This window comes from Scyliorhinus canicula, chromosome 6 (assembly GCF_902713615.1).
Source record: "Scyliorhinus canicula chromosome 6, sScyCan1.1, whole genome shotgun sequence".
NCBI lineage: Eukaryota > Metazoa > Chordata > Chondrichthyes > Carcharhiniformes > Scyliorhinidae > Scyliorhinus > Scyliorhinus canicula.
The window spans coordinates 79,654,526-79,798,704 of NC_052151.1; the positions used below are offsets into that span (position 1 = coordinate 79,654,526).

A 144,179-nucleotide genomic window follows, 5' to 3' on the forward strand; every position below is an offset into this window, starting at 1 on the left:
GTGAGTGCAAGGGAGGAAAACAGTTGTTCCTTGCATTAGTTTAACTCATAAGTGTGAAGCACTTAAACTTTGTATTCGAGATAAACTTTGTAACAGTATGTGATTAACTCAAAATAATACATTTCTTGAGATCGTTATTATTTGACACCATGTAGACATTTTAAACAGTGTCTATTGCGATGCACCTATATAATACTCTGTATTATTTTTAAGTACAACTTGCATTGCAACCTTTATATACTAGTACTTTGTAATATTCTGTAACTTGTCAGCCTTTACCACACTATCCTTTGTATTAAAAGTGAAGTGACTCAATCCACAATGAGAAGGTAAGGGCCTCTAAAGGAGTCACTGACAAGGATTTGATTTGATGAGAAACTTGTACCAATTAGGCAAATCCCTAGACGACACGCACAAGACACACATCATATTGGTATGACAGTATATTCCCCCATCCTAAACAAATGGGCAGGAAGGAGGCCATAAAACCTCTCTTTAATCCTTGCAAGCAACTAACAGAAAAAACTTTTCATGACATGGATGGTCCCAAAAGTAACTTGAGTGCCAGCCAGGGGATAATAAGAAATAATATCAATAGATAAAACTAATCCTCGAGAAACCAATTAGGAATTGATCACGCCCACCTGGGCCAATCATGGATTGATCTCGCAACTTTGAACCAATGGAGAATTAGCCTCGCCTCACTGAGGCCAATCAGGAAATAACAACATCATTGATTACGCTGTGGGTTGTGGCTTGGACAGGGTTAATAAATAGCAGCTTTCAGTGAGCAAGGCGTGCACTAAGTTTGAAAGTGAAGTTTGTAAAGCCTGCTGTCCACAGGGTGGCAGAAGACCCAACGAGGGTATGGGGAGAGAACAGAAGCCGAGTGTCGCCCTGCGCCTGAAGCTAAACTACAGCAAGAACTGTAGTATTGCCATGAATTTGCTGCCAAACTGTAAAGCAAGAACTGTAGTATGGCCATGAATTTGCTGCCCTCCTTTAAGTATTACTTTATAACTTAAGTTTCCTGAGTTACTCCACTGGACTGTCTCCTGTTGCCTTTTTTTGGTTAAAGTCTCAAACGAATGAAATCGCATTTAAGTTCAAATAATAACTAGAACTTACAGAAGGTGGAACTGGGTTCACATCAGCTGCCTGAAGGCATGAACTATTGTGGTACTGAAAACAGGCTGAGAAGATACACGTAGGCCAGGTAAGAAACTGCCTCATGAAACCCTGGCAGTAATTGATACTGGCCATCTGCAAATGCACTGAAGTCAAAGCATAAACGTGGTGGGGCGGAGAGTCCAGTCCCCTGTCTTTCCCATAACCAGTTGGGGTCTGGCTAGGACAATGAACAATGGTGGGCGTGTGAATGCGTCTCTAATTCACTTGTCTCTCAGTCTGGAAGAAACAATCTCGAACACGTCCGTACTTCAGAATATTCTTTATTACGATCGGGGCCACTCTCTAGGTATTCCGGAGAACCACCTCGGCCAGTGCCAAAGTATTGCTCAAAACATCCTTTTTTTTATATGTATTATTAGGGAGCTGTCCCTTACATTCATTTGAGCTTGCCCCCATTACAAAGCATAAATTTGTTATTGCCATAGTTCCAATACATGATTTTACAGACTTTGAGGTTATCTATTGGCACATGAGTATGTAGCAGTCTTAGCTTAAACAGCAGGTGTTAGCCATAGTTGCATGTGGCTCCCACATTTCATATTCTGTCATCCGGCCATGCTCCTTGTTTCTCAAGGCTATTCTGCTTACAGTCATGAGTCGGCTCATGACTTCAAATATCAACTCCCTTATCTCAGCAAGTTCATTCTCCTTCAATGGCTTCAATAACAAGCTCCTCCACTTGTGATTTTTCACTAATGTATCCCATTCATTCTGGCTCTTTCTTGCTCTTAACCCTTGCTTCACATCCTCATTCTCCCCTTTGATCATTCCATGATCACACAGCCCTCAGGGGCTTATCCGTGAGAGTCTGAGGAATTCCTCCGAGAAATCATCCTTTGGTCCAACGTCCGCATACACATTTTCGGCACCTACTAAGTCCTGCTTGTCTAACTGGGAGAGCCGCTGCAGCATCTGTGGCATCACAGAGGCGCCTAAATGATTGTAAAAGCATTTAACACAGGTTGCAATGATACATAGCAAAATGCAAACAACAATAAAGATAATAAATCCATGAAACAGATAGGTGGTCCAGGAGCTAGACCACAGCCAACCCCACCAATCGTCCGAGGAAGACTGGCGGAGTCTCTTTACCCCGTAGGTCATGAACAAAAATGAGTTAGTAGTCACATGGTGCATTGCCCGCTTCCTCCTGGTAGGTGGGTGAGTATGAATAGTCTTCAGGAACTCGTGGCTTGCCTTTCCTCGTACACCGGTAGTCCCACCGGCAAGCGTAGGTCAGTGATACACGGGTAGTCAGGAAGCGAGGCTTCTGCTCGTCTTGATGAATGATGGTGGTGCAGGTATCTACCGGGGTCGCCATCCATAAGGTCTCATCTGTGGTGCTGTTGGTACAGCTAAAGGTGTCCTCACGACAAAGGTGCAGAATTCGTCCGCTGGGGCTACATCGCCGGTCGCTAGTGAATGTAAACTGGATGGCGCTGGCGAGGATCACTAGTAAAAAGAGCAGCGTCATCATGGGGTCCTGCTCCTAGTCCGAGTAAGGTCGTATGTACCTAAAACTTAAAACATGATCATGAAAACTTCACTAGCTTACAGTGGTGGGTGTGAATCCACGCATTACGTCCTTCAACTTTGACTGCCGTGGGGGTGGTTAGGAGAACTTGGAACGGTCCTTCCCAACGTGGTTCCAACCCCTTCCGCGTCCAATTGTGAATCATCACATGATCTCCTGGTTGCACAATATCGGAGCTGGCCAAGGGTGGCACTTCCTCTTGTGCGGCACATACTTGTAAGTGGAGACTCTTTAATACTTTAGTCAAGGCTATTATGTAATTAGCCTTTTCTGTAGTCATGTGGTGGAACTGGACCTCTTGGGGAATCTCACAATCCCATGGAGTGCGGAGAGGTCTTCCATACAGGATTTCTGCAGGACTTAATCGTGTCTTTCCTGCTGGGGTGGCTCTTATTTGAAAGAGTGCAATAGGTAATAGTTTGAGCCAAGTGGCTCCAGTCTCAGCTTGTAATTTAAAAAGCTTAGTCTTTAAAGTCTGGTTAGCTCTTTCCACCACCCCAGCCGCTTGGGGCCGGTAGGTGCAGTGTAACTGCTGTTTAATTCCTAGTTGAGTGCAGAATTCTTTATTGATCTGTCCCACAAAGTGAGGTCCATTATCAGAGCTTAAACGATAGGGAATTCCAAATCTTGGTACAATTTCACACATAAGAACTTTTACTACAGTTGAAGCCTTATTATCTACAGTAGGATAGGCCTGTATCCATTTACTAAACACATCAACAATTACTAATACATGCTTATAACACTGGCATCTTTCCAACTCAATGTAGTCCAGTTGCAGGGTCTCAAAGGGACCCTCGGGCAATGGTGTTTTCCCCTGCTCACAGGGGACAGCCTTCCCAGGGTTATACTGCTGACATATCAAGCAGCGACTGCTAATTCGTTGGGCTATCTCCTGCAGTCTGGGATGGCACCAGGTTTTTAACAATATATCACCTGTAGCGCGAGCACCACAGTGAGTTGCAAAGTGTACACATTCGGTCACCCAGGCTGCCAAAGCATCGGGCATACATGTCTGCCCTGCTGGGGTGACCCACAGCTTATTTTCTTTATCATATGTACATCCTAATTCTTCCCATAACTTTTTATCGCTAGCAGGAGCGTCCTTCTGTAGCTGGATTACGTCAGTAATGGTCGGCATAGGTTTTTCAGAGGGAGACTTGTCTTTTGACCTTTTAGTCTGGCTCATCATTTTAGGCACCACCATTTCCTTTGAATGGGAGGCTTCTTTTGCTTGGTAGTCTGCCTGCCTACTTCCTTCATCTACTGGAGTTTTTCCTTTTGTATGGGCAGTACACTTTATCGCTGCTACCTTTTCTGGGAGCATAAGAGCTTGGAGTAACTGGGTCACCAGCTGCTGATGGGAAATTGAGGTGCCAGCGGATGTTAAGAATCCTCTGTTCTTCCGTAATTGTCCAAAATCATGTAGGACTCCAAAGGCATATCTGGAGTCTGTATAAGTATTTACTTTTTTGCCTGCTCCTAGTACGCATGCGCGTATTAGTGCGAACAATTCTGCTTGTTGGGCCAAGAATGGAGTTTCAAATGCTGCTGATTCTACTGTCTCCCCACCCTGGTTGATTATAGCATATCCTGATAACCGCTCCCCCCTTTCACCGATGGAAGCACTTCCATCTGTGAACATGGTCAGGTCTGGGTTGTTAAGAGGGGCATCCGATAGGTCCTCCCTGACAGATGAATCGTCCTTTATAAGTGACATGCAATCGTGTCCAGGGTGTTCTTGCTCAAAGATCCATTCTGCATGGGACAGAGTGGCTTAATTAATCTGAAAATTCAAAATTTAAGGTTTGTAAGTTTCAATTAAAATGCATCTTCAGCTGTGTGGACTGTTCGTTACTTTATCAGAATTAAAAGGGCCAGAGCTCACAGGCAAGCCCAGCATGGGAGTGTCAAGACATCTTCAGGATTACACACAAAAGCTTGTTGAAAGGGTTAATTTTCTTGCAGAGACAAAAAGGGGCATATAGTGGGTGGATAAATTGGAATGATGCCATTCGCATATCTAAACATTTTTTTATATTTTTCACTCAAATGGACTGGGAGTAAAAGTTGGAGTGCTGCCAAATTCCCGTTATCAAGTCTTTCAGCAAACACAATATGTTATTGAATCTCTGACTGAACCAATTTTGCGCTGTATCATGGTTCTTTCCCAGACGAGCATGATCATGGACATATTTCATTTACCCATCTGTTTATAAGTAATTCTGCAATCTCATAATTAAAACATCTGCGTTGTGAGACAGGTTAGTTTCACCCTACTGATGATTATTTGTGTCAGGGAAGTTTTAACCCTGAATTAATGAAACACCGGCTTGATCATATTTGTCATATGTATTTCAACTATCCTAACCTCCACTGAACACCATAAAACGAATATTTTCTTATTCTTACATACGTGATTTTGCACCCTGATTAAAATTCCTTGTGTATCAAAATTACACTGCAAATGCCAATGATAGCCTTTGAAAAGAACAAATTGTTAACTGTACTCAAACTATAATCTTTAAAGGCAATGCGTAGACAATTTGAAGCTTTCAAATAATCACAGCTCGTAACAAAACTTTTAAAAGTCAAAGTCTGAAGTCAAAGTCTGAATACAGAGACAGTGAATAGTTCAGAACAAAGTTTAGATGCCTAAAACTCCCTCTCTCTCTCTCTGTCTATCTCTCTACGTAACTCTGTCTGTCTCTGGAACTCTTGTCGCTCTTTCTCTTTATCTAACTACCTCTCCCCGTCTCTGTCACTCCCTGACTCGCTCTCTTTCGCTCTCTCAACTTTCGCTGTCTCTATGAGTCCCTCTCGGTCTCTGGCTCTCTCTCTCTCTCTAACCCTCTCACTCTTTCTCTAAAATGGAGCTCAATTAAAATACTGAACAAAATTTTTCATTCTCCTTCGAAAACTTTATCTGTGTCATTCCATTTAAGTAAATTTCCACTGATTAATTTTAGAGGCATTAGCTATTCTTAGAGAAGTATATGTCTTTGTGAAGATGACCTGCTTGCTGAAATGGTTAAATTTTTGTACAGAATCGAAAGTGGTGGAGAACTTGGCATGATGCCATCTCCATCCGCTACGTGACCTCAAACATTATCCATCCTTTCTTTCAATTTTCAATGTTTGTTATTTAACCGGATTTTTGGAAAGAGACATTACTGGATGTTTATTTTTCTTTTATTTCAAATGAGTTGAATTACTGCCGAATTTATCTGGACGGCTTGAAATGATCTGAAGTTATTCTCGACATGTATCCATTGTTAAGTTTCTAACCATAATCTTGTATTGATTTTCCTCCCCATTTTTTTGTTTAGGGGAGAGGGGGGGGGGGGGGGGGGTTAGCCATCCTCAGATATTCCTGAACAAAACTAATTGAGTGTTTTAGCCCCTTTCTGATCTTTTGGACTTCACTTAATTTGATTTTTTTTTTCCTTGAGACATTCCGGGACAGCCATTAGCCATAAATGTTGGCAGTTTTGCGATGTCTTTTGCTAGTTTGCACAATCTGTACTGCTGCTATCTTTACCCGCTTTATTGCTATGCTTAAAGGAGTTAGAGCTCAATTCCTTTAAACCAGCCTGTCTTCCAAATGGTGTGAAGGTTTAATTTATGTCATTTGTGCTTCTAACTTTATTTGTCTTATCTTTACTTCTGTGTATCTCACCATTTTTCTCTGTTCCACAGAAATCACACCTATCTTTGATTATTGTTTTTTTATCAGAGTATTTTGCTCTTCAAAAACAAAACAAAAATTTTTTAACTGACTCTTTTACTCATTTGGCCTTGATACCAGATTTATTGGATGTTACCTCACCGTCCGTGTGCCTTGCCGAGTGACTAATTTTTGGCGGTCAAAGGTTTGACTACTCGCCTTGTCCACCGGCTCGAGCGGCGTCCAGCTCAGCAACATCCTTCCAATGTTAGGGGTGAAAATATTCACACGAAGGCCTGAGTATCAGTAACAAAGCAGTTTATTATGTCAGAATTCTGGGAGATAAGATCTGTGGACTCCGCAGTCTCTGACAGCACCTTATCCCACTTAAGCTTAAACTCACATGGATTAATATACAGATTCAAGGTGGATAGCCTAATGACTTGGTTCTTTTCCCATATGTGCATTCCTTTTTTTTTTAAGAGCTTGGCTGTTTTAACTATTCCTTTCTCTGTCAATTTTATACCCAATTTTAATGCATTAGTTTTCCCCAGTGGCCATTTTTCTTCTCCTAAATTTTTATGCAATTCTCCTGACAATTGTCTCAGTTGCTTGGAATATTCCGGATATTGTTCACACAAGGTTTGAAGCGCGCTTCCACTATCAGAGGTTGTATCTAACGTATTATCCATTTCTAACACTATTGGCAGTTAATGATCCTTGCGATTATCGTTCATTTGGCGAAATGGTCCTGGACTACTTTATTCAATCATAAATTTAAACGGAGTTATCCTGCTCCGTTGGCCAATTCAGGCAGGCTCATCCGTGCCTGCAAGCCTATCTAACTACAAGGTTATGACGTCCTTGTTATGTTGTTACCTTAGGATTGATTGCGCACCCTTCTAAAGCCTCTTATCACGGGGGCACTTTTAGACAAAGGCAAGGATCATGATGATGCCGAAACCTCTTCTGTAGCTATAACTGTAGGGGCTACACACCCTCCCTTAAAGCACTAGTCCCTGACTGTGCCTGTGGCTATAACTATAGAGCCACACTCCCTCCCTTAAGACACTAGTCCCTGGCTGTGCCTGTGGCAATAACTGTAGGGGGCCACACACCCTCTCTCAAGGCACTAGTCCCTGACTGTGCCCGTGGCTATAACTGTAGGGGCCACACTCCCTCCCTTAAACGGGTTCGCCGGACTGACCTGGATTTCGTAGGAGCGTCCCTGAGCACCGGCAGCGGGGCCGAATCACGGACGGTACAGCGGAGGGGAATACCAAAGTGGCAAAAATTTTACTCACAATGGGGGCCCAATTCCTCCTTCGCTCCCAAACTCGATCAGCTTCAGCGGAGACTCTTTGAAATCCCACCGCTGCCACCAAAATGTGAATGCGTCTCTAATTCACTTGTCTCTCAGTCCGGAAGAAACAATCTCGAACACGTCCGTACTTCAGAATATTCTTTATTACGATCGGGGCTGCTCTCTCGGTATTCCGGAGAACCACCTCGGAGAGTGCCAAAGTATTGCTCAAAACATCCTTTTTTTATATGTATTATTAGGGGGCTGTCCCTTACATTCACTTGAGCTTGCCCCCATTATAAAGCATAAATTTGTTATTGCCATAGTTCCAATACATGATTTTACAGACTTTGAGGTTATCTATTGGCACATGAGTATGTAGCAGTCTTAGCTTAAACAGCAGGTGTTAGCCATAGTTGCAAGCGGCTCCCACATTTCATATTCTGTCATCCGGCCATGCTCCTTGTTTATCAAGGCTATTCTGCTTACAGTCATGAGTCGGCTCACGACTTCAAATATCAACGCCCTTATCTCAGCAAGTTCATTCTCCTTCAATGGCTTCAATAACAAGCTCCTAGGCTTGTGATTTTCCACTAATGTACCCCATTCATTCTGGCTCTTTCTAGCTCTTAACCCTTGCTTCACATCCTCAGGCGTATACCTTTGACTCAATCCAAGCTTCCCAGTATAAGAAAGCAGCATCGAACAGATCACAAAAGTCATAGAATTTACAGTGCAGAAGGAGGCCTTTTGGCCCATCGAGTCTGCAACGGCCCTTGGAAATAGCACCTTACCCAAGCCCACATCTCCACCCTATTCCTGTAACCCAGTAACCCCACCCAACCTTTTGTTTTGGACACCAAGGGCAATTTAGCATGGCCAATCCACCTAACCTGCAAATCTTTGGACTGTGGGAGGAAACCCACGCAGGCACAGGGAGAACGTGCAGACTCCACACAGATAGGTTATCTTGAGCGATAACCTAGGAGTTGCCCAGGCACAACCATCGCAAAAAGAAAGGGCCCTGGGTTTCGAACCCAGAGAAGACATCGACATTGAGTGATCGAAGCCTGCCAGCCTCCTTTACTAAATGCAGGTAAACCCAAAGCTCAGCTGTGAGTCTGAGTCAGATTTTCCTGAGTAATAGAATTGTGTTAGACTGTGAACCTGTTTTGTCCTTTGTTCATCTCGCAAATAAGGACACCTGATTGAAACTTTTAAGTAAGTAATCTGGTTGAGCGCATCAGGTTTTAAAGGTCCAACACCATGAATTACAGGCGGAAGAGTTTAAAAACATAACTCATTTTTTAATAAGTTTAAAGGCCTTACCCTAGTTTGAAAATCTGCTTTCTGTCTCTTGGCCAATTTGTATCCAGGCTGCCATTGCCCTTTTATTATCATTATCAATTTATTATTACTATCAAATAATAATAATTTTGAAAGCCTATATATCACATTAACCATGGTATCCTCACCAATCCTAGCCATTACTTCGACAAAGACTTCATCAAATTAGTCCAACACAATTTGCATTTAATAATCCATGCCGGTGGTCATTGATTAATCTATGCATTTCCAAGTGATAGTTCATTTCCAGATTATTGGCCACAAAATTTAATTGCAAAGTGACTGTATTTTTGAAACTAAGAGTGCCATTTTGGTTGGAAAGCAGTGTCTGTGACATGAAAACACATTGCTGGTATAGCCTGCATCAAATGCTATTTCAATGAGAACATTAGCACAGATCACATCAGTTAGCATATACCAGTGATTTGATTTTTTTTTTATTCGTTCATGAGTTCTGGGTCGCTGGCTGGGCCAGCATTTATGGCCCATCCCGAGGGCATTTAAGAGTCAACCACATTTCTGTGGGTCTGGAGTCACATGTAGGCCAGACCAGGTAAGGACAACAGATTTCCTTCCCTAAAGTACATTAGTGGACCAGATGGATTTTTACGACAATCAACAATAATCTCATAGTCATCTTAGACTTTTAATTCCAGATTTTTATTGAATTCAAATTCCACTATCTGCCCTGGTCCCCAGAGCATTACCTTGGGTCTCTTGATTATTCATCCAGTGACAATTCTCTATTACGCCACTGCCTCTCCCCATAATGACAATACTGTCCTCCAGCTAACCACTCAAAGCTGAAGAGGTGGAGTCCCAACAGGGGTATGTCCTTCAGGTTAGTTGTTGATTGATTTCTACTATTATCTAAAGTTGGTTAAATTGAGAGTGGTGTTGCAATGGTAAATGGTTCTGATTTTAAGTGTTCTGCTCAGATTACTTGCTGTATGGTGCTGTAGTTGCCGTCTCCCTTGGCCAGTAGCATGTCAGAGGGACTGAGGAGAGGCAATACAGAGTTGGACAAGCTACTCACAGAGGATGAGCAGGATACCTTCAGGAGCGCCTCTCTGACTCGAGCTAAGCAACAAACAGTCTGTGTGATATATCCATTTTATAAAAAATTTGTCACCATTCACCACCTTTTGTGGACAGACATCCAACCAGAACAGGTTGAGAATAATACATTTGATGGCTGAGAAGGTGACCATGACATTGAACTTCCTTGTATCAAGGTCCTTCCATGCTGGAGCAGTTGACAACACCAACATTTGCCGGCCAATACTGGAGAAGGGCAGTGACTGATTCTTTTTAAAGATGGAGAGGGGATTACATAACAACCTGTTTCCAGTGTGAAACAGGCAGAACACACATGTGGTTTTGTTGGGATAGTGGGCTTGCCCAGAATGCCATCAACTAACTGCACATATGTGGCTTTTTGGATGCTGAACATACATTTTGTGATGTACAGCAACTGCAAAAGGTTCCAAAACCTAAGTGTGCAGTTGGTGTGTGACCATGCTGAGTATGGCATGCAGGTGACTGTCTGATATTCCCACAGCAGCTTGTTGTCACCAGAGGGTGACTCAAATATCTTGCCCACTGAAATTCCCTCCCCACTTATCTCCCTACCTGACTCCAATGACGTTCTTTGTTGGGGACTGCATGGCTAGTCTAAGCAGCAGCGGCTGCTCCTGGTTGTGCCGTTGAGACCAGAGAGCTCCCAGCTATTGATGGGTGTGCCCATTTTGCTCTGAGCCAATTAATGTCCTGCTGAGGTTTAAATGGCGGGGAGGGGGGGGGGGGGGTGGTGGTGATGAGTGGAGATGCGTGTGCCCCCAAATTTATGCCAAACGATGGAAGCCCAGCACAATTTAAGATTCTTCCCTCAGATCCTGGCTCTGCTGTTGCTGTCAGACCTGCTGAATTCTTTCAGTTTTTACTACGAAAAATGGCTACAACATGCTGGTGTGATAACTTTTGCTGGTGACCTGTAGCAACAAAATTCTCACTAAACATGAATCCCAGAATATTTCTAAAATGGAAAGAATTCAGAAAACTGATTAAATAAACAATATGATTTTAATCAACTTATTTAATCAAATTCCTGCTTACATACAGTGGAGACCAGCTTGAAATATATTATAGAATAAGCAGTTATTTCTTATCGAGAATTGGATCAACAGATCCAATGCAACACAATAATGGCAGCATGGTAATACAGTTGTTAGCACTTTTGCTTCATAGCGCCAGAGTCCCAGGTTCGATTTCCGGCTTGGGTCACTGTCTGTGTGGATTCTGCATGTTCTCCCCGTGTCTGCGTGGGTTTCCTCCGGGTGCTCCGGTTTCCTCCCACAAGCCCTGAAAGACGTTCTGTGAGGTAATTTGGGCATTCTGAATTCTCCCTCTATGTACCCGAACATGCGCCGGAATGTGGCGACTAGGGTCTTTTCACGGTAACTTCATTGCAGTGTAAATGTAAGCCTACTTGTGACAATAAAGATTATTATTATCAGAATTAGACATAGTCTTAGACAGCCCTTTGGATCATACTATTTAAAATGCTTTGTGGTTTTGAGATCACAAGCAACCTGGGTTTCAGATGGATAGTTGAACAGCACAGAGGTAGTGGAGAGGTAAAGAGAGGTTGTGGAGAGGTAGAGCTAGGTCCAACAAGTATATCTGTAGAAGCTGACACTATGTTGATGATATTGTCAAATCTAGGTGCATAAAATAGTTGGAGAAGAAGAAAGTCAGGATAGACCCTGTCAATCACAGAATTATCTTGTTGTTAGAGGCTTTAGAGGTGGGTCTTCAAGTCAGTTCATCCAATTTGTGTGTAATCACAGCAACATGGTGATGACTTGAGGGTCAAATAATCAACAAAGCATCGCTACTTTACTCAAAATGAATGCATATAAATTTCACAGTCCTTCTAAATTATTTACAGGTCTTTTCTTTCACATATATCATTTGAGTGAAGTTCCTCCAGTAACAATATCAGATCAATTGTTCAATTTGTTTCAGAACAGTTTTTCCTTAAATTTATGGAATTAGAATTCCTATAGCGCAGAAGGAGGCCATTCGGCCCATTAAGTCTGCACCGACCCTTGGGGCAGTACGGTGGTGCAGTGGGTTAGCCTTGCAGCCTCACGGCTCCGAGGTCCCAGGTTCGATCCCGGCTCTGGGTCACTGTCCACGTGGAGTTTTCACATTATCCCTGTGTTTGCGTGGGTTTCGCCCCCACAACCCAAAGATGTGCAGGGTAGGTGGATTGGCCCTTAATTGGAAAAAAATGCATTGGGTACTCTAAATTTATTTTTTAAAAAAGTCTGCACTGACCCTCTGAAAGAGCAGCTTATCTTGGCATACTCCGCCGCCTTATCCCCATAACCCCACCTAACCTGCACATTTTTGGTCACCAAGGGGAAATTTAGCATGGCCAATTCACCTAACCTGCGCATCTTTGGACTGTGGGGGGAAACCGGAGCACCCAGAGGAAACTCACGCAGACACGGGAAGAATGTGCGAACTTCACATTCACCCAAGGTTGGAACTGAACCTGGGTCCCTGGCGTTGTGAGGCAGCAGTGCTAACCACTGTGCCACCCCAGTACGCATTTTCTAAAAATATTTTTCTACAACCGGCATTGCCAGGGGAAGTACTTTACGAAGATTCCTTTACATGAAAACATTCTTTTTGAAAAGTAATTACATTTTCCAGTAGATGACAATTTAAGATGAGAATTAGACGTTCAGAAATTGTCTGCTGAAGTGTCAGAAGTATGATGAATTCTCAGAACTAAATCAGATGTACAGTTGTAGATTTGTTTTAGCTAAACAAAAGAATTAGAAATAGAAATTAGTCCCAGGCACAGCTGCGAAAGAAGTGGCTTGGATTGATCGCAATGGAACTGAATATCGGATGCTGCACATATTGGATGGCAAATCTGATATTTCCTGTTTTACACAACCACACTAAACAAATTTCGGACACCTAGGGCTGGATTCTCCGACTCCCCGCCGGGGGCCGGCGTGAATCCCGCCCCGCCCGGCCGCTGAATTCTCCGGCACCGGATAATCGGCGGGGGCGGGAATCGCGCCGCGCCTATCGGCCACCCCCCCCCCCCCCCCCCCCCCCCCACCGCCGATTTTCCGGCCCGCGATGGGCCGAAGTCCCACGGCTGTTATGCCGGTCCCGCCGGCGTAAATTAAACAAGATATTTACCGGCGGGACCAGGCGGCGCAGGCGGGCTCCGGGGTCCTGGGGGGGGGCGCGGGGCAATCTGGCCCCGGCGGGTGCCCCCACGGTGGCCTGGCCCGCAATCGGGGCCCACCGATCCGCGGGCGGGCCTGTGCCGTGGGGGCACTATTTTCCTTCCGTGTCGGGCATCAGCCACCGCGATGGCCGACGCCGAGGTGACCCCCTCCCCCTGCGCATGCGCGGGGATGATGTCAGCGGCCGGCGGCACGCCAACCACTCCGGCGTGGGCCTAGCCCCTAAAGGTGAGGGCTTGGCCCCTAAAGGTGCGGAGGATTCCGCACCTTTGGGGCGGCACAACGCCAGAGTGGTTCACGCCACTCCATCCCGCCGGGAACCCCGCCCAGCCGGGTAGGGGAGAATCCAGCCCCTAATTTCTTTCTAATCAAGAAAAAATTATTGTAGTTGGAAAAAGGTAATTGAATTCCAGAGATACTGATATTTACTGGAGATATATTTTAGAATTTAATCCCCAGACCATTTCTCCAAACTGGAATATGATTTATAGTCTTGATATCGTTTTATATTCTCACACACTTTACATGCAGGTTCATCCCAGAAATGAGTCATCCGCACTGTGTACTTTACCCGCCATTCAAAATAGTGCATGTACAAGTCTTTATTATCATCTAGCACATGCAGATAATCTGCAAGCTCGTTAGCTGAGTGGAAATCATCCACATGAATGAATGAATCGGCTGGAATGTAATTTTCATAATTCTTTCTCGGTGGTCCCAGGACGACAGGCACGGTGCCAGCAAGCAACGCATTGTAGAGCTTTTCAGTTATGTAATCTTCATGTACTGAATTTTCAAAGGAAAGGTAGAACTTACAACCAGATATGGTGGGAATCAAATCTTCATTACTTAGGTGATTCCAGTTTAATCCACCATATGTATTGATTTTAATGTATTTCTGGAGTTCATAGTAATATTTCACTCTGGCATGATTAGAGTTCCAGTTACTTACTACCCAGCACACTAGATATTGTTTATTGGGAAATGCAAAATCTAATGGAGCTTTGCTCATTGTCAGAGATCCATAAGGCACTTGTATATCTGAATCTCGCCGATATGTCAAAGTCAGGTTGAAGAGATGATAAAGGCCAATATTTATTTTAATATTGCTGGGTGACTCCATGTTCATCCAGACCCATTTCTGAAAAAATGGTCGAGGTTGTGTGGGCAGGTTCATCGAGTTCTTCTTTATGTCCCCTTGATGGATAAGGACAGCATGGGATTTATTGTACAAGTTCCTATCTGCAGTCAAATAACAGTCATGGATGTTAAACTCAGATTCACACGTTGTGAGCTCAAATGTACTACCAAAAGGCCAAAACCAAATGAGCACAATGATGTTATTCTTTGCAGGCTTGTGGAGGTTTTTCATGGATATGGAACCAGTATTCCCAGTGTTAGATGGGTTGACATACAGCATCAATAATAGTAAAAAACTGCCCAAAATGAAGAGTGGAAGTAACTGATAGTGTAAAATCTTTTTAGTAGCCTCCGGTGTATGAGCAGATCCTGCAATAAAATAAATAAAAATTGTTCAGATTCTTGGACCACAGCTTCTTATCTGTTTACCACCAATTTCCTAATGTAACTATTTATTTAGTTTATTTTTATGATATGGGCCACACTTGCAAGGCTTGCATTTGCTGTATTAACCTAGTTATATTAAGAACGGGGCGATTAACATTTGGATTTGTTTATTGTCACGTGTACCGAGGTACAGTGAAAAGTGAAAGCATTTTTCCGCGTGCAGCTCAAACAGATCATTTTGTACATGAAGAGAAAATATGTAACAGGGAAACAAGAGGAAATATGTAATGGGGAAACACATGGTACACAATGTAAATACATAGACACCGGCATCGGGTGAAGCATACAGGAAAGTAGTATTCATCAGATCAGTCCATAAGAGGGTCGTTTAGGAGTCTGGTAGGAATGGGGAAGAAGCTGTTTTTGAATCTGTTTGTGTGTATTCTCAGACTTTTGCATCTCCTGCCCGATGGAAGAAGTTGGAAGAGTGAGTAAGCTGGGTGGGAGGGGGTCTTTGATTATGCTGTCCGCTTTCCCAAGGCAGCGGGAGGTGTCGTACAGTCAACGGATGGGAGGCAGGTTTGTGTGATGGACTGGGCAGTGTTCACGACTCTGAAGTTTCTTGTGGTCTTGGGCCAAACAGTTGCCATAACAGGCTGCGATGCAGCCAGATAGGATGCTTTCTATGGTGCACCTATAAAAGTTGGTAAGTGTCAATGTGGACATGTCGAATTTCCTTAGTTTCCTGAGGAAGTATAGATGCTGTTGTGCTTTCTTAGTGGTAGCATCGACGTGGGTGGACCAGGTCAGAATTTTGTTGATGTGCACTCCTAGGAGTTTGAAGCTGTCAACTATCTCTACCTTGGCCCCGTTGATGCAGACAGGGGTGTGTACAGTACTTTGCTCCCTGAAGTCAATGACCAGCTCTTTAGATTTGCTGCCTTTGAGAGAGAGATTTTTGTCATTACACCGCTCCACTAGGTTCTCTATCTCCCTCCTGTATTCTGTCTCGTCGTTGATCGAGATCCCACCCACTACAGTCATGTCGTCAGCAAATGTGTAGATGGAGTTGGAGCCAAATTTTGCCACGCAGTCTTGTTTATATAGGGAGTATAGTAAAGGGCTAAGTACACAGCCTTGTGTGGCTTTGGTATTGAGGACTATCATGGAGGAGGCGCTGTTGTTTATTCTTATTGATTGTGGTCTGTGGGTTAGAAAGTTGAGGATCCAGTTGCAGAGTGAGGGGCCAACATTGAGGCATGTTGCCTGGATCTTCTTTGGCAACGGTATGATGGTGGTTTTCTTAAGCGGCTTGCTAAACAAATTGAGTGAGTACTTACGTGTTCAGCTCATTGGTGTGGGACTGATAAAAAAACTTGCAATTATATAGAGACCTTTGACAATCTCAGAATACATAAGAATATAACAACGTAAGAACTAGGAGCAGGAGTAGGCCATCTGGACCCTCAAGCTTGCTCTGCTATTCAATAAGATCATGGCATGCTGCCATTTTTTACCATTTCAATAAAAGTCAATTTTTCTTGTTATTCCTACTAAAATGGATGACCTCACATTTACCAACATTGAATCACCACCTTGCCCACTCACTTCAAATATCTATATTCCTCTGCAGACGTTCAGTGTCCTTTTGCACACTTTGCTCTACCACAAGTGTCATCTGCGAACTTTGACACATTGCACTTGGTCCCTAACTCCAAATCAATTGTAAATGTAAATTGTAAACCAAATGTAAATTGTAAACAATTGTGTTTCCAAAACAGATCCCTGAGGCACACCACTAGCCACTGATCGGCAACCAGAAAAACACCCATTTAAAAAAAATAAAAATAAATTTTGAGTACAATTCATTTGTTTCGATTAAGGGGCAATTTAGTGTGGCCAATCTACCTACCCTGCACATCTTTCGGTTGTGGGGCGAAACCCCCACAAACACGGGGAGAATGTGCAAACTCCACACGGACAATGACCCAGGGCCGGGATCAAACCTGGGACCTCAGCTCTGTGAGGCAACAGTGCTAACCACTGTGCCACCGTGCTGCCCTGAAAAACACCCATTTAACCCCATTCTTTGTTTTCTGTTAGTTAACCAATCCTCTATCCATGCTAATACATTACCCAAATTAAGTATTTTTAAACTGGCGTTCCAGTTGCTATGTAGGAAATGCACAAGCAAATTTTCACACAGCACCGAAATGTGACGATCACCAGGTACTGTTTTTAGTGAGGTTAATTTTGAGAGAATTATTAGTCAGGATACTGGGGGAAATTTTTTGAAGTTATGCCACAGGACCTCTAATCACCTGAGGTAGCTGACAAGATCTCAGATACATATCTCTTCTGAAAGACTTCCAGTAGTGCAGCAGTGACTGCGTTACCCTGGACCTTGAGTTCAAGTCTCTGGAGCAGGGCTTGAACCCACAATCTTCTGACTTAGAGGCTATCTAATGAATCACAGCTAAAATCTAAGGGATCAGGGTAGGCCTTGGGGGGTGGGGTCAGGAGCTGTGAGCTTTTCAACAAACTGACAACTTTATGTGCAATTTTACAGATTGATTTGTAAGAATGCATTCAAATTCTGGCAGACATAATGGAATTTGAACTCACATGCTCAAGATTATTAGTCCAGATCTCTGTATTAGTATTATAACATTATAATACCATGCACATTACAAAAGGGGCATTAAAAGTATGTGGGAATAGAAATGAGAGGGAAACACTTAAAAAGAAAGATGAAATTCAACTCGATAATTAAAATATCAGACAGTGACAGTCCATAAACAAATATAGGTAACGTGAAACAATATGGGCGGAATTCTCCGCTCCCCACGTGGCGTGGGAGAATCGTGGGAGGGCCTCCCAACATTTTTTACGAACCCCTGGCACCCCCAGCGATTCTCTCCCCCCCGCCCCCACTCGGAAAAATCACCGCTTGCCGTTTTTCACAGCGAACAGCGATTCTCCGAGCCCGATGTGCCGAGTGGCCGACCCTTCACGCCCGTTTCACCACGGCAGCAACCACACCTGGTCGCTGCATTCGTGAAACGGGCGCCAGATGCCCGTTTGGGGCATCTAGGGGCCAGATTTGGACGGGAGCACCGCGACTGTGCTCCGGAGGGGACAGGCCCTCGATCGGTGCCCACCGATCGTCGGGCCAGCGTCCAAAACAGACGCACTCTTTCCCCTCCGCCGCTTGGCAAGATCAAGCTGCCACATCTTGCTGGGCGGCGGTGGAGAAAGACGACACCGCGCATGCGCGGGTTCGTGCCGTCTGCCGATGAAGTCATCCGCGCACGCGCGGATTGGAACTGGCAACACGCGCATGCGCGGATGACTTCACATTCTCGGCGCGACGAGGTCGCGGCCGGGAAAGACGGAGGCCAGCTCCTAGCCCCCCGGGTGGGGATGAATTAGGTGTGTGGAGTGGGCTCCGAGGCCGTCGTGAACCTCGGCCGAGTTCACAACGGCCTTCACAAATTCGGCCCCCTGCGGAGAATTCCGCCCTATATTTTTGTTCAAATGACAAAACCAAAAGAATAAAATTAGCAAATGACTGAAGACGGATAAGACATTAAATGTAACTGGCTCAGAGACCTGGAAGGCAATTTGAACTAAATTTCTGGGAAGGAAGCATGGAGGTTCATTGTCTGTTTTACATCCCGTGCTAGATTACTCTCCAACTGTTAGTGTTAAAAAGTTCTCTGATCTGACCCTATCAGTTTGTTGGTCAACTAAGGTAAAAATTGTCTGCCTGGTGAAAGCTAAAGAACAACCATTAGTCTGATTTAAAGATATAATGATGTTTAACTGAGGACCCCGAGATTTGACGCTCCCAAACATCTTGATCTCATAGATATCTCATTCCTATTTTCACCATTGAGACTTTGCACCGCATAATTCCTCACCTTCATGACTTCACCGTACATACGGAAATTTATATTTCTTCTCTAAAATTTCCCTGTCTTTCTGTTTAGGCTCATGAACATCTTGTACCTTATGCTGTCAGCATACTTGTGAAAACTGATGTATTTTTGGATGTCACCAAGGGGCATCTTTTGATGAGGAGTAGGAGGAATAAGTCATTTTGGGAACACCAGATGTATCTTTGCAGAGAAGCCATGGATTGCGATTTTCTGGCCACCATTACTCACTGGAGGAAGCAGCTTTCAAATTTTATTTATCCTTAATGATGAGAAAGCCCAACACATCAGCGCAAAAGATAAGGCTGAAGAATTTACAACAATCTTCACCCAGAAGTGGAACGTGAGGGGGCAGAATGGGTCAGCCAAACAGTCACGTATGTTCGCGCACCTGAGGATTCCGAAGGTGGATATGCCTTTTTTTTACAAGAGACGCACTTAAAGATAGGGGATAAGATGAGGTTGAGGAAAGGATGGGTGGGGCAGGTGTTCCACGCATGACTGGACATGAAGACGAGGGGGGTGTCGATGTTGGTAAATAAGCGGGTGACGTTCGAGATGGGAGCATTGTGGCAGATCCGGCAACGGGGGGTGGGAGGTTCGTGATGGTGTGTGGGAAGCTGGAGGGGATTTTGGTGGTCCTAGTAAATGTTTATGCCCCAAATTGGGATGAGGTAGATTTCATGAGGCGGGTGCTGGGGAAGATTCCTGACCTGGACTCGCACCGGTTGATCATGGTAGGAGACTTTAACACGGTTAAAGAGCCAAGCTTGGACGGGTCGAGCACAAGGTCGGGGAAGGTGCGGCAGTGACGAGGGAGCTGAAGGAGTTGTGGAGGGGAGGTGGGGGTGGACCTGTGGAGATTTGGAAGTCCGAGGGTGAAAGAATTTTCATATTTCTCCCGCGTGCACTGGGTTTACTCCCGGATTGACATTTTTGTGGTGGATAAGGCATTGCTGGTGGGGGTTGTCAATTAGAAATATTCGGCAGTCATGGTCTCCAACCACGTGCCGCACAGGGTGAATTTGCGAGTGGACCGGTGGGGGGAGGGGGCCCAGCACCTGCAATGGAGGCTGGATGTGGGATTGGTGGATGAGGAGGTGTGCGAGGGCCACCATCAGGGGTATGTGGAACTCAATGGCACGGGGGAGGTCATGGCCGCCAAGCTGTGGAAGGCTCTCAGGTGGGGTCCGGGTGAAGGTTATTTCAATTTGGCCGTAATATGACGGCCTGGTAGAACAATGGTTAGCACTGTTGCTTCACAGCGCCAGGTGTAGCCACCTGGGTTGGCCACTTCCTGACTTTAAAATGGAGATCCGCTAAGAATGCAGGGAGAAATGGCCAAACGCAGGAAAACAAGCAGGTGCAAAATCTCCTGTATATTAGAACTTGCAGAAACCCAGACAGCACTGAAACGAACAACCATATACATATTGATGAGCGATCCCCGGGAACAATTGGAAACACTTAAGATAATCGAGGCCAAGCCAGACTCCTCGGCACCAGCGGGAGCCAAGACAAAGGAAGGCCAATGGACACTTAGGAACCGCCCAGCGATCAGCCCCAGTATTAGGGAAATCAAATCAATTGATTGGAACATGGTCCAATCTATTGGAACCAGATACGGGGGCCGCCCAAAAATGCGCAAAGCCCCTGGGTACTATAAAATAGAGTCCCCAAGTTCAGTTCGATCTTCTTGGCACTTGGCTCTCAGCGAGGAGAGACTGGCCTAACAGCTTCTTGGCAGCTCTCAAAGAACTCTTGACCGTGACTCTTAACTCGGAGAGACTTGCCTAGCAGCTGCACCAACCAAGTAAGTGTCCAGTCAACGCACGCTACGAGATAGGCGCTCCTAACCATTAGTCCATACCAGCTGGAAGCCAGCAGACTCAGGATCGAACAAGAGGTCAATTGTTCCCCTGACCTAGTGGGTCCCTTTTCCAAAGCTAAGTATTGGCCTGTTAGTGTTAGAAATAGTCTAGTGAGTAGTATTGTATGCATGAGTAGCGATTGACTGTATATAATAAATGTGTTTTGATTTGAACCTTACTAACTGGTGTATTGAGTTATTGATCAGCACTTGAACTTGAACCTCGTGGTGGTATCATAAAGATACCTGGCGACTCTAGAGCAAGGTGATTAAACAGAGCAAATTAAGTGTAAAGCACACTTAGCAACAATTAGCAACACAGGGTCCCAGGTTTGATTCTTGACTTGGATCACTGTGTGGAGTCTGCACATTCTCCCTGTATCTGCATGGGTTTCCTCAAGGTGATCCGGTTTCCTCCCACAAATCCCGAAAGACGTGTTGTTAGATAATTTGGACAATCTGAACTCTCCCACTGTGTACCCAAACAGACCCCAGAATATGGCGACTAGGGAATTTTCACAGTAGGTGGGTGGATTGTCCATGCTAAATTGCCCCTTAATTGGAAATTTAAAAAAAAAATACTCAAGAAGCCTGACAGCATCCAGAATAAAGCTGCCCGCTTAATTGGCATCCTTTCCACAAACATTCATCTCTCCACCACTGACCAACAATAGCAGGAGTGTGTACCATGTACAATTTGCAGGAACTCACCAGGGATCCTTACACAGCCACCTTCCAAACCAACAAACACTACCATGTAGAAGGACACGGGCGATAGATACATGGGAACCCCACCATCTGGATGTTCCACTTCATGTCACTCACCATCCTGACTTGGAAATATATCATCGTTCTTTCACTTGTCACTGAGTCAAAATCCTAGAACCACTAAACGGCAGCCTCAGCCTGCAAAACGCACGGGCTGAATTCTCCACCGTTGTAATTCTCCATTTTGCCTGCAGCCTGAGGGTTACCCGATGGCATGGGGCTGCACCACAATAGGAAACCCCATTGACCAGCTGGCAAAACGGAGAAACACGGCCATTCGGCGCGATTCTCCGCTCCCCACGGCGGGTGGGAGAATCGCGGGAGCACGGGGTGAATCATGACACGCCGCCCTGGCACCCCCCGCGATTCTCCTACCCCCCCAAAAATGGCGTGTCGTGTTTTTCGACACGCTGCTCGGAGAATCGCCGCTCGTCGTTTTTCACGGCGACCGGCGATTCTCCGGTCCGGATGGGCAGAGCGGCCTGACGAACCCGACCGGTTCACGCCGGCGGCAACCACACCTGGTCGCTGCCGTCGTGAACAGTGCGCGACACGTAAGTGTGGGGCCTGTGGGGGGCGGAGGGAGGATCGAGCACCACGGGGGTGCTCATGAGGTGACTGGCCCGCGATCGGTGCCCACCAATCGTCGGGCCGGCGTCTCTAAGAGATGCACTCTTTTCCCTCTCCCGCCCCGCAAGATCAAGCCGCCATGTCTTGCGGGGGCAGCGGAGGGGAAGATGGCAACCGCGCATGCGCGGGTTCGAGCTGGCCAACCTGCGCATGCGCGGCTTACGTCACTTAGGCACCGCCGGCCGCGTCATTCTCTGCGCGCCGCTTTGATGCAAGCGTCAAGGCCCAGCGGCCGAGTTTCCTGCAATGCCGCTCCTAGCCCCCCGGGAGGGGAGAATAGTGGGCGAGGAGCAGCCTCCGACGCCGGAGTGAAACATTCCGGGTTTCACTCCGGCGTCAGCACTCAGTCTCCCTTTGGGAGAATTTCGCCCCCAATCTCTTGAATGAGTAAAAAAGCAAGAAAGTCCTCATCCTTTTTTCAATGTGCTTTTATAGTACAGACCCTGGTTTCAGCTTCTCCATTTAACCATCTTGGCCTGGCTGGCAAATGTCTCCTTCATTACTACTGCTATGATCATCTTATATAATTGCGTCACCTCCACCCATCTGGAAAAGTGGTCCTCACTAAGGAACAATTTGTTGTTGTAGAGAAACAGATTGATATCATTTAATTTCATTGATGTCATTTCAATATATTTGCATCTCATTATAAGGTTTCCCTGCTGGGATCATCCCCTCACACTGCATCATCCAGTTATGTTGGTGTGCCATTAGAAAAATGTGCTTCACAACTTTATATAAGCGAAATGCACCTGACAACATGCACCTTGTGAAATTTTGTGGAATAATTCAATTTGGTCTATGCAAAAACTTGCTTGAACATCTCTCACTTTCATTCTTTCCACACCCTGACAATGCATAGGTCAGGTGTTCTTATGTTTCTGTAGCTAATGATTCCTGGAACAGGTCACCAGGAGTTTATAGCTTGATTGGCATTACACCAAATTAAGCATAGCCACAATGACACAGGCAAGTGCAGGGGCAATTTAGCATAGCTAATCCACCTAACCTGCAGGTCTTGGACTGTGGGTGAAAACGGGCAGCACGGTAGCATGGTGGTTAGCATAAATGCTTCACAGCTCCAGGGTCCCAAGTTCGATTCCCGGCTGGGTCACTGTCTGTGCGGAGTCTGCACGTCCTCCCCGTGTGTGCGTGGGTTTCCTCCAGGTGCTCCGGTTTCCTCCCACAGTCCAAAGATGTGCGGGTTAGGTGGATTGGCCATGCTAAATTGCCCGTAGTGTCCTAAAAAGTAAGGGGGGGGGGTTGTTGGGTTACGGGTATAGGGTGGATACGTGGGTTTGAGTAGGGTGATCATTGCTCGGCACAACATCGAGGGCCGAAGGGCCTGTTCTGTGCTGTACTGTTCTATGTTCTATGAAAACCCAAGCAGACACAGGGAGAATGTGCAAAGTCCACACAGACAGACCCTAGGCTGGAAACAAACCTGGGTCCCTGGTTCTGTGAGGCAGCATTGATAAACTCTGCACCACCGTGCCTTGTATTGATAGAATATAGTACTTGGTAATTAAAGTGATTGCCGTGTAGATCATAGAAATTACTGTGCAGAAGGAGGCCATTCAGCCCATCGAGTCTGCACTGACCTTTGGAATGAACATCCTACTTAAGCCCATGCCTCCACCCTATCCCTGTAACCCAGTAACCCCCCTAACCTCTTGGACACTAAGGGGCAATTTATCATGGCCAATCCACCTAACCTGCATATCTTTGTGGGAGGAAACCGGAACATCCGGAGGAAATCCACGCAGACACTAGGTAGTGGCTAGTTCCAACCTTTCTCTCACAACCACCCTCAAGTATAATTTTGTTTACCTTACTTCTGGGATGCGGTCGTCTAGGTTTTGTTGTGGCTATGGAAGGTGAATTCCCTTTCATGTGACTATGTGCTAACGTCGAAGTAAACTTTAGTGGAATTTTTATATCCTTGTAAAACCCTAGCGGACTTTTAGTGGGAACAGATTTATCCACTATTAACCAACCACCAATATCATCTCCAGTCTTTCCCATAACTTGCAATCACTATTTTACAAAGGTTTGCTGATATTCGCTAAAGCTATATCAATGGTCCGGAGAACAACCTATCACCTCCAGAAAATGATACCCTTCATCAGTCAGTAATAACACTGAAGACCTTGGCATTGAATTACGAAATATTGGTCTTGCACTATTATTGCTGGGTGATCTGGTACGAGAGATGCTTGACAAATTAATTTGTATACATGGTCGTCACAGACTGTAATGCTAGTTGCTTGCATTATTTCCATGGTTTTGGCTGCCCATTGAGCTGACTGTGGACTAACCCAACATTCCTCGATTATGAATTAACATTTCCAAAGAGAAGCTGGGCTGCAAATGCAAAAAGCTGCTCACTCAATTTACAGCAGAGCGTTACTAGACCAAGTACTCTGCCCGTGATAATCATTTGGCCAGCGTAAATGTTTGATGGAACATGATGCCTGATAAGTAAATTGACACACTCCAGCTGCAGTTCCACGGTAGTCACCTCACCTGATGTCTTTACACGTTTGCCTCTCTCAGCAAAGATTTTCTCTTCCATTAACATGTCTTCATGGATTTTAGACTTTTCCTGTAGGCAAAACATGAATATAGATTATCGTTTATTTTTTCAGGAATGCAATAAACTTGAACTTGGCTTTCATGGTGTTTCCATAATTGCCTCTTTTGCTGCAATTCTTCATGCAGCATGTTGCTTCCATGTTATAGTTACAGCAGTATGGAACACTCTACGTTGATTTTAAGATACAAATCATTTAAGTGCACCATTTGTTGAGAGTTAAAAACAGCCAGTTTTATTTTGAAATTACTTGGGCGGGAATCTTCATTCCCCGATGCTGATTTCATAATTGGCGATCGGGCAAAGAATCCCTTTTGACGCTGAAATTGGTGGCGGCGCCTGTTTGATGCAGTTTTCAGATGCTCCGTCCCTCTGAGATAGCATCATAATGGCGCGCGCCGCATGCCATTGTGATGGCCTCAATGCATCAACTGAAGGTCCTCCCCGATGCTCAGCCACTGATGGGCTGAATTCCCGACGCAACAGTTCATGGTCTCAGCCGTGCGGGAACCCGGCATGGCGGTTGCGGACTGTGTCCAGCGCCGCTACAGTCGGGTGGGAGCCATGCTGCTGGCCGGGGACTGGCTTCTGCGAGGGATGGGGGGGGGGGAATGGCCAGGGGTGGCCAGCAGGGCCATATCTGTCTGGTCGGGTTCACGCACGGCCGGCGCCATGTTTTACGGCATGACCGCTGCAGGTCGTCGCCGTGCGCGGCCATGGACCCGACGATTCTCCGCCCATTTATTTAGTGGAGGCCGGGGGTTTTATGTGGCGCGGCTGCCAGCCCCTCACCGGCCACAGGATCGGTGTGGGGCGGCGATGATATTTTCCACGTAATACGCCACAGATCCTCGGCACGTAGCCTCGGAATCAGAGAAACTGGACCCTTGTGTTTGAAGTGACTTGAGTTGTGGCCTCTGCCCTTTCCAACAGTGACTTCCAGAAATTTTTTTCAACTTTGCTTCTGGAATGTAAATGCCACTGGGAAGACTGCCAATTATTGTCTGTTTGTGAGAAAGTGAGACAAACACTCAACGGATGTTTCTGGCTGAGAAAAAATTAACCGAGAAGCATCAGGAATAAGTAAAAGTCAGAACCAACAATACAAAGTAAAGTGGTAAGTAATTCTAGTATGTAATACAAAGATAAGAAGGTTCAGCTAGATTTAGACAAGAAGACTAAGTTAAGATAAGAAGAGTAAATTTTAAGACTAGGTAATTTGAAAAAAATAGCAAGTAAGATGAAGTATCTATAAGTTTCATACATGGCAGGTCGGGTCAGCTGAGTGGAATGTGTGAGCTGTCATATGTGGGAAGTCATGGACTATGCTGATATCGTAGATGGCCACATGTGCAACAAGTTCTCCCAACTGCAGAAACTTGAGCTCCAGGTTTCAGAGCTTGAGCGAAAGCTGGAGACATTGTGATTCATCCGTAAGGCTAAGAGTTATGTGGATAGGAGTTTCAGAGAGGTGGTCACACTTCAGCTCAAGGGACTGGTAGAAAGAAAGGTGACTACCAAGCAGTCTAAGAGCAACATGCAAGGTAGTGCAGGAATCCGCTGAGGACCCACTTCAAATCGGTTTTCCATTTTCCTCAAGGGAATGCAGTCAGAGCCAAGCTCCCAGCACACTATACGGGAGGGGAGAAAGAAGGAAGGAGGAGAGATAGTGATAGGGGATAAATTAGGTAGGAGAACAGGCAGGTGTTTCTGCGGCCGCAGATGTGACCCCAAATAACAAAGAAAAATAAGGCACAGGAACAGGCCCTTCAACAATCCAAGCCTGTGCCGATCATGATGCCCGAACTATAAAAAAAACCTTCTGCCCTTACTTGGTCTGTATCCCTCTATTTCCTCTCTATTCATGTACTCATCCAGTTACCTCTTAAATGTTGTTAATGTGCCTACTTCCACCACATCCTCTGGCAGCGCGTTCCAGGCACCCACCACTCCCTGCATGAAAAACTTAACCCGCTCATCTCCCTTCAACTTTCTGTCCCTCACCTTGAACCTGTGTCACCTTGTAATTGACATTTCCACCCTTGGAAAATGCACCTGACTATCGAACCTCACTATGCCTCTCATAATTTTGTAGACCTCTCTCAGGTCTCCCCTCAGCCTCCACCTTTCCAGTGAAAACAATCCTAATTTATTCATAGCCAACACCTTCAATACCAGGCAATATTCTGATGAACCTTCTTTGCCCTCTCTCCAAAGCTTTCACATCCTTCTGATAAGGGGCTGGTTTAGCTCACTGGGCTAATTCGCTGGCTTTTAAAACAGGCCAGCAGCACTGTTCGATTCCCGTACCAGCCTCCCCGGCCAGGCGCCGGAATGTGGCGACTAGGGGCTTTTCACAGTAACTTCACTGAAGCCTACTCATGACAATAAGCGATTTTCATTTCATTCATTTCAATCTCGCGGTTGAGCCATGGTTTCCGGTTGGGGAACGTACATACTGCTTTCTTTGGCACGCAGTCATCCACACATTTGCTGATGAAGTCTGTGACGGTGGTGGCATACTCATTTAAGTTAGTCGCTGAGTTCGTAAATATGGACCAAAGGAATATTGTTAGTACACCAATTGGCCTCTACCAAGAAATGGGTTGAGGACAAAGACAAGATAAGGAAATTAGAATCTAGGGTATGGGAATTAGACAAAAGAGATCAACTGTTAGAGAAGAATCATTGGGGTCTCCTTCCACCTTATGAGACAATACAACAGGAGGCAACAGCCCTCCCCCTCGTACCTCAGGGAATACGGAAGAATGTAATATGGCCCCAATGACCAGGGCAGGAACTGAGGCACAACCAAGGGCAACATATAAACCCTTCACCCCTGGAGTAAGACAGCAAGTATTGGATTCCTTGGGCAAATTACAACCCGAAGTGCAAATGCTAAATTTTGGGCACACTTGGATACCGTGTGGGTAGGACACCAACTGCATTTGCGGGATATTCACCAGCTGTTCAGAGCCGCGTGGCCTCAGGATAAATGGAGGCAGGTACAGGGGTCAGGACAGGCCAATCACCACCAGATTGGCATCTGGGCACAGGCATTAGGCCTCCTTATTGAAGTGGACACTTAACAGGCGGACTTCGCCCCATTCAAAACAGCAGTACCCACAGCCCTGGGAAACGCACCAACTAATTGGAGTACGATTACCACAACTAAGCAACAAAAGGGAGAGGGAACCTCTTAATATGGGGAACGATTGTTCCGGGTCTACGAAGAATGTTCAGGAATAGTAAACCCTGCATGGACTGATAGGGCCTTTATCCAAGCCTTTAAGGACGGGCTCTCAAGTAACACCAGACCATTTAAAAAATGGGAATAGTAGCGCTCCAAGTGTATGATGAGTTAGTGGAATGGGCCTGCGGATAACCAGGCGGAGAGGAAAAACACCAAGTCAAGATAAAACAGGAGCAAGTCGTCGCCCACGGCGGTAACGGGAGTCAGAAGGGGAAGTGTTACACATGTGGCAGAGAGGGACATTTCGTAAATTAATGTCGACCATCAAAGAGAGGAAACAGCTCTGGGAATGGCGGACTCCGTTGCAATTATTGGAACAAAAACGGGCACACAGAGGCTAAATGTTGGGATAAACATGGCAAACCTCGACCCCACCGCGTGTCTGCCACGGAAGGTAGGAAGCAGGTGACCAAGGAGAATGTAGACTGATGGTTTGCAGCCCCCATAATTAAGAGCAAAAAAGAGGGGAGGATTTATGTGTGTGCACTGGTGGGGGGCCGACAATGTGAAATGTTGGTGGACACAGACACATCTATATCAATTACTGACCTCCCCCTGCCAACCTTAAATAAAATGATTTAATTCACTGGGATAGGAGGAAGTAAAACACCTGCCTACCTAAGTGAAACCACATTGATGGAAATTAATCATTTGTATATACCAATGCAATTATACTTTTGTAAAAATAATGAAGGAACAATAATGAGAAATGACTTAATGAGAGAATATGAGATTTTAATTGATTGTGGGAAACGGGAACTAATTTGGCTAACCGAGAATGGGCGGAAAGCAAAAATGGGAAGGCTCAGAAGCAACCACGAGACTCTGAAATTTCCACTGTCACTGACCGGAGACTGGAGATTAGAAACACAGGGGTTCGGGATCATTTGCTCCTCTGCCCCTGGAGTATGGGCAAATTGTAAATTGGACACCGGTTGAGTCAACATAAACCGTATAAAGGTGCTCGGGCCCAAACATACACCGCATCGACAATACCTGATTAAACTGAAGCAAAGGCAGCTGTAGTCGAAATTGTCAGAGGGCTGGCGGAGAAGAGAATCGTAAGAGAAACCACGAGCACCACCAACTTCCCTAAATGGCCAGTGAGTAAACCAGACGGAAGTTACAGACTCACTATAGACGACACTGCCCTCAATAAAGTGACGCTGAAATTGAACCCTATTGTAGCAAGCCCCTCAACAATCCTAAATGGATTGTCACCGGAGCACAAAATCTTTACCGTATTAGACATAGCCAACAGGTTTTGATCCCTTCCCCTAGATCCAGAATCTCAAGGAAATTTGCATTTACGGTAGGAGATAAACAAAACACATGGACTCGACTACCACAGGGATTCCATAATAGCCCTGCAAACTTCCACCGAGTTATGAGTGAAGCTCTGGAACAAATAGAATTACCAAAGGGGAGTACAATTTTACAATATTTTGACGATATATTGATTGCCTCAGAATCCAGGTCAGGACACCAGGAGGAGGTGTGATATTAAGCGAATTGGACACTGCAAGATTTAAAGTGAGTCCCAAAAAGGCGCAGAATGGAAAAGAACGAGTGCTATATTTAGGACATCCAATCTCACAAGAATTCAAAGAAATGCCGGTAGACCGGAAGAAAGCGGTACAACAGATGCCACGCCCGGCAACTGTAAGAGGAGTTAGAAAGCTTTATCCCCGAATTTGCTAAACTAAAGTGGGTAAATGCGTGTGTAAGTATTAGTGAATTTCCTTTGGTCTTTATAGTTTTTAAAATGTTGTATTTTACAAAACCGAGTTTCACATCAATTAGAAGTTAACTGGGCTGCAGTCAGAGCTGCTTGCAGGAAGTTACTTTGAAACCATTGTGTTGAAATTGACACGGCATAGCTCCACCAGGGTCCTAATGCCCAATGATCACAACAAATTCAGAAGCGGGGAAAAAAATGATGCTTGGAATGTTAAATACATGGCAGAAAGTGCTTTAGGGAATAAAGCTAGTGGGCGCGATTCTCCGAGGCCGCGCCAGTTTTGTGAGGGGGGGGCGAGGGAGTGAGTGGAGGGGGGAGAGGGAGTGAGTAGTGGGAGGAGGGGAGAGGGAGTGAGTGGAGGGGGGTGTGGTGATCTACCACTGTATATATGTGTGTGCTTGCATTAGGGGATGTATGACAGTACCTGTATTACAGGTTTTCCGGTAAGCCCCTGCCGGCTAGCTCCGCCCACAGGGAGCAGTATAAATATTCAGAAGTTTCCCTGAGATGCCATTCTACAGCTGCAACCGAAGGAATAGCATCTCACTGTAATAAAGCCTCTCTTGTACCGAATCGAGTCTTTGTGTGCAATTGTTAGCGCCACAATTTATTACAGTGAGATTTTCCAACATCATGGACATCAGAATTAAGCCTGATCGCCTGCAGCTGGATCCGCAGTTGGCACACGCCAGGAAAGACTTTAACCACTGGCTGGCTGTTTTCAAGGCCTACATCACCTCAGCGGACCCTGCACCATCGGAGGCTCAGAAGGTATAACTCCAATACTCAAGGCTGAGCTCCAGCGTGTTACCGCTGATTCAGGACGCGCCTACCTACGCCCGGGCCATGGAACTGCTCAAAGCGAATTACGCTCAGTCGACGAACACTCTGTTTGCGAGACATGTACTCTCCACTTGCGTTCAGCAACTGGGGGAGCCGATTGAGGACTTCTTGCGGGCCCTTATCCCTCTAGTACGGGACTGCGACTGCCAGGCCGTCTCGGCCACGGAACATTCAAATCTACTCATGCGGGGTGCATTTGTAATGGGTATTGCATCGGACCCCATCCGGCAACGACTGCTGGAAGGGGGCGCTCTCGATCTTGCGGCAACAAAGACCTTAGCGCTCTCAATGACGGCCGCTTCCCGTAATGTGCAATCCTACCCCGCCAGCCGCGCGGCCCACCCATCCTACCCCTCGTGGACCCCACCGCCACCTTCCTTCCCAACTCCACGTGCGATCAGTGGGCGCCGCCATCATTCGCCGTCCCCGCCATGTGCGCACCATGGGCGCTGCCATCTTCATCCTCCGACTCCATGTGCGTTCCATGGTCGCCGCCATCTTGCCCCGCCCCCACAATGTGCGCTCCATGGTCGCCGCCATCTTGCCCTGCCCCCGCAATGTGCGCTACATGGGCGCCGCCATCTTCTTATCCGCAGGTACTCCAGACGCCGCCATTTTGTCCTCCCATCGGAATGGAACCACGGGACCCGGGTCGCTGCCGCTACCCATCGGACTCGTCGGACTCTTCGGTCGATCGCCCGCTACTCGCCTTCATGACGCTCGACCAATCCCGTCCTCGCAACCTGGCCACTGATTCTACGACGGTGCTTGTCAACGGCCACGCGACCTCCTGCCTCATTGACTCCGGGAGCATGGACAGCTTCATCCATCCGGACACGGTAAGGCGCTGCTCCCTTGCGGTCCATCCCGCCAACCAGCGGATCTCCCTGGCCTTCAGATCCCACTCTGGCCCGATCCGGGGCTTCTGTCTGGTTAAACTCGCCGTACGTTCAACCGTTTCCGCCTGTACGTTCTCCCCAACCTCTCTGCGACACTTTTACTGGGCCTGGACTTCCAATGTAACCTCCAGAGCCTCACCCTCAAATTCGGCGAACCCCTACCTCCCCTCACCGTTTGCGGCCTCACGACCCTCAAGGTTGACCCTCCCTCCCTCTTTGTCAATCTGACTACAGATTGCAAGCCCGTCGCCACCAGGAGCAGAAGGTACAGCACCCAGGACAAGACCTTCATCAGGTCCGAGGCCCAGCGGCTGCTTCGGGAGGGTATTATCGAGGCCAGCAACAGTTCCTGGAGAGCCCAAGTGGTGTTGGTTAAAACTGGGGAGAAACACAGGATGGTCATGGACTACAGCCAGACCATCAACCGGTACACGCAGCTCGACGCGTACCCGCTCCCTCGCATATCTGATATGGTCAATCAGATTGCACAGTACCAGGTCTTTTCGACAATTGACCTGAAATCCACCTACCACCAGCTCCCCATCCGTAAATCGGACCGTCCCTACACTGCCTTCGAGGTGGACGGTCGACTGTATCAATTTCGTAGGGTTCCCTTTGGCGTCACTAATAGGGTCTCGGTATTTCAGCGAGAAATGGACCGAATGGTTGACCGGTACGGACTGCGGGCCACGTTTCCGTACTTAGACAATGTCACCATCTGCGGCCATGACCAGCAGGACCATGACGCCAACATTGCTAAATTTCTCCACACCGCATCTCTCCTCAACCTCACTTATAACAAGGAGAAGTGCGTGTTCCGCACAGACCGCTTAGCCATCCTCGGCTACGTAGTCCAGAACGGACTACTGGGGCCCGACCCCGACCACATGCCTCATGGAGCTTCCCCTTCCCCACTGCCCTAAGGCTCTCAAACGATGCCTGGGGTTCTTTTCGTACTACGCCCAGTGGGTCCCACAATACGCGGACAAGGCCCGCTCACTGATCCAGTCCACACAATTTCCCCTCACGGCTGAGGCACAACAGGCCTTCGCTCGTATTCGCTCAGACACAGCCAAGGCCGGGATGCATGCAGTAGACGAGACACTTCCCTTCCAAGTAGAGAGCGACGCTTCAGATGTCGCCCTTGCCGCCACTCTAAACCAGGCATGCAGACCCGTGGCATTCTTTTCCCGCACCCTCCGAAATCCGACATTCCTCTGTTGAGAAGGAGGCCCTGACAATCGTTAAAGCGGTGCGGCACTGGAGGCATTACCTGGCCGGCAGGAGATTCACTCTCCTCACTGACCAACGGTCGGTAGCCTTCATATTTAACAACACGCAGCAGGGCAAGATCAAAAACGACAAAATCTTGCGGTGGGGAATCGAGCTCTCCACCTATAACTACGAGATCTTGTATCGCCCCGGCAAGCTCAACGAACCCCCAGACGCGCTCTCTCGAGGTACATGTGCCAGCGCACAAGTGAACCAGCTCCGTGTCTTGCATGAGAGCCTTTGCCATCCGGGGTCACTCGGTTGTACTATCTGGTCAAAGCCCGCAATCTGCCCTACTCCGTCGAGGAAGTATGGACAGTCACCAGAGACTGGTCTGTGCGGAGTGCAAGCCGCACTTCTACCGACCAGACCGCGCGCGCCTGGTGAAAGCGTCCCGCCTCTTTGAACGCCACAGCGTGGATTTCAAAGGGCCCCTCCCCTCCACCGACCGCAACACCTACATCCTTAGTGTGGTCGATGAATTCTCTAGGTTCCCCTTTGCCATCCCATGCCCGGATATGATGTCTGCCACCGTCATCAAGGCCCTTGACTCCATATTCGCTCTGTTCGATTTCCCCGACTATATCCACAGTGACAGGGGATCCTCGTTCATGAGTGATGAACTGTGTCTGTTCCTGCTCAGCAGGGGTATCGCCTCCAGCAGGACGACCAGCTACAACCCCCGGGGAAATGGGCAGGTAGAGAGGGAGAACGGGTTGGTATGGAGGGCCGTCTAGCTGGCCCTACGGTCCAGGAGCCTCCCAGCCGCTCGCTAGCAGCAGGTCCTCCCTGACGCGCTCCATTCCATTCGGTCACTGCTGTGCACCGCAACTAACAACACACCTCGTGAACGTGTTTTTGCCTTCCCTAGGAAGTCTACATCCGGGGTGCGGCTCCCGACTTGGTTCGCAGCTCCAGGGCCGGTCCTTCTTCGTAGACATGTCAGGCTCCACAAGGCAGACCCTCTGGTGGACAAGGTACGCCTGCTCCACGCGAACCCCCAGTATGCCTACGTGGAGTTCCCCGACGGCCGCCAGGATACAGTCTCGCTCAGGGACCTGGCTCCCTCGGGTGCCGATCCCATGCCCACACTCCTCCCTACCTACGCGCCACCCTCCTTTTCCCCGGCGCCCCCGAATTCAGCCCCACCAGGTCCATTCCTCGTTCCCCTGCCCACACTAGAGGACATGGAAGATTTAGGCTCGCTCCCGGAGTCATCCCGCCACTGGCCAGCACCAACAGCGCCAGCACCTACGCCATCATCGCCAACACCGCCTGTGCAGACGTCGCCACCAGAGCTACGTCGCTCACAACGGAACGTTCGACCGCCGGTCCGACTCAACCTGTGACGGGCACCGCGTTGCCCGATGGACACTTGGTTCCCTTTCCCCCCCCCTCTGTAAATAGATCACGTTTATGTATTATAGTTTCACGTCACCCCCGCCGGACTCATTTTTTACAGGGGGTGAATATGGTGATCTACCACTGTATATACGTGTGTGCTTGCATTAGAGGATGTATGACAGTACCTGTATTACAGGTTTTCCGGTAAGCCCCAGCCGGCTAGCTCCGCCCACAGGGAGCAGTATAAATATTCATAAGTTTCCCTGAGATGCCATTCTACAGCTGCAGTCGAAGGAATAGCATCTCACTGTAATAAAGCCTCTCTTGTACCGAATCGAGTCTTTGTGTGCAATTGTTAGTGCCACAGGGGGAGAGGGAGTGAATAGTGGGAGGGGGAGAGAGGGAGTGAGTAGTGGGAGGGGGGAGAGGGAGTGAGTGGAGGGGGGAGAGGGAGTGAGTAGTGGGAGGGGGAGAGCGAGTAGTGGGAGCGGGGGGAGAGAGCGAGTAGTGGGGGGGAAGAGGGAGTAGTGGGGGGGAGAGAGGGAGTAGTGATAGGGGGTGGGAAAGAGTGAGTAGTGGGAGAGGGAGAGAGCGAGTAGTGGGAGGGGGAGAGAGAGAGTAGTGGGAGGGGGGAGAGGGAGTGAGTGGAGTGGGTCGTCCACCTGCTGATGGAACATCTCAGCCGCCCTGCCCTGCCAGGTGCTCTTTCCAGGAGCCGGTGCAGACTCGATGGACCGAATGGCCTCCTTCTGCACTGTAAATTCTATGATCTATGATCTATGTAGTTGAGGGAGGAGCAGGACTGGCAACTGTAGATGAGGGGTTGGTGTCATATTTTTAATGCAGGAGTCATTTACGACAGTAAGGAGGAGCAATATCTTAGAAGGATCTTCAAACGAGGCTTTGTGGGTAGAGCTTAGGAATAAAAAAGTCATGTTGCTGGGACTGTATTGTAGGCCCACAAACAGTCAGCGGGCAATAGAGGATCAGATATGGAGATAATTCTCTGATGTGTGTAAGGGGATTTCATCTTCCCAAACATTAATTGTGATAGTCATAGAGTGTGAAGGGTTTAGAGGGGGCAGTTTCCATGAAATGTATGCAGGCTGTTTTTTTATGTCACTATGTATAAGGTACGGTAAAGGATGGCACAGTGCCGAATCTAATCCTGGGGAGTGAAATCAGACAGGTGTTTGAGTTGGCAGTGGGGAAGCATTTTGGTGATAGTGAACACAACACAATAAGATTTAACTTTGTTATGGAAAAGGAAAAAGACGGCCTGCAGAAAGTGGTTTTGGATTGGGGAAGAATCTGGCCAAAATAGACTGGGAACAGCTTAAGACCATAAGACATAGGAGCAGAATCAGGCCACTCGGCCCATCGAGTTGCTCCGCCTTTCAATCATGGTTGATATTTTCTCATCATATTCTCCTGCCTTCTCCCCATAACCCCTGATCCCCTAATTAATCAAGAACCTATCTATCTCTGTCTTAAAGACACGCAGTGATTTGCCCTCCACAGCCTTCTGCGGCAAAGAGTTCCACAGATTCACCACCCTGTGGTTGAAGAAATTACTCCTCATCTCTGTTTTAAAGGATCGTCCCTTTAGTCTGAGATGGTGTCCTCTGATTCTAGTTTTTCCTATAAGTAGAAACATTCTTTCCACATCCACTCTATCCAGGCCTCGCAGTATCCTGTATGTTTCAATAAGATCTCCCCTCATCCTTCCAAACTCCAACGAGTACAGGCCCAGAGTCCTCAACCGTTCCTCTTACGACAAGTTCTTCATTCCAGGGAACATTATTGTGAACCTCCCCTGCACCCTTTCCAAGGCCAACACATTCTTCCTTAGATATGGGGCCCAAAACTGCTCACAGTACTCCAAATCAGAGCCTCAGAAGTACATCCCTGGTCTTGTATTCTGGCCCTCTTGACATGAATGCTAACATTGCATTTGCCTTCTTAACTGCCGACTGAACCTGCATGTTAATCTTAAGAAAATTGTGAACAAGAACTTCCAAGTCCCTTTGTGCTTCTGATTTCCTGAGGATTTTCTTGTTGGAAAATTTACAGCAGAGTAATGCAGGGTGTTCAAAAGGAAAGTATAGGCCCAACATGTTCCCTTTAGGATGAAATGTAGGGCGGCATTCTCCCCGCACCCCCCCACCCCCCCCCCCCCCCCCCGGCCAGATGGGAGAATCGACGGGGCGCCGCGCAAATCGCACCACGACGCTCCGACACCCACACGCGATTCTCCCACCCCCCCCCGAAACCAGCGCCGCGCGAATCACTCGGAGAATCGCCGCAAGTGGCGAGCGGCAATTCTCTGGCCTAAATGGACCGAGCAGCCGCACGTAAACGGCCGAGTCCCACTGACGCCGTCCACACCTGGTCGCTGCCAGCGGGTACTCGTCACAAAGGCTTGGGGGGGGGGGGAGGGGGAGCTCCGTTCCCAGGGGGGGACCTCCAATGGGGTCTGGCCTGCGATCGGGGCTCACTGATCGGCGGGCCGGCCTCTTCCCCCCACCCCCCCGGGCCTACTTCCTTCCACAGCTGGCCCCAGAACCCCGGCGCCATGTTGGTAAAGGGCCGGCGCGCCTGTGAGGTAACTGTGTATGCGCTAGTTGGTGCCGGCCCAACTGCGCATGCGCGGGACCCAAGGCGGCGAGTCTTTTACGCGCCGCCGGGTCTCTGATGCCACGCAGAGGTCCCGCCTCCGTAAACCGTGTGAAACCCCTGCTAGCCCCACAGAGGGGGGAGAAAAGGGGTCTGGGAACGGGCGCCAACGCCGGAGTAAAACACTCCGGTTTTTCCTCCAGTGTTGGCACTTAGACTCCAGTTGGGAGAATCCCGCCATATGGAACGCAGAAACCCTGGCTGGAATAATCAGGACTGGATAAGAAAGAAAACAAGCTTTAGCAGGTAAAAAGGCAGTAATCAGAAAAGATCTTTGTTGTAATCCCAATGGAGGTCCCAAGAACAGGACAATGCGATTTCCCATGACCTCCCCGGAATATGAACTTCCCTTTTAAGGATGGGGGGACTTCCCCTTCAAGGGGGTGGGGATTCTCCCCCACAAGGAGAGCCCCAGCTGTTTAAAAAGCCCAGTCGAGGTGGAGGTTGGGGAAGGAGACCCTTATGGGAGTATTGTAATTGTATTGAAATAAACCTTGTTCGCAATTCCTACTATCGTTTATACATTCTACTGATCGCAGATTTGTCGATGAGGATTCAATGGAGCGAGCACTATGTGCCTAGTCCACCTCATCTGAACTTCAGCAGGCCCCACTACTAACTGCCAAAATGCTGCACATTGTACAGCTGGAACCTTTTAATGCAGGTACAGACATTTGGGGGCAATATGTGCAACGCATGAGCTATTTTTTTCGAACAAATTCAGCGATGAAAGATAAACTGTGATGTTAGTAATGGATTGCGGAGAGCCCACCTTCAGTGTGATTAAGAGCCTGACTCACCTAGACCCCTCAGACGCCCAGTCATTTGTTGTCTTGGTGGCCCTAGTGGGGGAGCATCTCAACCCAAAAACACTGCTCATCGTCCACCATTTCCAGTTCCACATGGCTGCCCAGGCCCTGGGCGGGTCGCTGAGTGACTTCCTGGCACACCACCAAAGACTGGCTGAGACTTTCAAACTTGGAGCGACATTGAATGAGACACTCTGAGACTGCTTGCAGTGCGGACTCCGCGATGCAGCCACGCAACAAAATTACTAGCTGAGGCCTACCTGGACCTGAAATGCGTGGTGGAGACAGCCATCTCCAGAGGAAGCACTGGAAAAGGGGTCCAGGAAATCTAGGGCATGACAGTGCTCAGTCTGGGGGTGCCAAAGCAAGCGCCAATCACACTCGGTTGGAACTGAGGAGATTGCCTCCTGACATCGGGACACCTACCGAGGAGCATGGGCCACCACAATAGGTTGGGAATGCCACCGACGTTCTCCCCCAACCAGGAGGAATTGGAATACGACCACCAGCTAAGGCTGCTGGAACCAGGGGGACACGAGGCCCTGCGAGGATTTGCTCGCATGACGCCCCCCCCAACGAGTGTTGGATCTCAGTCAGTGCCTTACTTGTGGTTGCTCCTGCCAAGGGGCCCATCGACAGGGAGAATTGCCCCCAACAATCAGACCATGGACGGCGGTCAGCCAGGGCCGAGGCCAGGGCCGACCGTTTAGAAGATCCGGAGGAGAAGAGCTCCTTTTGCACTGTATCTTGGTGCCTTGAGTAGCTACCATCACTGTTCCCATACGGATAAATGGCCATCTTTTGCAAATTGAACTTGACACTGGAGCGGTGGTGTCAGTGGTAGATTTGAAAAACTTTGCAATATTCGAGGGGGCACCTGCCTGCTGAACCTATCTAGGACTACGGTGCAGCTCGTCACATATGCTGGAGGACAAGTACGCATTGCAGGAATAACAAAGTCTCCCATTGTGTACGGTCACCAGGAGGCCCACTTGCCTTTAATAGTGGTTAATGGGGATGGGCTAAGTTTGTTGGGCCGCGATTGGCTCTGCAATCTAGATTGGAGCTGAATTCTACAGGTAGTCTCAGTGGTTTATGTGCTATTTTGGGAACGTTTCCCGAAGTATTCCACCCAAGGCTTGGCACCATCAGAGGGACGGTAGCAAGGATTCACGTCGCCCCTCTGCCCAGCCGTCCTGTTCAGTGCGCCTTCGTTGGCAAAGTTATTGTGCAGTTGGATCATCTGAAAGCATTGGACATAATCCGGCCTGTTTGTTTTGCTGATCGTTCCCGCCCTCAAGCAAGACGGCCCCACCCACATTGGTGGGGATTATGAATTAATCATGAACACCGCTTCCCGCCTGGAAAAATATCCACTTACTCCAAACTGGTCGGCGGCATTACATTCACAAAATTAGACATGACCAATGTTTATTTGCAGCTGCCGTTGGATGAGGCCTTGCGGCGTTATGTCACCATCAACACTTGATGGGGCCTATTTGAATATACGGGTTTGCCTTTGGGGTGTCTTCTGCATGCATACCATGGAAAGCGTGCTACTTGGATTGCCACGTGTGGCCATTTATTTGGATGATGTTTTGATCACCTGCGTCTTGAAAGAGGAACACCTGAAAAATCAGAGGCGGTGTTCTGCAGGTTCTCGGACTTTGGCATTCGACTGCATCAAGAGAAATGCGTTTTTCAGTTGTGCAAAGTGGTCTACCTAGTGTACCGAATAGATAGCACTGGCCTCCACCCCGTGGCGGACAAGGCGAAGGCCATCCAAATCCCTCCAGCTCACACCAATGCCACAACTCTGAGGTCATTCTTGGGCTTCGTGAATTATTATGGAAAATCTGTTCCACACTTGGCTGCAATTCTGGCCCCTCTACATTCTCCTTCGTGGAAAAACTCCGAATGGCATTGGTGCCCCGACCTTCCGGTGAATAAAGAGGCGCCTCAAACCTTGGGCTTGATGACACACTTTGATCTTTGAAAACCTTTGATCGTCACCTGTGACCCCCTCTCCCGGATTGGAGCTGTGCTGGTGCATCAAATGCCGGATGGCTCAGTTCGGTCTATGAATTCGGCCACTGCCGTCTGCCTCTGATTTCCATTGCCAATGTCCTGAGTGCCTGTCATTGTCTTTGGAGTCAGTGCCTCCCCATCCTGTCGATGGATTATTGGCCGCATTAAATTTTATGGATACACTTCCTGTCATGGCCTCACCTATTCAGAAATGGTTACAAAAATATGAGGTCTGAGTGAACCTGTGAAACGTCATCCTCATTGGTGCCACTGCAGATCAGTTATCTGGGGAGCAGAAGGCCTTTGTCACCAAGTTTACCGAGTTAAGCGTAGAAGATGGGGTCTTACTCTGTGGAGCACTGGTGGTGATCCTGGAGAAGAGTTAGTTGTTAGTTTTAAGTGACCACCATAGTGGCCACGCCGGGACCTCGCAGATGAAGATGTTAGCTCAGCGCTACTTCTGGTGGCCGGGTATGGATCCAAACATTGACGTTGGCCCGCCAGTGTGACGTCTGTCAAGAACACCAGCGGCTCCCCACCCCTGTACCCGTGGGAATGGCTTGGTCATCCTTGGGCCCGTGTCCATATCAATTTTGCTGGTCCCTTTCTGGGCTACATGTTTCTTCTGCTAATCGATGTGCACTCCCAAGTGGATGTAGGTCCACCGAATGACGTTTGTCACCATCGCAATAATGATCAAGAAGCTCGGCCTCGCCTTCGCCACCCATGGGATTCCGGAGGTCCTTGTGTCCGATAAAGGGCCCTCATTCATGAGCCAAGATTTCTCGGCCTTCTTGCGCTCCAACAGAGTCTGCCATGTTGGGATGGCCCTTATAACCTGGCGCGCATGGGTTACCTGAGCGGGCCAGACAAATCCTGAAGCAGACCTTGAGGAAACAGTGCCCTGGCTCGTTGGATACCAGGTTGGCCCGATTTCTGTTTGCTTTTCAGACAATCCCACCCATGCAGTTACCGGGATTGCCCCTGCAGAACTTCTAATGGGTCGATGTCTACGGATGGATTTGGGGTTGCTGTTGCGTGACATAGGGGCGAAAGTTTGCAAGGCGCAGGATCTTCAGACCGTGGTTCCGTCCAGCGTCCGGCTTGTGTTTTTGTCCGGGGGATGAGATTTATGTCCGTAACCACGCTCAGGGCGACTACTGGCTTAAGGGTTGTTGTGTGGTGGACCGGATCAGCCTCGTATTGCCTGCAAATGGGGGGCCAACAAGTGAAGCACCACGCAGACTACCTTAGAGCGAGCCGCTCGGCGGGGCACCCACGGGAGCCCTGTTGGCCCTTGCTGACCCCTACGACTTCTCCACCCGCACTGTGCCACATAGCAGCCATGCCATTCTGCCCAACTCCTCGTTGGACTTCCCTGAGTTGGAGATGGACTCGACTCCCCCGATGTCATTATATACATCTATGTATATAATGGAGTGCCGACAGGCAGTGATTGACACACAGGATAACCAGTAAGCACACAGAATAGAGCAGCCAATCACCAGACAGTACATGACCACTATAAAGACAGAGGGCACCAGTTTTCCCGCTCTCTCGGGATCCAGCCTCTGAGACAGTCAGAGCTCGTGAGCATAGCCAGTGCAAACACCATGTGGTAGCTAGTGAGTCTGGTCAGGCTAGTGTCAGGTCTCCATTCAAGTCAGCATAGTGTCAACCCACAGTTGAACATGTATAATAGTTTAGATGTTAAATAAAATCGTGTTGCATCTCATCAAGTGTTGGAAGTCTGTCTCTCGCAACACTGCATCAAGTGCAGTCCACATCGACCCAGCCAGCCCAATACATCATGGTACCAGGTAGTGATGCTGAAAATTGACGGACCTACCTTGAGTGAATCAGCGTTGACCAGCAAACATCCATCCGGTGACATGGAAACGTCCGCCCTCCTCCGCAGCTCTGCATCGCCGGCAACGTCGTTACAAATTGGAAGATCTGCAAACAGAAGTTCCAACTCTATCTCGAAGCCACCGACCTCGAGGCCACATCGGACGCTAGGAAGATCGCACTATTTCTCTCCACAGCCGGGGACCACACCATTCACATCTACAACTCCCTTACATTCGCTGAAGGCGAAGACAAGACAAAATTTAAAACAGTCCTGCTGAAGTTCGACAGCCACTGCGACATTGAGGTAAATGAGAGCTTTGAACGGTACATTTACCAGCAGAGGCTTCAGGGTAAGGATGAACCTTTTCAATCCTTTTTCACCCATCTCCGCATCCTCGCGCAGTCAGGTAACTATGACTCGACAATTGATTCCATGATTCGGGATCAGATCGTTTTCGGGGTCCACTCCGATTCCCTTTGCCAGCAGCTACTGAAAGTAAAGCAGCTCACCCTCACCATCATTATCGAAATGTGCGTTCTCCACGAACATGCTAACAATTGGTACTCCCACATCAGGGCGGCAGAAACGGCAAAGCAAACCTCCCACGAGGCGGAACGGGTGCAGGCCATCGCACAAATGCAGGGCCTAAATATCGACGAGAGTGGCCATTTTGCGTGCTTTTCCTGGGCCCCTGCGCATGCGTGTCATGACCGAGGGGATGGCGAGGCAGAAGACCAGCCTGCGCAGGTGCGTACGTCGTTCGACCGTACTGCGCATGCACGTTGGTGCACGGAACGCGCTGAAGTTGGCGTCATGACGTGTCCGAATTGAGGCTACGCCCATTTAAAGCGTCAATGTCCGGCAAAATCACGACGATGTTTACAGTGTGGCAAGCTTGGCCACTACACAGCCCTTTGCAGATCTACTCCACTGCCCAGCATCCAGCGATCCCAGCCACGGCGCAGAAGCGTCCGATTCCATACAGCATGCTATGCCAGACTCCGACCCCGACAGCCCAACAGATTGAGGCTGAGTGCCTCAAATCCCCATACCGGGTGGGCATCATTACGAAGCATGTGCTGCCTCTCTCCAAGATACTGAAGTACCTCCCGATCCTCAGCGTGGATCCCGACGACGAGTGGTGTGCTGTTCTTACAGTCAACAAGGCTCGCATCCGGTTCAAACTGGACACCGACGCATAGGCGAACCTCATCTTGAAATCCGATCTCGATACCATCCGCATCAAACCAAGCATTCTTCCACCTGCCTGCCAGCTCCTTGACTACAATGGCAATGCCATAGCTGCCAGTGGCTCATGCCAACTCGGACTTTCTAATAATTCATTTAAAGCAACACTGTGATTTGAGATTGTAGGACCTGACAGAGCATCCTTTCTCGGTGCTTGGACCTGCAAACTCCTGAACCTGGTTCAGCGAGTCCACACCAAGTTATTCTCACAGGCAACAGCCTCACCTGATGAAAACTTCCAGGATGCAATTGACAGCCACTGCGACATTGAGGTGAATGAGAGCTTTGAACGGTACGTTTACCAGCAGAGACTTCAGGGTAAGGATGAACCTTTTCAATCCTTTTTCACCCATCTCCACATCCTCGCGCAGTCAGGTAACTATGACTCGACAATTGATTCCATGATTCGGGATCAGATCGTTTTCGGGGTCCACTCCGATTCCCTTTGCCAGCAGCTACTGAAAGTAAAGCAGCTCACCCTCACCATCATTATCGAAACGTGCGTTCTCCACGAACATGCTAACAATTGGTACTCCCACATCAGGGCGGCAGAAACGGCAAAGCAAACCTCCCACGAGGCGGAACGGGTGCAGGCCATCGCATAAATGCAGGGCCTAAATATCGACGAGAGTGGCCATTTTGCGTGCTTTTCCTGGGCCCCTGCGCATGCGTGCCATGACCGAGGGGATGGCGAGGCAGAAGACCAGCCTGCGCAGGTGCGTACGTCGTTCGACCGTACTGCGCATGCACGTTGGTGCACGGAACGCGCTGAAGTTGGCGTCATGACGTGTCCGAATTGAGGCTCCGCCCATTTAAAGTGTCAATGTCCGGCAAAATCACGACGATGTTTACAGTGTGGCAAGCTTGGCCACTACACAGCCCTTTGCAGATCTGCTCCACTGCCCAGCATCCAGCGATCCCAGCCACGGCGCAGAAGCGTCCGTTCCATACAGCATGCTATGCCAGACTCCGACCCCGACAGCCCAACAGATTGAGGCTGAGTGCCTCAAATCCCCATACCGGGTGGGCATCATTACGAAGCATGTGCTGCCTCTCTCCAAGATACTGAAGTACCTCCCGATCCTCAGCGTGGACCCCGACGACGAGTGGTGTGCTGTTCTTACAGTCAACAAGGCTCGCATCCGGTTCAAACTGGACACCGACGCATCGGCGAACCTCATCTTGAAATCCGATCTCGACACCATCCGCATCAAACCAAGCATTCTTCCACCTGCCTGCCAGCTCCTTGACTACAATGGCAATGCCATAGCTCCCAGTGGCTCATGCCAACTCGGAGTTTCCAATAATTCATTTAAAGCAACACTGTGATTTGAGATTGTAGGACCTGACAGAGCATCCTTGCTCGGTGCTTGGACCTGCAAACTCCTGAACCTGGTTCAGCGAGTCCACACCATGTCATCCTCACAGGCAACAGCCTCACCTGATGAAAACTTCCAGGCTGCAATTGATGACATCATCAAGCAGTACCACAGCGTGTTCGTAGGAATGGGCACACTCCCAAACTGATACAAAATCCTGCTCAAACCCAACGCCACCCCTGTGGTTCACGCACCGTGTCGGGTGCCGGCATCCCTCAAGGACCGCCTCAAGCACCAGTTGCAGGACCTCCAGGACCAGGGCATCATATCAAAGGTCACTGAACCCACCGACTGGGTCAGTTCCATGGTCTGCGTCAAGAAACCGTCAGGGGAGCTTCGGATCTGCATCGACCCCAAAGATCTAAATCGCAACATCATGAGGGAACATTACCCAATATCAAAACGAGAAGAGTGGCCCATCAAGATGGCTCATGCCAAATTCTTTACGAAGCTGGATGCCTCCAAGGGGTTCTGGCAAGTACAGCTGGACGCATCCAGTCGCAAGCTGTGCACATTCAATACCCCGTTCGGTCGCTACTGCTACAACCGGATGCCTTTTGGCATCATCTCTGCCTCAGAGGTATTTCACCGCATCATGGAACAGATGATGGAGGGTATCGAGGGGGTGAGCGTGTATGTTGACGATGACATAATCTGGTCCACAACTCCTCAAGAACATATCGATTGCCTCAAGCAGGTTTTCCACAGAATCTACGAGCATGGCCTCCGACTCAACAGGGCCAAGTGCTCGTTCGGTCAATCTGAACTCAAATTCCTTGGTGACCACATCTCGCATCAAGCCGTGCGGCCAGATGCTGACAAGATTTCGGTGATCAACACCATGAAGACCCCAGAGGACAAGAAGGCGGTCCTCCGCTTTCTAGGCATGGTCAACTTCCTCGGGAAGTTAATTTCCAACATGGCTTCCCACACCACAGCCCTCCGCCATCTCGTCAGAAAGTCGACGGAATTCCAGTGGCTGCCCACTCATGAGAAAGAATGTTGTGAGCTGAGGGCAAAACTCACCACAGCCCCGGTTCTGGCATTTTTCGATCCTACCAAGGAGACCAAAATATCCACTGATGCGAGCCAGGACGGTATTGGGGCGGTGCTCCTCCAACGGGATGACTCCTCCTCCTGGGCCCCAGTTACGTATGCCTCCAGAGCCATGACGCCCACTGAGCAACGGTACGCTCAAATTGAAAAGGAATGCCTGGGCCTCCTAACGGGAATCGACAAGTTTCACGACTATGTGTATGGCCTCCCAAAATTCACGGTTGAAACGGACCACAGGCCATTAGTCCACATCATACAGAAGGACTTAAACGACATGACACCCCGATTACAACGAATCCTTCTCAAGCTACGCCACTACGATTTTGAACTTGTCTACATGCCAGGCAAAGAACTCATTGTTGCAGATGCCCTTTCCAGGTCTATCACCACACCATGTGAGCAAACTGACTTTGTCTGCCAAATCGATGCGCAGGTGCAATTGTATACCTCCAACCTTCCGGCCTCTGATGGAGGGTCGTTCAAATTCATGAGGAGACGGCCAAGGATCCTCTGCTACAGCATGTGATGCAGCACCTCACGAATGGATGGCAGAAGGGACAGTGTCCCCAGTTTTACAACGTCAAGGACGACCTGATGGTGGTGGACCTTATGAAGCTCGATAGAATCGTGATTCCGCACAGCATGCGAGCTATGTGCTCGGCCAAATCCATGAGGGTCACCTGGAGGTCAAGAAATGTCGACGCAGAGCTCGGGAGGCAGTCTGCTGGCCGGGCATCAGCCAGGACCTCAACACGGTCCTTAACTGCCCTACATGTCAAAAACTTCAGCCAGCTCAACCCAAAGAAACTCTGCAGCAATATGAGATAGTAACCTCCTGATGGTCCAAAGTCGGTGTCGACCCGTTCCACGCCAAGGGGCGTGACTATGTCCTCCTGGTCGACTACTTCTCCAATTACACCGAAGTGGTGAAACTGTCCGACCTCACATCGAAGGCGGTGATTAAAGCATGCAAACGTTCACCAGGCATGGGATACCGCTCACGGTGATGAGTGATAATGGTCCCTGTTTTTACAGCCAGGAGTGGTCTGAGTTTGCCCAGCTATACAACTTTCGTCATGTCACCTCCATCCCCCACTACCCGCAGTCAAACGGGAAGGTCGAGAAAGGGGTCCATATCGTCAAGAGATTACTATGCAAGGCTGCAGACTCAGGCTCCAACTTCAACCTGGCGCTGTTGGCATACAGAGCAACCCCGCTGTCCACTGGGTTGTCTCCAGCACAGATGCTCATTAATCGCACTCTGCGAACCACGGTTCCAGCCATCCACGTTACAGACCTTGACCACCTCACGGTCATACTAAAGATGTAGCAGTCTCGGGCCCAACAGAAATTAGCATACGATGCTCATGCCACGGATCTCCCCGAGCTGGTCCCAAATGATCGTGTTCGTGTGCAGCTGTCTGACGGTGGCTGGTCTGCCACAGCTGTGGTGGTCAAGCAAGTGGCCCCGAGGTTGTTCCTCATCCGCATGGATGATGGCTCCTTCCTACGACGCAACAGACGGGCGCTGCGCAGAGTTCCAAGCCCGCCACTCAACCGTGATGTCCCGCCTCCCACAATGCTTCCTCCGGACGTGCCCTACCACGAGGCCACCGATCTACCAGCATTCTTGCTGACCTCCGCGACCACCGCATTGGAGGCAGTCCTGCCTATCCAAGTGCAGGCGGCCCCTGATCCACCCTTAAGATGGTCAACCAGAATTCGTCGCCCGCCACAAAGACTAAACTTATAGACTGAACTTTTGCACAATTTTGTTACCTCATCGTTTTGACCTCTGTAAATATTGTTTCTACCATTTCATCTGCCCTATATCTGCACTAGCGACACCTTCCTATGTATATAAGTTCATTTTAGCACATTCTGTATATAGTCACGCACATATACACATCCACACGCACATGCACCTTACTATTTATTATCTGAACACATACAATGTATAAACAAAAAGGTAGGGGAGATGTCATAATATACATCTATGTATATAATGGAGTGCAGACAGGCAGCGATTGACACACAGGATAACCAGTAAGCACACAGAACACCAGACAGGACACGACCACTATAAAGCCAGAGGGCACCAGTTTTCCCGCTCTCTCGGGATCCAGCCTTTGAGACAGTCAGAGCTCGTGAGCTGGCCAGTGCAAACACCATATGGCAGCTAGTGAGTCTGGTCAGGCTAGTGTCAGGTCTCCATTCAAGTCAGCATAGTGTCAACCCACAGTTGAACATGTATAATAGTTTAGATGTTAAATAAAATCGTGTTGCATATCATCAAATGGTAGAAGTCTGTCTCTCGCTACACTGCATCAAGTGCAGTCCACATCGACCCAGCCAGCCCAACACATCACCCGGGACCCCCAATGCGTCCCCTGCTGATGCCACAGGTGTCCAAAATTCCCTGCTAGTCAGGACGCACATGGTGATCCACTACCCATCGCTGGATACTCGATGCTCCATTGAGGGTTACCCATTTCTTAAAAGGCGCCGGCATCTGCCCTCGCTTCCTGCCTCCCCATCTGGCCGCCATGGTCTTTGGTGGGGGGGGGAAGAATGTCATAACGTGGGTTAAGCAGGTCATGGGACACTAATGAAACTTTAAGCAGGCATGGGACACTTATGAGACTGGGGGATTGATATTCCAAAATGATAGGGAATATGCCCTCCCTACTGAGGAGCCCCCTTCTACATCCTGTATAAAACCGGAGGGCCATGAACTGTGAGTGCTTCCTGTAAATTAACTTCTCTGTACTTGTTCTGTTGCATTAAACATTTTCTCCTTTTGTTCAACCTGTTCAGCTTGGTGTGGACTCCTTTCCGGACTTAAAATACTACTGATGTTCTTGCCTATTTTTAAAGGTTCTTCGTATCCTTTAGCAACATTATACATTGCGCACTGCCTATCAGCAGCATAATTTGTTCGATTTTACTCATTTCCTGTCTCTGTAGATGTTTACAGTCCACCATAAGGATTGGGCTGAGCACATGCAATTCCTTATTGATACAGGAAAAGGCACTGATCATCAATGGGAATCATTTTGAAGGTATTTATCCTTCAGGGTGTGAGGATATGTAAACAAAATGTTAATCAACTGCCTCGCCCGACCCAGAAATCCTTCTGCGCTTTGAATTTTGCATAGAGCCTATAGCATATCACATCTTCCAAATGATGCCTCATCAATGAGCAGATATAAATATCTCTAGGATTATTGCCCTTAACGAAGAAGGATCTCTTTGCACTTCAATGGCACGTTGTAATCAATGAGGTCACTTATGACCTACGTTTACTATACCAAGGAGACATGGCACTGCTTTTGAGGTACACAGACCACAGACGTCATGTCATCGGCATTATGCTTTCATGTTACGATCCCCAATGGGACTTGGATATTGTCGTAGTTATCTTCTACATGATCTGAGCCCATGCAGTTCCGCTTCTTAGTGACCACTTCAGCTCACATCTGCAATGGCACCAGCATTTGTCGAATGATTCATTCATTGTCATCCTTTTGGTGCTTTCTCACCTCGAACACCTATTGTTATCGCTCTTTCATGCCTTTGCAGCGATAACACTGGTCTCATTCTAGGACCATCTCTTTCCTCACTCCCTTGTCTGGAGATCAGGTCAGGTGTGAAAAGTGAGCCTGCTGCCGCCAGTTCATCTTCTCCACCAAATCTCTTTTGAGTCACAGCCTAGCGGATGATCTCGCAATAGATCTCGTCTCAGCAAGGATTGGCATACTCTTCCCGAGGTACCTTCAGATTTCTCTCCTCTTATAAACTAGGATGCCATGGAGATCTTCAATAATGTTGCAATTCCCGATCTTTACAGAGGGGGTTCTGACACCGATGTTGAAGCAAACCTCAATTCGATTCACGCATACCTCACAGAAAGAGAAACTGGCTCTAACCCAGAAATTGATCTAAAGCCCGAGGATTCCAAAATCGATTCTTTCCTCAAATATCTCAAATTAATTATAAAGTCCGAAACTGACATCATATTGCTTATAAATTGACACTACCTCAGCGTAGAAAATGAGATCCATCCTTAACAATGGTCCTCTAACAAACAAGATGTTAGACATACTTTGAATTAAGTACTGAAACCAGAATTGATGATGCAATATATTATCATATTATCCCCATGCGATAAAACAGTATATCCCAATCTCATCGGAAAGATAGAGAATGCTTTGTTCCTGTATCACCGAGATTCACCTTTCTGCAAGGTTTTGCTCTGGAATGTCAACAGACAAAATATTCAGATGTGATCGGAACTCCTTTCGGTGTAATATAATCTAGCTAGCGTAAAGTCCATCGTTCTTGGAACCAACAGTACTTAATCGACGGTCCCATTAACAATGAGGAACCAGGAACAGGTTATTATCGCTACGGTTCGATTAATTAGAGGAAACTCATAAATTTCAATCCTCTCACCAGGAATTTAAACAATTTATTACTAATATCATGAATATGGATTTTATGAATAAAAAGGTCAAATCATATTTTGGGAAAATTATAAAGCAAGATTTGTCCTCAGGTATGGAGGAAGAACTATAGTACAAAGATACAAAACTTTAAAGACTGAACTAAGATGAGATTACTTTGAATCATCTACCATTCGAGCCCCAGGATAACAAACATGAAAATAATATGTTAAGTACTGATCACAGAACGCTTTACTTTCTTGCAGTTATATGTAACTGTACTGTACATCCTCTCAGGAAGACCAAGTGTTTAATTTGTCACCACGTGATGGCCAGAAAGAAATAAAGCTATGTCTGCGTTGCATGCTGAAATTTAGAGATGCTAAATGTGATATAGAATTCTCTTGTATGGTTTCTATTTTCCTTCTCTTTCCTGAGAAAAGGATAAAGTGGATCCTTGGATTCCCCTAACTCAGGAAATATTACTAACCTATGGGGATTGGAAGTGGGTGACCACCAAGTTTTAAAAAAATTATTCACGGGATGTGGGTGTCGCAGGCTGTGCCAGCATTTATTGGCTATCCTTAATTGCCCTTGAGGGCACAGTTAAGAGTCGACCCCACATTGCTGTGGGTCTGGAGTCATGTGTAGGCCAGACCAGGTAAGGACAGCAGATTTCCTTCCATAAAGGGCATTAGTGATCCAGATGGGGTTTTAGGCCAATCGATAATGGTTTCATGGTCATCATTAGACTTTTAATTCCAGGTTTTTTTATTAAGTTTAAATTCAAACACCTGCTCTGGTTAGATTCAAACCCAGATCATTATCCTGGGTCTCTGGATTATTAGTCCAGTGACAATACCACTATGTACAACCAGGAAATAGTGGAATTGGTTAAAGGCTGAATATCAAGCAGAGCTCCAAAGGAAATCTCTCAGACAACCTGGAAGAGCTTATGTTAGAAAATATCACACACCAGATTTAACCCAATGTATTTGAGATGAGATTCATGACCCTGATTTTCCGGTGAAGAAAATTATTGCATTTTATAATAATAATAATCACTTATTGTCAAAAGTAGGCTTCAATGAAGTACTGTGAAAAGCCCCTTATCCCCCCCTTTCGAAAAAGGAGACCGTTTGCATCTCAGAAGGGAGTGCAAAATAAATCTATTCAACCTCTGTATCCCAATTATCAATGTGGGAATACCTCAGATTTGGAGACCTAACTCTTTCCAACCCTCAGCCATTTCAAGAACTAATTAATACATTAATTTAAAAATAAATACTTATTAAATTAAAATAAGTTAGTTAACTTTCTGCTTCCTAGCACTAGATTTCAACTATAGATGTAAAACGCTAAATACAGTAATTCCTGCCTCAGGTTTAGATACCCCTCTACTTATAATTAAGTAATTAACTAATTAGGTTTAATATTTTATTTTGAAATTGAGTGCAGATTCCCTACCAGCCAATCAGGTCACAGCTTTCCTGTCACTTTTTCAGTTTTTTAACCTGAGGTCAGTTACTCTGTTTACTCACTGGCTGGAACTCCGCCCTCCGACTCTGCTCCCAGTCAGCTGTAATCTTTGTAAACTCCCAGCTCCCCTCACACTCTGTGAGGAAATGAAAGGAGCACCTTGCTCACTCCTCACCGAACTCCCTTCATCACCAAACTCCCACTTTAGCAGTGCAGCCCTAAGTCAGCACTGTAATATGGTTCACTTTTATATATTTAGGTAAACTGGCTTGGTCAATTTATCTAATTAACAATGCAGCTGCAAGCAGAGCCTGAGTGAACTCTGTTTAAAGCTGTTTTTAAACTCAACAGGCTGGATTTTCTGATTCTGGGGCTATGTCTCCACGCTGGTGTGGGAACAGTGGCCTTTTACGGCAGAAAAAATGGTGCAAAACGGCCACCAATTCTCTGTTTTACTGGGGGCTAGCAGGACGGCAGCCTGGAGCATCCAGCTCTAGCTACCGATATGCCCCGGAGAATTTCAGGGTCTGTGGCTGTGCATGCGCACAGTGGCAGCCTGCAGCGGCCGTGCCGTACTACATGGCGCCAGTCGCTAGCGGACTCAGCCCGCAAAATAGACTCCTCTTCGGCCAGCTTGCATGCCCTCCGGACCACTCCCTCCAAAGTGCCCCCTGCCCCGAATAATATCCCCCCTGCCCGTGGATTGACCCTCCCCCGACTGAGGCGGCGCTGGACTGAGTCTGCAGCCGCCATGCCGAGTTCCCGACAGGTGAGACCACACGTGTCCCATGCTGTCGGGAACTCGGCCGGTCGGGGGCGGAGCATTGGGACTTAAGCAATGTCCTGAGGCTGTTGATATGTGGCGCGGTGTACTCAGAGAGTATGCCGTCTTGGGGGTAGGGCGGTGGCGCATCGCAAAAGCGGCGCCACCCCCGATTTGGTCGGGAACTCGGATTCTCCGGCCAGTCCCCAAACGCGATTTCAGCGTCGGCGACCAGAGAATCCAGCCCAACTTCTTTCAACCCAAACTGCAACTTTTAAGTTAATTTACTCAATAAAGACTAGATTTGGATTTTTTTTGTTTATATAATATATATTATGTATGTATCTTTGCCTATATGTATATTACTGTTTATATTTAATAAAATGTTCATTAAAAGAAAACAAATATTGGGATATGTTGCAACAGCACACAAATCATAGTGGCAGATTACAAATTAAACCAACACCCCACGGTGTTAATTCATTCCCTGTTCAAAAGCATTAACATATTCCAGAACATCGGGGAAAAAGCTGATTCATTAAAACAATAAACTCACTTGTACATCAAGGAATTCTAATTAAGTAACTGTCACGCTATAACTCGCCTATGTTTAGAGTTGCTAAAATAGATGGCAAATAGCGATTGGTCATCGATTATACTAAATTAAACAAATACACCGAGCCTGATGCAAGCGAACAAACGTTCAACAAATGGTTAGCCAATTATAAAAATATATAAATCTTGTGTAGACAGGGCACACTAAAGAGAGATGGCAAAGAGACAGATATTGTGGTAGATGTTGGTACCAATGGTATAGGCAGAAAAAGAGATGTAATAATAATTAATAATCTTTACTGTCACAAGTAGGCTTACATTAACACTGTAGTGAAGTTACTGTGAAAAGCCCCAAGTCGCCACACTCCGGCGCCTGTTCGGGTACGCAGAGGGAGAATTCAGAATGTCCAATTCACCTAACAAGCATGTCTTTCGGGACTTGTGATAGGAAACCGGGGCACCCGGAGGAAATCCACGCAGACATGGGGAGAACATGCAAACACCGCACAGCCAGTGACCTAAGAAGTTATGAAGCAACAGTGCTATCCACTGTGTTTCAGTGCCAGTCCAAAAGCAGAATTTAGGGGTCTGGAATTAGATTAAAACACAAGACCCAAAAAGGAGTAATCTCTGTACTACTTCTGGTGCCACGTGATAGTAAGTATAGAAATAGGAGGTTACATCAGATGAATGCATGGCTGGAGAGATGATGCAGGAGAGAGGGCTTTAGATTTCTGGGACATTGGGTCCATTAATGGGGATAGTGCGACATGTACAGGTCGGACAGTTTGCACCTAAACCGAAATGACACCACTGTCCTTGCAGTGAGGTTTGCTAGTGCTGTTTGGAACGTTTTAAACTAACTTGGCAGGGGCCCGAGAGAAGGTTAAGCAGGGATAGATGCACATCCAAAATTAGAAGAGACATCAAGTGAATCAGGAAGGCATAGAATCATAGAATTTACAGTGCAGAAGAAGGCCATTTGACCCATCGATTCTGCACAGGCCCATGGAAAGATCACCCTACCTAAGCCCTCACACCTCCACCCTATCCCCGTAACCCAGTAGCCGCATCTAACCTTTTTTGGACTGAGGGCAATTTAGAATGGCCAATCCACCTAACCTGCATATCTTTGGACTGTGGGAGGAAACCGGAGCACCCGGAGAAAACCCACGCAAACACGGGGACAATGACCCAAGCCGCAAATCGAACCTGGGACCTTGGAGCTGTGAAGCAACTGTGCTAACCAATGTGCTATCATGCCGCAAGAATGTCCAGATCTTAAGTCACAAGGGAGTTTGGTAAGATCGGATGGTATTTATCATGATGCAAGAAGTCTGAAGAAGAAGGTTGATGAATTGAGGGCACAAATTAAATCATGGGGCATGGTGTCATTGCTGTCACTGAGACATGGTTAAGAAAGAGGCAGGATTGGCAGCTCAATGAATCAGGATACAGGATCTTCAGGCAAGATAAAGAAGGAGGTAAAAGAGGAGGGTGTGTCTCAAATCTGATCAGCAAATCAATTACAGCGGTAAGGAGTGGTGACATTTTGGAAGGCTCTTAAACTGAAGCCATATGATTAGAACTTAAAAACCAACACGAGGAATCACATTGCTGGGAGTGTTCTATAGGCCCTCTAACAAGCCAAGAGAAATAGAAGAGCAGATATGTCGCCAAATTTCAGAGAAGTGTGAAAGTAATAGGGTAGTGATAGTGGGGGATTTCAACTTCCCCAACATTAATTGGGGTAGCCATAGTGTGAAAGGTTTAGAGGGAGCATAATTCTTAAAATGCAATCAAGAGAACTCTTTATGCCAGTATGTAGAAGGTCCCACCTGGTAAGGAAGCTGGGCAAGTGGTTGGAGTATCAGTGGGGAAGCATTTTTCATACAGTGATCATAACTGCAAGATTCACGATTGTTATGGAAAAGGACATGGATGGGCCTAAGATCAAAGTTCTAAACTAGTGGATGGTCATTTTTAATAAGATCAGGTATGATTTGGCCAGAGTGGACTGAGAGCAGACACTTGTAGGTAAATCTGTGACAGAACAGTGGGACACATTGAAGCAGGAAATAGGGAGAGTGCAGGGCCAACATGTTCCAATCAAGAAAATGGGCGAGACGAAGAATTCCAGTGAACCATGGAGAATGAGGGATCTACAGCATTAGATCAGGAGAAAAAGGGAGGCTTATGGCAGATATTGAAGGCTCAAACAGCAGAAGCGCTTGAGGCATATAGAATGTGCAAGAGGGAACTTAAAAAGGAATTTAGGAGAGCAAAAAGGGACATGAAATGATACAGGCAAGTAAAATAAAGGAAAATCCATAATTGGTTTACAAATACATATCAGGGTAAAAGGATAACTTGGGATAGAATTACTTTAGGTGCGATTCTCTGGATGCATTGTGCTCAAGGGAGAGCACAAAACGGCCGGAGAATGCTGGGAGCGGCCTGCAGTGAGCCTCCCAACAGGCTTTGCACCTCGTGAGATTCTCCGGAGTCCCGCGAGGTGTCAGAGTCAAAACCAAGCCCCAAATGGGCAGCACTGAATGATGCTCACGGGATCCATTGGCGTTCTTTGATTCTTCGGCCTCCCCAGGAAGGTCTGATCTCTGAGTTCAGCTCGCCTGTGCGAAAAAAAATTCAACGTGTGAGCTAAACCTGTGAGAAACTCCCCAAGGCCCAAAAAAGTGTCATTGAATAGTGGTGGGGAACCCGTCGGTACAGCCGGTGGGAAACTCCCTGAAATATGCGCCACAAATTAACTTAGAAATTCTTTAGAAGAATGGAGCACTTTGTGTTAATGTTCACTCATGGCAGGGACAGTGTCGGTATAGAAATCAGGAAGAACTGTAATAAAATTAAAGGGATTAACATAGACAGAGAGGCGATTCTGAGTGGTCTGGCAGGCTTAAAAGTAGACAAATATCCAGGGCCAGATGAGATGTATCCCAGGCTGTTGAGTGAAGCACGGGAGGAAATAGCAGTGGGCCAGCAATAATTTTCAATTCCACAGGAGAGGTGCTGGATGACTGGAGGTTAGCCAATGTGGTACCATTTTTCAATAAGGGAGGAAGGGATAAATGAGAAAACTACAAGCCAGTCAGCCTAAACTCAGAAGTGAGGAAACTATTGGAAGCAATTCTGAGAGACAGAATTAATCTGCATTTGGAGAGGCAGGGATTAATCAAGAACAGTCAGCATGGTTTTGTTCAAGGGAGGTCATATTTGACCAACTTGATTGAATTTTTCAAAGAGGTGACCGGGTGTGTAGATGAGAGAAATGCATTTGATCGCTGGCTTTTAAAGCAGACCAAGGCAGGCCAGCAGTGCGGTTCAATTCCCGTACCAGCCTCCCCGAACAGGTGCCGGAATGTGGCGACTAGGGGCTTTTCACAGTAACTTCATTGAAGCCTACTCATGACAATAAGCGTTTTTCATTAAATTTCTTGGACTTCACGGGCAGCACGGTAGCACAAGTGGATAGCACAGTGGCTTCACAGCGCCAGTGTCCCAGTTTTGATTGCCTGCTGGGTCACTGTCTGTGCGGAGTCTGCACGTTCTACCCATGTCTGTGTGGGTTTCCTCCGGGTGCTCCGGTTTCCTCCCACAGTCTAAAGATGTGCTGTTAGGTGGATTGGTCATGATAAATTACCCTTAATGACCAAAAAAGTTAGGAGGGGTTACTGGGTTACAGGGATAGGGTGGAAGTGAGGGCTTAAACGGTGCAGACTCGATGGGCCGAATGGCCTCCTTTTGCACTGTATGTTCTATGTTCTTATGTTCAAAGAGGTCCCGCATGGGAGACTGACAGTGAAGTTAAGCGCCCATGGGACTCAAGGAAATTTGGCAAATTGGATCAATAATTGGCTGAATGGCAGAAAGTGGAGGATGATGGTCGAGGAGTATTCTTCTGACTTAAAGCCTGTGTCCAGTGGAGTCCCACAGGGGTCAGTGTTGTGACCTTGGCTGTTTGTGTTTCATATAAATGATTTAGATATGAATGTAGGAGGGTTGATCAGTAAGTTTACAGATGATATGAAAATGGTGGGTGGTAAATAGTGAGGATTGCCTTCGATTACAGGAGGATATAGATGGGCTGGTCAGATGGGTGATCACTGGCAAATGGAATGCCATCTGAAAAAGTGTAAGGTGATTCACATGGGCAGGACAAACAAGGCAAGGGAATACTTGATAAATGGCAGGATCCTGGGAAGCACCGAGAATCAAACGGACCTTGGTGTGCATGTACATCTGTCCCTTAAGGTAGCAGAGCAGTTGAATACAGTGGTTAAGAAGGCATATGGTATACTTGCTTTTATTAGCCGAGGCATAGAGTTTAAGAGCAGGGAGGCTATGCTGGAACTGTATAAAATATTGGTTAGGCCACAGCTAGATTTTTGTGTGCAGTTCTGGAATCCACATTATAGGAGGGATCTGATAGCACTGGAAAGGGTGCAAAGGACAATTATCAGGATGTTGCCTAGGCTGGAGAGCTTTTATTAAGAAAGAGAGATTGGATCGACCTGGTTTGTTTTCCTTGGAGCAGAGTAGATTGGGGTGAGATGTGATTTTAAAAAAAAATTAATTTACGGGATGTGGGAGTCGCTGGTTAGGCCAGCATTTATTGTCCATCCTTCAGAAGGTGGTGGTGAGTTGCCTTCTTGAACCGTTGCAGTCCTTCGGTAAGAAGTCTTACAACACCAGGTTAAAGTCCAACAGGTTTGTTTCGAATCACTAGCTCTCGGAGCACTGTTCCTTCCTCAGGTGAATGAAGAGGTAGGTTTCAGAAACATATATATCGACAAAGTCAAATATGCAAGACGATACTTTGAATGCGCGTCTTTGCAGGTAATTATGTCTTTTCAGGTCCAGATGGAGCAACTGGAGTTGTGAATTGTCTCAAGCCAGGACAGTTGGTAGGATTCCACAAGCCCAGGTCAGATGGTGGGGGGTGAATGTAGTGAGACATTGGTTGAAGCTGCCCCCACCCTAATTGCTGAGAGGCAGTTATCTGTCAATCACCTGAGGCCTGTTTAGGGGCACATTGTATGCTTCTCTTTGAAGTTAAGGTATCTTTTGAGTCATCAGTTAGCTGAGGTCTGTATAAAAGACAGACAGAGAGCGCACACAGTAAGCGAGCACTTTTCCAGGAGACTCATCCGGAGTGAGACTCATACAGAGTGGGAGATTGAAACTTGGTAATTTTGTGCAGTGAGGTAATTCGGTGCAGAGTGTGAGGAGGTGCTCTTTAACCCTGGTAAGTGACTGGTAAGTAGTCTCTCTTTTTCTTTTCATTGTCTAATTTATTTATTTTTATTTTGAAATTCTAGTTGTTTAAGTTTACCAAGGGTTTAAGACATGGCAGGAGATCCCAGACCCGTGTCATGCTCCTCGTGTGCGATGTGGGAGCTCAGGGACACGTCCACTGTCCCTGGCTCCTTCACATGCAAGAAGTGTGTTCAGTTGCAGCTCTTGTTAGACCACTTGACGGCTCTGGAGCTGCGGATGGACTCACTTTGGAGCATCCGCGATGCTGAGGAGGTCGTGGATAGCACGTTTAGCGAGTTGGTCACACCGCAGGTGAAGGTTACTGAGGGAGATAGAAAATGGGTGACCAAAAGAAAGAGCAAGAGTAGGAAGGCAGTGCAGGTGTCCCCTTGTGTCATCTCCCTGCAAAACAGATATACCGCTTTGGATACTGTTGAGGAAGATGGCTCACCAGGGGAAGGCAGCAGCAGCCAGGTTCATGGCACCGTGGCTGGCTCTGCTGCACAGCGGGGCAGGAAGAAAAATGGCAGGGCTATAGTGATAGGGGACTCGATCGTAAGGGGAATAGACAGGCGGTTCTGTGGACGCAATTGAGACTCCAGGATGGTATGTTGCCTCCCTGGTGCAAGGGTCAAGGATGTCTCGGAGCGGCTGCAGGACATTCTGGGGGGGGGGGGGGGGGGGGAGGGTGAACAGCCAGCTGTCGTGGTGCACATAGGCACCAACGATATAGGTAAAAAACGGGATGAGGTCCTACAAGCGGAATTCAGGGAGTTAGGAGTTAAACTAAAAAGTAGGACCTCAAAGGTAGTAATCTCAGGATTGCTACCAGTGCCACGAGCTAGTCAGAGTAGGAATGTCAGGATAGATAGGATGAATGCGTGGCTCGAGAGATGGTGCAAGAGGGAGGGATTCAAATTCCTGGGGCATTGGGACCGGTTCTGGGGGAGGTGGGACCAGTACAAACCGGACGGTCTGCACTTGGGCAGGACTGGAACCGATGTCCTAGGGGGGGTGTTTTCTAGAGCTGTTGGGGAGGGTTTAAACTAATGTGGCAGGGGGATGGGAACCAATGCTGGAAGTTGGAAGGTAGTAAAACAGGGACAGAAACAAAAGGAAGTAAGGGGAAAAGTGCAAGGAAGAGAAGACATAGTCAGAAATCCATAAGGGCGACAGTACAAGGTACAGTGACTGAGGGGAGCACAGTGAATAGGTCCAGTAATAACAAAAGGAATAAAACTGGAGATGTTAAGATTCAAAACAGAGGTAAAAAACCAACACAAGTGTACTTTACCTGAATGCTCATAGTATTCGGAATAAAGTAAATGAGTTGGTGGCACAAATCATCGTAAATGACTATGATTTAGTGGCCATTACTGAAACATGGTTAAAGGATGGTCACGACTGGGAGTTAAATATCCGAGGGTATCAAACCATTCGGAAGGACAGAGTGGATGGTAAGGGAGGTGGTGATGCTCTGTTATTTAAGGATGACATCCGGGCAATAGTAAGGGATGACATCGGTGCTATGGAGGATAAGGTTGAATCCATTTGGGTGGAAATCAGGAATAGTAAGGCGAAAAAGTCACTGATAGGAGTAGTCTATCGGCCACCAAATAGTAACGAGATGGTGGGGCAGGCAATAAACAAAGAAATAACTGATGCATGTAGAAATGGTACAGCAGTTATCATGGGGGATTTTAATCTACATGTCGATTGGTTTAACCAGGTCGGTCAAGGCAACCTTGAGGAGGAGTTTATAGAATGTATCCGCGATAGTTTCCTAGAACAGTATGTAATGGAACCTACGAGGGAACAAGCGGTCCTAGATCTTGTCCTGTGTAATGAGACAGGATTGATTCATGATCTCATAGTTAGGGATCCTCTCGGAAGGAGCGATCACAATATGGTGGAATTTAAAATACAGATGGAGGGTGAGAAAGTAAAATCAAATACTAGTGTTTTGTGTTTAAACAAAGGAGATTACAAGGGGATGAGAGAAGAACTAGCTAAGGTAGACTGGGAGCTAAGACTTTATGGTGGAACAGTTGAGGAACAGTGGAGAACCTTCCAAGCGATTTTTCACAGTGCTCAGCAAAGGTTTATACCAACAAAAAGGAAGGACGAAAGAAAGAGGGAAAATCGACCGTGGGTATCTAAGGAAATAAGGGAGAGTATCAAATTGAAGGAAAAAGCATATAAATTGGCAAAGATTGCTGGGAGATTAGAGGACTGGGAAATCTTTAGGGGGCAACAGAAAGCTACTAAAAAAGCTAGAAAGAAGAGTAAGATAGAGTATGAGAGTAAACTTGCTCAGAATATAAAAAAAGACAGTAAAAGTTTTTACAAATATATAAGACAAAAAATAGTGGCTAAGGTAAATATTGGCCCTTTAGAGGATGAGAAGGGAGTTTTAATAATGGGAAATGAGGAAATGGCTGAGGAACTGAACAGGTTTTTTGGGTCGGTCTTCACAGTGGAAGACACAAATAACATGCCAGCGACTGATAGAAATGAGGCTATGACAGGTGAGGACCTTGAGAGGATTGTTATCACTAAGGAGGGAGTGATGGGCAAGCTAATGGGGCTAAAGGTAGACAAGTCTCCTGGCCCTGATGGAATGCATCCCAGAGTGCTAAAAGAGATGGCTAGGGAAATTGCAGATGCACTAGTGATAATTTACCGAAATTCACTAGACTCTGGGGTGGTCCCGGTGGATTGGAAATTAGCAAACGTGACGCCACTGTTTAAAAAAGGAGGTAGGCAGAAAGCAGGAAATTATAGGCCAGTGAGTTTAACTTCGGTAATAGGGAAGATGCTGGAATCTATCATCAAGGAAGAAATTGCGAGGCATCTGGATAGAAATTGTCCCATTGGGAAGACGCAGCATGGGTTCGTAAAAGGCAGGTCATGCCTAACTAATTTAGTGGAATTTTTTGAGGACATTACCAGTGCAGTAGATAACGGGGAGCCGATGGATGTGGTATATCTGGATTTCCAGAAAGCCTTTGACAAGGTGCCACACAAAAGGTTGCTGCATAAGATAAAGATGCATGGCATTAAGGGTAAAGTAGTAGCATGGATAGAGGATTGGTTAATTAATAGAAAGCAAAGAGTTGGGATAAATGGGTGTTTCTCTGGTTGGCAATCAGTAGCTGGTGGTGTCCCTCAGGGATCCGCGTTGGGCCCACAATTGTTCACAATTTACATTGATGATTTGGAGTTGGGGACCAAAGGCAATGTGTCCAAGTTTGCAGATGACACTAAGATGAGTGGTAAAGCGAAAAGTGCAGAGGATACTGGAAGTCTGCAGAGGGATTTGGATAGGTTAAGTGAATGGGCTCGGGTCTGGCAGATGGAATACAATGTTGACAAATGTGAGGTTATCCATTTTGGTAGTAATAACAGCAAATGGGATTATTATTTAAACGATAAAATATTAAAGCATGCCGCTGTTCAGAGAGACTTGGGTGTGCTAGTGCATGAGTCACAGAAGGTTGGTTTACAAGTGCAACAGGTGATTAAGAAGGCAAATGGAATTTTGTCCTTCATTGCTAGAGGGATGGAGTTTAAGACTAGGGAGGTTATGTTGCAATTGTATAAGGTGTTAGTGCGGCCACACCTGGAGTATTGTGTTCAATTTTGGTCTCCTTACTTGAGAAAGGACGTACTGGCGCTGGAGGGTGTGCAGAGGAGATTCACTAGGTTAATCCCAGAGTTGAAGGGGTTGGATTATGAGGAGAGGTTGAGTAGACTGGGACTGTACTCGTTGGAATTTAGAAGGATGAGGGGGGATCTTATAGAAACATTTAAAATTATGAAGGGAATAGATAGGATAGATGCGGGCAGGTTGTTTCCACTGGCGGGTGACAGCAGAACTAGGGGGCATAGCCTCAAAATAAGGGGAAGTAGATTTAGGACTGAGTTTAGGAGGAACCTCTTCACCCAAAGGGTTGTGAATCTATGGAATTCCTTGCCCAGTGACGCAGTTGAGGCTCCTTCATTGCATGTTTTTAAGGTAAAGATAGATAGTTTTTTGAAGAATAAAGGGATTAAGGGTTATGGTGTTCGGGCCGGAAAGTGGAGCTGAGTCCACAAAAGATCAGCCATGATCTAATTGAATGGCGGAGCAGGCTCGAGGGGCCAGATGGCCTACTCCTGCTCCTAGTTCTTATGTTCTTATGACATGAATCCAAGGTCCCGGCTGAGGCCATACTCATGCGTGCGGAATTTGGCTATAAATTTCTGCTCGACAATTCTGCGTTGCCACGCGTCCTGAAGGCCGCCTTGGAGAACGCTTACCCGAAGATCAGATGCAGTCCTTCAGGTGTAGGGAGGGAGTTCCAGGATTTTGTCCCAGCGACAGCAAAGGAATGGCGATATATTTCCAAGTCAGGGTGGTGAGTGACTTGGAGGGGAATCTCTAAGTGGTGGAGTTCCCAGGTATCTGCTGTTCTTGTCCTTCTAGATGTAACTGGTTGTGGCTGTTGAAGCAACCTTGGTGAGTTTCTGCAATGTTGCCATTGTTCGTTGGTGGTGGAGGGTTTCAATGTTTGTGTAAGGAGGAGGAGGGGCAATCAAGCGGGCTGCTTTATCCTGGATGGTGTCAAACTGCTTGAGTGTTATTGGAGCTACACACATCCAGGCAAATGGAGAGTGTTCCATTACACTCCTGACTTTATCCTTGTAAATGGAAGGCAGGCTTTGGGAGGTGAGGAGGTGAGTTACTCGCCATAGAATTCCTATCCTTTGACCTGCCCTGGTAGCCACAGTATTAATGTGGCTAGTCCAGTTCAGTTTCTGATTAATGATAATTCCCCGGATGTTGTTTGTGGGGGATTCAGCGATGGTAATGCCATTGAATGTCAAGGAGCGATAGTTAGATCCTCTCTTGCAGGAGATGGTCATAGCCTGACACTTGTGTGATGCGAATGTAACTTGCCACTTGTCAGACCAAGCCTGGATATTGTTCAGGTCTTGCTGAATTTGGAAACGGACTGCTTCATTATCTGAGCACTCGTGAATGGTGCTGAACATTGTGCAGTCGTCCGCAAACATCACAACTTCTGACCTTATGATGGGAGGTCATTGATAAAGCAGGTGAAGATGGTTAGGCCTCGGACACTATTCTGAGAAACTCCTGCAGTGATGTCCTGGAGCTAAGATGATTGACCTCCAACCACCACAACCATCTCCCTCTGTGCCAGGTATGACTCCAACCAGCGGAGAGATTTTCCTCTGATTCCCATTGACTTCAGTTTAGCTAGGGCTCCTTGATGTCACACTCGGTTAAATGCTGCCTTGATGTCAAGAGCAGTGACTCTCACCTCACCTCTGGTCTTAAGCTCTTTAGTCCAAGTTTGAAACAAGGCTGTAATGAGGTTAGGAGCTGAATGACGCTTGCGGAACCCAAACTGAGCATCCGTGAGCTGATTATTGCTGAGTAAGTGCTGCTTGATAGTGCTGTTGATGACTCCTTGCATCGCTTTGCTGATGATGGAGAGTAGACAGATAGGGTGTTAATTGGCTGGGTTGGATTTGTCCTGTTTCTTGTATACAGCATACACCTGGGCAATATTCCACATTGCCGAGTAGATGCAAGTGTTGTAGCTGTACTGGAATAGCTTGGCTAGGGGTGAGGCAAGTTCTGGAGCACAAGCCTTCAGTACTATTGCCAGGATATTGTCAGGGCCCAATAGCCTTTAGTATCCAGTGCCTTAGCCGTTTCTTGATATCATGTGGAGTGAATCGTATTGGCTGAAGACTGCCATTGTGATGCTGGGGACTTCTGGAGGAGACCGAGTGGGATCATCCATTCAGCACTTTTGGCTGAAGATTGTTGCGAATGCCTCAGTCTTGTCTTTTGCACATATGTGCTGGGCTCCTCTATCATTAAAGGTGGGGATATTTGTGGAGCCTCTTCCTCCAGAGAGTTGTTTAATAGTCCACCACCATTCACGGCTGGATGCGGCTGGACTACAGAACTTAGACCTGTTGCACTGGTTGTGGAATCGCTTAGCTCTGTCTATTACTTGCTGCTTATGCAGTCCTGTGTTGATTCAAATGTATACATTATGAGGGGCATAAATAGAGTAGACAAGAAACATTTCCCCTTGGTCGAGGGATCAATCACCAGGGGTGATAGATTTAAGTTAAAAGGCAGGTTTAGGTGGGACGTGAGGACAAACCTTTTTACCCAGAGGGTGGTGGCAGTGTGGAACCCGCTGCCCGAAACGGTGGTGGAGGCAGCAACCCTCACAGTCATCCCATGGCATATAAGGCTATGGGCCAAGTGCTGCAAATGGGGTTAGTATAGTTAGGTGGTTATTTTTTACTGGCACAGACTCGATGAGTTGAAGGATCTTTTCTGTACTCTATGACTCTATGACTTAGAAAATGGCTTTTGGTCTCATCCCATCCGGGAAACAGATCGGTAGTACACAGCGTTCACTGCACCTAATGGCCTCTGATATCTCTGGAACGGTTTCACAATGATTTTGAAATTCAACACAAACTTTTCAGCTTAAGTAACAGAGATATTGCCAGACTTACCTCAAGTAGTAGATGACATCTATCGAACCACAGACGATTTACATCAAAATTTTGAATTTTTAGATGAAGCTTTTAAATGATTCCGTATAATGGTTATTTTATTAATCTTTGAAAGTCTCAGCTTTGCAGAGAGGCAGTTAATTTTCTTATCCTGCGTGTCACGAACACAGGAAGAGGTTTGCCAAATGTGTCTAGTCTAAAATTGGATGCATATAACTTCCAACAAAACTGAAAGAACTTCCGTCGATTTTAGGGTTACTAAATAACAATAATAATCATCATTTTGTTACATTAACGCTGCAATGAAGTTACTGTGAAAGTCTTGTTGTCGTCAATGGTTTAAATCAAAATTTTGAACTTTTTGATGAAGTTTTTAAATGGTTCCGCATAATGGTTATTTGATTAATCTTTGAAAGTCTCAGCTTTGCAGAGAGGAAGTTAATTTTCTTAGCCTGCGTGTCATAAATATAGGAAACAGTTTGTCAAGTATGTTGACGTTGCATACATACAACTGCCTACAAAACTGAAAGAACTTCAGTCAATTTTGCAAAATGGTTACGAAATAATAATAATCTTTATCAGTGTCACAAGTAGGCTTACATTAATGTTGCAATGAATTAACTATGAAAATCCCGTAGTCGCCGCACTATGGTGCCTGTTCGGTACATTGAGGAAGAAATCAGAATGTCCAATTCACCTAACAAGCACGTCTTCCAGGACTTGTGGGAGGAAAGCGGAGCACCTGGAGGAAACCCACACAGACATGGTGAGAACGTGCAGACTCCGCACAGACAGTGACCCAAGCCGAGAATCGAGCCTGGGCCTCTTATGGTAAAGCATTAATCCCTAATTATTCTGCACTAGCTAAACCTCCTGATGACCAGTGTACACCAAAAAATAACCTATTCATTTTCGCCCATGAGGAGTTTAAGTCACTGGGGAAACCATGATGGTCCGAAAAGCCATGGGATTCTCTGTTCCTGAAATAAAGTGTTGACGCCGGGGAAGGATCACGGACTTCCACAACAGCAAAACTGGCGCTGCACCTAGACCAATTCAGCGACTGTTAAGGGGCTAGCACCAGTGCAATCAATTCCAATGAGAAACAGTGCTGGATTCGCGATTGACACTGAGGAGGCTGACAAGCTGCAGCCAGATATATACACTGTACTCCTCACACACACCATCCCAGCCAACAATGGCAGCAAGGAGAGCGGTCTGGAGATTCACAGACGCCGAACTGGATGCCGAGGAGGAAAGGCGGTCCACCCCGTACCCTGACCCGGAAAGGAGGCTGCCAGCCTGCAGTTCAGCGTGCCTGGGCACAGGTGGCAGAGGCTGTAAGTGCCACAAGCATCAAGTAAAAAAACTGCACAACCTCCTCAGGGCAGCCAGGGTGAGTAGGCAGACTGTGCCCCTGGCACCAACCCCCGTTACACACACCCGTTACCCTACCCACCCCCAACCTGGAGGGCGGCCGAACCCCCATCCTGCACCACATGCCGGCACGCATACTGTCTGCTGTGGTTGGGTGTCCGAGCCACGGAAGCCACCAGCTACCCACCCCCTGGCTGCAAGTGGCAACTGTCTAACACTGCATTTTCCTGTTTCCCATTCCTAGGAGAAGGCCGTTTATAGCTGCAGGGAGCAGAAGAAGACTGGAGGGGCCCGTCAGCATGGAAGACCAGTGGACCCTGGACGTGGCCCTAGGAAAGGGAAGTCACTGGGATGGAGATCGGCTTCAGGCGAGGAAATGAGACCACACTTAGTTGCGGTTCTCCGTGACAAGTGTGTCAACCCCACTCCACAACACCACCCTCACCTCCACATCACCCACACTATCCCCACACCACCCTCATACCGCCCCCACACCACCCTCACACCACCACTCCAGCACCCTCTGGCCTGAGGACTAATCATGAGTCTTGTCTTGTGTCTTGGAGGAGCTTCTGGTGATGGGGTGGGTCCTTCTGGTGTCCACTGCTCACAGCCGCATCCACAGCCAGAACCCCCTGTATGTTGAGCATGGATGAGGCACCAACATAGAGGGGACCTATAAGCATGAGACCCACGACACCCAGAGCTTGAGTCTGATTTCCAACACATCAGTGAGACACAGCCAGTGTGGGAATTGGAACTTGATAATTTGGGGCAGTATGGTCATTTAAGAGGTAAGTAGCAAATTCAAATCTTCAAAACTGTTTTTCAGTTAAAAGGTCAGTGTCTAGCTCAATGTCTGATTGGCTGAAGCTGCCCCCACCCTAATTGCTGAGAGGCAGTTATCTGTCAGTCACCTGAGGCCTGTAAAGTGGCACAAGGGTGTAGATTGTATTCTTCTGTTTGAAGCTTAAATAGTGTGACTCATCTTCTTTAGCTGAGTTCTGTATAAAAGACAGACAGAATGCGCACTCAGTAAGCTTTGCACAGGTGAAGGAAACACATCCTGAGTGAGTGAGAGAGACACAGGCAGAGTGGAAATTGGAACTTGTTAATTCGGGGCAGTGTGGTAATTCAGCGCGGAGTGGGAGGAGGTGCAGTTTCCCGTTTTGTTTTGTTTCCTTCGTTTGGCTTTGTAACTAGTAATCAGCAGGTCCAGAGTGCATTCTGAGAAGCAGGGAGAAAACCAGGGAGCACCCGTGGGAAGGTAGGTGATATAAAATCTTACCCCCAGGTTCCAGCAGCCTTCATTTTCGGGAGCAGCTGAGAGTGAGAGAGCCGGAGACTAGCTTGGGATAGTGATAGATATTCTGCTATTCTTGCGCCAGCGTGCAAGACGACCGCCTGAAAGCTATCCACAATGACCTCTGCCACCCGGCTCGCCCACTACGTCAAAGCCCAAAATCTGCCTTTCTCCACCGAGGAGGTGAAAGCCATCACCTGGGATTGTGTGATCTGCGTGGTGTGCAAACCGCACTTCTATAGACCAGACAAGGCCCACTTGGTAAAGGCTTCCCGGCCCTTTGAACGCCTGAGCATCGATTTCAAAGGGCCACTCCCCTCGACCAATCAAAATGTGTACTTTCTTAACGTCATCGACGAATTCTCCCGCTTCCCCTTTGCTATCCCATGCCCCGATATGACCTCCCAAACAGTTATCAGAGCCCTGCACAGTATCTTCACCCTATTCGGTTTCTCCAGCTACGTACACAGCGACAGGGGTTCGTCCTTCATGAGCGACGAGCTGCGCCAGTACCTGCTCGACAAGGGCATTGCCTTGAGCAGGACTACCAGCTACAACCCCAGGGGAACGGGCAGGTGGAGAGGGAGAACGCGATGGTCTGGAAGACCGTCCTACTGATACCTACGGTCCAGGAATCTCCCGACCTCCCACTGGCAGGAGGTCATCCCCGACGCGCTCCATGCAATTAGGTCCCTCCTATGCACCGCCACCAACCAGACCCCTCACGAACGATTATTTGTTTTCCCTAGGGGCACTACCATGGGGGCTTCGCTCCCATCCTGGTTCAGGACACCGGGCCCGGTTCTCCTCCGGAAGCACGTCCGGGCACACAAAACGGACCCGCTAGTAGAGAGAGTGCTACTGCTTCACTCGAACCCCCACTACGCCTTCATTGAATACCCCGACGCCATCAGGACACCGTTTCCCTCCGGGACCTGGCACCTGGAGGATCCACCACCACCGCCGAGGTACCGCTCACACTGCACCCCACCCAACTCCCCATGCCCTGCGGGGCGCCTATAGATTCCCTGCCCACGCTCTGCGCCCCCGCGCCTATAGGTTTCCTGCGCCCCCCTTCGCCCGTCGCACCGGTCATGAATGAAGCTCGGACCTAAACACCCCCGGAGTCCACCCTCATACCCGCACCGACCGTCACCACCCAGCCACCCTAAGAGACTGCAACCCCGGTGCTCCGCCGATCCCAAAGGACGACTCGGCCACCAGACCGGCTCAACTTGTAGACCCGTCATCCCCGCCGGACTTGATTTTTTTACAGGGGGTGAATGTGGTGAATTCATACTGTATTGTAATTCACACTGTATTGTATTGCATAATATTATGTCCTTGTGGGCTCTATGACCAGGTAGGGCAGTGGATGTTGTCTATATGGACTTCAGTAAGGCCTTTGACAAGGTCCCTCATGGCAGACTGGTACAAAAAGGTGAAGTCACACGGGATCAGGGATGAGCTGGCAAGATGGATACAGAACTGGCTAGGTCATAGAAGGCAGAGAGTAGCAATGGAAGGGTGCTTTTCTAATTGGAGGGCTGTGACTAGTGGTGTTCCGCAGGGATCAGTGTTGGGACCTTCGCTGTTCGTAGTATATAGAAATTATTTGGAGGAAAATGTAACTGGTCTGATTAATACGTTTGCGGATGACAAAGGTTGGTGGAATTGCGGATAGCAATGAGGACTGTCAGAGACTGCAGCAGGATTTAGATTGTTTGGAGACTTTGGCAGAGAGATGGCAGCTGGAGTTTAATCCGGACAAATGTGAGGTAATGCATTTTGGAAGGTCTAATACAGGTAGGAAATATACAGTCAATAGTAGAACCCTCAAGAGTATTGACAATCAGAGAGATCTAGGAGTACAGGTTCACAGGTCACTGAAAGGGGCAACACAGGTGGAGAAGCTAGTCAAGAAGGCATACAGAATGTTTGCCTTCATTGGCCGGGGCATTGAGTATAAGAATTGGCAAGTCATGTTGCAGCTGTATAGAACCTTAGTTAGGCCACACTTGGCGTATAGTGTTCAATTCTCATCGCCACACTACCAGAAGGATGTGGAGGCTTTAGAGGGTGCAGAAGAGATTTACCAGGATGTTGCCTGGTATGGAGGGCATTAGCTATGAGGAGAGGTTGAATAAACTTGGTTTGTTCTCACTGGAACGAAGGAGGTTGAGGGGCGACCTGATAGAGGTCTACAAAATTATGAGGGGCATAGACAGAGTGGATAGTCAGAGACTTTTTCCCAGGGTAGAGGGGTCAATTACTATGGGGCATAGGTTTAAGGTGCGAGGAGCAAGGTTCAGAGGAGATGTACGAGGCATGTTTTTTACACAGAAGGTAGTGGGTGCCTGGAACTCACTGCCAGAGGAGATGGTGGAAGCAGGGATGATAGTGACGTTTAAGGGGCATCTTGACAAATACACGAATAGGATGGGAAAAGAAGGATACGGACTCCAGAAGTGTAGAAGATTTTAATTTCGATCGGCAGCATGATCGGTGCAGGTTTGGAGGGCCAAAGGGCCTGTTCTTGTGCTGTATTTTTCTTTGTTCTTATCCCAGCTTTCTCCAACACCCTCCATCATCCCAGACACACTCACCTTAGTTGGGCACTTTAGTGAAGAGGTTCCTGGGACACTGTCTGGTGCTCACCACATACATGCCCTGGTACATCAGGTGGAGGTAGAAACTCCTGAGGGGTCGGAGGGCGGGCCAACCCCTGGGACCAGCTCCTGCCACATGGGTCTTGGGCTTCTGGAACAGACAGTTCCATTGATCGTGAAGATGCAGTCACAGAGCCAGAGCTCTGAGGGGTTGTCGGCATCCAGGACCTGGAGGTGCAGGTAGAGGAGTCCAACCACGTGCAGGAGCAGGAGGTGGGGCCAACAATGCATGCCACCCAGGCCAACAACTCACAGGTTACATCCTCGGTAGAGGCATTGGGGGTGAAGGGTTTTGGCTATGGATCTATGTGTACAAGGCCTGGGGCAAACGGTGCAGGCGGTGGCCGAGACTAAGGACAAGGCTGTTGTCTCACAGGCAGCCATGTGCCAGAGCCACCTGGACCATGTAGCGGCACTCCTGAGTGTGGCCCAGTGAGAGCAGGCCATGGCTGAGAGTATTGGCTTCATTCCCCAGGCGCTGACCGATGTGGCCCAGACCCAGAGCGAGGTGGCGCAGTTACTGGCTGATGTGGCACAGAACCAGAGGCTGGTGGCTCAGTCACAGGATGAAGTGGCGCACTCCCAGGTGAATGTGGCCCACTCCCTGTGCTCCATGGCTGCAAGCATGCAGACCTAAACTGAGGCTAAAGTGGTCCTCCAGGACTGGCAGCACCAGATCGTGGGGGAGCCTGAGTGGATAGCTCCCCTCGCACCCCCATTCCTTCCATGGAGTAGCCCGGGTGCCATCAGACACCCCGAGGGAGGAGGAACTGATGGGGCCCGTGCCAGTGACTCCCGCAGGGGAGGTGCCGTTAAACCGCAGAACTGCGGACTCCCCCCCCCCCCCCCCACACCTCACACCCTCCTTCCTATACCTGGCACATCTGGTGGGCAATGGGCAGTGCAGGGTGGCACCATGCCACCTGGGGCATCCGAGCAGCAGCTGGGCCCATCCAGGCCCAGTCACCCCAGAAGCACAAGAGAGCCTCGCTGTCGGGAATTTGCCCCACTGGAGGCGGAGAATCGTGGAGTCCCCCGGAGAATACCAGGTCAGACCCGCTAATGATGTGCCAATGGCTTTTATTATCATAGAATTTAAAGTGCAGAAGGAGGCCATTCGGCCCATCAAGCCTGCACCAGCCCTTGGAAAGAGCACACCACTTAAGCACACATTTCCAGCCTATCCCCATAACCCGGTAACCCCACCAAACTCTTTTGGACACTAAGGGCAATTTAGCATGGCCAGTCCACCTAATCTGCACATCTTTGGACTGTGGGCGGAAACCGGAGCACCCGAGGAAACCCACGCAAACACGGGGAGAACATACAGACTCCGCTTAGGCAGTGACCCAAGCTGGGAATCGAACCTGGGACCCTGGAGCTGTGAAGCTGCTATGCTGCCATGCTGCCCATTGGACGGCTGTTCCGGAATGCATTGACGCCGCTGTCGAGACAACGGAGAATTGCAATTTTGGCGTAAGATCGGTGCCCGCCACGATTTCGGTGGATATAGAAAATTAGAACCAATTCTCCGTCCAATCGCATTTCCTGATTCCGGCTTTGGCTGACAGAGAATCCTGCCCCATAGATTTAAACACCAGAAAAAGTCAGTAACAGCTAGTTCTTAAGATTAAAATTGGATCTAGGGACAGACTGGTAGTGGCATACAATAAAGTTGAAATTACTCCTATTGGATACTATTCTTACAATTGTTCTATTGCTGAAGTGTTACAATGCTTTTGAAAGAACTCTGACTTTCATTTTACAAGTACTAATTAATGTACAACATTTGCATGGCCAATCCCTTAATTCTAATACAGACTTCTTGTCATGCTTTAAAAGATTTAAGCGGACTCCCAGAGAACAGAGTGGTAAGTTATTCCTGAACAATTTGACTTGTAATCCCATCTTCAAATGGAGGATGGGGATCCCGAAAAAGAAAGACAATACTCCCCAACATAATCTCACAGACTGTAAAGAAGTCTGGTATTGTGTTGGCTCTTCAGTGACAATACTCCACCCAAATGAATTAATGAAATCCTCTGCAGGGATGGGACTCACAAAAGAACAATTTGAGGAGTCCAGATATATCCCGAACAAACCCATAGAAATTCCTTGAGGACCCTATTCTGCATAATACGCAGAAGCAATGGCATGAAAAGAAGAAATGTAATGGGCAGTTTCTAAAAGCACAGTACTTATATGTACAGATTCAGCATATGCAAGTAACGTTGGAGGTTCTTAAACCCGAGACACTACACTTGTAGTGTCCCCCACCCTTCCACTTCCTCTAACCTGAGGGGTTGAGTGAATATCAGGTAAGCTCTTCATTTCTTTTTCTTGTTTTATCTAGGGGGGATGGCAGGGAAGGCAGTACAATGCTCCTCCTGGAGAATGTTTGAGGTGAGGGGTGCCGACAGTGTTCCTACTGATTTCACCTGTGGGAAGTGCACCCATCTCCAGCTCCTCAAAAATTGCATTAGGGAACTGGAGCTGGAGCTGGATGAACTTTTGATGATTTGGAAGGCAGAAGTGGTCACAGATAGAAGCTTCAGGGATGTAGTTACTCCGAAGAATGAAGATAGATGGGTGACGGTGAGAGGGGCTGGGAGGAAGCAGTCAGTACAGGGATCCCCTGTGGTCGTTCCCCTTAGTAACAAGTATACCGCTTTAGATACTGGTGGGGGGGGGGGAACTTGCCATGGGGTACAGGTGTCTGGCACTGAGTCTGTCCCTGTTGCTCAGAAGAGAAGGGGGGAGAGGAGTAGAGCATTAGTCATTGGAGACTCCATAGTTAGGGGGATAGATAGGAGATTCTGTGGGAACGAGAGAGACTCGCGGTTGGTGTGTTGCCTCCCAGGTGCCAGGGTCCGTGATGTCTCGGATTGTGTTTTCGGGATCCTTAAGGGGGAGGGTAGCAACCCCAAGTTGTGGCTAGCTCCGCCCACAGGGAGCTTGTGTATAAATATGCGTGTGAGTCACTCAGACCCTAGTCTACAGCTGCAGATGGAGGAATAACATAGCACAGCAATAATTCCTCTATTGTACTTGCCTCTCGTCTTTGAGTGATTGCTGTGTGATTTTCCGTTCACCATGGACATCAGAATCAAGCCTGACCATCTGCAGCTGGATCCGCAGTCGCCTCACGCCAGAAAATACTTTGTTCACTGGCTTGCAGTCTTCGAGGCCTACATCTCTTCAGCGGACCCTCTCCCGACGGAGGCTCAGAAAAAGCAACTCCTGTACTCCAGACTTAGCTCCAGTGTCTTTCCGCTAATTCGAGATGCGACTGACTACACCACACCTATGGAACTGCTCAAGGAGAACTATGCACAGTCGGCGAACACCCTGTTTGCGAGGCATCAACTCTCTACTCGCGTCCAGCAGCCGGGTGAGTCTATTGAGGACTTCTGGAGGGCCCTTATACCTCTGGTACCAGACTGCAACTGCCGGGCCCTCACAGCCACGGAACACTCTGACTTACTCATGTGCAATGCCTTTGTTACAGGCATTGCATCAGACCCCATCCGGCAACAACTGCTGGAAGGTGCCGCCCCGGACTTCGCGGCCGCAAAGGCTCTGTCCCTTTCCATGACGGCCGCCTCCCGTAGTGCGCGATCATACTCCACTAGCCACTCGGCCCACCCGTCCTACCCCTCGTGGACCCCGCAAACGGCCCCCACAGCAGCCACCCCCGCGCACTACGCCAGCACTGCTCGCCGCACCGTGCTCCCTGGGGGTCCCCACTGTTACTTCTGCGGTCAGCCAGCAGAAGCACCCCCGCCAGCGCTGCCCGGCCCACACCGCGACCTGCAAAGCTTGTGGCAATAAAGGCCACTTTGCAGCAGTGTGTCAGTCCCGGATGGGGTCCCCTCGCCTCAGCCGCTCGCTCAATGGGCCCCGCCGTCCGCTTCCCCTGACCCCACGTGCGCTCCATGGGTGCCGCCACCTTCATCCACCACCGCCATGTGCGTTCCATGGGCGCCGCCATTTTATCCTGACGTCACAACGTGCGCTCCATGGGCGCCGCCATTTTACCCACAGGTACTCCAGACGCCGCCATTTTGTCCTCCCCGGGACGGGGCCACGGGACACGGGTCGCTACCGCTCCTTGTCGGATTCATCTGACTCGACCGCCGATCGCCCGCTACTCGCCTCCGTGACACTCGACCAGTCCCGTCCTCGCAACCTGGCACACTCTTCCACATCGGTGCTGGTCAACGGCCACATGACCTCCTGCCTCATCGACTCCGGGAGCACCGAGAGCTTCGTCCACCCGGACACGGTAAGGCACTTGCGGTCCATCCCGTCAACCGGCAGATCTCTCTCGCTTCCGGTTCCCACTCTGTCCCGATCTGGGGTTTCTGCCAGGTTAAACTTACTGTACAGGGCTTGGAATTCGACCATTTCCGTCTGTACATTCTCCACAACCTCTGCGCGTCACTCTTACTAGGCCTGGATTTCCAGTGCAATCTCCAGAGCCTCATCCTCAAATTTGGCGGACCCCTACCTCCCCTCACCATTTGTGGCCTCGCGACCCTCGAGATCGAGCCTCCCTCACTCTTTGCCAATCTGACCACAGATTGCAAGCCCGTCGCCACCAGGAGCAGACGGTACAGCACCCAGGACAAGGCCTTCATCAGGTCCGAAGTCCAGCGGCTGCTTCGGGAGGGTATTATCGAGGCCAGCAACAGCCCTTGGAGAGCCCAGGTGGTAGTGGTTAAGACCGAAGAGAAGCACAGGATGGTCGTCGACTACAGCCAGACCATCAACCAGTACACGCAGCTCGACGCATGATGCCAACCTTTCTAAATTCCTCCACACCGCATCTCTCCTTAATCTCACGTACAACAAGGAGAAGTATGTGTTCCGCACAGACCGCTTAGCCATCCTCGGCTACGTGGTCCAAAACGGACTACTGGGGCCCGACCCCATGTGCCCCCTCATGGAGCTTCCACTCCCCCACTGCCCAAGGCCCTCAAACGCTGCCTTGGGTTCTTTTCTTATTACGCCCAGTGGGTCCCACAATACGCGGACAAGGCCCGCCCACTTATCCAGTCCACACATTTTCCCCTCTCGGCCGAGGCACAACAGGCCTTCGCCCGCATTCGATCTGACATAGCCAAGGCCGGGATGCACACAGTAGATGAGACACTGCCTTTCCAAGTAGAAAGCGACGCTTCAGATGTCGCACTTGCCACCACGCTGAATCAGGCAGGCAGACCCGTGGCATTCTTTTCACGCACCCTCCACGCCTCCTCTATTGAAAAGGAGGCCCAGGCAATCGTTGAAGCGGTGCGGCACTGTTGGCATTACCTGGCCGGCAGGAGATTCACTCTCCTCACTGACCAACGGTCGGTAGCCTTCATGTTCAACAACACGCAGCGGGGCAAGATCAAGAATGACAAAATTGCAGTGGAGAATCGAGCTCTCCACCTTTAACTACGAGATCTTGTATCACCCCGGCAAGCTCAACGAGCCCCCAGATGCCCTCTCCCGAGGTACATGTGCCAGCGCACAAGTGAACCAGCTCCGTGCCTTGCACGAGAGCCTTTGCCATCCGGGGGTCACTCGCTTGTACCATCTAATCAAAGCCCGCAATCTGCCCTACTCGGTCGAGGAAGTACGGACAGTCACCAGAGACTGCCAGATCTATGCCGAGTGCAAGCTGCACTTCTACCGGCCAGATCGCACGCGCCTGGTGAAAGCGTCCCGCCCCTTTGAACGCCTCAGCGTGGACTTCAAAGGGCCCCTTCCCTCCACCGACCGCAACGCCTACATCCTTAGTGTGGTCGATGAATTTTCTTGGTTCCCCTTCGCCATCCCATGCCCGGATATGACGTCTGCCACCGTCATCAAGGCCCTGGATTCCATTTTCGCCCTGTTCGCTTTCCCCGACTACATCCACAGTGACAGGGGATCCTCGTTCATGAGTGATGAGCTGCGTCATTTCCTGCTCGGCAGAGGTATCGCCTCCAGCAGGACAACCAACTACAACCCCCGGGGAAACGGGCAGGTCGAGAGGGAGAACGGGACGGTATGGAGGGCCGTCCAGCTGGCCCTACGGTCCAGGAACCTCCCAGCCACTCGCTGGCAGCAAGGCCTCCCTGACGCGCTCCATTCCATTCGGTCGCTACTGTGCACCGCAACTAACAGTACACCCCATGAACGTGTTTTTGCCTTCCCTAGGAAGTCTGCATCCGGGGTGTTGCTCCTGACGTGGCTCACGACTCCGGGTCCAGTCCTTCTCCGTAGGCATGTCCGGCACCACAAGGCGGCACCCCTGGTGGACAAAGTACGCCTTCTCCACGCCAACCCTCAGTATGCCTACGTGGAGTTCCCCGACGGCCGCCAGGACACAGTCTCGCTCCGGGCCCTGGCTCTCTCAGGTGCCGATCCCATGCCCACGCCCCTTTTTCCACCCGCGCCTCCCTCCTTTTACCCGGCGCCCCTCTATTCGTCCCCACCACGTCCATCCCTCGTCCCCTGGAGGACACGGAAGATTTCGGCTCGCTCTCTGAGTCATCCCACCAGCAGCCAGCACCAACACCGCCAGCACCTGCACCATCGTTGCCATCACCGCCTGTGCCGACGTCGCCACCACAACTACGCCGATCACAGCGGAACGTTCGACCGCCGATTTGGCTCAACCTGTAACCTGCTAACCGGATGGACTGTTGGTTTTCTTTGTAAATAGCTCATCACCCACACCGGACTCATTTTTTACAGGGGGTGAATGTGGTGATATAACCACTGTAGTTATGTGTACTTGCAGTAGGGGGATGTATGCCTGTACCTGTAATACAGGTTCCTCCGGTAAGCCCCTGCCGGCTAGCTCTGCCCACAGGGAGCTTGTGTATAAATATGCGTGTGAGTCACTCAGACCCTAGTCTACAGTTGCAGATGGAGGAATAGCATCGCACAGCAATAAAGCCTCTATTGTACTTGACTCTCATCTTTGAGTATAATTGTTAGCGCCAAAACTACACAACCAAGCCACCCTGACCAAGAGAACAGAGAACATTACGGGACTCACATCAGATAGTCCAAGGAGCAGAATTAAACTGTGTTGACCCTACATTAGACTGCTCCATGTCAAAATCCCAGCCCCAAACTGGGTATTGACCCCTTTCTTGGCATTTACTGCATCCAAACATTAAAGAATTTTCCTTTTTTTCACATGTTCACCGCACCTACTCCTGCACTGATTATTTTGTTGTTGACAAATCCCTCCTCCCCTGAGTGGGAGCAGCTGAATACTCGGCAATTGTCATCTTGGATCATGCTGCTCATTTTGTTGAATTTTCATTTAATTTTGGCCCCACTGACGCCCACCCTGGGGACTAGACTCCAGGGGTGGGATTCTCCGACCCCCCCCGGCCAGGTGGGAGAGTCGCCGGAGGTTGGCGTGCATCCCGCCCACGCCGTCCTCCCAATTCTCCCGCCCCCCAAAAACCGGCCCGACGTGAGTCGCGCCGCCTACCTCGGAGAATGGCAGGGTCTGGCGCGACTCAATTGGCGCCGGGGATGCCCGAATTCTCCGGTCCACGATGGGCCAGAGTCCCGTCCGCCAGTAGCCGGTCCCGCTGGCGTAAATTAGAGTCGGTTGGCTGTTTAGCACAGGGCTAAATCGCTGGCTTTGAAAGCAGATCAAGCAGGCCAGCAGCACGGTTCAATTCCCGTAACAGCCTTCCTGAACAGGCGCCGGAATGTGGCGACTAGGGGATTTTCACAGTAACTTAATTTGAAGCCCACTTGTGACAATAAGCAATTTTCATTTCATTTCATTTCATTACTGGCAGGACCTGGCGACGCGTGCGGGCTCCGGGGTTCCTGGAGGGGGGGATCTGGCCCCGGGAAGTGCCCCCACGGTGGCCTGGCCCGCGGTCAGGGCCCACCGATCCGCGGGCGGGCCTGTGCCATGTGGGCACTCTATTTCTCCGCATTGGACGCTGTGGTACTCCCCGATGGCCGATGCGGAGACAAACCCTCCCACGCATGCGCGGTGATGACGCCAGCACGCGCTCCCGCGCATCCGCCATCTCGCGCTGGCCGGCGGAGGCCCTTTGGCGCCGGTTGGCATGGCACCAAGCCCCTATTCCGCTGGCCGGTGGATCGCCAACCACTCCGGGGCAGGCCTAGCCCCTGAAGGTGCAGAGGATTCTGCACCTTTGGGGAGGCCCGACGCCGGAGTGGTTCACGCCACTCCATCCCGCCGGGACTCCCTGCCCCGCCGGGTACGGGAGAATCCCGCCCCAGTTTACGGTCTGCTGACAGATCTTGTGAGCGATTGTCTGCTGCTATCACAAACTTTATCATGCTCAACAAAACAGAGTGAATTTCTCCTGCAACACTCTGGGAAACCCCAAAGGCTGTCATGGGGCGGGGGGGATCATCTTATATAAAGCTCACATTGTGAAAAGGAGTGAGGGGAACAACAAAGACCAGTGAACTCCATCTTGGAGGTTGGCTGCCAATATTCATTTGCCCCGATGCCAGAACTGCTGATGCAACTTCAATTTGACTTAATCTCTATGAATAAAGCAGCGCATCAGATACGACGTTCTAGGGGCACCTTATATAAATCCCTCCATTTGGAGTTAAAAAGGTAACCTAGTGTCAGCCCCTGTCCAGGTTAATGCGGCTTTTGGTTTGTTTTACCATGAGCTATACAAGTCAGATACCTCCAGACACCTTAGACATGATGCAATTACGAGATGGTTTACACATCCTGACCATCGAGGAAGACAGGAAACGGGACTTGGAATCCCCCTTAAGCCCAGACGAAATACAGAATTGTATCGGTCGGCTGCAATCAGGCAAAGCCCTGGTCCTGACGACTTCCCACCCAAATTTTATAAGAGGTTCTCAAAGCAGCCAATACCCTTAAATTAGACATGTTCAATGATTTACTGTCTAGGGATCACTTCACCCCATCCTTGCCCAAGCTACAATCTTGATGCTCCTTAATGAAGGTAGGGACCCAGAAGAGTGCTGGTCTTATCGACCCATTTCAATCCTTAACACCGATGCTAAACTACTGCCTAAAGTCCTGGCAACCCAGATAGAACCCTGTCTCCTAACTATAATATCAGAGGATCAGCCAGACTTTATCAGACAGTTATCGACCAACGTCCGATGTTGTCCGTTCCCCCTCAACTGCTGAAAAACCTGAAGTTATAGTATAGTTAGATGCAGGAAAGTAATTTCATAGGGTGGAGTGGAACTGCTTTTTGAGATCTTGGATAGATTCAGATTTGACCCCAAGTTCTCCTCCTGGGTTCATCTGATGTACAATGCCCTGAACAACATCTGCACAAATATGACCTACTGTGAATATTTTCCCCTTGGCAGGGGCACGAGACAGGGCCCCTTTCTCCATTGCTCTGTGATGTCCATTGAACGTCTGGCCATAGTATTGAGGGGCAAGATTCTCCGACTCTGCGCCGGGTCGGAGAATTTGCGGCGGCCGTACGAATCTGCCACGCCGTCCGACATGGAATAGGCGCTGTTGGGGCCGGCGCGGTGCCGGTCGGGGGCTGCTCTATGTGGCCCCACCCGCGATTCTCTGGCCCGCATGGGCCGTGCGGCAGTAAAAAAGAGTCCCGCCGGTGCCGTTCTAACATGCTCTGAGCCGGCGGGACCTCAACGTTGAAGGGCCGGGTGGCAGCCTGTGGATGGGGGGAGGGAGGGTCCGACCCCGGAGGGGGCCTCCGATATGGCCTGGCCTACAATCGGGGCCCACCGATCAGCGTGCTGGCCTCTCTGGCTGGGGGACTCCTTTCTTACGCGCCGGCCCCTGTAGCCCTGCGCCATGTTGCTTCGGGGCCGGTGCGTTGAAGGAGGCCACTGCGTATGCACACGTTGGCGCCGGTGCCACTGCACATGCACGAATCCCACGGTGCACAGTTCGCGCCGGGATCGGCAGCTGGAGTGGCATGAACTGCTACAGTGCCGTCCTGGCCCCCTGTAGGCACCAGAATTAGTCCTGGGAGCGGCCCGTTCACGCCGTTGTAAAATGCAATGGTATTTACGACAGCGTGGACACTCTGCCGCAGGATGAGAGAATCCCGCCCGAGGTCTTCACAGGAATGGAGGGGAATACGCCGTGAGGGAGAGGAATACAGGGAGCTGGATTCTCCACAGCCACGCGCCAAAATTACGTTTGGGGCGGGGGTACAGAATCGACATTTGTGTCCGAATCAGGCACAGCGGCGCTCCCACAAATCTCCGGTCCCTGGAGACTCGCTCACAGGCGTATTATGCAGCACGGCTTGGGGGGCCTATTGCCAGAAGCCCTCCCAGCAATACTCCGGTCCCGACCGGCCGAATTCCCGATGGTGTGGTTCTAACCATGTCTGGCCAGTCTGGACTCTCACGGGGCAGCTGCGGACTCAGTCTGTGGCCGCCTTGGTGGGGCTGCGATCGGGCGGGTCAGATGCAGCGGCGCGGGGCAGATTGGTGGGACCTTGTTTGTTGATCCAGGTCCGCCGGCTGGGTCCGCTATCGCGTTCACGCTGCTGCTGGTGGCCTCCACCGTACACATGCGCGGAACCGGAAGTGCGGGGAATCGTATCTGCAGCCAAAGTTGTGTGAATCAAGACATGTCCCTGCCAGCCCCCTGCAGATACGTGAATTGCTCTTTATGTTTTTCAGTAAAGTCTGAAGTGAAACGCCAGCATTTTTACGGCGGCATGGGGACATAGCCCCATTTTTTTGAGAATCTTGCTATGTGCAGATGACCTACTCTTATATATTACGGATCTGACCTACGAAAACATAATGAAGATACTCACAAGATTTGGCACATTTTCAGGTTATAAATTAAATGTGAGTATGTTCTTGTGAAGCATCGGCCAGAAGGACTGGTTCATTGCCGTTTTACCTTTCGCCTTCTAATTTCCGATACCTAGGGATCTGCGTGGCCCATAACTGGGCCTTACTCCACAAACTGACCTTTTAAAATCTTATCGCTAAGATTGAAATGGATTTACACAGGTGGAAGTATCTCCCTCTGACTCTGGCGGGCAGGATCCAAACTGTCAAAGCATTTTACCCAATGCATTTTTTATTACAGTCATAGAATTACAGTGCAGAAGGAGGCCATTCCTATCGATTGAGTCTACACCAGCCCTTGGAAAGAACACCCTACTTAAGACCACACCTTCAACCTACACCCGGAACCCAGTAACCCCATCTGACCTTTTTTTAACACTAAGGCAATTTATCATGGCTAATCCACCTAACCTGCACATCTTTCGACTGTGGGAGGAAACCGGAGCACCCGGAGGAAATCCACGCAAACACGGGGAGAACGTGCAGACTCCACACAGACAGTAATCCAAGCCGGGAATCAAGCCTGGGACTGTGGAGTTGTGTGGCCACAGTGCTAACCACTGTGTTACCGTGCCGTCCCAACCACAAAGCTCCCACTTGGGGAATTGAACCCCGGCTCCCGTGTGCGAGACAGGGACACTAACCACTATACTAACGAGGAACTCGTAAGTTAACAAATTAATATCAGTGTTTATCTGGGCAGATAAGAGTCTCCGAGTCGGTAGCGCTCTGCCTCAGAGAGACAGAGGATCGGGAGGCTTAGCCTTCCTGAATCTCCTGTTTTATTACTTGGCTGCCAATGTATAGAATATCCTACAATGACTCAGTGACCAAAGTCAAACTGGAGGAGATTGGAGGCACCGTTTTGCGTCGCAGCCTCCTCCCTACATGCCATCATTACCGCACCATTGCATTTTTCCCCAGTAGGTCTTTCTTCAAGCTCTGTGGTGATTTTCTCCCTCAGGTTTAGGAAACAATTCAGGCAGCACTTCAATCTTCTTTCACTGTCCTGAGCTGTCCCGATATGTGACAACCACCTCTTCATGCCTTTGAGCTTGGACCCATCATTCAGGTCCTGGAGAATGGGATGTCAGATGCACTTTGGGAACTTATTTCTAGATGGAGTATTTGCCAGCCTTGAAATCTAACAGACAAATACAATCTGACTGGCCCCAACCTTTTTCATTTCTTTCAAATTTGGGATTTCTCACGTAAGTTCTTTTGCTCCTTCCCCCGGATCCTCCTTCTTCCTTGCTGGGAAAGGTACTGGCCTTAGAGCAGGGGAGAGGGCCAATTTCAAGTCTATACAACCTCATTCTATCTTCGGATCGAGTAGACGAGAATTGGGCTCTGTGCTTGCTAAGGCCATTTGGAGGGAAGCCCTCTCCAGGCTAAATTCCACTTCATCCTGTACCAGACTAAGTTTGGTTCAGTTCAAAGTTACATAGAACGCATTGGGCAAAGGCAAGGACGAGTGGATTGTTTCAGCATGTGGAGAACAAGAGTGACCTCTGTTCGCTTACACTGGCTAATCACCCGCATGCCTTTTGGCCTTGTCCTAGCTTTCTGAATACTGGGTTTCCTTTTTAGTCATAAAATCTAAGATTTTGCAGATAACCCGAGAACCTTGCCCACTGGTTGCAATATTTGGGGTTTTGGATTTCCTATCATTCTACTCGGGAGTGAAGGTAGATGTTCTTGCCTTCGCTTCCTTAACAGCCAGGAGGTGAATACTACTCAACTGGAGATCTCGCTCACCACCTAAGCATCCACATGGGGGAAGATATGCTGCGGGATTCTTCATCGGCAGGATCGTCCGCCCCGCCAGCAGTGCACCCATGCCACATGCTTCCCCATGGCGTGTGGTGGTCCACAATGGGAAATCCCATTGGCCGGCTGCGGGAACGGATGATCCCATTTTCAGCAGGAGCACGCTGTGCCGGAGAACGCGGCTGGTAGGATGGAGAATCCCGCCAAGGATATTGGTCTTGCTTTGCAAAAGATCAAATATAAATCGGAAGGGCAGCACGGTGGCCTAGTGGTTAGCACAACCGCCTCACGGCGCTGAGGTCCCAGGTTCGATCCCGGCTCTGGGTCACTGTCCGTGTGGAGTTTGCACATTCTCCCCGTGTCTGCGTGGGTTTCGCCCCCACAACCCAAAAATGTGCAGAGTAGGTGGATTGGCCACGCTAAATTGCCCCTTAATTGGAAAAAATAATTGGGTAATCTAAATTTATTTAAAAAAAAGTATACAATCGGAGCCTTGCTTGGGAGATTTCATCAGAGATGGCGGCCATTCATTTCTTTAAGATCTGGACATGTTTAAACGTTAGGTTGAGTTATTCCTCGGGGTTCCTTGTTCCATTGTACTCTTTAATTACCTTCTTACTCTTGATTTTTTTGTCTTTATGTAATACATATTATATGTATATCTTTGTCTATATGTATATTACTGTTTATATTTGATAATTTAATAATATGTTCATTAAAACAAAATATTGGGACACATTGCAACATCACACAAATCATTGTGGCAGATTACGAATTAAACCAACACCTCCCCGTGTTAATTCATTCCCTGTTCAAAAGCAATGGCATATTCCAGAACCTGGGGGCAAAAGCCAACTCATTAAAATAATTAGCTCACTTGCTCATCAAGGAATTCTAACTCATAAATTGTCATTCAACAACTTGCCCATGTTTGGAGTTGCTAAAATAGATGACAAGTGGCGTTGAGTCATTGATTATACAAAGTTAAACAAATATACCGAGCCTAATACAGCTCAGCAGGCAAATGTTCAACAAATGCTTAGCCAATTAGTCAGAAAAATATATAAATCTTGTGTACACAGGGCATACTGAAGGGGAATGGCAAACAGATAGATATTGCAGTACATATTGGTACCAACGATGTGGGCAGAACAAGGGTGAGGTTCTGAAAGCAGAATTTAGGGAGCTAGAAAGTAGATTAAAACACAGGACATGAAGGTTATAATCTCTGGATTACTTCCTGTGCCACATGTTAGTAAGCATAGAAATAGGAGTTTAGTACAGATGATTGCGTGGCTGGAGAGATGGTGCAGGAGGGAGCGAATGAAAGCGAATGCAATGTTGTCATTTATCTCAAGAGGGTTGGAATATAAAAGCAGCGATGTGCTACTGAGCCTTTATAAGGCTCTGGTTAGGCCCCATTTGGAGTACTGTGTCCAGTTTTGGGCCCCACATCTCAGGAAGGACATACTGGCACTGGAGCGTGTCCAGCGGAGATTCACACGGATGATCCCTGGAATGGCGGGTCTAACATATGATGAACGGCTGAGGATCCTGGGATTGTATTCATTGGAGTTTAGAAGGTTAAGGGGAGATCTAATAGAAACTTACAAGATAATACATGGCTTAGAAAGGGTGGACGCAAAGAAACTGTTTCCGTTAGGCGAGGAGATGAGGACTCGTGGGCACAGCCTTAGAATTAGAGGGGGTAAATTCAGAACAGAAATGCGGAGACATTTCTTCAGCCAGAGAGTGGTGGGCCTGTGGAATTCATTGCCGCGGAGTGCAGTGGAGGCCGGGACGCTAAATGGCTTCAAGGCAGAGATAGATAAATTCTTGATGTCGCGAGGAATTAAGGGCTACGGGGAGAATGCTGGTAGGTGGAGTTGAAATGCCCATCAGCCATGATTGAATGGCGGAGTGGACTCGATGGGCCGAATGGCCTTACTTCCACTCCTATGTCTTATGGTCTTATGGTCTTATGGAGTGGTTTAGATTTCTGGGACATTGTGTCCATTATTGGGGACGGTGCGACATGTTTGCACCTGAACCGAAATGGGACCAATGTCCTTGCAGCGAGGTTTGCTAGTGCTGTTTAGGAAGGTTTAAACTAACTTGGCAGAGGCCTGGAATCCTGAGAGAAGGTTCAGCAAGAATAGATGCACATCGAAAATTAGAAGAGACATCAAGTGAGACAGGAAGGCATAGAATGTCCAGACCAGTTAATTCAGAAGGGAGTTTGGCAAGACTGAATGGTATTTATTATAATGCAAGGAGTCGGAAGAGCAAGGCAGATGAATTGAAGGCACAAATTAAAACATGGGGGCATGATGTCATTGCTGTCACTTAGACATGTTTGAGAGAGGGGCAAGATTGGCAGCTCACTAAATCAGGATACAGGACCATCAGTTGAGATGAAGAAGGCCGGTCAAAGAGGACAGTGTGTCACATTTTGATCAGGGAATCAATTACAGCGGTAAGGAGGGGTGACATCTGAGAAGGCTCTTCAACTGAAGCCATATGGGTAGAAATTAAAAACCAAAAAGACACAATAACATGGCTGGGAGTGTTCTATCGGCCCCCAAACAGCCCAAGGGGAATAGAAGAGCAGATTACGTAGGCAGATTTCAGAGAAGAGTAAAAGTAATACGTAGTGAGAATGGGGGATTTCAACTTGCCCAATATTAACTGGGGTAGTCATAGTTGTGGTGAATGTGCATCATGTAATTCACACTGTATAGTATTTCGTTCACACTGTATAGCATTGTGTCCTTGTGGGCTCTGTCTGTGAGCCATTGCGCGGCTCTGCCCACAGGGGGAAATGAGGAGCTTGTACAGAGCTCCACCCTCGGCTCCGCCCATGGCCCCTCCCACTACCGGAAGTATAAAGTGCTGCAGCCTTGTGAGTCTGCCCTCAATTCTTCTGGTCGCAGGCAGGCTCAGTTGTAAGTCTAATAAAGCCACAGTTTACTTCCTATCGTGTCTCGAGTAAATTGATGGTCACATCAATTTAATAGACTTAAGAAAACTACTATGGAATGAGCCCTCAAACCTGATCGACTAGAACTTGATCCGCAGGCTGCAGAGGCGAAGGAAATCTTTCTACACTGGCTCCGGTGTTTCAAGGCCTACCTGGATGCATCGACTACCTCCGCTACTACAAATGAGCAGAAACTCAACCTGCTGCACGCACGGGTGAGCCATCGCATCTCTACACAACTCAACAGTACAGACTCGTACACCGAGGCCCTCGCTATGCTCCACCGATTATACGTGCGGTCTGTAAACGAGGTCTACGCGCGGCATATTTTCGCTACCTGCCACCAGCACCCCGCAGAGTCGCTAGAGGACGACCTGTGCGATTTAAAAGCCCTTGCACGGGAATGTAACTTTCAGGCTGTAACTGCCTCCCAGCATATGGAACTTGCTGTCCGTGATGTGTATGTTGCGGGGGTCCGGTCTAATTATGTGCACCAGCGACTCCTCTAAAAAGGGGCCCAGAACTTGGAGGACACGGTAGCGCTAGCAACCTCAATGGAGGTCACGTTTCAAAGTCTTAACTCATTCCCCGCAGACTAAGCGACCCCATCGTGGACTCCCGAACAGCGACTGCCCCAGGCCTGCGCCGTGCAGCTGCCCACCAGGGCCGGCCCAAGGTACCGGCAACTCGGGCAGTCGCCCGGGGCGCCATGTGCTGGGGGGGCGCCAGAGACTCGGGTCCCACGCATGCGCAGTTGGGCCGGTGCTAACCAGCGCATGCGCGGTGGCCGCCCTCCCCCAGGGCGGCCCCTTCCGCCCCCTCCCCTCCGTCCGCCGCCCCCCCCTCCGTCCCCCCTCCGTCCCCCTTCCATCCGCCCCGCCCCCGGCCCCGCCCCCTCCTCCCTCGGCCCCCCCCGCCCCCCCTGGCCCCGCCCCCTCCCTCGCCCCCCCCCCCCCCCCTGCGGCCTCGGCCTCGGCCCCGCCGCCCCCCCCGAAGGGCGCCGAAGTTCAGCTGGCCCGGGGCGCCAGCAACCCTAGGGCTGGCGCTGCTGCCCACCCACTATGGAGCGCCAGCTTGCCATTTTTGTGGTCAGCCCCAGCACCTATGGCAGCACTGCCCGGCCCGCAAGACGTCCTGCAGCACCTGCGGTCGAAAAGGACATTATGCTAAAGTATGCCTGTCGAAATAGAAACCCTCTAACTCCCCTGCAGTCCAGAGCAAACGCTGCCCCAACTAGCAGGCCCGCAGACCGCGTAATGTTGCAGCGTGGCTGCCGACTCCGCCTCCACCCGACATGTGCGACTCATGGGGGCCGCCATATTGGCAATCCTCCCCCACATGGCCGGCCATGTGCGAGTCATGGGGGCCGCCATCCTCCTCGCCGCCCGCCACGTGCGATCCACGGGGCGGCCATTTTGGATGCCATTTTCTTCATCACCCGCCACGAGCGATCAACGGGGGCCGCCATCTTGGCCATCACCCGAAGTTCACCTCGGCGACTACGACCTCCGCAGACAGTTAACACAGGGCCACTCCAGCACTGCTGATCGAGCCACCGACTACCCGCAACTCAACGCAGTCACTTTGGACCAGTCGCGTCCGAAGCACCTCAGGAGCTCGATGATGTCCGGTTAGTCAACGGATAAAAGAAACCGTGCCTCTTCGACTCCGGGAGCACCAAGAGCTCCGTACATCCTAACCTGGTAAGACGCTGTTCGCTCCCTATCTTCCCTGCGCGGAAAACTATCTCCCTGCCTCGGGTTCGCACTCGGTCCAAATACGAGGGCGCACCATTGCGACCCTAATGATACAGGGCGGCAGCTACTCTAATTTCCAGCTGTACGTACTCCCCGACCTCTGCGCCCCACATTTACTCGGGCTCGACTTTCAGTGTAATCTCAGGAGCCTCACCCCTACCTCCTCTCACTATATGCAGCTTAGTGACTCTAAACATCGACCCCCCTCCACTCTTCACCATCCTAATGGCTAACTGTAAACCAGTAGCCACTCGCAGCAGGCGGTACAGCCTGCAGGACAGAGTATTCATTAGAGCCTAAGTCCAGCGGCTCCTACGTGAGGGAGTCATAGAGGCCAGTAACAGCCCCTGGAGAGCTCAGGTGGTGGTCGTCAAGACCAGGGAAAAGTTCCGGTTGGTGGTTGATTACAGCCAAACCATTAACCGGTTCACGCACCTCGATGCGTACCCCCTCCCCAGAATTGCAGACATGGTCAACCAGATCGTCCAGTACTGCATATTCTTCACGGTGGATCTGAAGTTTGCATACCACCAGCTCCCAATCCGCCCGGAGGACCACCACTACACGGCGTTCGAGGCAGATGGCCGCCTCTTCCATTTCCTCCGGGTCCCCTTTGGCATCACGAATGGGGTCTCGGTGTTCCAACGAGCAATGGACCGAATGGTGGACCAGTAAGGGCTGCGGGCCACGTTTCCGTACCTGGATAACGTCACCATCTGCGGCCATGACCAGCAGGACCATGATGCCAACCTCCACCGATTTCTCCAAACCGCCCAGAAATTCAATCTCACCTACAATAAGGAGAAATGCGTTTTCAGCACTAACCAGACTAGCCATCCTCGGCTATGTCGTGGAAAACGGAGTCCTGGACCCCGACCCGGACCCTATGCACCCCCTCTTACAACTCCCTCTCCCTCATTGCCCCAGGGCCCTCAAGAGGTGCCTGGGATTCTTCTCCTATTACGCCCAGTGGGTCCCCCAGTATGGGGACAAAGCCCGCCCACTATTTAAGGCCACACTCTTCCCCCTGTCAGCAGAGGCACGCCAGGCCTTCAATTGCATCAAGGAGGACATCGCCAAAGCCGCCATGCGGACGGTGGATGAATCCGTCCCCTTTCAGGTGAAGAGCGACGCCTCAGAGGTCGCTCTCGCCGCCACTCTGAATCAGGCAGGGAGACCAGTAGCTTTCTTCTCCCGAACCCTCTCCACTTCAGAACTTCGACACTCCTCAGTCGAAAAAGAAGCTCAAGCCATTGTGGAAGCCGTACGGCACTGGAGGCACTACCTCGCAGGTAGGAGGTTTACCCTCATCACCGACCAAAGATCGGTTGCCTTCATGTTCGACAGCTCACAAAGGGGCAAAATAAAAAACAATAAAATCTTGAGGTGGAGGATTGAACTCTCCACCTATAATAATGACATCATATATCGGCCACGGAAGCTCAACGAGCCCCCAGATGCCCTGCCCCGCCAGCACGCAAGACGACCGATTAAAGGCTATCCACAATGACCTCTGCCACCCGGTGGTCACCCGGCTCGCCCACTACGTCAAAACCCAAAATCTGCCTTTCTCCACCGAGGAGGTAAAAGCCATCGCCATGGATTGCCCGATCTGCGCGGAGTGCAAACCGCACTTCTATAGACCAGACAAAGCCCACCTGGTAAAAGCTTCCCCGCCCTTTGAACGCCTGAGGATCGATTTCAAAGGGCCACTCCCCTCGACCAATCAAAATGTGTACTTCCTCAACGTCATAGATGAATTCTCCCTTTGCTATCCCATGCCCCGATATGACCTCCCATACAGTCATCAGAGCCCTGCACAGTGTCTTCACCCTGTTCGGCTTCCCCAGCTACGTGCACAGCGACAGGGGTTCGTCCTTCATGAGCTCGACAAGGGCATCGTCTCGAGCAGGACTACCAGCTATAACCCCAGGGGGAACGGGCAGGTGGAGAGGGAGAACGCGACAGTCTGGAAGACCGTCCTACTGACCCTACGGTCCAGGAATCTCCCGACTTCCCACTGGACTGGCAGGAGGTCCTCCCCGACGTGCTCCATGCAATTAGGTCCCTCCTGTGCACTGCCACTAACCAGACCCCTCACAAACGATTATTTGTTTTCCCTAGGGGCACTTACACGGGGGCTTCGCTCCCATCTTGGTTGAGGAAACCGGGCCCGGTTCTCCTCCGGAAGCACATCCGGACACATAAAACGGACCTACTAGTAGAAAGGGTACTACTGCTACACTCAAACCCACACTACGCCTTTATTGAACACCCCGACGGCCGTCAGCACATTGTTTCCCTCCGGGACCTGGTGCCTGCAGGATCCACCACTACCACCACCACCGCCGAGGTACCCCTCACACTACACCCCACCCGACCCCCCACGCCCTGCAACCCCACGCCTACAGGTTTTCTGCGCCCCCCTTCTCCCATCGCATCGGTCAGGAACAAAGCTTGGACCGAACCACCCCTGGAGTCCACCGTCAGATCCACACTGCCCGTCACCACCCAGCTACTCGAAGAGGCTGCAACCCCAGTTCTCCGCCAATCCCAAAGGATGACTCGGCCACCGGACCGACTCAACCTGTAGACCCGTCATCCCCGCCGGACTTGATTTTTTTACAGGGGGTGAATGTGGTGAATGTACATCATGTAATTCACACTGTATAGTATTGCGTTCACACTGTATAGCATTGTGTCCTTGTGGGCTCTGTCTGTGATCCGTTGTGCGGCTCTGCCCATAGGGGGAGATGAGGAGCATGTACAGGGCTCCTCCCTCGGCTCCGCCTATGGCCCCTCCCACTACCGGAAGTATAAAGTGCTGCAGCCTTGTAAGTCTGCCCTCAGTTCTTCTGGTCGCAGGCAGGCTCAGTTGTAAGTCTATTAAAGCCACAGTTTACTTCCTATCATGTCTCGAGTAAATTGATGGTCACATCAATAGTGTGAAAGGTTTAGAGGGAGTGGAATTCTTAAAATGCATCCAGGAGAACTCTTTCAGCCAGGACGTAGAAGGATCTACAAGAGTCCTGGATTTAATTTTCGGTAAGGAAGCTGGGCAAGTGGTTGGAGTATCAATAGTGGAGCATTTTGCAGACAGTAATCATTTAAAAAAAAAATTTAGAGTACTGAATTCATTTTTTCGAATTAAGGGGCAATTTAGCGTGGCACATCTTTGGGTTGTGGGGATGAAACCCACGCAAACGGGAGAAGGTGCAAACTCCACACGGACAGTGACCCAGAGCCGGAATCAAACCTGGGACCTCGGCGCCGTGTGCCAGCAATGCTAACCACTGCGCCACCGTGCTGCCCTGCAGACAGTAATCATAACTCTGTTAGCTTCACGATTGTGATGAAAAAGGACAAGGATGAGCTTGAGATCAAAGTTCTAAACTGAGAGAAGACCAATTTTAATAAGTTCAGATATGATTTGATCAGAGTGGACTGGGGGCGGACACTTTCAGGTAAATCTGTGACAAAACAACAGTGGCTGGAGAATTGGTGCAGGAGAGAGTGCTTTAGTGGGCACATTCAATAAAGAAATAAGGAGAGTACAGGGCCAACATGTTCTAATCAAGAAAAAGGTTGGGTCCAACAAATCCAGTGGACCCTAGATATTGAGGGATATCCAGCTTTGGATCAGGAGAAAAAGGGAGGCCTATGGCAGATATTAAGGGCTCAAAACAGCAGAAGCGTTAGAGGTGTATAGCATGTGGAAGAGGGAAGTTAAAAATTGGAAGGGGAGAATCAAAAGGGGGCATGAAAGGATGCTGGCAAGTAAAACAAAGGAGCATTCTAAATTATTTTACAAGTACACTTAGAGCAAAAGGATAACTAAGGAAAGAGTAGGGTCTATTCAGGACAGCAGTGGCAATTTGTACTTGGAGCTGGAGGATGTAGGTAGTGTTCTAAATGAATACTTTGTGTCAGTGTTCACTCGTGGGAGGGACAGTGTTAGTACAGAAATCAGGGAGAAGTACTGTAATAAAATTAAAGAGGTTAACCTAGAAAGAGAGGGGGCAGGATTCTCTGATCCTGGGGCTAAGTATTGACGCCGTCGTAAATGACAGAGCATTTTACGACTGCGTCGTCTGGCCCCTAAGAGCAGTGATCCTGCACTGCACAGGGAGCCAGCACGGTACAGGAGCGCTTCACGCAGCTCCAGCTGCCGATACGGGCGCCAGCACGGCCGGTGCAAGTTCGCGCATGCGCCGAGTTCACACATGCGCGTGGGTTGCCTTCTCCCTGCTGGCCTCCGGGCAACATGGCGGAGCCCTTCAGGGGCCCAGCGCGGAGGAACATAGCACCCCCCCCCCCCCCCCCCCCAGTGAAAAGCCTGCCCGCCGATCGGTAGGCCCCCATCTCGGGCCTGGCCACCGTGGAGGCCCCCCCCTGCAGTCGGTTACCCCTCCCCCACGCCAGGATGGCCCCCGCAGCATGAACACCGAGGCCTCGTCGGGTAGGACCATACGCGAACAGCGCCAGCAGTACTCGGCCAAACTCGGTGGGCATTCGGTCCATCAAATGCAGAGAATCGCCGGGGGGGTCGCATTGAGCGGCCCCCAACTGGCGCAGCGTTGACTGCGCCGACGCCATTGGAGAATCGGCGGACCGGCGTCAGGGCGGCGTCGCATGATTCGTGCCCCCCTGGCTATTTTCAGACCCGGCATGAAGTCGAAGAATCGCACTCAGGAAGTTCTGAGTGGTCTGGCAGGCTTAAAAATAGACAAATCTCCAGGGCCAGACAAAATGTACCCGAGACAGTTGAGTAAGGCAATGGAGGAACTAGCAAGAGAACTGGCAATAATTCTCAATTCTTCTCTGGCCACAGGACAGGTTCCAAAGGACTGGTAGATAGCCAATGTAGTACCATTATTCAAGAAGGGAGGAAGGGATAAACCAGGAAACTACAGGCCAGTCAGTCTAACCTCAGTGATGGTAAAATTATGGGGAGCAATTCTGAGAGACAGAATTAATGTACGTTTGGAGTAGCAGGAATTTATCAAGAACAGTCAGCACAGTTGTGTTAAGGGGAGGTCATGTCTGACCAACTTGACTGACATTTTTGAAAAGGTGACCAGGTGTGTAGGTGAGGGAAATGCATTTGATGTAGTCTACTTGGACTTCAGTCCACTGAACGAATGCACCATACATACTCCTTCTGACTAAAGGCTCTTCTTTAGTAGGGAAGGAAGAAGTCAATGTTAGTGGAGGCGAGCAGACAGGTGTAAGAACAACTGAGTAATTTAAAAGAATTTAGGTCTATAAAAAGGAGGATGTGATGAATACCACTCTAACCGCAGAATTTAAATTAGAATAAATACACTTATAAGGATCTGGGACCAGTATTCTAGCAGAAAGGGTAAAGAGGGTTGTCTACAGGGAAAATTGTGAAAAATGTTAAAGGGAAGAAGAACTGAGGAGGTGTCATTAATGGGGGTGTTAAGATTCACAAAAAAGGTTAAAACCTAGCATAAGGGCACTTTATTTGAATGCTTGTCGCATTCGAAATAAGGTAAATGAGTTGACAGCACAAATCATCGCGAATGAGTATGATTTAATGGCCAATTCAGAGACATGGGGCTGGATTCTCCGATTTTGAGACTAAGTGTTAACGCCAGCATGGACACAGTGGTGTTTTACGACAGCAAAAATGCCGCAACAGGTGCACCGATTCAGCAACTCTAAATGGGCTAGCACCATCACTACATGATGAGGGAGGTGAGGGGGGTTGTTGGTTGTTGGGGGGAGTGGAATGTGGGTTGCGGGGATGTGTGTGGGGGGGGGGGGGGGTACTGGGACACTAACTCAATAGTTTCCAAACAACATGCCGCCGGAATCGTCAAGTCTGTCATTGGCGCACATGAGACTCATACACCGCAGCTGCACTTCAACGATACTTCCCGCCACACAGCGTCCCAGCCAACAAGAATGTAGAAAGCTGGAAGGAGAGCAGCATCACGGTTCAGGGACGTTGAGCTGGACACCCTCCTGGATGCCGTGAAGGAGAGGCAGATGACCCTGTACCCTGGCCCGGGAGGAAGACCACCACGCGCCGCCGATCGCCGTGCCTGATGGCAGAGCTGTGGGTAATATCATCCGGACTGGCATCCAGTGCAGGAAGAAACTGCACAACCTCAGGGCAGCCAAGGTGAGTAGGCAGCACTGCGTCCCCGCACCAACCCCCCTCCCCGCAAACCCACATGTAACCCACGCCGCCCCCCCCCCCTCCCCAGGGATGGCTGAATCCCCACCCTGCCCCACATGCCAGCACCCATGCCAGCTGCAATGGTCAGGTGCCCGGGCCACTGATGCCATCATCCACCTAACCCCTGGACTGCATGCGTCGGAACATCTAACAGTGTCGTTTGTGTTTGACCCCCCCCTGCTTCCGTAGAAGGCCATGCAAAACTGCCGGGAGCCACCAGATCTGCGGCTCCTCATCAGTGCCAGTCGAGCAAGTGAGACCCTGCTGAGTTGCAGATCCCCATGACACATGTGTGGACACCACCCCCCCCCCCCTCCACACACGCCCCTCACACCCCACTCTTCACTAGCTTCATCCCTCCCCCCACCCCAACGCCCCCCGTATCACTCTCTAACCATACATGCCATCTCGTGATTTACAGAACCTGCAGGAGCTGGGGCCGGTCCATCCGGGGACCCCCACCCCCAGCCAATGCTTGAGCCAGTGCCCCTCAGACGGCAGAGCACTGACGGGGAGAGCAACTTGAACACCAGCCCCCTGCCCGAGGAAACCCCGGAGTTCAGGTCGGAGGAGGACACAGACTTTCCATCACAGCTGTCTCCAACACCCTCCGCCATCTCAGAGACTATCAAACAGTTGGGCACATTAGTGAAGAGGCTCCTGGGACACGATCTGGTGTGCACCACACATCGCATCTGGTACAGCAGGTGGAGGTGGGAGCAGCCGAGGGACCGGGCGGTCGGAGGGCAGGCCAACCCCAGGAACCAGCTGCTGCCCAGACATCCAGTCCCCACTCCTGTCCCTGGTGCATCTCAGTGGAGATGCAGTCTGAGAGCCAGGGGCACAGCCAGGAGGGGATGATGGTGGCTTCCAGCACATGCAGGCATAGGTGGAGGAGTATATCCACCTGCAGGAGCAGGGAGTGGTGCCGGTCATGCATGCCACTCAGGCCAACACCGCACGGGTGGCATCCGCGGTGGAGGAAATGGAGGCAGCGGTCCCGGATATTGGTCAGAGTGTTCAAGGCCTGGGGCAATCTGTGCAGGCAGGGGCCGAAGCCCAGGCCCAGGATAGGGCTGCCCTCTCACAGGCTTCCATTTGCCAAAGGCACCTGGACATTGCAGCGGCACTCCTCAGAGGGACGTGTCTCACTCACTGGTTGATGTGGCACGGATCCTCGGTGGTGGCACAGTCCCAGACGGAGATGGTCCATTTCCTATGCTCCATAACCAAAAACGCACAGACCCTGGTCAAGACCAGAGAGGGCCTCCAGGACTGGCAGTGCCAGGTGGAGAGGGGGCCTCAGGGGGTGGCTCCACTCTCACCCACGTTTCATGGAGAACCCGGGGTCCATGGGCACTGCAGGGAGGAGGAGGCGCTGAGGCCCATGCCGGTGATCCCCGCAGGGGAGGTGCTGGAACAGCACAGCACCTCGGACAACCCCGCCACTCCTGTCCCTGGTGCATTTGCTGGGCAGGGTGCAGAACAGGGTGGCACCACGCCACTCCGGATGCCCGAGCAGCAGCTGGGCCCATCCAGGCCGGGTCATCCCTGGAGATCTGCACCAGCGGGGACTTTTGTCACAGGGCACGTGTTGCAGCAGGCCTCCTGCTGTACCATCTGGGGAATCACCTAGGCACAGTGTTAGGGCCCGTAAGGCCAGAAAGTTAGACTCAATTCAGTTGGCACGCGTGCAGGGTAAAGTTTAGTTATAGGGGCTAGGGTACATACAGTGTATAACTGTTCACAATAATCACCTGTTAACACCGCTGAAACCTGCCTCGGTAATATTATCATAATCTTCGTACACCAGCTGTATGTTCATGGAGTGGTAGCCCTTCCTTTTTCTGTACTGCGGCCGGTTATCCGCAGGTGGCTGTAGGGCGACATGCATCTCGTTCATCACCCTCTGGACCCGGGGCATCCTGGCAATGGCAGTGGGTCACCAGAAGCGGGTATCCTCCCCCATACCCCTGCAGTGCCAGGTGTGCCATCACCTGGTATATGTGTCGCACTGACTCTCTGCTCATTCGCAGTCTCCATCTGCATGCCCGGTCCGGCAGGTCCTCTAACGACACACGTGAGGCCTCATGTGGTGCCTCCTTGGCACCTCTTCCTCCTCCTTGGCCTATTGGGCGGCCAGCTCTCCAGATTGTGTATCTGCCACCTGCCGCTCTGCAACCCGCTCCTTTGCTGCAGACTCTGCTCCTCTCTGAGCGGCCTCTGTTCACGCTGCCTCAGAGCATCTTGCAAAGCAGCGGCCATCACCACAGCGGCCACCATCGTGGGTTGGTGTCCGAAAGCCATTCTCTCCAGGGAGTGAAAGGCCAACATGTTAGACTGGCACAAACTCCTGTGCCCATCCAGGTACCATGGGCTACATGGTGGCCTGGTTGGCACTGTGGGGCCCCACCCACACATGTCCCCCCACCCCCCAGACCCCGTCAGTGCCCACGATCCTGGTGCCCATCCCTGCTCAGATTGTATTTTCGGGATCCTTAAAGGGGAGGGGGAGCAGCCCACATAGGTACCAACGACATAGGTAGGAAAAGGGATAGGGATGTAAGGCAGGAATTCAGGGAGCTAGGGTGGAAACTTAGTCTTTGGCTTTGATCTTTAAGTCATCTTTGTCTTCTGGAATAGTGCCAGAAGACTGGAGGATAGCAAATGTTGTCCCCTTGTTCAAGAAGAGGAGTAGAGACAACCCCGGTAACTATAGACCAGTGAGCTTTACTTCTGTTGTGGGCAAAGTCTTGGAAAGGTTTATAAGAGATAGGATATATAATCATCTGGAAAGGAATAATTTGATTGGAGATAGTCAACATGGTTTTGTGAAGGGTAGGTCGTGCCTCACAAACCTTATTGAGTTCTTTGAGAAGGTGACCAAACAGGTGGATGAAGGTAAAGCAGTTAATGTGGTGTATATGAATTTCAGTAAAGCATTTGATTAGATTCCCTATGGTAGGCTATTGCAGAAAATACGGAGGCATGGGATTCAGGGGGATTGAGCAGTTTGGATCAGAAATTGACAAAGGGTGGTAGTTGATGGGAAATGCTCTGACTGGTGTCTATTTACTAGTGGTGTACCACAAGGATCTGTTTTGGGGCCACTGCTTTTTGTCATTTTTATAAATTACCTGGAGGAGGGCGTAGAAGGATGGGTGAGTAAATTTGCAGATGACACTGAAGTTGGTGGAGTTGTGGACAGTGCAGAAGGATGTTACAAGTTACAGAGGGACATAGATAAGCTGCAGAGCTGGGCTGACAGGTGGCAAATGGAGTTTAATGCAGAAAAGTGTGAGGTGAGTCATTTTGGAAGGAATAACAGGAAGACAGAGTACTGGGCTAATGGTAAGATTCTTGTTAGTGTGAATGAACAGAGAGATCTCGGTGTCCATGTACATAGATCCCTGAAAGTTGCTACCCAGGTTGAGAGGGTTGTTAGGAAGGTGTATGGTGTGTTAGCTTATATTGGTAGAGGAATTGAGTTTCGGAGCCATGAGGTCATGTTGCAGTTGTACAAAACTCTGGTGCGGCCGCATTTGGAGTATTGCATGCAGTTCTGGTCGCCGCATTATAGGAAGGATGTGGAAGCATTGGAAAGGATGCAGAGGAGATTTACAAGGATGTTGCCTGGTATGGAGGGAAGATCTTATGAGGAAAGGCTGAGGGACTTGTGGCTGTTGTCATTAGAGAGAAGAAGGTTAAGAGGTGACTTAATTGAGGCATACAAGATGATCAGAGGATTAGGTAGGGTGGACAGTGAGAGACTTTTTCCTCGGATGGTGATGTCTAGCACGAGGGGACATAGCTTTAAATTGAGGGGAGATAGATATAGGACAGATGTCAGAGGTAGGTTCTTTACTCAGAGAGTAGTAAGGGCATGGAATGCCCTGCCTGCAACAGTAGTGGACTCGCCAACACTAAACGCATTCAAATGGTCATTGGATAGGCATATGGACGATAAGGGAATAGTGTAGATGGGCTTTAGAGGGGTTTCACAGGTCGGCGCAACATCGAGGGCCGAAGGGCCTGTACTGCGCTGTAATGTTCTATGTTCTATGCTGCACTTGGCACCATTTGCTGGCACTGCCCTCACTGGGAGCTGCCGTGGGTGTGGCCATGGGTGGTCCCCCGGTGGGTGGCTTCCGATTGGATGGGCTGTTCGGGGGCAGGGTGGGGAACGCATTGTAGTGGGGGCTGGTGTGCGGGGATGAGCCGGTGTCACTGTGTAGAACCAGGGGCCGAGGTGGGTGGTCAGCAGGATGGCCACCGTAATGGCGGTCGGGGCCTGGGCACCACTCCAGTTCTGTGGGGGGGCACCCTGACTGCGGGGCCCTACCCACGCATGTCCCCCCACCTCCCACATCCTCCACCCGGCCCCGTTGGTGCCCACGATCCTGGTGCCCGTCCCTGCTGCCATTGGCACCATTGGCTGGCACTGCCCTCACTGGGGGCTGCCCTGGGTGTGGCCCGGGGTGGTCCCCCAGTGGGTGGCTGCCGATTGGATGGGCTGTTCGGGGGCAGGGTGGGGAATGCTATGTGGTGGGGGCTGGTGTGCGGGGATGGCCCAGTGTCACTGTGTAGAACCAGGGGCCGAGGTAGGTGGTCAGCAAGATGGCCACTGTAAAGGCGGTCGGTGCCTGGCACCACTCCAGTCCCGTGGGGGGGCACCCTGACACCCTGACTGCTTGGCCTGTCCCCTCCCCTCACTCCCCCTCCCCTCCCCCAGCCTAGGCTGGGCACACCCCCTCCCCGCCGCAGCCCGAGCAACCGGTGTCCGGGCCAACAGCCCGCATTCACTCCATGCCATTTCCTACCTCCTCTCTCTCTCGCTCAGGTTCATGATTTTTATAACCATAAGTGAACCACGCCATCGGAAACTCGGCCCATTGGAGGCAGTGAATCGCGGAGGCCCCAGAGTATCAGGTCCGCTAATGATACGCCATTTAGGGGATGCCAGAACATCCCCATTTGACATTAAACCGGCGTCTACCGCAATTTCGGCGTCGGAAGCTATTCTCTGCCCAATCGCGTTTCACAATTTTGACATTGGCAAATGGAGATTCCAGCCCATTGTTGCAGAATGGTCATGATTGGGAGTTAAATATAAGGGTATCAGACTATTCGGAAGGAGAGACAGGAAGGTAAGGGAGGTGGTTTAGCTCTGATATTTAAAGATGATATCACGGCAGTAGTGAGAGATGAAGTAGGTTCTATAGAGAAAAACGTTGAATCCATTTGGGTGGAAATTAGAATAGTAAGGAGAAAGGTAACTGATAGGTGCAGTCTAGAGGCTACCAAATAATAACATTACGGTGAGGCAGGTAATAAACAAAGAAATAACTAATGCATTTAAAAATGGCACAGCAATTATTATGGGGGATTTTAGTCTACATGTTGATTTGTCAAACCAGGTCAGTCAAGGCAGGCTGGAGGAGGAGTTCATAGAATGTATCAGCAACAGTTTCCTTGAACAGTATGTAGTGGAACCTATGAGAAAGCAAGCTATCCTAGATCTAATCCTGTGTAATGAGACAGGAATAATTCATGATCTCATAGTGAGGGATCCTCTCGGAAGGAGCGATCACAGTATGGTTGATTTTGAAATACTGATGGAGGGTGAGAAGGTAAAATCCAATTCGAGTATCTTGTGCTTAAACAAAGGGGACTACAATGGGATAAGGGAGGAGTTGGCGAAGGTATACTGGCAGCAATGACTTTATGGTGGGGCAATTGAGGAACAGTGGAGGACTTTTAAAGCAAATTTTCACAGTGCAAAAATATATACCAGTGAAAAGGAAGGACTGTAGCAAAAGGGCTAATCAGCCATGGATATCTAAGGAAATAAAGGAGGGTATTAAATTGAAAGAAAATGCTTACAGTGGCAAAGATTAGTGGGAAACTAGAGGATAGGGAAATTTTTAATGGTCAACAGATAACCACGAAAAAAGCTCCAAAGAAAAGTAAGATAGGTTGAGAGTAAACTAGCTCAGAATATAAAAACAGATAGCAAAAGTTTCTACAAATATATGAAATATAAAAGAGTGGCTACGGCAAACATTGGTCCATTAGAGGATGAGAAGTGGGATTTAATAATGGGAAATGAGGAAATGGCTGAGGCATTGAACAGGTATTTTGTGTCGGACTTCACAGTGGAAGACACAAATAACATGCCAATAATTGATGATTGCAAGGAGGCTATGGCAGGTAAGGATCTCAAAACAATTGTCACTAAGGAGGTAGTGTAGGGCAAACTAATGGGGCTAAAGGTATACAAGTCTCCTGGCCCTGATGGAATGCATCCCAGGATACTAAAAGAGATGGCCGGGGAAATAGCAAATGCTCTCGTTGCAATTTACCAAAATTTGCTGGACTCTAGGGCTGTTCCGGCAGATTGGAAAACAGCACATGGATGCCACTGTTTAAAAAAGGAGGTAGACAAAAGGCGGGTAACTATAGGCCAGTTAGCTTAACTTCTTTAATGGGGAAAATGCTTGAATCTATCAGCAAGGAAGAAATAGTGAGACATCTGGATAGAAATTGTCCCATTGGGCAAACGCAGCATGGGTTCAGGAAACTACTTGAAACTATAAGCCGGAGCGAAGACAGCTATACCAGAGATAACGAATAGAACTAATTCTGCGACTTTCTGTCTCACTATTTAACTTTTGACACATAAGATGCTAGAGCCACTTGTAATAGTGAGTATCTAACCAACTATATATTCAAAATCTTAACACACAAGAAATGAACAAAATGGAGAACCATTTGCACAATAGCTTCCTGTCCAACTATGTATATTTTAATGTCTGACATGCAAACTAATATCAAAAGCATTGATCACAGACTGTCGATAAACCACAAACGTGGCCGTTTAATTCTCAGAAATCGCTCAGTTATGAAGGTAAGACACAAAACAGGCTATTCACAAGAGCAGGGAAAATTTGAATAGGCAACAGATAGATTCACAGGATCAGCACTCTCTCCCTCCGGCGTGGAGAGTCAAGCTGTTCTCTTCCAGCCTGTTTTGTCAAACAAAGATCCTCATGACTTTGTAAGTATGTTCCTATTAAACTTCTGAGAAATGTATGAGGAATAGATACAAGATACATTAGGATTTTCCATGTTTAAATATATCCTTCCCCTCTGCAGCACCACCTTCCTTATCCTGGCCACCTTCCCCGCCTATACAAACAAAGAGATCAACCTGTCCACCCCTTTAAACACATCTGAGGCAAAAAGACAAGCAGGCACTGAAACAAAAACAAAATTGCGGTAAAATGTTCATCTTCACTGCCTGTACCCGACCCGCCAACGACAGTGGATGATTATCTCACCTCAACAAATCAGCCTTCACCCTCTCCACCAAGCTTGAGAAATTCAACTGCTGAAGACCTGCCCAATTCCAGGGAACCTGTACCCTCAGATCCTAAAGTGAGACACTGCCACACCCCAGCCCCCACCGAAGGAGAGGAAACTACAAAATACTCACTTTTCCCCAAATTCAGCTTATACCCTGTGAACACTCCAAATTTTTGAAGCAACCCATTTTGTCCCCAACGAGGAGTCCGGCTCTGAAATGTATAACAAATCATCCGCGTACAAGGACACCCTATGTTCCACCCCACACAGGTAGACGGTTTAGTTATGAGTAGTGTATTCGAACTTCTCCCATTAAGAGGTAACTGAAATCTGTTTAACTGTATAAGGCATTAGATTAGTTATCTCCGCCTAAGTGTGAGCTGATTCTGTGACTTGCAGGAAGATAGTTTTCCCTCCTCCAGTGGCTTAGCCTGAAATAGACCAGTAAAATTAATCACCCGGGTCCGGAAAATCCTAAACCGACTGCAGCTGAAAAGAAAACAACCCAAGCTGATCCAGCTTCCTTTCATAGCTAAAATGCTTCACCCCAGGCAACATCCTGGTAAATCTACCCTGGGGTATTGAGAGCACAGAATAGTCTCTGGATAAGAACCAAGCATTTGGAACCGACATAATATAATAATAATAATCTTTATTGTCACAAGTAGGCTAACATTAACACTGCAATGAAGTTACTGTGAAAAGCCCCTGGTCGGCACATTCCGGCACCTGTTCGGGTGCACTGAGGGAGAATTCAGAATGTCCAATTCACCTAACAGCACAAGCTGGATTCTCCGGTCAACGACACCGAAATCGCTTTCGGCGACAGGCTGGAGAATCCAAATTCCCAACAGAATGGGGGGCGGCGGCGCATTCGCGATATCACATATTAACGGCCTTAGGCCATTGCCTGAGGCCCGCCGCCGGATACTCTGCCCTGACCAGCCGAGTTCCCGACGGCGTAGGTCTCTCATGGTCTCACCCCTCCAGAACTCAGCTTGGCGGCTGCGGACTCAGTTCAGCGCCGCCACAGTCAGGTGAGCGCCAATCGACGGACAGGGGAAGGACATTATTCGGGGTTGGGGGCACTGTGGTGGGGTGCTCCGTGGTGTGCGAGCTGGCTGAAGGGGGGTCTTTTTCATGGGCCGGGTCCGTGAGCAGCCTCCGCCACGAAGTACATAGCGGCCGCTGCAGGCCGCCGCCGTGCACATGCACAGCCACTGACCCGGCAATTCTCAAGGACATATCGGCAGCTAGGGCTGGGTGCTCTATGCTGCCTTCCTGTCTGCCCTCAGCAAAACGGAGGATCGGTGGCCGTTTTGCGCCAGTTTTCCCACCATTTCCACGCCAGCGTGGGGACATTGCCCCAGAATTGGAGAATTAAGCCCATTATCTCTTCATAGTGTGGTGCTAATGCTAAGTTTCCGTGATGGTCTCCAGTTCCATGGGCAGGGCGCTGAAGCCTGAGGTCAGACCATGCAGGAGAATGATAATGACTTGTATTGAGGATGGTGATGTACCATCAATTGGACTCGAGACACGATGAAGATCTAAACTGTGGCTTTAATCAGCTAGTTGTTAGCCCGGTGATCAACTACAGAGAAAGGCCGACCGCCGGGAACTCTAGGTACTTATACCCCGCCTCGGATGCGGGGTCTACTTGCCTCTCGACCAATTGGTGAGCAGTCACATGACTAGTCCCAGCTAATCGGACGAGAGGCACATGACCAGCCAGAGCCAATGGGAAACCAATGCTCTGCACCAATGGCAGTGCTCATATTCATACCACCACAGATGGTGCGATACTTCTCTCATCCTGAGCGATATGCCTGACATGTGCCTGACAGAGAGCTGAAACTGTCCTGCCAATGAATGGGCTTTTCATGGAGTTTAGAAATGTGAGATGAGCTCTCTACTGCGGCAGGCCCTTTGAGATCAAGAATTCTGTTATTTTTCTCCAACTAGCCTCCGGGGTGGGTCAGCCTTTCTAAACTTTGTCAGCCTGTGGCATCCTCATCAATGGAGAAGAGTGCAATGAGAGGTCTGAGCATTGAATCTGTGTGCGCGTGTGAGGGGGGGAGGCGTTGGCTGCCAGCAGCAGCACATCTTCACTGAGTCATTAATCTGGGAGTCATGAGGCTACAATTCTCACAGGGATGAAATGCCGAGTGTGTGCGGAGGTTCAAGGAGCATGGCCCCATAAAATGACAACGTGCAGGATCTACTGGTGAACAAAGTAATGTTTATTGACATGTGCTTTTTTATAGTGGTGACTTATCTTAACTAGTGCCTCTGTTCACCATGCTGCTGGGTGCCTACAGTTTCTTATTCTTCCTAATACTCACACTATGTACAGAAGTTTCCCCAGTATCCACAGGTGAGGTTGAGATGGTCTATTGCCTTCTACATCCTGTTGCCTGTGATGACTTTGGTGGGCTCCTCTGTGGGGCCTGAACCCTGAGGGTCCTGGTGTACTTTCGGGCAGCAGTGTGCAGAGCTACCCTCCTTGGTGTTCGGCACTGTAGATGTGTCACTTACCAAGGAGGAGGGGTGTCAGATGGCTGGACATCCCCTGGCACTCCCTTCGGCTCCTCCATGGGATAGAGTGCAGCTGGTGTGAGATCCAGAAGTCACCGTTCTCTGGCACAGATGCTCATAGATTCTCGAGGGGGCTATGTGCATCTCTGATCGGGGGGTCTGATGGAGGTTTCTGCTGGGGGACTCTGATCAGGGGAGTTTGATGGGGTGCTGGGGTGGTCATGACTGAGGCTGGGTCACCTTCATGCATGTGTGCCGTGGGTGGAGGTGGTGATCTGTAATTCCTGTGGTGGAGGGTAGAATGTCCCTACTTATCAGTGGGGAAATCATCACAGAAAATGGCAAAGTGTCAGTTCCGCTAAGAAAAATGATGAGAATCCCGCCTTTAATCCTCTTAAACAAAAGTTGGGCTGGATTCTTCATTCTGGAAACTAAGAACTGGATTCTCCGATTTTGGGGCTATGTCCGGAGGATCTGTGGGAAAACTGGGCGAGTCCCCATCACCGATCCTCCGACCAGTGAGGGGCTAGCAGCCGTGCCACATAGAACGCACAGCCTTCCCGATAAAAACAGCCAGAGAATTGTCGGGTCTGTGACCACGCATGCGCATGGTGACGACCTGCAGTGGTTGCGCCGTACAACATAGTGTCGGCCATGCGCAGACCCGACCTGCCAGATAGACCCTGGAACACCCTCTCGCCACCCCCTTCCAGTCCCAGCCCTCGCTGAAGCAAACCCCCCCCCCCATAATATTTTGTTGTATTCTCTGACAGTCCTCCTCACTATCTGCAACTCCACCAATCTTAGTATCATCTGCAAACTTGCTAATCAGACCACCTATACCTTCCTCCAGGCCATTTATGTAGATCACAAACATCAGTGGTCTGAGCACGGATCCCTGTGGAACACCACTAGTCACCCTTCACCATTTTGAGACACTCCCTTCCACCACTACTCTCTGTCTCTTGTTGCACAGCCAGTTCTTTATCCATCTAGCTAGTACACCCTGAACCCCATACGACTTCACTTTTTCCATTAACCTGCCATGGGAAACCTTATCAAACGCCTTACTAAAGTCCATGTATACGACATCTACAGCCCTTCCCTCATCAATTAACTTTGTCACTTCCTCAAAGAATTCTATTAGGTTTGTAAGACATGACCTTCCCTGCACAAAACCATGCTGCCTATCACTGATAAGTCTATTTTCTTCCAGATGTGTATAGATCCTTTCCCTCAGTATCTTCTCCAACAGTTTGCCTACCACTGACGTCAAGCTCAGAGGTCTATAATTCCCTGGATTATCCCTGCTACCCTTAGTTTAAAACCTACCCAACAGTGTTAGTAAAAGCACCCCCAAGGACATTGGTTCCAGTCCTGCCCAGGTGTAGACCATCCGGTTTGTAATGGTCCCACTGCCCCCCGAACCGGTTCCAATGTCCCAAAAATCTGAACCCCTCCCTCCTGCACCATCTCTCAAGCCACGTATTCATTCTGACTATTCTTGAATTTCTACTCTGACTGTCCCGTGGCACTGGTAGCAATCCTGAGATTACTACCTTTGAGGTCCTACTTTTTAACTTATCTTCTAACTCCCTAAATTCTGATTGTAGGACCTCATCCTTTTTTTTACCTATCTCATTGGTGCCTATATGCACCACGACAACTGGCTGTTCATCCTCCCCTTCAGTATGTCCTGCAGCCGATCGGAGACATCCCTGACCCGAGCACCCGGGAGGCAACATACCCTTCGGGAGTCTCGTTTTCAACCACAGAAACGCCTGTCTACTCCCCTTACAATTGAATCCCCTATGACTATAGCCCTGCCAGTCTTTTTACCGCCCTTCTGTGCAGCAGAGCCAGCCACGGTGCCTGGCTACTACTGCCTTCCCCTGATGAGTCATCTCCCCCAACAGTATCCAAAATGGTATACCTGTTTTGGAGGGAGATGACCGCAGGGGACACCTGCACTGCCTTCCTGCTCTTTCTCTGCCATTTGGTCACCCATTCCCTGTCTCCGTCACCAATCCTAATCTGCGGTGTGACCAACTCACTGAACGTGCTATCCACGACCTCCTCAGCATCGCGGATGCTCCAAAGTGAGTCAATTCGCAGCTCCAGAGCCGTCATGCGGTCTAACAGGAGCTGCAGCTGGACACACTTCCCGCACATGAAGAAGTCAGGGGCATCGGCCGCGTCCCTGAACTCCCACATTGCGCATGAGGAGCATAACACGGGTCAGGGATCTCCTGCCATTTTTACCCTTTACCTTAACTGATTACAAGTATTGTATCAAATAATTAATAAGTGAAATGAATAAAGATTTTACCTACCAATCACAATACTCACCAACACACAAAGAGTTAAATTTCTCCCAGCAACTGCTAATTGGAGCACTTTCCTTTCCAGCCAATCAGGTCACTGCTTTGCTGTGATGTCACCCTTCAAGGTAAGTTTTTAACGAGATAAACTTCCCGACAACCACGGTTGTTTTTTTTTTGGTTAGAGGAGGGGGTAGGGAGGGAAACACTGAGGAAGTGTTTCGGGTTTAACTGTCACTTCACAAGAGCCCCTTCACAAACCACCTTCAAATTGTGGCGGCGCTGATTGCATCAATCTGAGCTTAAGTGAATTGACAAATTTGGTTAAGGGATAGGTTAATAGAGATGCATTGGCAAATATTAAAAGGGATATTTCAGAAGGACAGCGTAGTAACAGTCCAATGCGTAAGAAACAGTCAAAGGGACGGACCCAACATCCATGATAAACTAGAAAAGTTACGGGCGGGATTCTGTCGGCTGACACTGGAAGCGGGAAAACTGTCTGGGCGGAGAATCGATTCTGACGCCAAAATCCTGGCCAGCGTTGATCTCACGCCAAATCGCAATCCTCAGTCATCTCGACAACAGCGTCAATGCGTTCCAGAACGCACCTACAGTTAACGCCGTTGGCATATCATTCATGACTCCTACCCAGTGTAACACTTCCCGTCTACCTGGCTGCACACAAGTGTCTGCTAATGAGCACACTGAACTCCTCATTCGAGACGCCTTTGTTGCAGGCATGCAGTCCCCACAGATCCGCCAGAGACTATTAGAAAGAGAAACCTTGAGCCTCATGGAGGCACGGTCCCTCGCTACCTCCCTAGATGTCGCGAACAGAAATGCCTGCTCATACGCCCCCGACCGCGCGGCGGCACCCTGGGCAGCTTGGAATTCAGCGTCTCTCTCCCCACGGACTCGGACTCCCCCCAGGCCTGCACCACAGGACACCCCGAAAAACCCGCGGGGCCCCGCTGCTATTTTTGAGGCCAGGCGAAACACCCCCGACAACATTGCCCAGCCCGATCTGCAACCTGCAAGGGCTGCAGGAAGAAAGGCCACTTTGTGGCGTCAGCCAGGCCAAGGCGGTCGCTGCGGTCCCGGGCAGCGAACGCAGGACTCCCCCTTCTCCCTCTCCAGCAGCCCCGTGCGGCCGCGGACCTCACTGTCCCCATCCCCTAACGCCACGTGCGACCTCTGGGCGCAGCCGTTTTACGCCTCCAACGCCACATGCGACCCCCGGGCGCCGCCATTTTGTGCCTCCGATGCCACGTGCAGGGGACAGGGGCCGCCATTTCGTCCGCCCCCCACCATGTGCGACCAATGGGGGCTGCCATCTTGGGTCAGCTCCGAGGACCCCGCGGGTGACTACGCACTGCCCGATGAAGACTCCGACAATCTGCCACGACTCGCTTCAGTCACTCTGGACCAGTCCCGACCCCGCACCCTCTCTACGGCAACAACGAGGATCCTGCTCAACAGGCACGAGACGAACTGCCTGCTGGACTCCGGGAGCACGGAGAGTAACCCTACCACGTTAAGATGCTGCGCGCTCCCCGTCTATCCCGTGAAGCAAAAAATCGCCCTGGCCTCTGGCTCCCATTCGGTTGAGATCACAGGGTATTGTATAGCGGACCTCACGGTCCAGGGGAGGGAGTTCAAGAACTACAGGTTCTACGTCCTCCTCTACCTCTGCGCGGTTGCACTCCTGGGGTTAGACATCCAGTGTAACCTCCAGAGCCTAACATTTAAATTCGGTGGCCCTATGCCTCCCCTCACTGTCTGCAGCCTCGCGATCCACAAGGTTGATCACCCGTCCTGGTTTGCAAACCTCACCCCGGATTGCAAACCTGTCGCCACCAGGAGCCGACGGTACAGTGCCCAGGACCGAACCTTCATCAGGTCCGAGGTCCAACGGCTTATGAAGGAAGGGGTCATCGAGGCTAGTAACAGCCCCGGCGAGCACAAGTTCTGGTGGTTAAGACCGGGGAGAAGAATAGGATGGTCATAGACTACAGTCAGACCATCAACAGGTTTACACAGCTGGACGGGTACCCTCTCCCCGGTATATCCGACCTGGTCAACAGGATCGCACAGTATAAGGTCTTCTCCACGGTGGACCTCAGGTCCACAAGGTTGATCACCCGTCCTGGTTTGCCAACCTCACCCCGGATTGCAAACCTGTCGCCACCAGGAGCCGACGGTACAGTGCCCAGGACCGAACCTTCATCAGGTCTGAGGTCCAACGGCTTATGAAGGAAGGGGTCATCGAGGCTAGTAACAGCCCCTGGCGAGCACACGTTCTGGTGGTTAAGACCGGGGAGAAGAATAGGATGGTCATAGACTACAGTCAGACCATCAACAGGTTTACGCAGCTGGACGGGTACCCTCTCCCCGGTATATCCGACCTGGTCAACAGGATCGCACAGTATAAGGTCTTCTCCACGGTGGACCTCGGGTCCGCCTACCACCAGCTCCCCATCCGCGCAAGCGATCACAAGTACACTGCGTGATGGAACCATCAATTCACCAAACACATGTTTCCGATGTGAATCCAGGCTTTAATCGACTTACTTCAGAGCCAGCCTGTTACCTGTTGATGAACTCGTAGTGACCCAGGCTGACTCTGGACACGGGTACTTATACAGCTGCACTAGGGGGAGGAGTCGTGGGCGGAACCAACCATGTTCATATGTTTTGGGCATGTCCGAAACTGAGGGAATTTTGGCAGGGAGCTGCAGATGTTATGTCAGAAGTCCTGGAAGGTAGGGTAACTCCGAGTCCAGAATTAGCAATATTTGGGGTGTTGGAGGATCCGAGACAAAGGGAGGAGGGAGGCCGATATCCTGGCCTTCTCCACCCTGGTGGCCCGGAGACGGATCTTGCTGAGATGGTGGGACTCGGAGCTCCTGAAATCAGGAGTGTGGGCCAGCGATATGGTAGGGTTTCTCAGTCTGAAGAAAATCAAGTTCGCTCTGAGAGGATCAATACAAGGTTTTGCCCGGAGTTGACAGCCGTTCATGGATTTCTTGAACAAAAACTGAACGTCAGCAGTAAGGGGGCAGGAAAACAGGAGGCATGGTAATGTTAAATAAGGACAGGGAACTTAGTATACGTAATTGGGAACAGGCCGGGAGAAGTGGGGTACGGGGTTCATTATTTGTTGTTATTTGAGGGTTTTTTGTTTACGCGTCGATCCGCGCGGTTGTTTTAGAAATGTCAATATGTTAAATTGTAAAATTTACAAATGCTTCAATAAAATATATTTTTTTTTAATTGACTCATATTTGAAGAAATATTACATGGTTTGCAGCAAATATACATTCCTCTAGGACACAGAAACCTAACAGGAAAGGTGAATCAACTGTGGTTATGAAACTAAGTTAAACATTCAGAACCACTGGCTTAAAAGGTTGCCAGGGGGTTGCCACCCCCTGAGGGTGTGGAGCAATTTAGAATCCAGCAAAGGAGATTGAAGAAACTGATAAAGAAAGGGAAGAGAAAATATAGATACAAGCCAATGAGTGACATAAAGGTGGACTGTAAAAGCTTATTTAGGGCTGTGAAAAGGAAAGATTAGCCACAACAAATAAGGGTCCATTACAAGTGGAGACAGGAGAATTTATAATGGAAAATAGAGAAATTGCTAAACCATTACTTTCTGACAGTCTTCAAAGAGGAATGTACGGAAAATCTCCCATAAATACTAGGGAAACAACGGACTAGTGAAAATGAGGAATCAAAAATAATTAGTACTAATAAAGGGATTTCCCTCAAAATGTTAATTGAATTGAAGGTCAATAAATCCCCTGGACAGAGAGCTACACCCCAGTGTGTTGAAAGAGGTAGCTAAGAGATAATGGATGCATTGGTGATTATCTTTTAAAATTCTATGGATTCTAGAAAGGTTTCTGCAGATTGGAAAGCAGCAAATGTAACCTCACTATTTAACGAGGGAGGGAGATAGAGAACAGAATTACAGACCTGTTAGTTTGATGCCAGTAGTAGATGCATGTTCTGTAGACTGGTCGAAGTGAATGATGAACTACAGAACATCTAGTTTAAATAATTTATTATAGAACAACTGCATAAGATAACTAGGATAAATAAAATAATAAACTACTTACACCAATCAACTATGGTAGACCTACTGCAAGATACGTCTATCCTCCAGCGTGACCTAGTCCCAACTCCCAACTACAGGATCACATGGTGGGTTTACACTGCCACCTAATGGTCTGGGGTTGTGCATCACATTATCGAGCTTGACAGTTATCACTGTACCATTTATCTTTAATGGTATTTTCCATTTATACGTAGACATTGTGTGATGAAAGGTAGACTATCATCTGTATATAATGTGAATAGATTATCATCATCTGCATGTGTATTCTAAGTTATGTTTTACTGTTGTAGTTCTAGCATCCGACCTGCAGGTGGGACGAGCATGCAGACCTGAATGCGCCATGTGTTCCTTCAGAAGGTGTTTGTTAGGAGTTGATAGCAGTCGCATATTAGAGTAGCTCTGTAGTATCTTAGTGTAAGTTAATGTTAGACAACTATTTTGAACTGTATTCACATTTTAGGATATTTTAGCGATTAGTTAGTGTAGTGTTAGCAATAACTTTGTTTATAAAACAAAGTCTAATGCTCTTTGTTCACACGGCAATATCGAGAGTCCACATCAGCCCAATCAAAGAACATTACACATAGAATTTAACGTGCAGAAGGAGGCCATTCGGCCCATCGAGTCTACACCGGCCCCTGAAAGAGCTCCCTACCTAAGCCCACACCTCCACCCTAACCCTAAAACACAGCAAGCTCACCTAACCTTTGGACACTATGGGGAAATTTAGCGTGGCTAATCCACCTAACCTGCACATCTCCTACAACAGTACCCTGATGTATTTAAAGGTATGGGCACTTTACCGTACCAGTACAAGATCTTACTAAAAAAAGATGCAAAACCTGTAATTCATCCACCAAGGAGGGTTCCTGTTCCTTTGCGAGAGAGGTTGAAACTAGAACTTGACCACTACAATCACGAGGAATCATCTCTCGAGTTACGCAGGCGGCTGACTGGGTCAGCTCTCTAGTATGTATTAAAAAAAAATCTGGAGATCTTCGAATCTGCATAGATCCAAAGGATTTATACAAAAATATTCATAGGGAACATTAACCCATCCCTAAGCGTGAAGAAATCACATGTGAGATGGCGAATGGTCGTATCTTCACAAAACTCAACGCTTCGCAGGGATTCTGGCAGATGCAGTTTGACGTCTCGAGCAAATTATTGTGCACTTTCAATACTCCATTTGGACGCTTCTGCTTTAACCACATGCCTTTTGGGATAATATCTGTTTCAGAGATTTTCCAAAGGATAATGGAGCAGATGACTGAGGGTATCGATGGTGTAAGGGTGTACGTCGATGACATAATCATCTGGTCCATGACTGAAGAAGAACACATTTGACGTTTAGAGAAGGTGTTTCAACAAATCCATAATCCTTTCTTATATTTGGTTGACCCCCCCCCTCCCCCCCCCCCCCCCCCCCCCCCGCCACCAAAAATAAAAGTAGGCCAATTCATTCAAGCTGCACATCTGCACATCCTTGGACTCTGAGAGGAAACCGGAGCACCCACAGGAAACCCACGCAGACACGGGGAGAATGTGCAAACACCACACAGATAGTCAGAATCAAACACAGACCCCTGGTGCTGTGAGGCAGCACTATGCCACTGTGCTGCCCTAACAATAACCAGATCTGGATGACAAACCAAATCCTCTGTATGAACTAAATCAAACCCTATCATCCTCTGGAAAATACCCAAACTACTGGACTAGTGGAGTGAACTGTCACCTTGCATCATCATTGTTTTTTGTAATGTTTCTTTCACAGCTGTGTAACATACTAGTGTAATTTGTTTAACTTTGAAATTCAGAGATAAATTTGTTTACCATTGGAGCACGGACCGAAAATGCGTCACAGTAATTAAAGCCTGGTACTAAATCTGAAAGGGCCTTTGAAAGGATACATTGCAAAACACCACACCTCAGAGAATAGATCACCATGGCAACAAGATGTGTCCAGGCCGGGTGGAGGTTATTTTGAACACCTGCAAATCTTGTGTGATGGAAATGGGAGAAACTCAGTCAAGTATTTACAATTGTGTGCTGCACTTGTCAGAGACTATGATTGATTTACCACTGCCCTAAGGATGAGGCTCTGGGTGAAACAAGGCCCTTTAAAACCAGGCAGCATTCAGAGCAAAAAGAGACGTGGCTCTACCTTAATTTCTCCAACCTCACTTTCCTCTCCATGAGGTGGTGGCGCCACCTCACATGGTTTCTTCCAGCTAAATGTTTAGGCCCCGGTGGGGTGTAATGTCAGTGCGGCTGGCTAGCGTTGGCATATCCCCGCCTCTGGGTCATTTTCCTGGCGGAATGGTGGGATGGCTGGGTGTGCTGCCCACACGCCCATCAGTCGGTGGGGCCTACTGGGGCACTTTAAAAGCCAAGTGAGGATTGTCGCTGGGGTGAAGACCGGAATTTCCCAGTTGTCCTAAAAAAAAAGACCTGGAGGGAGATGGTCCAGGGCAGTGTTCTCGATGGGCCTTGGGGGCCTAGCCTCCCTCTCAGCTGCAGCCCACCCTGGGGGGCATGTTCCCTGGCCTGGCTGCCAAGGGCGTTTTGAAGTTTTGACCGTTGGAAAGAGGGCCTCTCCATTCTGGGGTCTCCTCCCTCAGGCCTTACCTTAAAATGCGCTTGCGTGCTGGGCGGGCTCCTACTGCCCCTCCAACGTTGAGGGCCTTGGCAGCATCCTTAACTGAGCTGTGGTGCGGGGGTGGACTCCCGGGCGACTGTCTCCCCCACCCTGTGAGTTTCTAACCCCAATTTGACCCCGCTGTTTGGGTCCTGAAGCTCACGGGGAAGGTGGTTTGCTCCGTGATTGCCCAGCTTAATTGCCGATGCCGTTCTGAGAAGTTGCCCGAGAAGGAGATGATCTGACTGGGAGAGGGGAACTCCCGGGGACGGGGAAAGTGTCCCGGGCGCTTGGATCTTCATCCCTCAGGAGCAGGCGTTAACAGGCAGGAGTCGTGCCCGTTTCCTCTGAAAGAAAGAGTTCTCAAGTTGCCAAAAAGCACCAACCCCCCCCCCCCCCCCCCCCTCCCCGCTACACCCGAAACCGCCCTCGGTGCTCTGGACCTACCTTCATCCCAGCAACAAAAGAACGGTAAAACCAAAAACGGTCCCTCCCCCCTCTGCACACAGCCTTGCTCCATCCAGTCCGACTCATGCGACCTGATGCACCCACAATCCGAAGCCCCTCCAATTCTCTGTGCCATCCTCTGCCCCTCTACCCACTCCACATGGCCCTTTAGAGGCCTATGCCAGCTCAATGGCACTTCATGCCCCTCACTTATCCCCACAGGCCTTTAAAGCCTCTATGCCAAATTGGTGCCCAATCCACCACACTTTGCCCGAAGCCCTCTATTCCAACTCACCCATTATTCACCATGGGAAGACATCCAAAACCATTCTGAGATGAGATAAAATTAAATTCCATGTATCTTGCAGAGAAGCACTATTGTTGATAAAAAAATAATTTAATAATTTAACATCTTTGGCGGAAAAAACAATCTGGTTCACAATCTGGTTAACTCATTTAAAAAATATATTTTATTCCAAACTCAAACAAAATTGGGTTACAAAAACCACCGACATATATAATCATTACACATAGTAATTTTTTCCCCTTAAACCCCCTGCATCCCCCCCCCCCCCCCCCCCCACCCTGCCCACCGGGCGACAAACAAATCCTTGAACATGGATAGGAATGGATGCTACCCCACACAGAACCCTTCCTCCGACTCTCTCGGAGCGAATTTGACCTTCGCCAGGCTTAGAAATTTGTGCCAGTCTCCCCCCCCCCTCCTATGCATCCACCCCAGTGGTGTTGCCAACCTCCAATTTAGTAAAACCCTTCACCGGGCATTCAGGGAGGTGAATGCCACCATATCGGGCCCCTTCCCCGCCTGCAGTCCCGGCAACTCCAAAAATCACCATGAATGGGCTACAAAGTAGCTCGTTATCTCCAACAGAGCCTTGAACCCCGCTTCCCACAAGTCCTCCAGTTTCATATACCCCTAGAACATATGGGGCTGGATTCTCCACTGGCGGGGTGCTCCGTTTTGCTGGCAACCCGGGGGTTTCACAACGGCAAGGGGCTGCCCCACAATGGGAAACCCCATTGACCGGCCGGCATGATGAAGCATCCCGCTGGCGGGGTAAAACAGAACTGCGGTGGGGTGGCGAATCTAGCTCATGGTTTGCCAGACCCGGCCCATATTTCTCACAGCCATCCTCCACCCCATGGAAAAAAACCCTCAACATGGCCCACGTCATATGCACCACCTTGAATTGAATGGGATTCATCCTCGCACATGAGGACATTGCATTAACCCGGCACAATATCTCGCTCCATATCACCCACCCTAGCTCGGTCCCCAGCTCTTCTTTCCACTTGCCCTTGATCCTTTCTACTAATGCTGTCTCTTTCTTTTCCAACCACCCATAAAAAGCACTGGTCTTCCCTCCCCCCACACATCTGAAGCCAACAGCTTTTCCAATAACATATTTCAGAAAGTGGGCAGCTCCTTCCGCACATAATCCCTAACCTGTAACTATCTGAATTCCCTCCCATTAGATAGCTCAAACTTCCCCTGAAGCTCCGCCAAATCAGCAAACCATTCTCCAAAAGATAGATCCCTCACCCGCCATGCCCCTGCCCTCTGCCACCTCTCACGCATTGCATCCATCATTTTGGGCGTAAACGTATGATTCCTGCACAGTGGGCTCAGTATCGCCTGCCCAACTTAAAATGCTTCTGTAACTGATTCCAAGGGTGGTATTCTCTAATTCCAAGGCATAAGCGTTGACTCCGGAGCAGAATTCATGTCCTTTCATGACAGCAAAACTTGTGCCGAACCGGGATCGATTCTGGAAGATAAACAAGAACCTAGACAACACATTCATCTTAACGGCCTGCAGCCTCCCTGCCAACAGCAAGGCATTCCATCTCCTCAGATCTCCCTTAACCCTCTCCACCAGCCCCGTTAAGTTCCACCTGTGCATTGTCACCCAATCATGCACAATCTGAATCCCCAGATATTGGAACCTAACCTCAGCAACTCTAAATGGCAAAGCCCCAAGATTCGTACGCCCCACGTCATTCACCAGGAAGATCTCACTCTTTCCCACAATCAATTTGTATCCAGAGAAGGCTTGGAATTTTTCCAACAAGATCATAATTCTTCCCATTGTAGCCACCTGGGATGGCCACTTTCAGTATATAAAATAGACACTCACAGAGCATACAGGGAAAATGGACAATGCAATGCAAACAAGCACGCACAGAGCCTGAATGTATATTTGGAAGGCAGTCTGCAAACGGAACCAAAACTCTGGGTCGATTTACATATTGATGGCCCATCTCCGAGGAACAAAGAACTAGTGCTCAGGTAGCCAATACTGTCCCAGACAGTCTGGCGCCATTACCCCAGCAAGAAGACACAAACAAAGCAAGGCCAACAGCCACTTAGGACACGTCCAGCCATCAAGGCACCTGCCCCTTTATTGGCTTAGATTGATGGCAGTGATCAACAGCTGCCCAATTACTTGGGACCAAGTTTAATGCCCGCCTAAAAGCGCGCAAAGACCCTCCAAGTATAAGAAGGAACACCCGTGAAAGGTTCAGCCTCTTGGATTTGGCTCTCAAGTGGAGAGACCCTTCCACAAGCACCACCAGAAGCAAGTAAGTTCAAGTTCAACACTCGCTACCAGACGGACGACCTTAGCTGTTCTCCTGTTACCTCTTCAAACCCAACAGCCTCAGATCTGAACAACGCCCATTGTTCCTCTGACCTAAGTGGGCACCCGAAGTTAAGTATAGATGTTAGTGATAGATATAGTTTATCCTGTAGTGTTATTGTGCGTGAGTAAATCATACTGTGTGTAAATAAAGTAGTATTGATTTGTTGCTCGTTCTGGGTGAGTGTGCTTTACACTCAATTGGCTCTGTTTTATTTCTAAGCTCTTGAGTCGCCAGGTATCTTTATGATACCGCCACGAGGTTCAAGTTCAGATCAATGACTCACTACACCAGTTAGTAAGTTCAAACAAGACACGTTTATTATTAAACAGTTATTTACTACTCATGCACATAATACTAAGACTAAACTGTTCCTACCACTACTAGGCCAATACTTATCTGGAATAAGAGAACTGCCGGATCAAGGAACAATGGCCTCTTGCTTTGTCCTGGATCCGCAGGCTTCCAGTTGGTGTGGACTAAAGGGGTCAGGAGTGTCTTCTCGTAGCGGGCATTGTATGACACTTACTTGTCGGTGTAGCAATTGGCCAGGCCTCTCCTTCTCACGTTCAAGTTCCTGGAGAGCTGCTGCAAAGGTGCTCTGCTGGGAGGGCCAGCTAAGAGATCGAATTTGTCTTGGGACCTTACTTTTATAGGTATCAGGGGCTTCGCGCCCTTTTGGGCGGAACCCTAACTCACTGTCAATCGATTGGGTCTCATCCCAATCGATTGATACGAATCCCCCAATACTGAGGCTGTTCGTCGATCGCGGGGCAGTTCTTTCTAACTTGTTTGTGTCCTTTTGTTTCAGGCTCCGTTGGCGCCAAGAAGTCTGACCTGCTATAGAATGTTTCTATTGAAGCTAATTGTTGTGTCCATTGTGCCCGGGAATCACCGGGAATCGTTTAATTAGTATGCAAACTTGCTAGTTTCTATGCTGTCTGGTTTCTTCACAGGCAGAATCCACAGAGAGGTTCTGCAACCTGCTTGCCTCTCTGACATTGTATAATTTTCCCTGCATGCAACTCAATGTTCCATTTTATGTCGGGAAGTGGCCAGCTTCGGTGGCTACAACTTTGAACTAACTAACTGGTGTATTGGCTCTTTCATCAGTAGTCGGTTGAACCTTGTGGGGGTATCGAGCGATATCTGGCAACTCTGAAAGCATACTCATAATTAGGATTAAGAAAGGTGACCTTATTAACCGGCATATTTATAGCAAGTAAACAGAGCAACATTACTGGCGACTCCGATGGGATTCGACTGAGAAGTGGCTTTGTCACTCCGAGAGATCCCAAATTTGAATTAGAAACCCAATTGGAAAAAGAAAAACCACAAGACCATAAGACCAATATCGATAAACCCGCCAAGATTCAGAAGTGTGTTATTTGCATGCGTACTAACAAGGGATATAAGGTAACCTTGATAGATTTTGTTGCGTAAAACTGTTGGGAGTTTTGTAGACCGTAAAATAACTTAAGCTGTACCCATGTTTGCATCACCGCTTTATTCCCCCCGTTCCAAATTTACAATAGAAACCCAGAGATTACAGTAGAGATGGCAATGAAAGCAATGAAATGCCTTATGAATCCCCAGGAATGTGAGGTTGCAGCGACCAATAGAGCAGGGCAATGTCCCATATGGGAAGAGGAAATTCGGAAATATCTAAAAGGGAAAGAATGGCCCCTTTGGAGTGAATTTTGTGCAACTGAGGAAACAGGTCCCGGAAGTATAGGACAGACTTGGTGGGAGAACCTGACCAAGATTCATAAGAGAAACTTAGGAAAAGGTCGTAAGCCGATGGCAATCGTGTCCTGCTTGGCACAATTGCGAGGCACAGAGGAGGTCGTGAAGACGCTCCACAGAGAGATTCAAGCAGAGAGAAGAATAGTGAGGGAGACGTTAGCGAGTGCAAGAAAGTTAACAGGCAACTTAGAGAGTAGTTCGCGGCAAAGGACAAGGAGATGGCTGATGTCAAACGGGCACACCAATCTTGCCTCGCTCATCTAAGCAGCTTTCAGTCCCAGTACGATAAGGCCTTCCAAGGCACGCAACGCACTGTGTTGGTACGAGAAGAGACAGAGCTTCAAGTTGAGCAATTAAAGAAACAATGTCAGGATTTAAAAGCAGCCCTACGAGCACTCCACAGTTCCACAATGGAACAAAGGCAGAGTTCGGTAGAGCACGCCAAATGCCGAAGGCAAATTGCAGCCTGCAATCCCTGCTCCCAGTACTAAATGGTTTCCAAGATACATTCAGACCCCAGTTAGACCAGGAAAATGGCCCCGATTGGCAGGAGTTAAATGAAACTGTCCACCACTATGTGCATGGAACATGTACTCCAGATAAAACCCAGAAAAGGAAAGCACCCCCACCTCCGACTGCACAGGTAGTGCACAATCCCATGAACGCTGTCACCACACAGCGCAGGGCCACAACAAACGGAGGCCCCGATTTTCTATACACCACCCCATTAACCATCACCCAATTAAGGGACGCGTGTGACAAAATAACACCGTTCCAACCCACATCGGACCCGCACCATTATTTTGAAAAGGTTAAACAACAGGCGACCATGTACGGCCTGGATGAAAAAGAGCAAGTTAAGCTCACAGATCGGTACGATAAGGGAGACCCCGTAGAAGGCCTCAATAAATGCAGGCAGAAAAAGACCGAGCACCCAACAGCGTTTGCTGGATGCCTGTGCACCCACTTCACAGCAGTATTTGGAGAGTTAGCCCGCGCCCATTTGACACCAGAAAATATGGCCAAATGGACTTGAATCCTAGTCTCTCATGCGACCGAAGCAGGACAGGAGCTTGCGCCAATTATGACCCCTCAGATGATACACACAATTAGAAATGGGTTTTAAAAAGATTATCCCAAGCTTGGGAACAGTCCCTTCAGGGAAAGACAGAATACGGAAAAACAGATGAAAAGCAGGCAGATGCTAACATGAATCCAGTCAAGACACATCAGAACCCCGCATGGGTAAATGAGGAAAGAAACAGCCCACAGCAGCCTAAATCCCACAAATGCTACAATTGTGGACAGTTAGGACATTACGCCCGAGTGTGCAATGCCCCCCAGAAACAGCAGCGAAACCAGCAGGCAAGTACCCTAAATAAGAACAGAGCCAAGCCCATTCACAGTGTTAGCGCCCGTTCTGAGAACGCAGACATGAATGGCACCGATTGATGGTGTTCGGACTCCCCAACTTGGGTCTGCGACACCCTTTGGGGCAAGTCCGGAAGACCACTAGTAGGAGGCACAGTCCGGGGACACCCCGTAGAATTACTTTGGGACACAGGAGGGTCCCGTACCACGCTAAATTCCTCCACAATGTTCCAACGGGATACATGGCCCATCACAGACACCATTACCTTCAACGGCTTCACAGGACACTTGCAGCAGGGACACATTACAGCCCCTGTGGCGATTCAGATAGGCAACATTAAAACCATTAAGATCTAGTCGATCTACCCCAGACAGCCGAACACATTTTGGGGATAGACTTTATGAGCTCCCACAATCTTTTGTTCGACCCCGTCAATAGATGTGCGTGGAGAATGGCAAAAGCAGCACGAGCCCCCGCCACGCTCACAGTTGGAGACTACGCACACAGGATTAGCACAGGAGGAGACTTCTGGTTTGACCCACGAACCTTTAGTCAGGACAAAGACGTTAGAGATGTTTTGCAGAGACGAAAAGCTCAGGGAAATTTTAAAAGGTAACTTTCCAGCCCCCTACGATAAGTACAGAAACACTTTAACAGCACACAACATCATAATTTTAAAAGATTGTATTGAAGTGGTCCCCACCCAAGATAGAAACCACATTTTCTGCCAATTCTATGACAACCATGGACACCAAGGGATAGATGCAACCCTTGCCCACCTCAGACCTCTCTGCCGGTGGTCCGATTTAAAATCCAATGTAACGCATTACATTGAAAATTGTTTAATTTGCGCCCAGAACAATCCAGACAGGTATGCGAGGAAAGGTCAGCTCAGTCACACCCGCCCTGTTAATGGCCCCTGGACAAATTTACAGATTGATTACATAGGTCCCCTAGCCCACTGCAAGAATGGTTTTAAGTATGTGTTGGTAGTAATCAACACCTTCACGAAATGGGTGGAAGCTTTTCCATCCAGAACTAACATGGCTAAAACTACAGCCAAGATTCTAACGCAGCACATGTTAACAAGATGGGGTCTTCCCCATAGTATAGTGTCAGACCAAGGCTCACATTTCACAGGACGCGTCATGAAAAATGTCCTCACAATTTTCGGCATCCGATAAAACTTTCACATTGCCTATCACCCCCAGTCAAGCGGGATCGTAGGACGAATGAATAGAACCCTGAAGGAAACCCTCCGGATGATGGTGCAACAGCACAATACCACATGGGACACAGTTCTCCCATTTGCACTCATGTTCATCAGGAACACGGTATCAACTTCAACAGGATACACCCCTTACACCCTCATGACCGGACGACCCATGAAGGGAACAGAATACTTGTTGGGGCTTGATTTGGCCAGCACCACAGTCACCGCCCTCACCCATGAGAAAGCAGTACAGCAGATCCTCGAAAACGTTAAAGTAGCCCAGCTCACCGCAGCTGTTAGACTTGGCACACAAAAGAAACAAAGTAAAGTATGTTTTGACAAAACGGTACACCGCACAGAATTTTCAGTAGGACAGCAGGCCATGCTCTCCCTGTACAACCCCAGTTCATTACTTTCCCCAAAATTCACAGAACCCTACTCCATTTCAGATAAAGTCAGCCCCTCCGTTTATAAGATCACTTATCCAAATGGCAAGTCAGGATGGTTTCACATAAAGCAGCTTGAGGCTTATGGCACACAGAGCAACCACTCACACCACATCTCACTGGCAGCAGCAGACGAACACGCCCTGCCCATGGACGACCTATTCCTACCCTCCCCCAACCAGTCCAGCCCATCCTCGGACACCACTTTGACCCCACCGCCAGAGGCATGACTCCGCCTCTCCCTTCATTCGACCAGAGCCGACAGCGACAGCACTGATACATTAGACCCCATGGAACCGCCACATGATTTCAATTCTGCCCCAGGCCCCACTCCCAGCGACTCCGGAACAGGATACGTTCGAACCCCTTCGAGACCAGGTATATAAAAGCCCCTGAACCGGACCCACCGCCCGACAACGATAGATTGCCCCTGACCGCCTCCAACCTAGACATTAAGCATTGGCACCGCGACAATTCCGACCGAATCATCCGTAGCGATGAGATGGACCCCACATTGTCCCAAGCAGCCTTGGCACAGCTACTCCAGTCACGAGTGCGGCAACCGGGAGAAGATGATGACTCAGAGTCTAACTCCAATAGACGAGCCCCTTTGCGACTCTTTTTGCTATAGAACAATGAGATGTCCAGATGATGGTAATAAGGAACTGATTGAGATTTACTGTGTCCTTCTTTCTGATGGAGCTTGCCCAATTTTGTTATTTTAGTTTGCTGTTTTTAAATGTTGAATGTTTGTATTGTGTACAACCCTTTGATAAAGTTTATCCATGGCCCCACGCCACATTTTGATGCAGTCACAACTACTCTTTTGATGCCACATGGCAGTTAAAGGAACAAGTTTGTCGGCAGACACCCATTGATACAGTCATAACTACGCTTCTGATTCAACGGAAATCATAAGAGGCAGTTTTTCCACGACGAACACAAATTCTTTCCATTCTTGTCCGGTCACCCAGGCAGTGGAGTAACAGTACTGGTCCCCGCCCTGCCTGAGGGCCCCCATCTGGTCAGTTACGCACGGGTAGTGCACCTACGGCACTGGCCACCGTCCTACCCGTGGATTCCACTAATTCTTGCCCACTGCGGCCCACACGCACCCTATTCGGAGCTTTTGGTTCAAAACTCTTTTACTGTTCTTTTAGTCTGTGGTTTAAAGAATGCTCTTTGCCACAAGTTTTGTTTGTTTTCCAGCGACCCTTAGGTCGCTATCCCACATGCTATTTACATCCTCAAACACTTGGATGAAACGCTTTGCTGCTGGATGGTGAAATTGTCCACCCACTCAGCGCATCGATCACACAGGCTGCGAGGCTGCTCGCAATGTGACAGTATTTTCTTTTCGGATGTCTTGTCCCCAAAAATGTTTGGTTTAAAAAAAAATGAGGGAGTCACATATGGTGACAATTCTAATGGGCAATTGATAATAAAAGGAGAGACAGACAGACATACGAGATCTTAAACAAGGTAATAATAGATATTATGCTTGTGTCCACAGGAAATCCAAAACAACAGAAGACAGAGGAAGACCAAGGAAAAAAAAGAGAACATGAAGACGGACATCATTACCTACATTTGGACCTTCAGGGGATCACTACGCGCGTGGAAGCGAACGCCCCTGACCCCTACCCCACAGGCCATGAATGTTTACCATCCCTGCCATACACTACACCAGAGACAGCCAATGACACACCAACCTGGTGTGACAACCTCATAAAATGGTATTCCCTTTGATACAACGTAGAAGCACTGTTAGTCATAGCAATACGCTGCAGTGTCATCCAGAAACTGAGACTTCGGAAATGGCGAAGGAAAGCCTCCCGCACTCTGGTATATACACTCATTAAACCCCTCACTCTCCCTAAGTAAATAAAGTACATCGACTAATTTTTGTTTGTTCTAATAAAGAAAGATGTGAAATTCTGTACTTGACAGCCACGATACAGAGAAATGTAATGCTGCTATTATATAGTTGATACTGTTTGTAATTCTTTTGATTGACTAAAAATAGTTTAGAGAAGGATAGTTAGAGGTTCCCGTTTGTTAAATGAAAAAGAAATGTGATGCATGCTTGAATGGTATAGTGCCCCTTAGAATTTTATAATCTGTGATGTAAATAAAAGCAATTTAGGCAAAGGTTCCAATCCTAAGGACAGAGGAGGATAGAACTTGTCCTTGATTGCAGGTGCTCGACTTAAGCAGAGAGCAAAGAAGATCCAGTAATATTATCCTTCACGCTTCACTTTGAGCATCATGAGGAGGGAGTGTAGCCACCTGGGATGGCCACTTTCAGTATATAAAATGGACACTCACAGAGCATACAGGGAAAATGGACAATGGAAAGCAAACAAGCAGGCACAGAGCCTGAATGTATATTTGGAAGGCAGTCTGCAAATGGAACCAAAACTCTGGGTCGATTTACACATCGATGGCCCATCTCCGAGGAACAAAGAACTAGTGCTCAGGTAGCCGATACTGTCCCAGACAGTCTGGCGCCACTACCCAGCAAGAAGACACAAACAAAGCAAGGCCAAGGGCCACTTAGGACATGCCCAGCCGTCAAGGCATCCGCCCCTTTATTGGCTTAGATCGATGGCAGTTATCAAGAAGCTGCCCAATTAATTGGGACCAAGTTTAAGGCCCGCCTAAAAGCGCGCGAAGCCCCTCCCAAGTATAAGAAGGAACTCCGGCCAAAGGTTCAGCCTCTTGGATTTGGCTCTCAAGCAGAGAGACCCTTCCACAAGCACCACCAGAAGCAAGTAAGTTCAAGTTCAACACCCGCTACCAGACGGACGACCTTAGCTGTACTCCTGTTACCTCTTCAAACCCAACAGCCTCAGATCCGAATAACGGCCATTGTTCCTCTGACCTAAGTGGGCACCTGAAGTTAAGTATAGGTGTTAGTGATAGATATAGTTTAGCCTGTAGTGTTATTGTGCATGAGTAAATCATACTGTGTGTAAATAAAGTAGTATTGACTTTGAACTAACTAACTGGCGAATTGGCTCTTTGATCAGTATTCGGTTGATCCTTGTGGCGGTATCAAGAGATACCTGGCAACTCTGAAAGCATACTCAGCCTATCTTGAAGAACAACTGCACTACCAACCAACCCCTCCCCCATGCCCCCACCCCTCCCTTTCTCCACCCCTACATGCAGGAGCCACCCTGTGTGCGACTGGTTAAACCATGGCCACCACTGGAAGTCCTGATTAACTCTGAAATGGCCTAGCAAGCCACTCAGACCATGACAAAGTCAATAAAAAGAAAGGAAACCGGATGGACCACCAGTTATCAAGCTAGGCACCAGAAACACCAATAGCAAACCCAGTCTTGTTGACCCTGCAAAGTCCTCCTTTCTAACATATGGGAATTTGCGCCAGAATTGGGAGAGCTATCTCACAGCCAAGTCAAACAGCAGCCTAATACAGTCATACTGACAGAATCATATCTTACAGACAATGTCCCAGACACCACTGTCACCTTCCATGGGTATATTATGCCCAACTGACAGGACAAATCCAGCAGAGGTGGTTGCACTTTGAAATTCAGTTGGTAGTGAGTTGCCCTGGGAGTCCTCAACATTGACTCTGAACTCCATGAAGTCTCCTGGCTTCACGTCAAACATGAGCAAGGAAACCTCCTGCAGATTACCATGTACTGTCCCCTTCAACTGATGAATCAGTACTCCTTCATGCTGACCATCACTTGGAGGAAGCACTGAGGGTGACAAGGCTTCAGAATGTACTCTGGGTGGGGAACTTCAGTGTCCATTACCAAGAATGGCTTGGTAGTTCCACTACTGACTGAGCTGGCTGAATCCCAAAGGACATAGCTGCCAGACTGGGTCTGCAGCAAGTGGTCAGGAAACCAACAAGAAGGAAAAACATATTAGTCCTCATACTCAACAATCTGACTGCTACAGATGCATCTGCCCATGCCAGTAGAGATAGGAGTGACCAGTGCTCAGTCCTTGTGGAGATGAAGACCTGTCTTTGCATTGAAGATACTTTCCATCATGTTGTGTGGAACCACCATCGTGCTGGATGGGATAGATTTTGCACAAAACTCAAAACGCAAGATTAGGCAACCACGAGGCACTGTGCGCCATCAGCAGCAGCAGAATTGTACTCAACTACAATCCATGACCTCATGGCCTAGCATGTCCCCCACGTTACCATTACCACCAAGCCAGGGGATTAACCCTGACTCAATGAAGAGTGCAGGATTGAATTGGATTTATTTATTGTTACGTGTACCGAGGTACAGTGATGAGTATTTTTCTGCAAGCATCTCAACAGATCATTAAGTACATGTGAAGAAAAGGGAATAAAAGAAAATACATCATAGGGCAACACAAGGTATACAATGTAACTACATAAGCACCGGCATCGAATGAAGCATTCAGACGTGTAGTGTTGTAGTGTTAATGAGGTCAGTCAATAAGAGGGTCATTTAGGAGTCTGGTAACATCGGGGAAGAAGCTGTTTTTGAGTCTGTTCGAGCGTGTTCTCAGGTTTCTGTATCTCCTGCCCGATGGAAGAAGTGAGTAAGCCAGGTGGGAGGGGTCTTTGATTATGCTGCCCGCTTTCCCCCAGGCAGCGGGAGGTGTAGATGGAGTCAATGGATGGGAGGCAGGTTGGTGTGATGGACTGATGGAGAGTGTGATGGAGAGCATACCAGGAGCAACACCAGGCTTACCTAAAAATGAGGTGTCAATCTGGTGCAGCTACAACACACCACTACTTGCGTTCCAAATAATATTCGTAGCAAATGATAGACAGAGCTAAGCAATTCTACAGCCAATGGATCAGACCTATGCACTGTATTGCTGCAACATCCAGCCATGAATGGTGGTGGACAATTAAACAACTTACTGCAAACACTGCAGACTTACTACATAACAGCTGGCGATATTTAAATTGTATCAATACATCTGAAAGCTCGTCTCAGTAGTGCTAACTTTGAAACTTTAATTGAATCTATAGAATCCGTACAGTGCAGAAGGTGGCCATTGAGCCCATCGAGACTGCACGACCCTTTGAAAGAGCACCCTACCGAGGTCCTTCCCCCCGCCCAATCCTACCAACTTGCACATCTTCGGAAACTACGGGGCAATTTAGCGGGGCCAATCCACCTAACCTGCACATCTTTGAACTGTGGGAGAAAACTGGAGCACCTGGATGAAACCCATGCAGACACGAGGAGAACATGCAAACTCCACACAGTCACCCTAGGCTGGAAATCATTTGCAACAATGGGAGGAATGTATTGGGGTTCGCTTGTTTGCCATAACTCCCCAATTGTACATCACACCAGTTCTTACAGCTTTGACCACATGGCAAGAAAGGACTGTTTAAATGGTGAATTCAGAATGTTTATCAACCATTCAATTAAAAGGTAACAAGTGAGAAAGATAAAAGGCAGTGTCAATTAACAGTGATTAGCAGTAATTAACAGTAAGAGGAAAAAACTTAACTTTAACAATTGAACAGACTTCTCAATGCCCTTCTCAGACCAGAATGTGAAACAAAGACTCCGAAAACCATTTTATATATTCATTTATATTAAGCATTTTAGAAATTTTTTTACAAGTAACACAACAAAACTTTCAAAGCACAACTGGTCCAGTACAGAACTAGTATTTCTGCAAATCTAAGAGCAAGCAAGACAGGATAAATTCAGAATAGCGTACTTGAAGAAGTGCCTTCAATTTGATTCATCAGAATGTGGGGGAGAAAGAGGATAAGGCCATATAAACAAGTTGGGATAATATATCAAGCTACACACCTTTATGTATAGCGAGATGTGGCTCATGGGAAACCTTGCAGGAGCAGGTCAGACAAAGCTGAGCCTATAAATTTGAGATAGGGGTCCCACACTTTATGGAATATATCGGACTTAGAATGAAGTACAGACATCAGGAATTCCATAGAGATACACTCCATGACTATTTTATGCCAGTTTTGAATTGAAGGATACCTGTCTTGGAGCAGTGGATATTTTAATGAGCTACAAAAGTTAGGATGTTATACAACCTATGGCAATAATTCTTCTATCTGGAAGACCCAGAATGAGGAATAAAGGATCAAATTCTAAGACCCTGTCAAATATCTTTTCAAGCTGTTTAACTAGACCAGATCAATAGGGTTGAATCTTCACACAGTTCCGTACTCTGTATATATAATTATCCTCGACTACCAGGCACTTGAGGCACATAGGGGATATAGCAGGATCAAACAGGTGTCTCAAACTCTGTGTTATATGCAATCAGTTCATTATCTTGAACGGAGTCTCCATTCTGTTGCATGCAAAGAGTAGTATTTATTCTCACAGTTTTTAACTAATTAATGTGGTACCATTTTGTTTCTCTGTCTTTACTTCTGACTTCCACAGTGGTCACGTGTTAACTCATTGAGTGACCACTCCAGACGACTGTGGATGGTGGTTGATATAAACTCTGTGTGTGATTCCAAATCATTTTTACATTTAAGTGAAAATTTCTCAGTTGAATTGTGCAGTGATAGTCCCCACCTACAGATAACCTTAAGTATTACAATTCCTTTAAATAGTACGACTAATTCCAAGTTAATTACATATCTGTGTGCATCTCTTCACTACCAAATTAAATGAACTTAAAAGATCCCCCACCTCTCTCTTTCTTTAAAACTGTAAAACTTAAAACTGTAACTAATTTCTGGATATTACTTACTGAGCATAATTACTTCCTGATATTCATTTGTTTTCTTGCTGCAATTAAACAGGGCCTTGGTGGGGCCATACCTGGAATATTGTGTGCAGTTTTGGTCTCCTTATCTGAGGAAGGATATTCTAGCTGTAGAGTGCAGCGAAAGTTTACCAGACTGATTCATGGGATGGCAGGACTATCGTATGAGGAGACATTGGGCGCGATTCTCCGCTGCCCACGACGGGTCGGAGAATAGCGGGAGGGCCTTCCCGACATTTTTCCCGACCTCCCGCTATTCTCCCCCCCCGCCACGGCCGCCCCACGACACGAATCGCTGCTCGCCATTTTTTACGGCGAACAGCGATTCTCCCCAGGCCGATGGGCCGAGTTCCCAGGCCTTTACGGCCGTTTTCACGAACGCAAACACACCTGCTCTCACCGTTCGTGAAAACGGCCGCAAAGTGCCGTACTGGACAACCATGGCACCGATTGGCATGGCCGCACCACGGCCGTGCCAAGGGTGGCATGGGCCTGCGATCGGTGGGCACCGATCGCGGGCAGCGGGTCCGATACCCGTGCATTCTTTGTGCCTCCACCGCCCCGCAGGATCAGTCCGCGGGGCGGCTGAGGGGCATGACGGCCCGCGCATGCGCGGGTTTGACGCATATGCGTGATGACGTCACCCGCGCATGCGTGGGTTGGAGACGTCCAACCCACGCATGCGCGGCTGACGTCATAGTGCGCATCAGCCGCTGTGACGCTTGGAGCTTAGCGACGGTCGCTAAGCCCGCGATGCCGTGCTTCACAGGGCCGCGCTGCTAGCCCCGCCCAGGGGGGAGAATCGGGTCCCGGGAGGGGGCGCGGAGGCTGCCGTGAAACACGGCCAGTTTCACGGCAGCCTTTACGACTCTCCGCATTTGCGGAGAATCGCGCCCATTGAATCGGTTAGTATTGTATTCGCTGGAGTTCAGAAGAATGAGGAGGGGCTCATAGAAACCTATAAAATTCTAACAGGACTGGATAGGGTTGTTGCAGGAAGGATGTTCCTGATGGTGGGTGTGTCCAGAGCCAGGGGTCGTAGTCTGAGGATATAGGGTAGACCATTTAGGACAGAGATGAGAAATGTCTTCACCCAGACAGGGGTGAGCCTGTGAAATCTATTACTACAGGAAAAAGTTGAGTCCAAACATCCTATGGTTTTAAGAAGCAGTTAGATACAGCACTTAGGGCGAAAGGGATCAAAGGATATGAGGGAAAGTGGAATTAGGCTATTGAATTGGATGATCAGCCATGATCATAATGAATGGCAGAGCGGGCTTGAAGGACCAAATGGCCTCCTCCTGCTCTTATTTTGTTCAATGTTTCTATGTCTCAATCCAAAATTCCTTTTACTTTAATTGATTCACTTGTCAAATATCATTGTATACCATTCAGATTGTTTTGAAGTCAGATTCTCAATGATTTAAGGATGTTTCTTGCTCTATTGACCACATTGACCATTTCATGGCATTTGTCAAGGAGTTGCACATGACTGAGACCTGTTTTTGAATGCATTTGTATCTCCTGACCTTTGAACCAGCTCATCTTTGAACTGATTTTGTGCATACTCTGTTGGCTTCTTCACACTTATCACCTCTGCATGCTTATGTCTCAATATCATGCCAACATATTGCAACTTCCAAGTATCAGCAGAAAGCCACACAAAGAGAAAAAGCTGAGCACTTACCTGCACGCAAAAGTTGCAGTGAAGTTTCTGGCTCCAGTAGCAGCCTCCTGCCTCCAGCAGGACAGTCTGCGCAGGTTCCAGTGCGGCGCAGTTTCAATGCAGTCACGCCCCTTTGTGATGCACCAACTTCAGGAACGCCAATTGAGGCCGGGCATTTAAACTGCAGATTTATATTGAAGACGACAGGCAACAAGTTTTACAAGGTATGTTGAAGTTTTCTTAAGTTTATTTTTTGCTCTTTCCTTTATCCAGGCATTGCTGTTGTAATTGGTTCGTTTGCTTCTGGATCCTACTGGTTGGTTGAAGAGTTCACTTCAGCCATTATCACAGCGGTCAACATCCCACCCCAGGAAGAAGTGAAGAAGGCACTGGACGAACTACATAGTTATCAACAACTACAAAACAGAACACCCGGAGGCCTTTTTCATCGTGGCCGGGTACTTCAACAAGGCCAATCTCAAGAGTGTACTGCCAAAATTCCACCAACACTTCTCCTGTCCCACCAGGGGCGACAACACTTGACCACTGCTACTCAAAAATCAAGGGCGCCTACCGTTCCATTCCCCGATCGTACTTTTGGAAAGACGGTGCTCCTTCTCCCGGCATACAAGGAGATACTGAAGCTGGAGAGTCCAGCGAAGAAGGTTGTGCAGTGCTGGTCCGAGGAAACAGAAGGGCTCCTCCGTGACTGCTTAGAGACAGTGGACTGGCCCATATTTAAGAACTCAGCGACCAACTTAAATGAGTATGCCACCACTGTCACAGACTTGCGTGCCAAAGAAAGCAGCGCATACATTCCCCAACCAAAACCATGGCTCAATCGCTAAATCGATTCCCTACTGAAGGACAGGTCTGAGGCGTTCAAGTCAGGCGAGCCTGACATATATAAGAAATTCAGGTACGACCTCCGCAAAACCAGCCGAGATGCCGAGAAAGAATATCAGACCAAACTCGAGTCACAGACTAGCGTTACAAACTCTCTGCGGTTCTGGCAAGGCCTAAACAACATAATGGACTACAAAGTGAAGCCGAGCAGTATCTCCGGCAGCAGCGCACCCCACCCCGATGAACTCAATGCATTCTATGCTCAATTCGAGTAGGCAACCAACAAGCCGCTGTCCAATGCCCCAGCAGCCCATAACACTCCCACACCCACCATCACAGCTTCCGAAGTCAGATTTGCCTTCCTGAAAGTGAACCCTCAGAAGGTGGCGGGTCCGGACGGGATCCCTGAGTCATGCACTCGGAGCCTGCGTGGACCAGCTGGCAGATGTGCCTATCCCTACTCCACTCCGAGGTCCCCACCTGCATCAAGAAGACCACCATCATACCGGTGCCAAAGAAGAACCAGGCAACCTGCCTCAATGACTACCATCCGGTGACCCTAACTTCAGTCATAATGAAGTGCTTCGAGAGGTTGGTCATGAAGCGCACCACCTCCATACTCCAAGAACACCTTGATCCACTGCAATTCACATACCGTCGCAACCGGTCCACAGCAGGCATCATTTCCCTGGACCTACGTTCATCCCCAGAGCATCTCGACAACAAGGACTCCTACATCAGACTTCTATTTATTGACTAGAGCTCCACCTTCAACACCATAATCCCAGCCAAGCTCATATCAAAGCTCTAAAACTTCGGACTTGGCTCCTCATTCTGCAACTGGATCCTCGACTTTCTGACCCACAGACCATAATCATTAAGAATAAACAACAGCACCTCCTCCACGATAGTCCTCAATACCTGGGCCCCACAATGCTGCGTACTTAGCCCCCTACTACTCCCTGTACACACAGGACTGGGTGGCAAAATTTGGTTCCAACTCCATCTACAAGGTTGCTGACGATGCAACCATAATGGGCCGGATCTCAAATAACAGCGAGTCAGAATACAGGAGGGAGACAGAGAATAATAATAATTAGTGGAGGGACAGAATTAATTAGGGACAGAACCTAGTGGAGTGATGCAGCGACAACAATCTATTCCTCAATGCCAGCAAAACTAAAGAGCGGATCATTGACATCAGGAAACAAAGACTGTACACACCCCTGTCAGCATCAATGGGGCCGAGGTGGAGGTGGTTAGCAGTTTCAAATTCCTAGGGGTACACATCTTCAAAAATCTGTCCTGGTCCACCCATGTCGACGCTACCACTAGGAAAGCAAAACAGCGCTTATACGTCCTCAGGAAATTATGAAATTCGGCATGTCCACACTGACTCTTACCAACTTTTACAGATGCACCATAGAAAGCACCATATCTGGCTGCATCACAGTCTGGTATGACAACTGCTCGGCCCAGGACCGCAAGAAACTTCAGAGAGTCGTGAACACAGCCCAGGTTGAAGTTTCAGTCGGTGATTACTTTGGGAATAGCGATCACAATTCCGTAAGTTTTAGAATACTCATGGACAAGGACAAGAGTGGTCCTAAAGGAAGAGTGCTAAATTGGGGAAAGGCAGAGTATAACAAAATTCGGCAGGACCTAGGGAATGTGGATTGGGAGCAGCTGTTTAAGGGTAAATCCACATTTGAAATGTGGGAGTCTTTTAAGGAAAGGTTGATTAGAGTGCACGACAGACATGTCCCTGTGAAAATGAGGGATAGAAATGGCAAGATTAGGGAACCATGGATGATGGGTGGAATTGTGAGACTAGCTAAGATAAAAAAGGAAGCATACATAGGATCGAGGCAACTCAAAACTGATGAAGCTTTGGAGGAATATCGGGAATGTAGGACGAATCTCAAACGCGCAATAAAGAGGGCTAAAAGGGGGTCATGAAATATCTTTGGCTAACAGGGTTAAGGAAAATCCCAAAGCCTTTTATTCGTATGTAAGGAGCAAGAGGGTAACTAGAGAAAGGGTTGGCCCACTCAAAGACAAAAGAGGAAATTTATGCGTGGAGTCAGAAGAAATGGGTGAGATTCTTAATGAGTACTTTGCATCGGTATTCACCAAGGAGAGGGACAGGACAGATGTTGAGGGTAGGGTTGGATGTTTAAATATTCTAGGTCAAGTTGTCATACGGAAGGGGGAAGTTTTGTGTATTTTAAAAGACATTAAGTTGTCAAGTCCCCAGGACCGGATGGGATCTACCCAGGTTACTGAGGGAAGAGAGGGTCGAAATAGCTGGGGCCTTAACAGATATCTTTGCAGCATCTTTGAGCACGGGTGAGGTCCCGGAGGACTGGAGAATTGCTAATGCTGTCCCTTTGTTTAAGAAGGGTAGCAGGGTTAATCCAGGGGATTATAGACCTGTGAGCGTGACGTCAGTGGTAGGCAAACTGTTGGAGAAGATACTGAGGGATAGGATCTATTCACATTTGGAAGAAAATAGACTTATCAGTGATAGGCAGCATGGTTTTGTGCAGGGAAGGTCATGTCTTACAAACCTAATAGAATTCTTTGAGGAAGTGACAAAGTTAATTGATGAGGGAAGGGCTGTAGATGTCATATACATGGACTTCAGTAAGGCGTTTGATAAAGTTTCCCATGGCAGGCTGATGGCAAAAGTGAAGTCGTATGGGGTTCAGGGTGTACTAGCTAGATGGATAAAGAACTGGCTGGGCAACAAGAGACAGAGAGTAGTGGTGGAAGGGAGTGTTTCAAATGGAGAAGGGTGACTAGTGGTGTTCCACAGGGATCCGTGCTCGGACCACTGTTGTTTGTGATATACATAAATGACCTGGAGGAAGGTATAGATGGTCTGATTAGCAAGTTTGCAGATGATACTAAGATTGGTGGACTTGCAGATAGCGAGGAGGACTGTCAGAGAATACAGCAAAATATAAATCGATTGGAGAATTGGGCAGAGAAATGGCAGATGGAGTTCAATCCAGGCAAATGCGAGGTGATGCATTTTGGAAGATCAAATTCAAGAGCGGACTACATGGCCAATGGAAGAGTACTGGGGAAAATTGATGTACAGAGAGATCTGGGAGTTCAGGTCCTTGTACCCTGAAGGTGGCAACGCAGGTTGACAGGGTGGTCAAGAAGGCATACAGCATGCTTGCCTTCATCGGACGGGGTATTGAGTACAAGAGTCGGCAGGTCATGTTACAGTTGTATAGGACTTTGGTTAGACCACATTTGGAATACTGTGTGCATTTCTGGTTGCCACATTACCAGAAGGATGTGGATGCTTTAGAGAGGGTGCAGAGGAGGTTCACCAGGATGTTGCCTGGTATGGAGGGTGCTAGCTATGAAGAAAGGTTGAGTAGATTAGGATTGTTTTTGTTGGAAAGACGGAGGTTGAGGGGGGACCTGATTGAGGTCTACAAAATTATGAGAGGTATGGACAGGGTGGATAGCAACAAGTTTTTTCCAAGATTGGCGGTGTCAATTACAAGGGGTCACGATTTCAAAGTGAGAGGGGGAAAGTTTAAGGGAGATGTGCGTGGAAAGTTTTTTACGCAGAGGGTGGTGGGTGCCTGGAACGCTTTGCCAGCGGAGGTGGTAGAGGCGGGCACAATAGCATCATTTAAGATGCATCTAGACAGATATATGAACGGGCGGGGAACAGAGGGAAGTAGACCTTGGAAAGTAGGAGACAGGTTTAGATAAAGGATCTGGATCGGCGCAGGCTGGGAGGGCCGAAAGGCCTGTTCCTGTGCTGTAATTTTCTTTGTTCTTTGTTCTACACTGGACAGGGAAAAGAGATAATTTTCTTTCTGAAGTTCATCACATGAACCTGCCTCCCATCCATTGACTCCATCTACACCTCCCGCTACCTGGGGAAAGCGGGCAGCATAATCAAAGACACCTCCCACCCGGCTTACTCACTCTCCCAACTTCTTCCTTCGGGCAGGAGATACAAAAGTCTGAGAACACGCATGAACAGATTCAAAACAGCTTCTTCCCCACTATTAGCAGACTCCTAAATGACCGTGTTATCCACTGATCTAATTAATACTGCACTCCTGTATGATTCACCCGATGCCGGTGTCTATGTATTTACATTATGTACCTTGTGTTGCCCTTTTGTTGCCAACCTCTGGTAGTTCTTTGTTACGATTGATGTCAGGGCCGCTGGACGATAGTCATTGTGACACGTTGCCTGGTTCCTCTTTGGCACCAGTATGATGGTCTTCTTGAAGCAGGTGGGGATCTCGGTGCGGAGTAGGGAGAGGTTAAAGATGTCCACGAACACATCGACCAGCTGGTGCGCGCAGGCACTGAGCGCACGACAGGGATTGCTTCCCATAGGACTTGTGGAGCATGAGCTTCCCAGAGAGAGGACAGAGGCCACCCATAGAATCATAGAAATATCGTATTACTACAGTGCAAAAGGAGGTCATTCAGCGCATGGCATCTCCACGAACCCCCCCGAAAGAGCACCCTACCTCGGTCCATGCCTCCACCCTATCCCGGTAATCCCACCTAACCTGTACATCCCTGGACACTAAAGGGCAACTTCGCATGGCTAACCCACCTAATTTACACATCTTTGGGCTTTGGGAGAAAACCGGAGCACCCAGAGCAAACCCACGCAGATGGGGGCAGAGCGTGCAAACTCCACAGAGCCACTCTCACCCAAGGTCAATACCAAACCCGAGTGCCTGGCGCCGTGAGGCAGCACTGTGCCACTGTGTCGCCCAGCTAGAGCTCATTACAAACATACATAAAAACTTGCCTCGTCCATCGCCTTTAAACTTTGCCTCGCGCACCATAATCCTATGCCTCCTAGTAATTGACTCTTCCACCCTGGGAAAAAGCTTCTTACTGTCCACTCTGTCCATGCCCCTCATAATCTTGGAGACTTCTATCAAGTCGCCCCTCCACCTCCGAGATCACCATAAGCCTTGCACGTGGGCCCCTGGATGAGGAGGACTGTTTAACGCAGCTGAACTCCATCCCAGCCCCGAAGGTAGCACCGATCCGGATCACGTCACAGGTCAATTGTCACCCGTGTTTAATGGAAATGGGCACTGGACCTGTCGCTTCCATTGTGGACCATTGCACATATCGACAACGCCACTCAGGGATCATGCCACTGACATTGTGTGACACCAAAGTGAGATCAGCAACCTATACCGGTGAGCCTTTGAACATTGTGGGGACCACTATGACTCCAGTAATGCATGGGTGGCAGTTGGTCTGTCTTCCATTGGTTATGGTGCAGGGACCAGGGCCCAATTTGTTGACAGGGATCCCGTCTGGACCCGTCGCCTATCGAGGGTTCTCTTTCAGGAAGTCCGATCTGACTTCGGAAGTTGCGACGGTGTGTATGGGTGTGTTTTGGGCTGCGGGGCACGTGACAGCAGATCGATGGCTTCTTGCCCGAACTGAGCACAGAATACATTGAGTTCTCCGCTCACCGGAGAATCGGCAGACCGGCGTCGCACGATTCACTCACGGCCCGGCGATCCTCCGGCCCGGTGTGGGCTGAGAGAATCCCGCCCAAGGTTCGGGCTATAAAAGGGGTCCCGACACCAAAGAACACCACTGAGTTTGGTCGTTCCTAGATCTGATTAACTACTATGGGAAGTTAATTGCAAACCTGGCCGCTTTATTAGCTCCGCTCCACATATTGTTGAGGAAGGACCAGGAGTGGTTCTGGGATGCTTCACAAGACAAAGAATTTGCCAGAGTAAAAAATCATCTGCCATTCACGCAGCTCCTCACGCATTATGATCCAGCTCGGCCTCTAATCTTGACATGCGATGCATTCCAATGTGGCATGAGGGCGGTGCTGGCCCACACATGGAATTCCCCATTGTGTTCATTTCAAGGGTCTGGCAGACACAGAAGGTATGCTCAACTTGGTAAAGAGGATTTGGCAGGAATTTTTGGTGTCAAGAAGTTCCACGTTTATGGGCTCCATTTCTCCATAGTGATAGGCAAGCCACTGCTCAGCCTCTTTAGGGAGGATAGGGAATCCCACCCATTGCATTGGCTAGAATTCAGCTTTGGGCACTTCTGCTTGCTGCGTATGAATATTCATTTCAACACCGCCCCAGTACGCACATGGCCCATGCTGGCGCCCTCAGCCACTTACCATTGCCTATGAGTGGCCCGTTGCCACCAATGGTGGGATAGGTGATTGTAACTCTCAACTTAATGGACACCTTGCTAGTGATGGCTATTCAGGTGAGCTCATGGACGCAGCACGATCCGGGATTGGCGAAGCTTTGCCACATGCTGTTGAACGGCAGAGAGAGGGGAGCCCTTCCTGTAACTCTCTGGCTTTTTGCCCAGTAGTTCTCACAACTCAACATAGAATGTGCCAACATATTGTGGGGAGCTCACGTGGTCATCCCAGTGCAGGGTCAGGAATCTCTGCTGCAGGACCTTCACCGTGGCCACTCGGGCACCTCTAAGATGAAAATGTTGCCCCGTAGTTATGTCTAGTAAACCAGCATCAATGGGGACATTGAGCGGGTTGTGCGCTGCTTCTCGGCATGCCAAGAGAACAAAGAACAAAGAAAAGTACAGCACAGGAACAGGCCCTTCGGCCCTCCAAGCCCGTGCTGACCATTCTGCCCGACTAAACTACAATCTTCTACACTTCCGTATCCCTCTATTCCCATCCTATTCATGTATTTGTCAAGATGTCCTTTAAATGTCACTATCATTCCTGCTTCCACCACCTCCTCCGACAGCGAGTTCCAGGCACCCACTATTCTCAGTGTAAAAAACTTGTCTTGTACATCTACTCTAAACTTTGCCCCTCGCGCCTTAAACCTATGCATCCTAGTAATTGACCCCTCTACCCAGGGGAAAAGCCTCTGACTATCCACTCTGTTTATGCCCCTCATAATTTTGTAGACCTCTATCAGGTCGCCCCATAACCTCCGTCGTTCCAGTGAGAACAAACCGAGTTTATTCAATCGCTCCTCATAGCTAATGCCCTCCATACCAGGCAACATCCTGGTAAATCTCTTCTGCACCTTCTCTAAAGCCTCCACATTCTTCTGGTAGTGTGGCGATCAGAATTGAACACTATACTCCAAGTGTGGCCTAACTAAGATTCTGTACAGCTGCAACATGACTTGCCAATTCTTATACTCAATGCCGGGCCAATGAAGGCAAGCATGCCGTATGCCTTTTTGACTACCTTCTCCACCTGTGTTGCCCCTTTCAGTGACCTGTGGAACTGTACACCTAGTTTTCTCTGACTTTCAATACTCTTGAGGGTTCGACCATTCACTGTATATTCCCTACCTGCATTAGACCTTCCAAAATGCATTACCTCACATTTTTCCGGATTAAACTCCATCTGCCACCTCGCCGCCCAAGTCTCCAAACGATCTAAATCCTGTTGTAGCCTCTGACAGTCCTCATCGCTATCCGCAATTCCACCAACCTTCGTGTCGTCTGCAAACTTACTAATCAGACCAGTTACATTTTCCTCCAAATTATTTATATATACTATGAACAGCAAAGGTCCCAGCACTGATCCCTGCGGAACACCACTAGTCACAGTCCTCCAATTAGAAAAGCACCCTACTATTGCTACTCTCTGCCTTCTATGACCTAGCCAGTTCTGTATCCACCTTTCCAGCTCACCCTTGATCCTGTGTGACTTCACCTTTTGTACCAGTCAACCATGAGGGACCTTGTCAAAGGCTTTACTGAAGTCCATATAGACAACATCCACTGCCCTACCTGCGTCAATCATTTTTGTGACCTCTTCGAAAAACTCTATCACGTTAGTGAGACACGACCTCCACTTCATAAAATCATGCTGCCTCTCACTAATACGTCCTGTCTTGAAGAATTCTCTCCAGTAATTTCCCTACCACTGACGTAAGGCTCACCGGCCTGTAGTTCCCTGGATTATCCTTGCTATCCTTCTTAAACAAGGGAACAACATTGGCTATTCTCCAGCCCTCCGGGACATCACCTGACGACAGTGAGGATCCAAAGATTTCTGTCAAGGCCTCAGCAATTTCCTCTCTAGCCTCCTTCTGTATTCTGGGGTAGATCCCATTAGGACCACTCTTATCCTTGTCCACCAGCACTTTAAAACTTACTGAATTGTGGTCACTGTTCCCGAAATGCTCCCCTACTGAAACTTCTACCACCTTAATATTTTTCAAGACACCCAACACCTCATCTTTTTTGGATCTCAATGAGACCCGGGCTATCTGAACATCCTTCTCCAGACTCAACATCCACCAATTCCTTCTCTTTGGAGAATACTGATGCAAAGTATTCATTTAGTACGTTGCCCATTTCCTCTGTCTCCACACATAGATTCCCTTGCCTATTCTTCAGTGGGCCAACCATTTCCCTGGCTACTCTCTTGTTTTTTATGTCCGTGTAAAAAGCCTTGGGATTTTCCTTAACCCCATTTGCCAATGATGTTTCGTGACCCCTTTTAGCCCTCCTGACTCCTTGCTTAAGTTCCTTCCTATTTTCCTGATATTCCACACAGGCATTAGTGTTAATGCCTTGGAAAGGGTCCAGAGGAGGTTCACAAGAATAATCCCTGGAATGAAGAGCTTGTCGTATGAGGAACAGTTGAGGACTCTGGGTCTGTACTCGTTGGAGTTTAGAAGGATGAGGGGGGACCTTATTGAAATTTACAGGATACTGCGAGGCCTGGATAGAGTGGACGTGGAGAGGATGTTCCACTTGTAGGAAAAACTAGAACCAGAGGACACCATCTCAGACTGAAGGGACGATCCTTTAAAACAGAGATGAGGAGGAATTTCTTCAGCCAAAGGGTGGAATTCTTTGCTGCAGAAGGCTGCGGAGGCCAAATCACTGAGTGTCTTTAAGACAGAGATAGATAGGTTCTTGATTAATACGGGGATCAGGGGTTATGGGGAGAAGGCAGGAGAATGGGGATGAGAAACATATCAACCATGATTGAATGGTGGAGCTGACTCGATGGGCTCAATGGCTAATTCTGCCTCTATGTCTTATGGTCTAAGTCTTTTTTTCCTGCGGTTGCTGTTTCTGTCTGATTGAACCTAAACATGTAGTCGACAGCTGTGTTGTGATTTCTTGCCAGTGATTGTTTGTCTCTGACACCTGAATGTAGTGTTACTTTATTACAATTTAATCTGCATTTCTAAATTAGTTATACTCCCTGTTGTCAGATGTGTTCAGAAAGAATGAGCTCTCTCACTTAGCAGTCATCCTTCTACTAACATGAAGTAGCTTTAATGTCGAAAAAAAGAGCTCCCGCAGGTCCACAAAGCCGGGGCTTTTTCAGGGGGTCTCCGTAGGAAAAAATAATTAAAGTCCCGCGAAATCGGGAGCATGGGAACTGGGCCGTCGGGAGCGGAGCGATCCGGTGGCAGTGGCAACCCCCCTCCCACCCACGGCAGCAGAGCGCAGGGCAGGATCGAAGCGGTGGCCCGGACCGAAGCGGGGCCGAACCTACAGAGAGGAAGGAACAAAGGTGCGACCGACGACACCCCCCTTCTCCCAGCAGGAGAGCGCAGGGTGCGACGAGCGGCGGCCCGGACCAAGCAGCGGGGACCGACCGACTGACCACACCGACCCCCCGCTACCATGAGGCAGGAACAAAGAGGGACTCCCGACCAGAAACCTCTCTCTCTCTCTCTCTCTCTTGACCCTGGGTGAGTGAGGGAAAAGGAAGGGAAAAAGAACTTTTGCAAAAACAAAACTCGGAAAAGAAAACTTTTAAAGAGAGGGGGGGAAAACATTTTTTTTCTTTTTGCGCTTTTTTTTTCTCACCCAAGACAAGTTCACCTGAGAAGAGTTATGCACAATCAATGGACACGAAACATAGCTGTAGTCCGAATCAAAAGGCTTTAATCAGCAAGAAGTGACCCAGCAGCAGGAGTACAGAAATGGCCTGGCTGTTGGGGAAAACGGGTTCTTACACCCCGTCTTGTAGGCAAAGCTACCTTCCTCTCGACTAATGAGGATACAGAGAACACGATACTTGGGCCAATGTGCATCGAGCCCTCTGCACCAATGGCAGCTCATACTCCCAGGTACCGTAATACCCCTAGTCATACTGCCACAAAGAGGTTTATAAAAGAGGAAAAATAAAGTGGTAAAGGAGAGAAGGGAGGGGAGGAGGAAAAAGGGAAGAAACAAAAAAAAAATAATAGGGGGCGGAAAAGGGGGAAAAAAAGGAAAAAAGAAGAAAGGGAAGAGGGGGAGGGAAAAAAAATGCCAGAAGGGAGCCAAAGCAGAGGGAGAATGGGCACCAAAGGCAGACGGGGCAATGGGCGAGCCAGCTCAGACGAACTAATCAGTGCACAAAGTGGCAGAATGGAAGTATCGCCGCATCAAAAAGAGCTGGACAGACAGGTGCACTCTCCCCCGGGGCCAGGGGGGAGCTGGAACTGGAAGGCAGCCTTTGCCGATGTGCTGAGGGAACATCAGCAGGTAAACAAGGCAGAGGCTAGGGCAGACGTCGAGGCTGCAGTGCAGGCAGCAATGGCCAAGGCCCTGACGGAGGTGCAACTACCCTGGGCAGAGCAGAGGAGAAGTTGGATGCCCAAGGGGAGAAACTGGAAGCCCAAGAGGTGGCCATTAAGGAGCTGAAGAAAGCAGTGATTGACGTGAGCGACCGGATCATGGCCCTGGAGAGGGAGGTGACGAGACTGGGCACAACACAGGGGAGCCTGAAGGACAGAGTGGACGACCAGGAAAACGGCTTGAGAAGGCAGAATGTCAGGATCGTGGGCCTGCCCGAGGGGATCGAGAGTACAAACTCCACGACATACGTGGCCGAGATGCTGGGCAACTTAGTGGGGAGGAAAACCTTTCCAACCCACCAGAAATGGGCAGAGCACACTGGTCGCTGCGCCCGAAGCCCAAGGCAGGAGTCCACCCGAGAGCAGTTATAGCTAAACTGCACCGGTACCAAGATAGGAAAACAACCCTGCCCTGGGCCAGGAAAAATAGAGCCTGCAAATGGGAAGGACACACCATTAGAATTTACGAGGACATTGGGGCAGATCTAGCCAGGAGACGGGCAGAGCTCAATAGAGCGAAAGCAGCTCTTCACAAGAGCAACATGCGTTTTGGTATGCCGTACCGAGTGCAACTCTGGGTCACACACCAAGAAAGAGAATACTTCTTTACAGTCCCTGCCGAAGCAAACAAGTTTGTCGAGGAACACGGGTTGGAAAACTACCAGCGAAGGTAGAAATGAGGGGCCCTTGGCAAGGGGCAACACGCCGACAGGGGGGAGGGGAGGGGTGAGGCAATGCCAGGCCCCCCTGCCCCTGCCACAGTGAGCGCACCCTGAACAAAGAGCAAACCACTGCCCGAGGGACCACTTCAGGTGGGAGGCCAGGCCCCAGCACGAGGGAACGAGAATAGCGGAGAAGGGAGAGCAAGCAAGAGGAGTGCAGGGTAGGATAGGGGAAGTGAGACAGTAACTCCCGAGAGGGGGGCCACCGTACTAGCAGGAAAGCTAGCGCCGGGGGCATGCAACAATGCAGGGCTGCAGCGCGCCCCCAACAGGGGGGAAGGCGCCAGGCAGAGGGTGGGGGGGAACCACCCAACAGAGACAGGAGAGCAAACGGGGACAGGAACAGGGGAAAGAGGGACAAAGGAGGGGCATACGGGAGAGGGGGGAAAAGGGAGAGACCGGGGGGAGGGGAGACACAGGGAGGGAGAGACCGGGGAGGGGGGACACAGGGAAGGAGGGCCAAACAAGGCTAGAAAAGGAATAGGGCTACAAAGTGCCACAACCAAGGGCTCGAAACAAGGAATCGCTGCAAGCACCCACCCAGTACGGTCTCTGGGCGAAGGGAGACCCCAGAGTGCAGGGGACTACCCACGTGGCGGACACACAGTGGGCGGCCATGTCGGGTGCCCCCAGGACAAGGGGAAACCCCGGAGCGCAGAGACCCAACCGCATGGAGAGAGCAGTGACAGCGGCCATCCTGGACGGCCCCATAACAAAGGGAAACCCTGGAGGGTAGGGGCGCGTCCACCAGGTAAGTATGGTTAATCCCACAGGAACGAGGGGGCAGAAGCCCCCCACCAGGATAATCACTTGAAACGTAAGGGGTCTCAACGGCCCAGTGAAAAGATCTAGAGTCCTCACCCACCTCAGAAATATATGAGGGCCGACATATTCTTCCTCCAAGAGACACACCTGAGAGAGCAGGACCGACTGCGGGTAAGAAAGGGCTGGGTGGGGCAAACCTACCATTCCTGCTTTGGGTCAAGGGCCAGGGGGGTGCGATATTGATCGGCAAGAGGACGATGTTAGGGCGACAAAGACGGTTACGGACCCGGGGGGACGGTACGTCATGGTCAGCGGGGCCCTGGATGGGGCACGGGTAGTACTAGTTAACGTGTATGCACCCAACTGGGACGACACGAGCTTCATCAAGAAGACCATGGCAGAAATCCCGGACATAGCGATGCATCGACTAATCATGGGGGGACTTCAACTGTGTACAGGATCCAAAGTCAGACAGATCAAACCCCAAAACGGGGAAAACTTCAAGCATGGCAAGGGAACGCGGTCACTTTATGGAGCAGATGGGAGCGGTGGACCCCTGGAGGTTCACCCACCCAGGGAGAAGGAATTCTCCTTCTTCTCCCCAGTACACAACGTATCACCAGAATTGACTTCTTTGTGGTGGGGAAAACTGTGCTTCCGGGGATAGACAAAGTGGAAAACTCGCAATTGTGATATCAGACCACGCTCCACACTACATGGACGTGTAGCTAGAGATGGGCAGGGCCCAATGCCCCACATGGAGGTTGGACGGTGCCTTACTAGCTGACAAGGCCTTCAGCAAAAGGATAGCACGGACCATAGCAGAGAACACAGAGAACAACCAGAACGGGGATGGGAAGCACTAAAAGCCGTACTAAGAGGGGAAATCATCGCTTTCAAAGCGCGAAGAGATAGGAAAGGGCGGCTAGGCAGCAACTGGTCGACTCCATACTGGAGGTAGACCGTAAATACTCCGAGGCCCCGACCGTAGAGCTCCTGGCGGCAAGAGCTACAAAGGAACTTTGACCTGCTCTCCACCAGGAAAGCAGTGCACCAACTCCGCCAGGCATGTAGGACCCTATACGAACATGGAAACAAAGCCAGCCGCCTGCTGGCACACCAGCTGAGAAAGCAGGCAGCCACCAGAGAAATTGCACAAATCAGGGATACCAGAGGCAAGTTAGAAACAGAACCAGAAAAGATTAACAAAACCTTCAAGGCCTTCCCCCAATGGGGGAGTCTGGGATGAAACCGTTCCTTGATGGACTGGACATTCCAGTTGTGGGAGAGGGCAGAAAACGGGATCTGGAAGCACCACTAGCACTGGGAGAGATCATGGACAGCATTAGCTCCATGCAGGCGGGGAAGGTGCCGGGACCGGACGGATTCCCGGCGGACTTCTACAAAAAACTTGCAACAGCACTGGCCCCGCACCTGCGGGAGATGTTCACAGACTCGCTAGCTAGGGGCACACTGCCACCCACGCTAGCACAGGCCTCAATCTCGCTGATACCTAAGAAAGACAAAGACCCAACGGAATGTGGGTCATACAGACTCACTGCTGAATGCAGACGCCAAAATATTGGCCAGAATCCGAGCCAAAAGGCTAGAAGACTGTGTATCTGAGATGGTCACAGAGGACCAGACGGGCTTTGTCAAATGTAGACAGCTCACCTTGAACATCAGGCGCCTGCTGAACATGATAGTGACCCCCTCCGGGGAGAGAACACAAGAGGTGATCATCTCCCTAGATGCAGAAAAGTCCTTCGACAGAGTCGAATGGAAATACCTCATAGAGGTACTGGAGCGGTTCGGGCTTGGAAAAGCGTTCACCTCCTGGGTAAAACTCCTATACAACACTCCCATGGTGAGCGTACGGACCAACAATACCAACTCCCGATATGTCCAGCTGCACAGGGGCACAAGACAAGGATGCCCACTGTTCCCGCTGCTGTTCACTCTAGCGATCGAACCACTAGCGATCGCGCTCAGAGCAGCAAAAGGTTGGAGGGGGATCCGAAGGGGAGGCAGAGAGCACAGAGTCTCACTCTATGCGGGTGACCTGCTCCTCTACCTCCCGGACCCACAGAGCAGCATGGACGGAATCATCGCGCTCCTGAAAGAGTTTGGCGCCTTCTCGGGCTACAGACCCAACATGAGCAAAAGCGAGATCTTCCCAGTACACCCGCAAGTTGGGGGGGGGGGGGGGGGGTAGCACTAACGGGGCTGCCGTTTAAACAAGCCCGACACAAATTCCGCTACCTGGGGATCCAAATAGCCCATGACTGGAAAGGGATCCACAAATGGAACGTCACCAGTCTGACGGAGGAAGTAAAAAAGGACCTGCAAAGATGGAACACACTCCCAGTCTCCTTCACGGGGAGAGTCCAGACGATCAAAATGAACGTACTGCCCAGGTTCCTCTTCCTGTTTAGATCCAGTCCGATCTACATCCCCAAGGCCTTTTTCAAAGCGCTGGACAAACTAATCATGGCATTCGTATGGGGGGTGGGGGGGGGGGGGGGGGGAATGGTAGGATCCCAAAGAAGGTCCTACAAAAAACAAAATCCAGGTGGGGGGCTAGCCCTCCCAAACCTACAATTCTACCACTGGGCGGCGACAGCCGAGCGAATAAGGAGATGGATCAAGGAGCCAGAGGCCGAGTGGGTGCGCGCGGAAGAGGCGCATGGGGACATCCCTCCGAGCCCTCGACACGGCAGAACTCCCATCCCCACCCAAAAAACACTCCAGCAGCCCGGTGGTGATAGCCACCCTCCAATCCTGGAACCAACTACGGCAGCAATTTGGCCTGACCAAAATGTCGGACAAAGCTTCCATCTGCAACAACCATAGGTTCACACCAACACTGACTGACGCCACATTCAACAGGTGGGGGCAGGACGGAGGGACACTGTGTGGTGGTATGATTTGCATAGCTGTCTGCCACCGGCTTACCATTAGCCC

At 49.1% G+C, this 144,179-nt stretch overlaps 1 protein-coding gene across 6 annotated transcripts; it reads right to left on the minus strand.

Annotated features, from left to right (window-relative positions):
* Nucleotides 1–13,738: 13,738 nt before the first annotated feature.
* Nucleotides 13,739–112,489, minus strand: LOC119967261 (4-galactosyl-N-acetylglucosaminide 3-alpha-L-fucosyltransferase 9-like). Of its 6 annotated transcripts, XM_038799554.1 has the most exons (4): nt 64,117–64,308; nt 54,854–54,920; nt 24,579–24,657; nt 13,739–14,828 (listed from the first exon to the last, which is right to left on the minus strand). In XM_038799554.1, the coding sequence occupies exons 2-4, from the start codon at nt 54,860–54,862 to the stop codon at nt 13,768–13,770; spliced, it is 1,149 nt and encodes a 382-aa protein (XP_038655482.1). In that variant the 5' UTR covers nt 54,863–54,920; nt 64,117–64,308; the 3' UTR covers nt 13,739–13,767. The 6 variants fall into 6 exon arrangements, with proteins under 6 accessions (XP_038655482.1, XP_038655483.1, XP_038655485.1 ...); XM_038799555.1 differs by lacking the exons at nt 54,854–54,920; nt 64,117–64,308 and adding an exon at nt 112,452–112,489; XM_038799557.1 differs by lacking the exons at nt 54,854–54,920; nt 64,117–64,308 and adding an exon at nt 111,995–112,337.
* Between the last annotated feature and the right edge of the window lie 31,690 nt (nt 112,490–144,179).

What these genes read in the sequence shown, in the direction of transcription:
- LOC119967261 (XM_038799554.1), bottom strand. An exon ending in CAAACGTGTAAAGACATCAG is followed by an intron (nt 14,829 to 24,578) that starts GTGAGGTGACTA and finishes ATTTTATTGCAG; the next exon opens with GATCTGCTCATACACCGGAG.